General features: G+C 44.9%; 3 protein-coding genes and 2 long non-coding RNA genes across 8 annotated transcripts; 4 read left to right on the plus strand and 1 right to left on the minus strand.

Annotated features, from left to right (window-relative positions):
- Positions 1-1,048: 1,048 nt before the first annotated feature.
- Positions 1,049-75,975, plus strand: FAM149A (family with sequence similarity 149 member A). Of its 2 annotated transcripts, none has more exons than XM_006128458.4 (14): positions 1,049-1,616; positions 41,223-41,330; positions 44,551-44,683; positions 45,507-45,649; positions 52,602-52,727; positions 53,150-53,326; positions 54,859-55,049; positions 57,740-57,894; positions 59,869-59,972; positions 60,267-60,491; positions 64,998-65,118; positions 68,817-68,945; positions 69,409-69,487; positions 75,686-75,975. In XM_006128458.4, the coding sequence occupies exons 1-14, from the start codon at positions 1,159-1,161 to the stop codon at positions 75,757-75,759; spliced, it is 2,223 nt and encodes a 740-aa protein (XP_006128520.2). In that variant the 5' UTR covers positions 1,049-1,158; the 3' UTR covers positions 75,760-75,975. The 2 variants fall into 2 exon arrangements, with proteins under 2 accessions (XP_006128520.2, XP_006128519.3); XM_006128457.4 differs by lacking the exon at positions 1,049-1,616 and adding an exon at positions 37,670-38,101.
- LOC142829640 (uncharacterized) lies at positions 1,631-15,102 on the plus strand. The gene is made up of 3 exons (XR_012904278.1): positions 1,631-7,450; positions 8,092-10,459; positions 11,494-15,102. It is a non-coding gene; the product is annotated as an uncharacterized LOC142829640 (long non-coding RNA).
- Positions 30,623-37,694, minus strand: LOC142829639 (uncharacterized). 2 transcript variants are annotated; one of them, XR_012904276.1, is made up of 4 exons: positions 37,595-37,694; positions 36,756-36,932; positions 31,863-31,908; positions 30,623-30,756 (listed from the first exon to the last, which is right to left on the minus strand). It is a non-coding gene; the product is annotated as an uncharacterized LOC142829639 (long non-coding RNA). The 2 variants fall into 2 exon arrangements; XR_012904277.1 differs by lacking the exons at positions 30,623-30,756; positions 31,863-31,908 and adding an exon at positions 34,916-35,189.
- A 10,087-nt stretch (positions 75,976-86,062) lies between the features above and the next one.
- CYP4V2 (cytochrome P450 family 4 subfamily V member 2) lies at positions 86,063-111,976 on the plus strand. Of its 2 annotated transcripts, XM_006128455.4 has the most exons (11): positions 86,089-86,543; positions 87,953-88,065; positions 92,355-92,440; positions 97,551-97,741; positions 102,431-102,500; positions 103,374-103,500; positions 104,756-104,947; positions 107,864-107,966; positions 108,403-108,537; positions 108,713-108,892; positions 110,818-111,976. In XM_006128455.4, exons 1-11 carry the CDS (start codon positions 86,330-86,332, stop codon positions 110,976-110,978), a joined length of 1,572 nt encoding a protein of 523 aa, XP_006128517.2. In that variant the 5' UTR covers positions 86,089-86,329; the 3' UTR covers positions 110,979-111,976. The 2 variants fall into 2 exon arrangements, with proteins under 2 accessions (XP_006128518.2, XP_006128517.2); XM_006128456.4 differs by lacking the exon at positions 108,713-108,892 and having other exon boundaries at positions 86,063-86,543.
- Positions 97,933-101,362, plus strand: LOC142829641 (uncharacterized). The gene is made up of 2 exons (XM_075930339.1): positions 97,933-99,246; positions 99,615-101,362. The coding sequence occupies exons 1-2, from the start codon at positions 98,673-98,675 to the stop codon at positions 100,154-100,156; spliced, it is 1,116 nt and encodes a 371-aa protein (XP_075786454.1). The 5' UTR covers positions 97,933-98,672; the 3' UTR covers positions 100,157-101,362.
- Positions 111,977-125,608: the final 13,632 nt, after the last annotated feature.

Genomic DNA, 125,608 nt, shown 5'->3' on the forward strand with positions numbered 1-125,608 from the left:
TCTACCCTATAAAGCACATTGCAATGATCCTAATGGTAACTGTGGCATGGATAAATGTGGTCGTGATGGCTGCACCTTTTAGGAAAAGTTGCAATGTCTCAACCAAGCACAATTGTAAAACTGCATTTGTTGTTGTTGTTGTTATCCAAAGATGAAAATGGCTAGGAAGCCATTTAGACTTCTAGACCCCACTCTTGCAACTTTTGGCTTGCAAATGGATTTGTGTGCCTGTGCAAAGCATCATTGAGCAGTTATCAACCCAACTGCTGGGAACTGCAATATCAGGACCCTTGTAATCGGAGGTGGTATTGTACTTTAATCAAAGGGGACAGAAATCACTTCTGCTGTTTCTGCAAGTCCCTTCCACCTAACTCAACATCATGGGACTTAGCCGGATTGAATCTCCGGCAGCCAGCTTCCATCCTTTATTCACAGGGATGGTTTTTCAATTGTCCAGAACAGTTAACACCTTTTACCACAATCTCTTGTTTTACAGACTTAAGAGCTGACTGGCTGGGATTTGAGCTTTAAGGACCATATTCTTCAGTACATTACTTAACACACCAAAAGCCTTTTCAGACACATGCTTTGTTTGCTATGGGGAGAAAATCCAATTTTCTTTTGCATTTTCCTTTCCCCCGCTCACACAGAGCTCTTGAGCTTCAGAGTTGTAGCCGAGTTAGTCTGTAACAGAAAAAACAACAAATAATCTAGTAGCACCTTAAAGACTAACAATACACCTAGAAGGTATCATGAGCTTTGGTGGGCGCAACCCACTCTCTTACTTTGGCTGGCCAGAAACTGTTCCAAGGAGGATCGGCTCCAGAAGGCTGTTTGGTTTTGTGCAGCCTACATGGCGTGTTATTCGGGCAGGACTGTTTCTTCAGAGCTGTGGGCTCTGCCGGGTGGGGCTGTGCCTACTCCATGCTGTCAGTGCTAAGCTCCGGCTCCGGAGCGGCAGTCAAGCGCCCAATTAGCGCCGAGCCTGGGTTTCTGTTTAGCTTAGCAACCTCCGCCCCCTCCCTTCCCTGGTGTTTCTCCCTCGGGCACCTGCGGCAGCCGGCCAGCCCGGCTCAGTGACCGCGGGCCCTCTGCGCCGCTAGGGGCTGGGGAAGGAGGCTCAGCCCCGCGGCCCGGGCGCTGCTCTCGCTGCGCGCCATGAAGGTGGCGGTCTTGGACCTGGGCACCCTCTTCGCCAGGCTCTTCAAGCCCCCCGCGGCTCCAGCCCCGGGCCCCGCCGCCGCCTGCTCCCCCGTGCCCGGCCCGGCTCCAGGCTGCCCCGCCGCGTCCAGGGCGCTGCCTCCCCCGCCCGCCCCGTCCTTCCCCCGGGCTCCCTGGCCCGGCTCCCTGCCTAGCCCCCGGCCGCTCCCCCCACTAGCCGGGGGCGCCGCGGCGTTGCCGGGCCGGGCGGCGGCTGGTGGCGGGGCTGGGGCGGCGCAGCCCCCGGGTACCGGCGGCAGCTCCCCGCACCAGGCAGCGGCTCCCGCGGACAGAGAGCCCGGCGCCTGGGCAGCCCCCGGCGCCAAGCAGCTGCTCTTCGTGACCCTGCCAGACATCGGCGAAGAGGGGGTAGCGGAGAGCGACCCCGAGAGCGGAGCCTGCGCCCCCGGCCCAGTGTGAGTAGGGAAGAGCCGGGGGGCGGCGGGTGACCCCCAGGATCCAAATGGCGCAAGATTTCCCCCTGCCCATGGTGGGCGGAGGGAGAGTTTGGCTCTTGTCCGAGGGGTAGGGTAAAGCCATTCTGATAGAAGAGGTTCAGCAGAGACACCAACGGAGGCAAAGGACAGAGTAAAAGGGCCTGGCAATTCAAATGAGTTAACAACTGTTCTTACACCCGTGCTCATTGTAAAAGGCGTCAGCATGACTGCTGTGTGTTGACATGCGCATCTGAACTGTATTTATAAATATAATGTAAAGAGATAATTTAAAACAGACTGAAACTTTAAATCTGAATGTCCAGCTTTGAGTCTTAGAATATTTAAACAATTACACCTATCCAGCCACTTACATATGCATTTTTGTATGACTCCAGTGAGGGATGTTCTGCTTACCGAAAGTTGCGCCAAGTTAAAAAACAGATTCGGTTTCTCAACTGATGTAAAGTGGCATAGTTCCATTAAAGTCAAGTGTAGCTAAGCCAATTTACCAGCTAAGTTCCTTGTCTACAGCTTTTTTTTTTTTTTAAAAAAAAAAAGCAAGCTAACTTTATAGAGGTATAGATATTATATATGCCCATATTGTGCTTCCCTTATGACTAAAATTAACACAGTTATGATCAGAGAAAAACAAATATTTGGTAAAGTTACCAGTGAGAACATACTTTAATTAGAGTGCTTAAAAATAACTTTGTGTTGTCAGAATATGTGTCTGGACTTCTTTTAGTCAGTTTTTAATATCAAATTGATATGTGAAATCAATTATTGTGATGTGGAAAGCATGTTTGGGTGAATCTGTAACATTGGCGAGCTCACTGATTTCAATTTCCATTACTTTCTCAGCATAATCATTGCAAGCAGCCATATGTGAAAGAATATATATCAATTTGATACTAAAGTAATATTGATAACTTTTCACAATGAAATATAATATAGGAGCATGTGGCAAAGGAGAACATGCAGTGCTTTGAAAGTGAAGTAACTTGAACTTTGTGAGACAAATTATGCACTTCCAGAATTCCTAAATCATACCAGTAGAAAAGGAAGATGACTGCTCTATTTTCCATCTTTTAGGGGTTATTGACAGTTCCTACCTGCTAGGCTGTTGCCCACTGCTGAGCTGTGGACCTCTGGCTGCCAGGCTGTGACGGCTTTGAGGGACTAGGGTTGGGATACACCGCTCTTGCCATGGCTGTTAGAAGAGGTGTGTTCTGCCCCGCCTCTCAGCCAACCAACACCAGGCAGGGATGGGGTCTCCTTCCCTGGGACAGCTCTTGTACATTTCAAAAGCAAAGTGCTGCCAGGAGTGCAGGGCCAGAGGGGGACTGTTTGAGCCCTACGCCCCCCACCCCCACTGCTCATGCTCCCCGCAGTTTCCACCTTTAAAATGTAGCAAGAGCCGGCAGGGCTTCCATGTCTGGAAGGAGACCCCATCCCTGCCTGGTGCTGGTTGGCTGCGAGGCAGGACAGAACACTCCTCTCCCAACAGCCATGGCCAGAGCGGCGTGCCCCAGCCCCGGCCCCCTGGAGCTGCCATGGCCTGGCAGGCAAAGGTCCGCAGCTCACCCCAGGTACCCCGCAGCCCTGCTCTTAGTTTCCCACTGAGTCCCTGCCCCTTCTCCCCATGGAGACAGAGCTGCGGGGAATCAGCTTTTCATCCAGCTCTCCCTCTCCCCCGGATCCTGCTCCCTATCCTTGCTGCCTCTCTTTTATAGAGGCAGCTGGGGAGTGGGAGCTTATCGGATAGTCGACTAGTCACTTACATCCCTAATCTATACACCACTCTCTGACTTGTATCACCTTGGCATCTTTGTTCATCTTAAAATCTTTTTCTTTTATGTCATCCTTCAAATCTGTCAATTTTACGTGTGTTCACTTTTTTGATTGTATCCCTTTGGTATATATGGTCATGCCAATTTTCTTCCACAATTTGATCTGAGGAAGTGGGTCTGGCCCATGAAAGCTCATCACCTAATACACCATCTTGTTAGGCCATAAAGTGCTGCTTAGTCCTGTCCTTTGTTTCTACAAATCTTTGGTCTTGCTCTCTTTTGAGTTCTCTGCACTGTGGTGTGTATTGCTATGTATGGTATCCTTTCTAGCTGCATTCTCAACCTGTTTCCAAACATCTCAGTTGTCTTTTCTTCTGTAACAGCATTATTTCTTGCTCTACCCGTTTTCTTACCTCATCATCTTTTTTTTCCCTGCACTCTTGAAACTCCTCTGTTACCCTCAGCCAGTTCAGTTCTGCAAAGTCTTTCCTTGTTAGATGTCCTCATACTCTAGCATTCTGAGGCATACTGCAATATTGGCACGATGGTTGTCTGGCATATGTTGATTTTAATGAAATGTTTTTAGCCTTACAAATCTTGCAGAGCTTTCCACATACAGTAATGACAAGTCCGATTTTTCTTTTTATGTCACCTTCATAATTCTCATTCTTTGATACTAGTTCTGTACAGTACACCTTCCCACCCCACACTTGTTTCTTTGTCTCTTAAGTTTGATATTTAATTGCCTCTTTCTGTTGTCTTCCAAGTGATTTAAATTTACAATGGTGATGTTCATTATGAGTTTTCTGCTTTCATGCTCATGCTCTATAAATTCTCCTTGGTCGGTACCACAAGGTCAATATTATCTGCAAATCTAAGATCATGCACTGTCATATTAACGTGACTCTTCCCATTTCGTCTCTTAATGCTTCAGCTATTACTGTTTCCAGTACCAAGTGGAACAGATATCATGATCTCATTCATCCTTTAGTCATTCCTTCAATCATCCTGAACCAGTTCATCAGCTTTGTCTACTCACAGCATTCACCAACTTGCTGTAGCTATTTCTATCAGTTTGATTAATTTGTAAGGTGTGCCATACAGTCTCATAACTTGCCATGAGAATGGTGTGGGGAGAATGATTATAAATTTGCAAAGGTCACCAAACACGGGGAGGCTGCTAGCACTTTGGGGGAGAAGGTTAGACTTCAAAACTATATTGACAAGTTGGAAAACTGGTCTAAAGTCATCAGTATAAAAGGGAATAAAGACAAGTTCAAAGTTCTTGCTTAGAAAGAAAAAAAACCTGAAATACACAGCTACAAAATCTGCAGACTATAGGCTGTTAGAAAATGGGAATAACTGGTGAGGTGGCAGAGCACTGTTGAAAAGGACCCTGGGATTATGGTGGATGACAAACCGAATGAGTGAACAATGTTGTGCATTTGCAAAAAAGACACACATCATTCTGGGATGTAGTAACTGGATTGTCACATGTAAGACACAGGAGGTAGTTGACCCATCATACTTAGTACTGCTGAGGCCTGAACTGGTATATTGTGTCCAATTTTGGGTGCTATACTCTGAGAAAGTTGTGGCTAACGTGTAGAATTCAGTGGATAACAATACAATGATAAAAGATTCAGAAAACATGACCTTTGAGGAAAGGTTAAAAAAACACTGCATGTTTAATTTTGAAAAAAGATGACTGAGCAGAGTGTGATAAGCCTTGAAATATGTGAAGTACTGTGATGAAGTGGATGGTGCTTCAGTTTTTCTATATGTCTACTAGAACAAGAAATAATGGGCATAATCTGCAGACTATAGGGTGTTTAAATATTAGCAAAACATTTTTATCTGTAATGATAGTTAAGTTCTGGAAAAGGCATTGCGGAATCCCTGTCATTGGAAGGTTTTAAGAACCAGTTGGACAAAGGTAAGAGTTGATTTGATACTGCCTTAATGCAGGAGGATGGACTCTTGAGGTCTCCTTCAGACCCTATGTTTCTATGATTCTATGATCTTTTGAGAACAGTTCTGGATTAGAGAACTAAAGGCTTCCCTAGTCAAGAAGAGAGAAAAACTAGGGTATGGGCTAATTATTGGCAGTAATCATAAAAGAAATGGCAAAGTTTGGTATTGTAGAGTAGTGTTTCTTATCCAGTGGTATGAGTACCCTTAGGGGTACTTGAAAGAAGTCTGGGGGGGGGAGTACGTCAACCCAACTGAAATTTGGAGAAAACTGAATTTTTGTGTTAAGTTTTCTAGCGCTTTATTATATTTGTGCTTTTTATACACAAAAAAGTCATCGCTCACCTGGCTACAATTAAGTTGTTTACACAAATGTGTTGTAATGATAGAAAAAAATTGTGTGTGTCTGACAGATGTAGTTACGGGGGTACTTTTTTTGTTGTTGAAAAAAGGGGGTACTTTATTTAAAAAAAAAAGGTTGAGAAACACTGTTGTAGAGGAATAAACATAAGCATTTGGTAAGGGCCTACATATAACGGTAGGAGAGGATGTTGAAGATGACTTTGAGAACTCATGTTGACTCATGTTTATGACCCTTGGTAATAATATATAGTGGTGCTTGAGATTAGTCCGAAGGAGGCTCTGTTCAACTTAGAGCCCCAGGAAGCACTGGGGAATAATTACTTTAAATTACTCTGGGGAGTAGCTATTTCTAAATAGTAGCAGCGGAGCATCCACACTAAAGCTATTCCAAAATAACTGTTTTGAAATAAGCATTGTTCCCCGAGGAAAGCAGGAGTACAGGAGGCCCCCGCTTTATGATGGCCCAATTTACTACCTCTCGCACTTACGACCTTTTCTGTAAGTGCGGAAGGGGCTGAAATCCCCCGACTTACGTCCTCGGCCCCGCATCTATGACAGCGCATGATGCCTGTCAAAATGCGGGCTCGAGTTACGATGTCCTGACTTGCGAAGCTATCCCAATAACCGATTGCATGGCAAGTTGAGGGCAGCCTGTACATATGTTGAAATAAGCAGCTTATTTAGGAATAAGGGGGGTTATTTTGAAATAACTTCCTAGTGTAGACAAAGGCTGAGATGGGAGGTCAAGAAAGGAGAAGTAGATTTGGGAGCCATTAGCATGAAGATAGTGGTCGAAGTCAAGGGAATGAATGAGATTACATAGTTGGACAGAGTCTAGTATGAAAAAAGAAGAGACAGTACATGGATTGTGTAGGAATCAGGCTGAGTGTACACTAGAGGAACTCTGTCGCAAAAAGGCATGTGTGGATGCGGCAGTGGGGGGAGGGTTTTTGAAAAAACAGACCTCCAGGGAAAAGCCCTGGTGGACACTCCATCTGCAGGAGAAACCTGTATTGTTCCTAGCTGTAGCCATGTCTTAAAGGCACAGGCACCCTGGGCAGCCATTGTGGCAGAAAGCCAGCCAGAGCAAGCCACTGACCACACGGCTCTCCCTGCATTTTTGCCAAGGAAGCATGGCACAAGCACAATACCCCCCAACGTCCTTCGAAAGAACCATCCCAAGACTCATCGAGGGGCACAAAGAGGCGAGCTCCAACCTGGTCAGGGCCTGAGGTCCTGACACTACTTGAACTTTGGGGAGAGGAGGAATCAGTGCAGGCTCTGCATTCCTGTCACCGGAATGTAGACCTCTACGGCCAAGGGGCTGGCAAAGAAAGGCCGCCACCCCCGAATCTTGGGCCAAGTGCGGAACTGAAGCAGGGCTATGCCAGGGCCCATGAATGCAGCTCCACCTTGGGGAAGCGCCTCAGCATTGCGTGTACTTTCAGGAGCTGGACAGAATCCTGGGGGGTGGGGAACCCCTCTCTGAACGGGTTCTCGTCGAGTTTGGGTTGCAGACACCCATCCAGCACTGCCAGGATGTGGCTGAGGACAACCCAGAGGAGCAGCATCTGCAGGATGATGAGAAGGAGGACCCCAACAGGAGTGTTGTCGGCCTCACCCTGGAGCCAGTCCCCCAGACCCAGGAGGCCTTGCAGGCATCTTCTGACCCTGGTGAGGGAACATCAGGTGAGTGTGGTGAGGTTACCCCACACACAGAATGGGGGAAGTGGGAGCACAGGGAATGCGGCCCAATCTTCACGTCTCATGCTCTGCCTGGACAGCTTGCACATCTCTGTTCACATACAAGCACGTTCAGTCCCAGCTCGGGGAGGGCTCCACACATGTCTGACCCCAGGGAGGGCTGTCCTTGTCCTGCCAGGAACTGCGGGAAGCAGGCTGGTCACAGGGGCTCACGCATGACACCACACAGGCCACTGCAAGTGTTACACACGGCACTCGGCCATGTATGCATGTGCGACACATCAGTCGCTCCCACAGACAGTGCTGCCACGGGCAGGTGGTGAGTGGGTGGGGGCCCTGGGAGACCCAAGCTGCTCCAGGCCCCTGTCCTACACCTGGGGACCCACTGTGGCTGGACACTTCCCTGGGCTGCATGGCCATGGTGAGGGTGTTGCGGTGGAAGTCGGGGTGGATGTTGGCCTAGCCACCTTGGGGCCCCTGTGAGGCCGGGGCTGTTGGCCAGGCCACACATGGGCTTGCAGTGAGAACATTGGTGTCCCTTGTTCCATGGACAGTTACTCACTGATCACAAGCAGGGACAGTGTGTGCACGCATGACTTACTACTTCTCCCTCTTATCCTCCACAGCCGGACCCGCTGGAGCAGACCAGTGTGCGACACCTGTCCCACGTCCCACCACTCACCTGGGCCCATTGAAGCTGCAGGCACTGGTGGATCTATACCAACCTCATGTGCAGGCACGTTGAGGTCTTCAAAAGGATGGAGGAGACCATGGCGGAGAGAACATGGGCAGAGACTTGGTGGCACGACTGCTTGCTGGATGAGCTCATCCAGCAGCGGTCAGCAATCTATGCCACTATCCAGGAGGCTATGGGTGACCCAGGTCCTGCCCCCGTTGCCGCTCTTCCCACTCAACCTGCTCTGGCCTCCCCTGCCCCCCTCCCTTCTCCTCACCCACTGCCCCCCTCACTCCTGCCCTTCCCCTCACACCCTGCCATCACAGACCCAGCTGCAGCCCCCCCCTTCTCCCCAGCCCCCTACTCTCCCAGGCCCCACTTGACCCCGAGCACGTCTAGGGCCACAGTCCTGAGGCGGCAGTCTTTTGTGTGCCAGGCGACACCCTCAGCCCTAAGCCGCCCTCCCCCCCATTCAGGTTTACAGCCCCCCTCCTTCCCAATTAAAGAGACGTTGTTATATTTACAAGAAAGTTTATTTTTGAAAATATTTTTATTTTGTTAGTAAATGTTATTCATTGCCCACTGTTTGATGGTTTTTTAATACACAGAATGTTTTTCTCAGAAAACCGTGTGTGTGAGTGAGAGAGTGAATGAATTGTCCGGAGACTGGTGCAGGGATGGGTTGTGGGAGGAAATGTCTTGTCAGGGGGCCAGGCCACAGGCCCCATTGGGGAAGCCCTGGGGAGAGTCATTGGGCTCCTGCTGAGAATCTCTCATGCTTGGCCTCCCGGATGCAGACCCCCACCTGATGTGCTTGGCGGATGGGAGATGTCTGGGGCTGCTCAAACTGCCTCCCGTCGACATCAGCCTGTGTCCACCACCCTGGGAGGAAGGCCTCCCCTTTGCACTCCATCAGGTTGTGGAACACGCAGCCACCACCTCAGGGATATTGTGTTCCCCCAAGTCGAGGTGAGTGAGGCGCATTCCACCTGCTAGTGTTCCCGTGTGCATGTTAAATTGTTCCCTGCTCCCGTCCAGATGGCCACTGTAGGGCTTTATGAGCCAAGGAATAAGGGGATATGCCGCATCAGTCACGATGAACATTGGCATCTCCATGTCCCCAACAGCAAAGTTTCGCTGAGGGAAGAATGTTCCAGCCTGTGCTACAGGTAGGAATTTCTGAAGATGTAGGCATCATGTGCCTGGTCCGACCACTCAACACAAATGTCCATAAACTTTCCTCAGTGGTCGACCAGGGCCTGCACCACCATGGAGAAGTAGCCCTTCCTGTTAATGTACTGGGCTGCACGATGGGGCTGTGCACAGATCAGGATGTGAGTCCCATCGAGCGCTCCTCCACAGTTCGGGAATCCCAGCTCAGCAAAGCCGGCCACGATGGTGTCCAGGTTTCCGAGGGGGACAATCCTGTTCAGCAGCCCGAGTTGATGGCCCTCACCACCTGTGGAAATAGACACATAGAAACACACGGAATAGGAAGTTAGATGGTGTGCCTGAGTCCTTGGGAAGTGCTCCCTCATCCCTCCCCCACAAGACACCAGGAGCCCCCCCTCAGGCGGCCCCTCCCAGAAGTAGGGCAGATGAGGCTAGGAGCCCTCTCCCATTCCCGCTCCCTCTGCCCTTTTCTGACAGTCCCTCTTTTACAGTCTCCTATCCCGCATGGACTGTCCCTCGAGCAGTGGTCCCCAACACGGTGCCCGCAGGCGCCATGGTGCCCGCGGGGGCATTCATGTGCGTCCGCCAAGTGCTCAGGGCTGGCTTGGCCCTGGGCACGTGGCGCATGCATGGAGCCGGCCCCGGGCGCATGGCGCACGGTGAGCGCAGGCCCCGGGAGCGCCGCGAATTGGCCGCCTGTGCTCTGGGCACGTGGTGCTTGGGGGCAGCTCCGGCCCCGGGCGCGTGGCACTTGGGGGGGAACTCCAGCCCTGGGCGTGTGGCACTTGGGGGGGAGCTCCGGCCCCGGGCGCGTGACACTTGGGGAGGGGACACCGGCGCCCCGGGCACGCGGCTCGTGGAGGTGGCCCCGCCCCTGGGCGCATTGATATGGGAGGGCCCCGCCCCCGGGCATGCAGCTATGGGGGGACCCGCCCCCTGGCGCCCGGCGGGCGAACGGCCACGCCCCCTGGCGCCCGGCAACCTTCAAAGGTTGGGGACCACTGCTCAAGAGGGACTTACCTTCATCAACATGGTGCCAACAGTAGGTCTCCCCACACCAAACTGGTGTCCCACCATACGGCAGCTGTCGTGGGTGGCTAGTTTCCAGAGGGCAATAGCTGCCCTCTTCTCCAGGGGGATGGCAGGTGGTGTACCAATAAAAGCAAGCAGGATCTTATGAGGGGGATAAGGCAAAAAGTCACATTTATTGTAAAGATAATAATACAAAAATAAAGAAAAGATAGAAGCAAACAACGTTGTTTAACTACTTAACCCTTATACATATAAACATTCATTCATCCATTCATTCAGGTTCTGTGTATTTGTTATAGTTACCAGCCTGGAAGTTGCTTGTGACAGAATACTGGTCAGGTACTCTGTACACAAGTGATGAGAGTGGGGAGCGAAGTCCTGATCAGATGCGCATCTGAAGCTCCTGGTAGGCTGGCAGCAGAACCTTGGACTCAGATTCCATATTTTTTTAGTCCAGTTCTTATAGGAATTTTTTCCTATGCCAGTCTTTGGAAATTGCTGCGTCATGCTGATGTCTCCAGGGTGGCTGCCAGGTGCTCGTCAGTGATCTCATCAGGTGGACCTCCAGTACTTGGTTTTCTCCACTTGACACCTTTTGGTTGCACTGGCACCTGATGCCTTCTTCAGCCCTTTGTTGCTGTATTCTCAGGCTGGCACCTCTCAGAACCATTCATTCATCGTTCAAGCACTCTCTCTCTCTTACATACATTCCCTAATTAATGTTTCCCATACAGTATTTTGTATAATAATAAAAGTTGTAGTTACAAAAGTTTCTGGGTGGTATTGCTTAAAACATTCTCTGAACGGGCGTCAATTATGTAACAATGCCCTTAGTCAATTACAGGGCTTGGCTCCCATAGCAGAGTTAGTGGCTTGACAATGCATTGTTACAATGTATCTCTGCAATGTCAATTTCAAGCAGCCCCTTGATTATATTCTTAACCGTTCTAAGTTACATGACCTAATACATTATATTCTAAAGGGGCAATAATAATAATAAATCTAAACATTTAACAATCTTAACTAATAATAATAATAAGAATTAATAATAAATCTAAACACTTTAAGTTGTGGAGAACAAATTATGGGGAGTCACTTCCATTTGGAGGAATCATTTTCAATACATTAATATGTTATCCCTACACAGGCCTCAGGTGGGTGTCCTGTTGTTGTAGGGCAGGGGCGAGCCAGGTACACAACTGCTGGAATGTGGCTTTACACATTAGGAAGTTTCGGATCCAATGCTGGTCATCCCACTGCTCCATGACAAGCCAGTCCCACCAGTCTGAACTTGTGTCCAGCCTCCAAAATCGCCTGTCTAGGAATAAGTTGGCAAGGGCACTCGTGCTGCAGCCCGAGCGAGGAGCTCACGGCTGGGTTCTGATTCAATATCCAGCCCGAGCGTCATGATGGTCTCATGTAGATGCAGCAGAACTTGAAGCATGACAGTGTGGGGCCATCGCCTGCCCAGGGGCAGTCCCGGCTCCATGGCAAAAATAATATTCTAAAGCACAAAAACCAAACTGCCGCAGTGTCCCAGAAAGCAGGGTACCCAAAGCAAGCACTGCAGAAGCTTTGCTGTCTCTCTAGGAGGTAGGCAAGCCAGCTGCAGCAGCAGAGGAACGGCTGTCCGGGGGGGAGGGAGTGTCCCTTTAAGCATGCGTCTCTGCAAAGAGTATGCTGCAGGACCTGGAAGTAAAGGCTGCCCCCGTGTCATGCTAGAAGTAGTTCCAGGTGCCCTTTTTTTGACAGAGCGTCTAGGCAGTCTGGACGCTCTTTTTTGAAAAAGTGGATTGCTTTTTCAATCCGTTTAGTGCAATCCAGACGCTCTTTTCAAAAGAGATTTTTTTCAAAAGTATTTTTCAAAAAAGCCTCTCTCGAAAGAGGCTTGTAGGCTAGACATACCCTTTAGTCTGCCTCCAGTGAGGCACCCTGCTTTAGAGCTGGTCCATGCAGGGTCAGGGGTGATATGGCCTGCAACTGTATTTCTCTTGATTTACCTATTTCTGTGTTCAGTAGTCCCTGAGGTGCCATAGTCTTTCTCTTATTTACCACTCCTTCCTGTGGCAAGTGGTCTCCTTTTTTAAGCTCCCCTTCCAGGCTGAACTAACCTTACAGGTGTGCCTAGTAATGCTGAAGGAGCACAGAAGATCTTGTTAGTCTTTCCTATGCTAGAGGAATGTGTGCCTCTTTGCACTAATCTATGTAACTGTATGATCCTATCTTTGAGTCTCATCCTCCCTGTCCACTTTCCTTTCTTTTTTTTTGGCGGGGGGAGGGCTACATTGTGTCTTGTTTCAAAATAAATTGCAAACTCTTTGGGGCATTGATTGTGCTCCTTATAGGCTTATAAAGGACCCGAGAACAAGGTGTTACTGCAATCCAAATAACAATAAGGGCTAAAAATTAGTGTAGTGGTCTTTCTCATCCTCACCTCCATTTGTGCAAATCACAAAAGCTGAGATAAGTGCATGAGAGCATGACTTGTACTCTGCTCAAAGATGTACAGGACTGGAAAAGCTGGGGTTATTGTAGGTCACAATTGAGGTTCATTTTCTCTGAGGAAAGGTGTGCAATGCTGGAATACATTATGCTTAAATCAGGTCAGTCCTGTGTGTCTTAATTTCATGAATACTAAACTTTTACTTTTGTTGTGGTGGTGTTTTTTTGAAGAGGAGAAGGGTGGGGGGACTTAAGGAAAATAAAACAGAGTATAATACAATCTGAATTTGTTTTCCTAGTGAAAAGTGGAGGATTTAATTTACCAGACAAATTAAAAGATGGATCTGATTATTGTTAATTGTTAAAGAGGAACGGTTGTCTTACAAGAGCTGATCAATAAACACTTTGAAATCTACTTTCTATAATTTAAAATTGGTTGCATATTCTTGTTAAGATCCAAGATAGATACGTACTACAAAATGCTTCCTTCCATTTATTGAATCATGTTCTTCAAACCCTTCTATCTGACAACATTTTTCATGTTCATATTTTATTTTAATAGCAAATCAGGTATTTTTTTCACACCCAAAAGGCATGTAACAAACATGTATTGTTTGTCTTAAAGAAAAAAAAATACCAAGAAGATACAGAAGAAGGAATCAGATACGGCACTTGGAGAAGGAAAGCTTATACCTCTACATTAGCATTTTTTTTAATTAGATGATTCCACTTAAGCTTTTAGAAGCACCCAAGTTAAATATTGATAACTATAGTCCTCCTTACCTTGAGTTCAGATTTAAGTTGGTCTACATTACAAAGTATATTTTTTCACTTAGTATGTAAGCAGATGAGGTAGTTTTCTGCTCATCTAAATATAAAATTATTTTCTATGAGATTTTTTAATGTTAAAATGTGATTTGGTCTTTTTAAAAAACTTTTATTGAAAAGTTTATCGTTCAAATAAATAACTATTCGTGTTCTATTACATCATAGTTTTACTCAACTATTTTAGCGTGATTGCATCCCGAATAAATTGAAATACCAGTTGAATTGAGTTTTTCCTATTGTATTTATTGAGGCTGAATTTTGAATATATCAGTCATTCAGAATCTTTCAATTCCATAATAATTAATGAACAATCTGAAGCACTTGAAGAGCTATAAGCTGTAGCTGTGATCAAAAAGGATTCCAGACATCCATGCCCACTACCTGATTGGCTAAGTATATATTGAATTCCTCTCCAACAGGGCACAAGAATGCTAATATGCATTTTTTTTTGTCTCCCTCCCCACCCAACCCTCACAATCCCAAATCAAAACAAGGCACCCTGCCCTGAAAAAGTCCTGAAAAATACCCTACTGTGCACCATTCAATATGAAATCACATGGAGATGAGATATTATAGACTCTTCTGCCAACAATACACTAGTGAAATCCAGTTGTATATGTCCTCTTCAAAAGTTGCAAATAGTGCCACCTCTTAAGGATGAAAATATGCCTAGAGGAGATCAGCATATGGATGAAAACAGCTGGGTCAAACTTAAACTGGCAAGATCAGAATTATATTGGCTGGACAAGGGAAATACTTTGAAGAACTTAGTCACAGTCCCCTCCCCCTTTTTATATCAAAAACATCTGCTCCTGTTTGTTAACAGAAGTCCATTTTGGCTGTGCACTTAACATTTGTGTCAGAGTTTAGAAGATCAGGTTCCATGTTGCCTTTCACCTCCAGTTTACTGTGTCTTGGCCTTAGCATTCAAAATTAGTGAATTTATTTAACAAGTATATTGATAACACGTGAGCCATAAGAGAATCCAGCTCAATTTCTCATAGCTGGATGAATTCTGTAACAGTGGTTAAAAAAACCCAATTTTTTGTCACTGAAGTACAGCAAACAGATAAAGTATGACTCATAATAAAAGGATCTGTTGTAGGGGAGACATTGTTGCATGGTGACTTGGCTGCATAACTAAAATGTAAATAGAAAAATACTGTTGCTATATGCAGCTGATTGCAGCATCCAGGGCCTGGCCTGATAGAAGTACCAAAGAGTTCTCTTTGCCTTGCCATGGAAATTGACTCTGAAACTGAAGAATTACAACTTAGACAAACCAGAGTGAATCTGGAAGAAAGCCCATTGCTTGACTGTCTGTGAAACATACCGGCAGTCCCCGGGTTACGTACAAGATAGGGACTGTAGGTTTGTTCTTAAGTTGAATTTGTACGTAAGTCAGAAGTGGCGTCCAGATTCAACCGCTGCTGAAAATGACCAGCGGCTGACTACAGGAAGCCCGAGGCAGCTGAATCTGGATGCCTGGGACAGAGCAGCTGGGGCGCTGCCGGATAGGTCCCCGCAGCGCCGCACCTCGGCGCTGCGGGGACCAACCCGGCAGCACCCCAACTGCCCTGCCCCAGGCGTCCCCAAGTCAGCCGCTGCTGAAACTGACCAGCGGCTGACTACAGGAAGCCCGGGGCAGAACAACTCTGCCCCGGGCTTCCTGTAGTCAGCTGCTGGTCAGTTTCAGCAGCGGCTGACTTGGGGACGCCTGGGGCAGAGCAGCTGGCGTGTTGCTGGGTTGGTCCAGTAGCGCCGCTCCTCGGCGCTACTGGACGAACTCAGCAGCACCCCAGCTGCTCTGCCCCAGGCGTCCTGATTCAGCCACTGCTGAAACTGACCAGCAGCGGCTGAATCAGGACGCCTGGGGCAGAGCAGCAGGGGTGCTGCCGGGTTGGTCCAGTAGCGCCGAGGAGCAGTGCTGCGGGACCAACCCGGCAGCGCCCAGCTGCTCTACCACAGGCGTCGGCGAGAAAAGCCTGGTCTGCTGGGGGCGGGGGGCGCACTTATGTTGCCCACTCATTAGCTTAGGTTGCCCATCACTGCTTTAATTGTTTGGCTGAAAATGTCTATGCCTTGTGCTACCTTGAGCTATATTTGTCTGGAACATTTCAGCAAAAATGATTCAGCTATCTCTGAGAACCATATTTAAATATTATTTCTGCCATGCTAGAAATAATGTTTACAATATTTGTATTGAGAATCTCTAGTGCTTCTATAGTTTGGAGAGAGGGCTTGAAATTTGACTGGGGATTTGGGTTTGTGTCAGAGTTGAGCCTTTTGGAAAGAGCAACCAAAGAGGTTGCCAGTGGCTGGGGCAGGGGAGGGGAGAGCAGAGCTGCTGGAGATGCCAGAACCCATGCGGCCAGCAAAGCCTGTGGGGCCACCAGGACCACTGGAGCCCAGCATGGCCTGCGGGGCAGTTAATTCCAGCAGGGCAGTGAAGCCTGGAGCCTGGTGTGGGGGTTGCCAGAGCAGCGAAGTCTGACAGGGTTCCTGGAGCTTGGCCCCTGAGGACAGGAGCCCAGCGGGGAGGCTGCCCCTTCCCCCCACCTTCTCTGGTCTGTCAAATTCTCTTGTCAGGGACCACTCTGGTCCCAGGGGTGCCAGGCCAGGCAGGTCGATTCTGTATAAGAAATACATTTCATATGATTTGAAAATAATCCTAGAGTAACAGTTTTATTGTGGAACAGAAGAGCTATTTGAAAAATCAGGCACAGAGGCAAAAGTATAGAATATACAATTCCTTACCAATAAATTCTGTGCAAGTTTGCTTTGTTTAGCTGTTCTGTACAGGTTCATGTTGGCAAAATCTATATAATTTAAAATAGCTGGAATAAACTGGAGTGCTCAGGCATTTTAGTTTAGCAAACTGATAAAACTATGAACTTCAGCTAAATTGAATTACTAGAAACAAAATGAATGTAGTAAGCATCCATTATCTAAAATTGTCTACAAATAAAAAGTTTCCTTAATGCTGCTAGAGTCAGATGTGTTAAGTGATCTGGTAAAATGCTTCTGACAGCATGAAACTGAATTAAAAGGAATGCATACTTAAGAATATCTTTGAACATACTGCTGGTATTGTACAAATACTGTATTCTAATATTCCAACAAACTTAAAAGATAAATAGAGCCAAATTGTACACTTGTTCTTTGCATTCAGTTCTCATTAATATTAGGAATTGTAAAGAAACAGATTTATTTCACAAACAAACCAATTTCTTAAACATATTTTTGAAAAGTTCTTTCTGGAAAACAATAGAACTATCAGAATGCTAAAGGAAGGATATTACTGCTATAGGGATATCATGGCTTCCCGCACTTTCTGGACTGCTCACTCATTTAAAGGAATTTGCTCCTCTTTGCATTTCAGTGTTTGCACATGGCAAATATGAAATGTCTCTGTCTACATTATAGAGTTAGGTCAATGTATAAGGTAGCTTATATTGACCTAACACTGTAAGCATCTACACTAAAATGTGGCTCCCACTGATGTAACTTATCCACTACATTGACTTAATAACTCTACCTCTGTGAGAGGCATAGTATGTTAGTTGATGTAGTTAGTGCACACAATGTATTGCTTACTATCATGCTGGCAGCTAAATCAGTGCTCCTGTGCAGTGCTCCTAATGAGGGCATACACTGCTAGCACTATGAGTGTAGTGTGGACATGTACATAAGAACATAAGAATGGCCGTACTTGGTCAGACCAAAGGTCCATCTAGCCCAGTATCCTGTCTATTGACAGTTCCACAATAAAACCAGGTGCCCCAGAGAGGGTGGACCGAAGACAATGATCAAGCGATTTGTCTCCTACCATCCCTCTCCAGCCTCTGACAGACAGAGGCCAAGGACACCATTTTATCCCCCGGCTAATAGCCTTTTATGGACCTAACCTCCAGGAAATTATCTAGCTTCTCTTTAAACTCTATTATAGTCCTAGCCTTCACAGCCTCCTCTGGCAAGGAGTTCCACAGGTTGACTACACGCTGTGTGAAGAAGAACTTTCTTTTATTAGTTTTAAACCTGCTCCCCATTAATTTCATTTGGTGTCCTCTAGTTCTTCTATTTAGGGAACTAATAAATAACTTTTCTTTATCGGCCCTCTCCACACCACTCATGATTTTATAGACCTCTATCATATCCCTCCTCAGTCTCCTCTTTTCTAAACTGAAAAGTCCCAGTCTCTTTAACCTCTCCTCATATGGGACCCGTTCCAAACCCCTAATCATTTTAGTTGCCCTTTTCTGAACCCTTTCCAAGGCCAAAATATCTTTTTTGAGGTGAGGAGCCCACATCTGTACACAGTATTCATGTAAAACTGATTCAGTTGCTGTGGTGGTTGTACTTTGATGTAACTTGGGTCAACTTATTTTGATAGTGTAGAATTGCTTGTGTATGGTTAACTCAAACCCTTACCTTTTCATATAAGGTTTTCTGTAACTGTGCTACACTTCATTGTAAATCATACCCATTGAGTGATGCACATTTGTTCAGAAATGTTAGGTAGAGGTTGATTGAAAACAGGACACTTGGGTGGGAGGGGCTCAAAAGTCCCTGTTTTTTGTGGGAAAAGTTTGAATTTCAAAACTGAATATTTTTGACCAGTCCTACTGTTAGATTACTTTATAATGAACTGTGAAACACTTCTTAATGTCTTTTGTGGGTTTATTAACTGTATTATAAAAATATTAATCCCTATCGTTCTGTTGACATTCTTTTATAGTTACTGGAATGTTTTGCTAAACATGAATCTTTGCATAGCAGGAGCTGTCCACCTGGGGTTTATCTGGAATGTTAGAAAACAGTCAAGTGGTTGATCTATTTGTAGATGGTTTTATGAAAGATTCCTTGATTGTGATTTCCTCTCAGATGTGTAAGAAGGATGTTCCCGTTTATAAAGCCTATAATGTATTTTCAGTTGATGATCAATATGTAGTGTTTGTGGCCATTAGTTTGCTCTTCGTAAACATAAAGCAATCATATTGAGTAACCAACTAAGGTTTTGATAAACTGTGATGAGATGTTCCCATAGTAACATGCATGTAAACAAAATGGAAAACAAACTATAGTATCTCTTCCACCACCACCACAACAAAAAACCACTTATGGAATTTTTTTTAAAGGCAGCTTTCATTTAAGTGTGAGCCACATAGTAGGTGCACACATCTGTATGCATGTTATTTTGTAACTATCACTAAAATAACTCGGGTGATAATGTAAAAGTAGTTTATGTGCACACAGGGTGGCCTACAGACTTTGCTAGGCCCTAGGCAAGGTATGGGGAGAAGCAGTTCCAGGTCCCCAGAAGGGGCGGAACTTTGGGTGCAAAGGGTAGGACTGGGGACTAGCCTCCCCTGGCCAGCCCTTCAGCACTACCTACGCCTCCAGAGATGATTTAAAAGGCCTGGATCTCCATCCGCTGCTGTAGTGGCAGCAGTTGGGAGCTCTGGGCCCTTCTAAATTGCCAGCCCCAGGACAGCTGCCCACTGTTCTCCCATCTCCCACCAGTGGGTGGACTTGTTTGCATACTTATGCACAAAGTTGCATGTGTACAAAGGAAAGTTAGGTTGGAAATGGTGTTGAAAATCAGGCTCTATTTAAAAACATGGAACTATGTTGGGATCAGTGCTAAATTATTGCATGACCTAATAGATCATGCTATATTAATAGCTGAATTACTACACATCATATACATTATTCTGATAACATTTTTCTTATAAAAGCTTATATTCTGTAAGCTTTAAGAATGTCATTTAAATACAGTACTTTGATCAGCACAATGAAATATCTTGCAATTAACCAGATTAAATATGTCAGAGAATATTGTTATGTTGTTTCCATCTTGACTGAAACCTTCATTGTGAGACAAAATACTAGATACAGCCTTCACTAGTATGGTAAATAAAATAAAGAAGCTTATATAAAAGTGTTTTGAAATGTTAATTGTTTAAAAGTATCTGGTTACATATCTCAAGGCTGAACAAGTTCTAGTTTATTTTATCAGCAGAACTACAATAACTTGAACTAGTCATTCTCTGGAACGTGTTCAACTACCTATGTGATGCAGTCAGAAAGAAAACATTAAATAATGCATACATACTGAGGTGTAGTAAAAGCCCATTATGTGTAGGGTTTGAGAGAATACCTATTTGCAGTTCAGCAGACAATTAAACAGTGAAACTTCATAATATGAGTCAGAGTTCAGAGATACATTTCATTGCCGGTTGGCTTCTGGGTATAGATAAAGCCTCGGTTCATTACACAATGTGTGTAAAATCATAAGCAACTGTAGAAGGCGAAAAGATATTCATTACTGTCTCTCAAACCAAACCCTGGAAATCTACAAAGCAGTTAAACAGCCTTAAAGTGAAGCCCTGTGAGGCCAAGTGAGCTGGCATTGCCAGCCATGTATGTCTGGTTGCTGTGTAGCTTCACTATTTCTGTAGCAATTTTTACAGTAATTAAATGCTGACAGTACGTGGGAATGGGGTCAGATGTGGTTTTGTTTTTGGCTTCTAGGTACAGAGTTGTAAACGGTGCCTCCAGTGAGAGAGAGGGTTTTATGTAATCACAAGTAATTATTTCTCAGTAACCATGCAAAGATTATGCAGATTAGACTCGCATTAGCCATTGTGCAGGGAATTTCATAACTGCAAAATCATTATACCTTTAAGTAATTAATTGTACATCTTCCCTTCACTTTGGCTGAGGCAATCCCATTTCCCCTTTATGAAATTAAGTGTCAAACAGACCTGATTTTAAAAAATGTATGTGTTTTTGATGTAATGCTTGTGAAGAAGAGGTGTTTCCATACACAAAAGAAGAGCAGAATATTGGAGTAAAGATTTGTTAAATAAATCCGAGAAAAGAACTTGTCCTATTATCAGAATTAAGAGGCTCTGGAAGAAGAGTAGCTCTTAACATCAATTTTAAAATATACTCAGGTCTGTATTATGTCCATGGCAACTGAAGAATTTAAAATTGGCAGATGACAAGAGTGCATTTTGATATTTGACTCAGAAAGGACCGGAATGTTAATGTTCTGGCATCACTCACTATGGAAAAGAGAAAATGGCTAAATAATTGTTTCTTCCCTCACAGATGCCTTAGCCATATTACTTTTGGGATAGAGAACTATTCTTAAATTTAGCTGCCTTAGAGCAGAGAAAGGACTTTTCTCAGCAGCTAACATGGCAATTTGTATAGAAAATAGTGTTCTCAACAACTTGTGTTTCAGTGGCCTTGTCCTTGGAATGCCAAATAATTTCTGGTGCCTCTGTGATAGTCTACATATGAATTACAGGCAGTCCCCGAGTTACGCGGATCCGACTTATGTCGGATCCGCAGTTACGAATGGGGATTTCTCGCCCTGGAGAACTAGAGCAGCGGGACGCCTGGTCCCGCCGCCCGCCTTCTCTGGGGCGAGAAAAGCTGCTCCTCGTCTCCCTGGTCTGCTGGTGGAGCCAGCAGACCAGGGAGACGGGAGCAAAGCGGCGGAGCACCCGGGGCCGGACCCGCGCCGCTTCCAGCTGATCTGGAAGCTGCGGGTCCGCCCGGGTCCTCCGTGGCTTTGCTCAGCGTCTCCCTGGTCTGCAGATCTGGAAGCGCCACGGTTCGGCCCGGGTCCTCCGCAGCTTTGCTCCACGTCTCCCTGGTCTGCTGGGGGGGGACGCAGCTAGTGCCCCCCCAGCAGACCAGGGAGACGTGGAGCAAAGCCGGGGGCCTGTGGTAGAGCAGGTGGGGCACTGCCGGTTGGTCCCGCAGCACCGCTCCTTGGCGCTACTGGAACAACCCGGCAGCACCCCAGCTGCTCTGCCCCAGGCGTCCTGATTCAGCTGCTGATCAGTTTCAGCAGTGGCTGAATCAGGATGCCTGGGGCAGAGCAGCTGGGGTGCTGCTGGGTTGGTCCAGTAGCTCCGGGGAGCGGCCGCGCTACTGGACCAAGCCAGCAGCACCCGAGCTGCTCTGCCCCAGGCGTCCCAAAGTCAGCCGCTGCTGAAACTGACCAGCGCTGACTACAGGAAGCCCGAGGCAGAGTTGCTCTGCCCTGGGCTTCCTGGAATCAGCTGCTGATCAGTTTCAGCAGCAGCTGACTTGGGGACGCCTGGTGTTCTTACCTTGAATCTGTATGTAAGTGGAACTGGTGTCCAGATTCAGCGGCTGTTGAAACTGATCAGTTTCAGCAGCGGCTGATGCCAGTTCCAACTTACATACAGATTCAACTTAAGAACAAACCTACAGTCCCTATCTTGTACGTAACCCGGGGACTACCTGTATCTCCCTGAGACCTGGTTGATATTTGTGGAATGTGGAGTGTACCATGAGATCTCTTTCATGGGCTTTTTTTTTTTTTTTTTTTTAAAGGAGATATATTAACAGATGCCTCCTGGGCTTTTCAGGATATGCCACTTTGTATCTTGGACCTTTGTAAAGAATAGTGATAAATTGATGGACTTGTGGCAGGATTTTCTCTGTAAACATCTTTCACTATTGCCCTTGCTCCACCACTCACTCATACAGGGGAGGGCAATCATTTTTGAAGGGGGGGGGGCACTTGACAAATTTCAGAAGTGGTCATGGGCCACCCTGGAAGGGGCAGGGCCTTGGGCAGAAGAGGGACTTTGCGTGCTTCCCTACTCATAGACCCTGATTGACCTGGGGGTGTGGGAGTATGTGAAGCCTTTTTCCCCCTTCACCCTGCCAGGGGTCACGGCAACTAGAGAGAACTTCCAGCTGTTTTGAACAGCTGGTGGTTCCCTCTGGTGCTGAGCGCCCCTGGCTTGCTCCCCCGGCTTTGCTTGCTCCCCCGCCCCTTGGTCTCGATTGGCTTGGGGACAGGGGAGCGGCTGTGGGCTAGATCGATTGGCCTTCGGAGGGCTGGATCCAGCCCGTGGATACTGGCTTGCCCACCCCTGCACTAACAGGTCCTAGCTCTAGGGTGGCAGGGGAGTGACTTGAAATCCAAGTACTTGTCAGGATGATAGCCATTGAGATTCATCGTGGTCCCCCCACTGACTGAAGTGAGAGCCTTCTGTACTGGAACAGTAGTTGAAGCACAAAATCTATGCTAGGGATGTTAACAAATGTGTATTTGTATGAACATGTAACCACTGGATTTTTTAGTGGTTACACATTTACATGCAGGGGTGCACATGGGAGCTAGTGCTCTCAGGAAGCCAGCTTAAAAGTTCTTGGCTCCCTCCTATTCCCATGCTGCTGTGGGAAGCAGCAGAAGGGGGAAGTGATTCTGTGAGATCCAGCATGAATGGGCACTGTATCAGAGGCAGAAAGCTCTGTGTGTGTGTGTGTGTGTGTGTGTGTGTGTGTGTGTGTGTGTGTGTGTGTGTGAGTGTGTGTGTGTGTGTGTGTAACCATTACAATTAACTGATGAGCCCATATTTATCAGTTGATTCTGTAAATGACTAGGGATATTAAATTTAGTTTAATCAACTGAGCAACTAATCTATGGATTTTCCATCGACTATATGATTGGTTGATAAGTGAGGAGCTGCAGCAGGGTTACTTCCTGGCCCCAGGAGCTAACCCTGCTGTGGCTCTGCCTTTTAAATATATTAAGAGCCAGCAGGCACCTCATCCTGCTAGCAGAAGAGGATTATTGATCTTTATGTGGGCTTGGATAGCAGATTATGTGTAGTTGAGTTACTTTAAAGTGTTTGTATATGAAAGCAAACAGCATATCTGCTAACAGTGACCTTATTCTTTTGTTTGTGCAATTTAATACAATATTTGTGACCAGTAAAGTTTAGCCATCCATAAACTAGATTAGGTTAGTGACTCCAGAGTTTGCATGTAAAACTGAGAGCTGAGCAAATGAAGTCATTAGCTCTTTGTTGTATTGTCTTTCTTCAGAGCCTGCCATACGGGATCAGATAATGATCCAGCTAAAACTAGTGCCCTGTCTTCAACACTGGCCAATACTAGGTTCATGGATTGCCAAGGTTCACTCTGGTAATCTGTCTTGACCTTCTGTACAACATAGGCATTCAACTTTTCCAAAATAAGTCCTGTTTGAAATAGAGGATTTCTTTTAGAAAAACATATAATCTTGATTTAAAAATTACCAGTGATGGAGCATCCATTGTGACCCCAATTCTGTGCCTTTGCTGGAGGGAGACCAGACGTTCTGGCTTAGTAGGACAGGGTGGTAGGGTGCCCTAGATGGATCTCAAATGGATCTCTGTGACTGAATCAGTCACTGATATACAGTAGACCAAATAGTTTTGATGGTGGCTATAAGAATCCAGTCTTTTGGGGTTAAGAAAAACAGAAATGAAAGATTTATTGACCAATTTGATATGTTAAGAGAAATCCATTGTATCCTAAAAGAATAGTAATTGTGTTTTCCTGATATTTTACTAATGTGTCCTCCTTACTGATGTGCTTTGAAAGCCTTGCGGCCTGGACCATTTCCAAGAGTTTTATTTAACCTTTTTTTCTTCTTCCCCTTTAGTTCCATGGACACTTGATCCTGTTACAGTAAATGCTTCCTATCAGATCCCAAAGAAAGAAAACACCTCTGCCAAGACACTAATTAGCTTCTTTATTATTGTAGTTAATTAACATGATTGCATTTTCTTGACATTAATTTATAATTTATGTAAAAATATAACAATGTCAGATTTTCCTCCAAAGATAAATGAACTCCTCGTCTGTTTGTCTTACCTCGGTAGCTTTCAGAATCTCAGTCTGAGAAATAATATGTCATCTGACAGATGACTGTTGCTTTGGGAAATACAAGGGTTTTCTATCAAACAAAAACAGATCTAAATACAAATGCATGGACTAATACTCAGCAAATGCGCAGATAATGAATATTAAAGTTTAGTATTTGTTTTCGGACAGTTTTCTTACTTAGTTTTTTGTTTTCCATTTTTTATTTTCAGGGTAATGTTAGATATCAAACTTTGTAAAGTATGTCAGGATGACATGCATGCTTTGGCAGTTAGTCAGGTGTGAGAGTTTTCAGACACCATTTGCACAGAAAATGAATGAGGGCATGGAGGATTAGGCCATAATTGCACTACTGACACAAAAGAATAAAAGATTATAAAATATTCCAAAATTATAAGTGAAAAGCAAATGATTTAGTTATTTCTATGCCCCAGAAAGAAAGAAACTTAAGTTTACATTATGGGCCACAAGATGTGCTTCTGCTTGAGGAAGTGATCTATAAGCACTTACTATTAGGTGTGCCATTATCCAAGTGATCTGTAAGCCATATAAGCACTTACTATAAGGTATGACCCTCATTATCATGAATAGTCTCATTAAATTCCTTGACACTACTTGTAGGGTATGTTTACACTGTGAGGTTTTTCCAGGATACCACAGGTATCCCGGAAAAACTCCGCTGTGTCCAGGGAACACGTTTGCTCTTCCCCAAAAAAAGCAGAAGTGCAAACGTGCTCTTTTGGACGGCCTGTCCTTCTCATTCCATGAGGAAGAAGGGATCTTCCGAAAAAGGGAGATTTTCTGAAATTTGACCCAGTGTAGATGGGCCAGATTTCAGAAAAGCCTCTTCCAGAAAAAAAATTGGAAAATGCTGCAGTGTAGACCTATCCTCAGTGAGCATTATACTTAGGCCAAGTCTACACTGGCAAGTTGCTGAGCAATAACTCGGCTCCCAGCTTTGTAACTCTGCAGTAGCTGCATTCTAGGTAAACCATGTCAAGGAGAAGCATAAAGCTTGCTGTGTTTTGAATACAGCACTGTGGGGGGCAGTGTGGACACTTGAATTGTTTGTTTTATTGTGACAGACCTCCAGAAATGGCCCATAATCCCTCTGCTCTTTGGGACTCGTCTGTCTTCCCTGCAAGCATGCACATAACTCCTTTCAGAGCTCCCTTTCCAACAGCCTGCATTCTGTGCTGATTTGCTCTGGGACACAAAGCAAACCATTCAGATGAAATGCTCCTGCTATTGAGCACAGAGTCAGTCATTTGTTTGTGTAAGTGAAAGAGAGAGATTGCTATGCAGGAGGCTGGAAAAGGAGGCTGGGAGGAGGGCTAAGATGTAGGGTTCCCTATAAGGTGCATGCCTGTGCGGGCATGCACTAAGATTTTCATTCCTGCCCACCCCCTCATAAGAGCCGTGCAGCTGCAGCTCCTGGGGGCAGGGCTGCATGGCAGGTGACTGCCCACCCCAGGAGCAGCTGGGCATCCAGCACCCAGCCTGACTGGCAGCTGGGGCTGGAACTGGAGCCTAGGCCTTTTTACTGCTGCTGGGGCTGGGACCGTGGTACTAAAAATAGCACTGCAACCCCAGCTTGAGTCCTGGCACCCGGGGCGTGCTTCCTCATGTGCTAGGACTGGAGCTGGGCCAGGGTGCAGCTGCTCCTGAGCTGGGGCCACAGTACTAAAAATAGCACTGTGGCCCTGGCTCCAGCCCTAGCACACAGAGCGTCTGCCAATCACGATGCTCTGCCTAGCAGATACAGGTGTCAAGATGGCAGAAGATAAGAGAAGGAGCAGGGGGATAACTAAAGGGAAAATGGGGATGAGGAGAGGAAAGGGCTTGTGCTGAGGCGAGGTGGGGGGGGGGGAAGGAGAGGAGAAGAAAGGGGAAGGCACCATGGGTGAAGGCACCAAGGGGCAGGGTGAAGGAGAGACAAATGCCAAGGGGCCAAGAGGAGACAATGAGGGGAAAGGGCAGGAGGAGTGGGAGTGGGAAGGAATGGGAAAGTGTCAGTGGGGGTGCAAGACGAGAGGGGACAGGGTGATGCAGGGAGAGGAGAAGGGAGGGGCAATGGGGGCAAGAGGACAGAAGAGGAGAGGGGAAGAGAGAGCTTCAAAGGAGGGGTGAGCATGAGGAAGGTGGGGGTTGGGGCAAATCATGTGTGAGGGTGCTGAGGGGCTTGAGGAGAACTGAGGCAGAGTGGTGAGGGGGTGGGCACCAGGGAGGAAGAGGGTGGCACCAGGAGAGTACAGGGAATAAGAGAAGGTGCAGGTTCCAGAGGGATTGTGGGGGGGTGAAGCAGAAGGGCAGACATGTGGAGGGGAGGGACGGGAACCAGAGGGCAGAGAGGGGTAGAGGGAGGTGTTAGGAGAGGGGATGGAGAGGGGAACTAGAGGAGGGATGGGCACAAGGGGAAAGGCAGGTGCAGGGGTCAGAGAGGATGGGGAGGTGGGGCAAATCCCAGGAGGGGAGTGAGAAGGGCAGGAGTCAGGACAGCAGAGGAGGGTGAGAGGTGGGGTGCAGCATCAGGCACTAGGGGAGCAGATGGGGCAAGGGGAGAATGGGAGACATGGCAGCAGAGGGGAAAAGGAGAGATTTATAACTTGGGTGACATTGTGGCACACATCCGAACAAGCACACGTCCTCAATATTGGTGCACAAGACAAAACTCACTCCACTCCTGGATGGAAAACCTTAGAGGGAACACCGCTGAGATGTCAGGGTTTCCCTCTCCCCCTGCCTCAGGAGGGGTTGTTTCCTGCCACTGTCTGAACTTACAAGACAGCATGGTGATATCCTCCAAAACACGCTGTCTGCATACACACACACACTCATAGTCACCCTCTCCTCCTTTCCCCTGACTTCTGTTGAAAAGCAGCCAGTCAATGTAACAGGATAACCATGGAACAATGGGATTGGGAAACCTGCATCATGTAACGCTGACTGTACCATGTGGAATTGAAAACCCTTTCCAAAGATGCACAGTGGGATAGCTACAATGCACTGCTTTCTGTGGCACTGCAAGAGCTGCTAATGTGGACGTGCTCCACGGTCACAAAGAGCACAGTGTGGACACACAACAGCAGTTTTCCTGTAATACTCTGTGAAAAGCGCTGTAGTTACTAGTTACTAGTTACATGTGTCCATATAGACATGGCCTTAGCAAAGTGATTCTGTCAAATAACATATGTATTTTTAATCTGGTAAAGAAAAAGAAACTAACTAAATAGATATGAATATTTATTCTCCCAAATTAGAGTGAAAGGATTTTTTTTCAATTCCCAATCACCTCAGGTAGGTGTATATATATATATTTATTTTCTGTTAAAGACATCTTGTATTTCATTGGTTAGCAAGAGGACAAAGGTTATAGTAGCTTTCATTCATAGATCTCAAAGCTCTCTATTTAAAAAGATCTATGTGCAAGTAATAGTAATATAATCATTTAGTATGTGGATAAAATGAAGCACAGAGGTCAGTAACTTTTCCAAGCTCACTTAGCAGAACAGTAAAAGACCTCACAATAACTCTCAATGATACTAATCCCCCTTCTATAAGCCAATACCACTGTCAAGAATTACAGTAGAGGCAAGGGATAGACAGACCAAAAATTGCATGAGATCCTGATTTTGAATCCACCTTCCCTGACACATGCTGAAGTTCAGTGGGAAGGGGCCTCAAACCCTCTATTTGAAAGCAGGTTCATTCTCTAGTGGAGAGTTAATATTTTAGGTATTTTATTTTCATAGTAAGGTAAGTATCATAATTATACTGAAGTTTCCTTTTAGCCATGTAGATGTTACTATGGAATTTCTCCAGTGAAATGTCAGTGGTACTATTTCACTTTTATGGAACAATAGTGACATCTAGTGACCATCTTAGTTTTTAACTGTGCTGTATTTTATACATAAACAGAGCTGTTTTCACCTACTGCAAATCTGGTGTAGTTCCATTAACTTGAATGGAGCTGTGCAGACTTAAATCTGCTGAGAAGCTGACCCAGTATGTGTGCCAGAAAGTTGTCTAGCAACCCTATGGACTTCTGACTTGTGAGGACTGCAGACTTTGCCTCACGTTCTGATCTCCAGTCTCTTGACTCCAGCTTCATTCTCACCCTGACTCTTGTCTAGCCAGCTACTACACCTAATGTTTAGTCTCTGACCCTGGCCTGACTCTGGCTTGTCAATCCCAGGTCTAGAAATTACTCTGATCTCTGCTTGCTGACTACTGTCTCATGGCCATTCTGGGTTTGTGGACACCAGCACAGCTGCATGGGGTAGACCCAACCACCTCCACCCCAGTCTCTTATGGTTTGTCCAGACCCACTTTCAGTCCCTCCATGGAAGCCCCTTAGCAAGGATATGGCATTGGCATATTTTACCACAACCTGTTGTACCCTGTGGGGGACTGGATTCACAGGGGTGGGATGTGCAACCCCAAACTGAGAAACATGCTGCAATACCAACGGTTGCAACTCAAGTAGAAACTGTTCACTCAAGTGAACAGCTTGCACAGTCCCAGGGGGAAAAGGTCTGTGCTTCAGGCTCAGGTTGGACTTACAATAAGGTCTTGCAATAGGGGCTTGCAACTGTTACCTGAACGTTTTGTTGGGATCCACCAGAAGTTCAGTGGGTTCCTGAATCACTGCTGTCATCTTTTCCTACTCTGCCCTAGAAGATCACTTTTTAACTCTCCGAACAGGCGAAGATCTACCGCCCCGCCCCTTCCTTGAAGCCCCACCCTCTGTATTCTCCTCCTGTCCATCACTTGCTATCCCCAACCCTTACTTACACACTCTGATAAACAGTTTATTTTTAAATTATGCGATGTATAAAATTAAAATCACATCTTTATAGTTATGAAATAAATGGTCTGTTTTTTATTCATGCTATTTAAATCTAAAATGAAGCATTTATAATTATACATTTTGTGGGGACAGAGTTCTGCGGCTGGGGGCAGGGGAGAGGGAACAGGGTGCTGGGAGGGCAGAGGACAGGGTTCTGCAGCAGGGGACAGAGTGCCAGTGGGGACAGGTTTCTGCAGCTGGGGACAGGGTGCCAGTGGGGGCAGGAATAGGGACAGAGTTCTGTAGCTGGGAACAGAGGAGTGGGAACAGAATTCTGTGGCTGGGGACAGGTGAGTGGGGACAGAGTTTGGGGAGTGGGGACAGGGGGGTGGGGACAGCGTTCGGGGAGTGAGGAGGGGAGTGGGAACAGAGTTCTGTAGCTGGGGACAGGAGAGTGGGGACAGAATTCTGTGGCTGGGGATAGGAGAGTGGGGACAGAGTTCGGGGAGCGGGGACAGCGTTCTGTGGCTGGGGAGTGGGGTGCCAGTGGAGGCAGAGAGTCCCCTGTATCTGCCTCCTCCCAGGATTCCCCCCCCGAGGGAAACCAGCACGTGCCTGCCCCAGGGCCGACCCCCCTGGTGCAGGGAAGCTCCGCGTGCGCACACCTGCTTGGGGTCGACCCCATGCAGGGAAGTCCCGCGCGCGCCTGCTCCAGGGCCGACTGCACCACGCGCGCGCCTCCCCCGGGGCTGACTCACCCCTCCTGTGCAGTGCAGGGAGCCAATGCTCCCTCCCGCAGTACACCCAGCAGACCAGCTAGTGCTACTTCCGGAATCGCCGGAAGTGGCGCTAAGCTGCGGGACTTCTGTCCATCCCCGGGAAGCCTACACTACCTCCATTTTCACTTGCAGGGCCCAGCGACTAATAGGGGGCCTGGAGCTGAGAGTAGTGGTTGGGTTTGCTCCCACATTCCTTGGTGGTGGTGGGAAGAGAGCAACCTGGTTACAGCCCACTCCACTCCCCAAGCTCCCAGAATTTCAATAGAGGGCATTAAGATGGACTTCCAGAAGCTACAGGTTGTTCACAGTTGGGCAGTGCCCAGTATCTCTGCGAGCTGGGAGTTTTGCAAATTTTAACCAAAGTCTCATTCCAGGCTTCTCAGGGAAAGTAGCCACGATGACAAACTTCCCATGGAAGGCCATCAGATTTTTTTGGATGCCTGAAGCCCACCATGCAAACCACTTTTACAACTGTTTCCGATATAGTCCATCTGAACCTGTCTCAGACATTCATAGCGGAGCCTGATGCACCCAATGTTGGCATTAAGGCCATATTCGTTCATATTCGTACAGCTAATGCTGCATCCTTGTTTATACTGCTCCCAATAATTCATCCATGCTAAATGGAATTATGAAATATAGATGAAGAACTTCCTGTGATTAAATCAATGTTGGAAGAGTGGTGCCATCAGCTGATACAAGTCTTTTCTGACTATGCCAACCTCGATTATCCACATAAAGCTTGAACCTTCAACCAAAGACAGCTCCAGTAGTCATTGTTCTTTTCTTGGTTCGATTTCATGATTACCTATCGCCAAGGTGCCAGGAATGGGAAAGTTGATGCCTTATCTCAAAAGGGTGAATACTATCAAGAGAACAAGGAGACTAATCAGGAATACCTTTTCTCTTAAATACTCATTATTTCCGTAGTGTTACAATGCACCAGTACATGATTGATCTAATCCAATATGCTTTGTGGGGTGGTCTCTAAACCCAGGAGGTGGTGGACCAGCCTGAACAAATAAAAGCTGGAACCAAAATGCAATGATCCACATGGGACACAACCACATAACTCAATGGGTGCATATCTCCCATGACATTCCATTGGTGGGCTATTTTATCTGCCTTAAGACTTTTTGCATGGCTTTCTAATTGTTCTGGTGACTCCATATACAAGTTAAAGTGTGGGATTAGGTTAATTCTTGTGACCAGGGCGTGAACACCTATACACCCTACGCTATAAACTACACCCTACACATCCTTACCTATAATCTGGGCCTCAATTACTCTGGATTTCCAGGAATTCCTGACTCTGATGGCCACACAGTGATCTTGACCAATGTGGACTAAGTGACCAAAATGATTCATTTCATTCGCTTTGGACCTCTGCTCTCTGCTAAAGTAATGGCTAAACTGCTGGCAGTGTCTGTTAATCCACCTTCATGGGCTTCCATACTGTATAACCTTGGATCAAGGTCTGCAGTTTGTTTCACGCTTCTGGCATGTAATGTTTCAGTTACTAGATGTTTGTTATTCTGACCCCCTCGTTACTGACTTCTGCCTTATAGCCATCCTTGAAGTATGGTTGGCCCAGTTGTGACTACTGCCTATGCTTTGATTCCTTATAGTCATACGTGATTATGGCCACGTCACTCCTTGTTTATTGGCAATGAAACTGACCTGCCTTCACTGTTTCAGCCCAATGAGCCATTGGCTTGGGGGAACTTTGAGTTTGATAGTGTCATTGCCCATAGCCTCATTATTGCTGAAGTGTGGTACCCTATGTCACCCTTCCCATGTTGTCCAAATCAAATAAGATTGTTGCTATTGTGATGCTGTACAGCTCAAATCATTCCTTTCCATCTCAAGCTCTTTTCTTGAATATAAAGTATTTCCTCTTTTCTGGTCTCCCTGATTATGCTTCCTCTTTAGTTTGTCCAAAATTAGATGTGAAAATGAGCTGTCACCTACCACTCTTAATATGTTCTGTCCCGCTTCACTGGCTTTCTTTTGCTTTCTGTAACAAATTCAATCTCGTTTTAGGCGATGCGCAATTTACACTATAGCTACATTAGGAGCACTTTAATGGCCTAGGAATATCAGCATACTATACTGAGAAAGCACAGTAAATATGGTTACAGCTATTTGGACTAGTATAATAAAACCACCTCCTACAAGTCAAGCCATCTGCACCAGCAAAAACACAGATTTACCAATATAACTGACAATAGTGATGTCTGCCAGAATAACTACATGAGTCAGTGATCACACCTCTTCACGTCCCAATCAGCATATCTTTACTGGCAGAAATCTGTAGCGTAGACAGAGTGTTAGTTTTTGCATCTCTCACCATTTCCATTTACTTGATGCTCTTCTCTATCCTCCTCACTCTTCCACTCAACTCTTCATTCATCTTAAACCACAGTTCTGATAACCTCCCTCATTTCTTCTCCCCATATTCATCTGCTCATTTTCTTTTATGTGGCCCCTAAATATGGAACTCTTTTCTTGACTCTTTCTGCCATGTTTCTATTCTGTCAAGTCCCTCACATATGGTGAGAGCTCTAAATCTTATTTCCCCCTCCAAAGTAGTGAGGCTGAGAGGACTCATGAAACTCTTGATGTTATGTGCATTAATTCCTACTGTATTAATCGTGATCGTACTGTTATCACCCTCATTATCTCTCCCTGTTACCTCTCTTTACCCTCACTGCCTAGGAAGGAGTTATAGTGGAATGTAATCTGGAGAAAAAAGAAAAGCAAACATAATTCTGGGCTGTATTAGCAGGAATGTTGTGAGGAACGCATGAGAAGTAGTTCTTCCATTCTACTCTGAGTTAATAGGGTCTCAGCTGGAATGTTATGTCCAGTTCTGGGCAGCACATTTCAGGAAAGAGATGGACAACTTGGAGAAAGCCCAAAGGAGAGCAAAAAAATGATTAAAGGTCTAGAATACATGACCTGTAAGGCAAGATGGGGAGGAGGGGGCGGCAGAACCATGGGTTTGTTTAGTTTAGAGAAGACTAAGAAGGGACATTTTAACAGTTTTTAGGTATGTCAAAGGTTGTTAAAAGGAAGGTGAAAAATTGTTCTTGTTAACTTCTAAGGATAGAATGAGACTTAAATTGAAGGAAGGGATGATTAGCTTAGACATCAGGAAAAACTTCCTGTCAAGATTGTTAACACTGGAATAAATTACCTAAAGAGGTTGTGGAATCTCTATCCTTGGATGTTTTTAAGAAGAGGTTAGACAAACACCTGTCAGGAATGGTGTAGTTCAGTGGTCCCCAACGCCGGTGCCTGCCGACATTTGTGTGTGCCTGCCGACAACCTGGTTTGGCCCCGCCCCTGGCACGCGGTGCACTGGAGGCGCTGGCCACAGGCGCGCGCCGGCCCTGGGCCTACGGCACAAGGCGCTCAAGTGGCCCCGGCCCCGGGGCACATGCCAGCGCCGGGTGCAAGGGCATCCCCGCCCCTGGTGTGCCCCAGGATGCACGGACCCACCTCCGGGCACCCGACGCGTGAGTGGCCCCGCCCCAAGGCGCCCAGGAGCTTCTAAAGGTTGGGGACCACTGGTGTAGTTTTTATATAGTTCTGCTTTCAGTGCAGGGACTGAATTATATGATCTAGTAAGGGTCCAGTTTTGCACTTCGATGATTTTATGTATCTGTACCTGTGCTGACCCATTTCTTAATTTAGGTAATAAGCTTTTTCAGGGGAGTGATTCTCTTGCCCTTTTATAGCACTTATGATGTAAATAACAAGCTCCTGAGCCTAACTTAAATTTAAATCCAGTAATGAAGGTTTTATATATATATTGGGACTGCACATTCCAGTGGCATTCCCATTTTGTATAATGTTTGAAGTGATGATAGTGATTTTGTGATTTATTTTTTATTAAAGGAAGCTTTGTTTGCTACCACTGTCTGTGTGTGGTGGGAGGTGACTTTCGTGTGCTCCTCCGTGGGGCAGAGAAGCACAGGAGGTCTCTTCCCCCTCACCCCCCACTGCCCTGCCAGGGGCACGCAGTGCCCAGAGGGAACCAGCAGTTCCCTCTGGTTCCATGTGCCGCTGGTGTGGGGAGGAGATTTTCCTGATTGGCCTGGGGGCAGGGAAGCACGTGAGATCTCCCTGCTTGGGCACGTGATGTCTAGGAGGAACTGTCAACTATTTTGAACAGCTGGCAGTTCCGTCTGATGCCACATACCCCTGGTAGAGGGAGGAGACTTTGCATGCTCCCCCTGCCCCGGGTCTCAATTGGCCTGGGGGCGGCAGGGATGCAGCAGGGACATGGGCTGGATGAAATGGCTTGGTGGGCTGTATCTGGCCCGCTGGCCTTATCTTGCTCACCCATATATTACATCCTATTTCTCTCCAATGTGCTTTGGACACCACTCTAAAGATTATTTGAAGCCCTATAGTGCCTGATATAGCCAAGAACCCTAATTGTGAAAATTTTGTGTTCCTTTGTCTCCTTTTCTTTGCTCTGACTATCCATTTTTCTTGGAGATCACCCAAACACTTCTATATATGTTCCAGATAGAAGTTCCAGGTTTGTATTTATTTCCTTACTCTAATTATCCCAATTCTGTATCACAGCCATACTCCTGAAAAAATCTAGTCTCTTTTTTACTGTTTGGAGGCCTTAAAGTGCTCAACAATTTTCCCTTTGAAATTTTACCACAGCTCTTGTCTCGGTACCGTGTTCTACATTTTCTTTTTAAATCTCGGTGCTTTTTGCACACCGTATAGAAGCCTGCCAGTGCACCTTCAGAGTTCCCTCATATAATCCAATGCCCCATCAATAGTTCTTCTGCTCGCCTCCTGTTTAATACTTCATTAATATGCTCCTGTCCTGTAGATGTTGCTCAGTGTTTTCCTGAATCTGTTCGTTTGCTAAGGCTCCTAAAATGCTTGCAAACCTCCTTTTAGAGACTTTGAAATATTCCCACTTTCCACTAAAGTGTTCCCATGTTTGTTCTCATAGATACTGTTGCATTGCGTTTGTAGTGCGTAGAGGGCTCAGTCACAGATTAGGACCCTATTGGCTCCATTGTACAAACACAAAAGGAGACAGTCCATGCCTTCAGGAGTTTACAATCTAAAATATCATAATATACACAGAGGTACATTGTGCCCTTATATAAACTTCTGGCGGTCTGTTGTACCCTTCCTATCGAGAGACTTCTCCCACCTGTAGATTCCTCCATGAATACTTCAGCATCCTCTGTGCAACTTCTCCGATATTATGCACCAGCATATGCTTCTGCTGTCTCATTTGAGGGTTTATAGTCTCCTCTACATCAAGGTGTTGAAACAAAAGAGTAAAAAAACAAACATGGAGGTTTCTAAACCTTATAGAAGAGTAAAGAGATCCTACACAGCATGCGCTCTTCCTTTTCTTTGAAGGTATGTCTACACTACAGAGGGTTTTTTTTGGAAAAATGGCCTTTTTTCTGAAAAAACTTCAATTACATCTGCACTGCAATTGCATTCTTCCGAAAGAAAATCAAAAGAACGGAGGGCTTTTCCCCCCCAATATTGGTAATCTTCATTCTGTGAGGAAGAAGCCTTTTTCTGAAAGGCATGTGTGGATGGGGAAGAGGGAATTCTTTCGAAAGAAGAGGAAAAGGGAAGAAGACAGGTGCCCTAGTGGTCACTCCATCCATAGTAATCACAGATGAAAAGTGAGACAGCGTCCATTCAGTATGGACGCTATCTTTCAGTGCACTTTTGCAGTGTGGATGCTGTCTTTTGAAAGAAGTTTTTCCAGAAGATCTCTTCCAGAAAAGTTTCTTCTGAAAGAAGCCTGCAGTCTAGATATAGACTGAGCCAGGAAAACACCGTCTGCACCAGCTTCACACAGTTGGGCTTCAGCTAACATTCAGGACACATTTTAGAGATGGGAAGTGAGGCACAGAGGAGCTAAGTGACATGCTCAGTCACACAGGAAGTCTTTGTCAGAACAGGGACTTGATTTCACCCCTTGACTTTGACCAAATATGAGAAATGTCAGCCTCGGTATTTTTTTTAAAGTTTGTCATAAGCATCTGTGAATAGGATCTTATAACTGAAGTTAGTGTGTGTAAGAGCTGCTGTCTTGTGTTTTTAGTGTAACACTCTGATAAACAAAGTAGCCACCTAGTGGCAGTATAAAACTGCATTATGTTTAGAATAAAGCAAGTATTTTTCATTTCCACTCAAAGATGTACAATGTGCAATCTATTAGTTGTATTTTTTAGCGATTTAGCAGTTTACAATTATGTTGCAATACTCCTTTGTGCTTATTGTCTGGATTGTATAATGTGTTTATAGTACTTCAGAAGAATGTGTAAAGAAAATACTTTTCAAAACTGTATTTGAGGTTAAGTGTATTACTAAATGTCAGATATATTTCTACACACTTTCCTTCTCGCTCCTCTTTCTTAAACAAAATAAAAACCCCTATACTCTAAATAATTATGACATTTTCAAAATTTAAATATTATTTAATACAGATTAGCAAATTGTTACATATTCCTGCATTTTAGTGTAACCGCTATTGGTGGATTTGCTGTAGGTTAGTATAGGAGCCTCTACATCTTGAGCTATAAGACCAGCTGGCTGTCAGCTTAGGCTGTATAGCTCCCTTGTTTTTAATCTCTGGCTGTAAATGGTCTAAGTGCCACTGCATGGGACAGTGAACCATACTAGGTTTGTGGGTTACATTAGCACAGTTTATTTTTAGCTCCTCTGAGACCTTTTCCTTTCCCAGTAGTGTTTGTTTATGGAGAGATGTCAGTATTTGAGATGTACAAGTTTTGTTGGAGCTGTATAGTGGAAGCTATGGCATGTGCTCTGGTGTAAATATGCATCATACTTTACCTCATCGCTTGTACTACTGAAGACTAGTTATACTTTAAACTGGGATAGTCGAGAGGAAAACTGGTCTGGATTAATTTAATCTGAGATGGTCCTCCTTTTTATCCACAGATTTTCAGGAAGAAGCTGCTAACCAACACTGTTGCTCTGGACTGACTCATTTCCCCAGATTCATTAACCCTGCAAAAGGAAGCCAAGGCCTGATGTACATTTTATAGGTTGTACCTCCCTTAACTGGGACGCCCTGGTCCGGCAACATCTGTGGTCAGGCACTGAGCATGGATGTTCCTGGACCACAGAGCCCAGGAACAGGGAGGTCTGGGGGCAGGACAGGAGTGCCGTAGGGGGCACCTGCAACTCAGAGCCCAGTTTGTGTGTGTGGGGAAGGAGGGCAATGGGTGGCACAGTGGGGAGCTCTGGCCCCACCCCCAGCAGCAGCCAGGGAGCTCTGGTTTTGGCTGTGTAGCTCTGGCCTCAGCCATGGACTTTTCATATTAGCGAACAGAGGATGGGAAAGGGCTGGCATAGGTGCTGAAAGTGGGGTGGCTTCTGCTGCCCTGCCTTGAAGTGGTTTCCATCACACACATACAAGGTTTCAAGTGTGGTTCTTCTGCTCTGTGGCGCTGTGCACATTGCTCCAGTCTCCCTGGGGGCGGGGTAGTCGGGCTATGTTGGGGTTAAGGGGTATTAGGGAGGGGTAGTAAGTCGCTTGTCCCTGAAAGGAAGGGAAGAGCTGGTAGGAGGAAGGGGGAGTGTGTGGGTGGAGGAGGTGGCCGTGGTTGGGGCTCGTCCCCGGGGGTGAGAAAGGAGGGCAGGCTGTGGCAGCAGGGTGGGTCACTCACTTGTGCGGGTGGCGAGGGCTGTTGCGATCCTGCTCCTGCCCTGGGTTCGGGCAGCGAGTGTGGGGCGCCCGGGCGGCACAGTGACTGCCCCGGGGGAGCCGCGCCCTGGACTCTAGGAGCCGCCGCGGCCCCGCTCCCTGCAGCCGCTGCGGAATCCCGCTCCCTGCCAGCTGCGGCCATCCATCCATCCGGCGGGTGGAGCAGCCGCGGCTCCGGAGGCGCCCGACCCCCAGCCCCCCTTTCTCCTCCCGCTCAGCCGCCCGGCCCGCTCTCCCCACGGGGGATGGCGGGTCACAATGAGAAATGACAGAGGGGCGCAGCTTGCAGCCGCGTCCACGCTGGAGCCGCCAGGCGGGCCAGGGACCCTGCGGAGCTGCTGGGAGCCCGGGCGCCGCCCTTCCCTGCGCCTTTCATGCTCGTGGCGAGCGGGCTGCGGCGCCCCTGCCACCCGCCCGTGATTTCCGACCCGCCGCGGTGTGCCGGGGAGCCCGAGCTGGTTGTCATAGGGTAAGGCTGGAAACGCTCCTCAGGCCTCTGGCGCGTCCCTCCCTGCAGCCTCCGCGCGCGTGCAGGCTGCGGGCAGCAAAACCGCCCTGTGCCGGGCCGGGTTACACGTGCGTGTGTGTGTTTAGGGGGGTTGTGGACACATGTATGCAAATATGGATAGTGTGGGTATCCATATAGAGCTCTCGGATGGCTAGGCTACGTGGATAGTGTACTAAACACATGGGGGGGGGGGTAATCAGGAAGAAGTAGTGGTGTACATTTGGCATGATTTTATAAATGACAAGAAGTCGTCTCAAAGGATCACCGATAAAATCTTTGAACTGAACCATCATGTGTTATACTATGCTGTATTTTCTGAGGAAGAAACTGTTTTACAGTGCCCGTTTTGTTTTGTTGTTATTACTGGGTAAATGCAGGCTCTCTTAGTGCCAGGAAAACAACTAGCACAGACCTCTGGGAGAGAGCCAGAGAAATCTATTACATTAAAATTCTGTGTGGCTAGAATCTGTTTACACGTTATCATTTCATGATTTCCATTTCAGTGTCTCAGCACCTCAGAATCTCTCCTTTTGAAAAGTATGAGATTCCTTTGTTAGCATTCAGGAGGCACCAAGATGAATACCTCGCCATTGTAGACTGACTCTTGTCCAGCTGGGGCCTTGGGCCTTTTCAGTCATAGGTAGACCTGTGAGGTGTGACTTTCACATCTGGAAAGAAAAAAGGAAACATTTCTGTGGCCAGTGGATTAAATAATAGTGTCTGCTTAAAAACTGTTCAGAGGGTTGGAAGTTTTGGGTTCTCATGAGAGATGAATTAGAAAGTGGAGTGCAACTGAGGCAAAGGTGCGTGACAGAGGAGTGCATGTACATCTTGTGTACATGTATGTAATTATAATTTGTTGTCTGAGTAGTGACTTAATGCTGCATTTGACCGTTGTTCTTTAGTAGTAAACAAATATGCCCAACTGAAATCAGTGAGTGGAAGGCCCACATTTGGAACAAGGATAGAATACAGCTCAAAGTGACTGTTCTAATTTAAGTCTTTAACTGATCCTGTCATTGTTCTTAGAACTCTTTTCATAACTATTTATGAGCTTCATGCATTGCACCAAATCCCAGCCAGCATTAAGATAAATTGGAGAATAGTATGGCTGATCATGCAATCTCTATATGGATAACACATACATTAAGAACTAGTCATCTCAGAAAAGGTTTCCAGATTGAGCCTATATAATGTGTTTACAAATGTGCATATTATTCCTAAAGAGATTTGCTGAGGAGGAAAAAAAACCCAGAAGATTATTTCTCTAAAGAAAACTATATTGTAGTATTACATGAAGCTTATTACATGAAGTGTTAGAGTTAGGAGCTTGGGGAATAATGTAAGTTGGACAGCACATGAAAACTTCACAGCAAATCCTAATAAATATCAGAGTTTAGTAATTTGTACACATTTATTTGGCTCATTTATTTTTATCTAAGAAATTTGCCTAAGAAGCAGCTGTCTCAAAATAGAACACAGTGCTTCCATCAAGCTACCATTCAAATAGTTCTTTGAAACTTCTATTCTGGGTCTATGCAAAATATTTTACATATGCACATATTCTGATATTTATCTATCATCTCAGATTTCCTAATGAAAGTGTCAAGTTGACTGACTAAGACTCTTTGAAAAGGTCCACTTAGTAGCATATTTGTATATTTCTTGCAGACTTTACAGACAGTGAAACTAGCTCCATGTTAATGATTGAACAGTGTTTATTTAACTTAGTACTGTCTGAATAATTATTGTTTTGTGCTTTTGAAGTACCTCTGGTGCAGTGAGGAAATAGTGCTTAAGTGTTTTTTGTGTGGTTTCTGAACTGCAAAATACAAGGTTAAAGAACTGCTTGAAGAATAAAATGTAGATTTCTGTAAAGATTAACAGCAATCAAAATAAGCCTTTAATTACATTAAAAGTACATTCACATCTTTTCCTCAGAAAAGCTCTTGTAACTTGACTTACTATATCTTAAAATTGTTTGAGCAAACATTTTTGTTAATGAACACTTCTAAGAATTTGGAGGTAGAAATTTAAATTGTTGCTCTGAGTTCATAAGCCAGGTACTTTTCAGCAAGTGCTCCTATCTAGTGGGGAGAAATGCCTTATGCTCCTCCAGTCATAACAGTTGTTGGTCCAAATCGTGCAAATAAGTTGTTTGAGTCTGTAAAGAACAATAGGTTGCAGGAAGATGGAAATTAATAGTCTTTTTTTCCTATACATGTACTAACTGCAAAGCTCAGTTAATTTCTTCTTTTCATTGTTATCCTTGCACTCAGTCTTTGCAGTCCTTTAAATGAGTATCCTTTAAATCTTCTATTGACTCTGATGATTGTATGCAAAAGGTTTGTAGGATTTCTGAGGCAGGAACCTTCTTATTTGTCAGTTTGGGAGCACATTCATTCTATCTTATAGCACTGTACTTACAGGTTGGACCTCTCTCGTCCAGCACACTTGGGACTTTATTCTGAATGGAGAAATTTGCCAGACCAGGGGAGGTCCCTTGCCATTAGCTCCCCAGCCCACTGCTGGCTCCATTTCTGACCCCAGCTGGCCCCACTGCCTCCAGCCGGCTGTGCTGCCAGCTCTGGCCGGACTCACTGTACACCAGACCCCCTACCACCAGGCTCCCAGCTGTGCTGCTGGACCTCCCATGCAATGGGTCTCTTGGGCATACCACCAGACCGCACTCCTGCCATGGGGCTCCTGGCCGTGCCTCCAGATCCTTCCCTGTCTTGGGGCTTTCTAGTCTAGGAACATCAGTGGACCTGCTGGACCAGAGTCCCAATTTAGGAAGGTACAATTTGGACTACTCTCACAATAAGTGCATATCCTTGAGTGTTGTATAGAAATCCAGAACTCTCTTCTTTTAGTTGAGGCTGGAATTTACAGTATCAATTGCTAATCAATTGTGAAAATCATTTGCTCCAAATCTTTTAAATCTGATCTGCTCTTGTCATTTGGCAACACTGTATTCTGTTGTGTCAGTAGGTTAGTTTCTACCCATTTTTTTGAGTGTAAGACATGAGTAAGATTATGTATAGGCTAAAGAAGTAATATTGGTTTTTTGTGATGTTTTCAGGAGGGGTCTGTCCAAAGGATCTACAGATGATTGTTTCCCAAGGAAGAGAGGAGATCTTCCAGCAAGTTTTATGAAAAACGTACAGGATGCCATTGACAATTTTACTTGGTATGCAATTACATTAACTTCTGAAATAGCGCTTACTAATAATAGAACAGTGGGCTAAGTATGTTGTTATGAGGTAATCCATTATAGCTAAATATTACAATGTGTCTACAGCAAATTGGGATAATTGACAGATTGCCTAATTATTCCAGAAAAAATGGCTACATTTAATAGTATGCTTTTACACAAGTGTAATACAGTTTCTTTTCACTAAAGTATATTCCCTAACATAATTAAGAATTTCATCAATCATTTTTGGTAAGCTTTTCCTATAGGAATAATAGCTCAAGAAACATAATTTGTTATTACAGGTGATTATTTTCAGATTTCCTCTTGGATTTCATTGGTCATTTCTAGATCATTTTTATGGATGACAGATGTTAAGTGAGGACTTAAATTTTCCAAATAAATATTATGTATGTCATGCAAGAGAAGCAGCAGTTTAGCTAGCTTAGATAGCAAGTAAATTAACCTTTTTATGTATTAGTCTGCTTAACTTAAAGTTTGTCTTCTCTGAATTTCAGCCTGATAACATTTGTCCTTTGTCTGCATTTTCTTTATTTAATACGTTGTACAACCACGATTCTTTGCTTCTCAAAATTTCTCCTTTCCCACTCGAGCCACATTTGCTGAGTTACAAAAAAGAAAAATGTGGGATTTTTATTAAACTATCATTATTGTATCTAAAAACATTTAATCTAGAAAAAGAAACACACTGTACTGCATAGAATACAGATAATCCTAATTTACATAAATTCTCATTTATCAGAGCTCCTGTAAATATCATTATGCTACTGGACTCTGGTGTTCTACAGTCTCAGAGCAAAATGAAGAAGCACAAGCCACCATGGCAAGACCAGGGTCAAACTTCAGAGTTCAGTGAAGAGAAATCTATCTGCTTTTGTGGATCATCTAACTTTAAAAAGGCCTCACTTCAGCTATCTACCATTGCCTAGAAGTTGTCTGGTCTACAGAGATGACTGTATCTTCGCTGCACTTCAGTATTGGAGTACAGCCATTTAAAAGTCTTTCGAAAAACTAAAAACCTATAACTGAAAGTTTGGAATGGGTCCACTCTCTGTATTAAGGATGTTAAGGAATGGGTATTTTGCTAACCGTGTAGTTGATACAACTACACGATTAGACGATAAGGGGAGGCTCTCTCCGGGACTGCTGCATCTCGGCATTTTAAATGTACAGTGAAAGCTTTGTTATCTGGCACTCTGTTAACCAGAAAACTTTGTTAACTGGCATTGCCCCTAGCCAAAATACTATCACATCTTCAGGCGCACAGGCCTGGCTTGGTTTACCATGATTGGCTTAACATTATTTAAGAAGCACTAACCATCTTTAACTCAAAATAGAAATGTGAGACCAATTGCCTCACACGACAAAACTACCAATATTAAAAACTTGAGTTTTACTATTATTGTCCATTGGTTTTTCCTAGGTCGATGGGACCCTCAGATAACTGAAACACCCTAATCCCCAAGCATGCCGGATAACACAGGTTTTACTGAAGTAAGAGCCCAAAGGCTCTTTTATCTAATTTATTGAAGAATAGCCCAGTGTCTGACTCTGTAACGAAGGCTCTTACTGCATTTAGAATTCAGAGGTGCAGCATCCCAGACCCGCATGAGCCAGGACTGCTCATTTCCGGCTTGCGCAGGGACCAGTAGCCCCTGTTCGTTGTGGTGTGGCTGGCCTTGGGCAGGGGCTGCTGCTGGAGCAGCCAAACTTGGGGCCAGCTCCAGCTGCTGCAAACAGGGGATGTTTCTCAGCAGCAAACCCTATCTGTGGGGGGAGGAGAAAGGGTAGAGGAGAGACCCAGCTTCCCACTGGGACCCCCGCAGACAGAGGTTGCTGCCAGAACAGTCTTTCCCTTCCCTGCTGGCTCTGATAGAGCATAAAATATAATATGTAACAATAACTATAACAAGGGAAAACTAATTGAAATAATGCAAATTGAGCCCATCAGTTTCTAATAGCTTTCAAAGGGTTTGCTTCTTTATGACTTGTACAGTTTTGTCTTCACTGACTTTAAATATGCAGGAAGACAAATTATGAGTCAACAGTGTGATGCTGTTGCAAAAAAAGCAAATATGATTCTAGGTTGTATCAACAGGTGTGTTGTAAGCAAAACTTGTGAAGTCATTCTGCCGCTCTACTCTGCACTAGTTAGGCCTCAGCTGGAGTACTGTGTCCAGTTCTGGGCGCCACATTTCAAGAAAGATGTGGAGAAACTGGAAAGGGTACAGAGAAGAGCGACAAGAATGATTAAAGGTTTAGAGAACATGACCTATGAAGCCAGGCTTTATGAACTGGGCTTGTTTAGTTTGGAAAAAAGAAGATTAAGGGGGGACATGATAGCGGTTTTCAAATATCTAAAAGGGTGTCACAAGGAGGAAGGGAGAAAATTTGTTCCTCTTGGTTTCTGACGACAGGACAAGGAGTAATGGGCTTAAAGTGCAGCAGGGGAGATTTAGATTGGACATTAGGAAAAAATTCCTAATTGTCAGGGGGGTCAAATATTGGAATAAATTGCCAAGGGAGGTGGTGGAATCTCCCTCTCTGGAGATATTTAAGATCAGGTTAGATAGACATCTGTCAGGGATGGTGTAAACAGAGCTTGGTCCTGCCTTGAGGGCGGGGGGCTGGACTCGATGACCTCTTGAGGTCCCTTCCAGTCCTATTATTCTATGATTCTATGATTCTTTCACTAAGTTCCACATAGTGAGTATGTAAGCATGTGTATGGACGCACGTATAAAGTAAATGACTATACCCATGTTCTGGGTGTCCTGGTAATAATTAAAATGATAATAACTCAGCAGTGTAATGCAATAGAGAATATTCCCATCCTACTCTGCCTAGGAGCCCACATCCATATTATTACTCTTATGTAACAGATGGATTTCATAGCATATTCGGAAAGTCACATATCATACAAAGGCATATATCATTAGCAGGGCTTGCTGAACCATGGAAAGCCCTGCTCACCAGCCGCGCTGTTTGGCGATCTGCACATGCGCAGATTGTTCTGCACATGTGCAAATCACCAGAACCCAGCTCTTCCGGGTTGCAATCTACTTGTCACAGGCGAGTAAATTGCATTATTTGTCGAACCCTGATCATTAGCATAGACATGCTATGAATACGTGTAATGTTATTTTTAGTAGGTTTGTGTGAATTGCATTTTTTTCTTCTTTTGTTTGTTTTTACAGTGAAACTGTTTCGTCACGGTCTTCTAGCAGTCCTATAACAACAACAGACTTGAATAATTCTTGGTCTGGAATACAAAGCTATACTACTGGCTTTTCTACGGAAAGAAGCTCAATTTACTCTTGGAGGGATGAGGTATAGCAGACATTTTTACTAATAATATTTTATCTAATTTATTGAAGAATAGCCCAATGTCTGTGACTCTGTAACACTGAAATGCTGGCTGTTCCCTCTGGGCAGCGCTGTTGTCTCCCTGGCTGTTCCCTCTGGGCGGTGCTGTTGTCTCCCTGGCTGTTCCCTCTGGGCGGTGCTGTTGCCCGAGTCACGTCCTCCCGCCGTGGAGCTCGGCTGACTTCTGCGCGGCTCAGTTGGTCGCTGCAGAGGAGCAAGTGGTGCAAGCAACCGTTTGGGCTTCATGCTCCCCATGCAGCACGGGGAGCGCGGAGCCCAAATGGCTGTTTGGGCTTCGCGGTTCCCCGAGTGAGAGGCAGGAGGGGGAGGAGAAGAGAAAGAGAGAGACTGAGAGAGGGACAGGAGGCGGAGGAGAGCTGAGAGAGAGAGAGGGTGAGGCAGGAGGAGGAGGAGAGAGAGAGAGAGAGACGGAGCGAGAGACCGGAGGCTCAGGAGAGAAGACCGACGTGGAGAAGAGACCTGAAAATCCCGTCTTATGATGGGCAAATTGGCCAGTTTATTGAAGAAAGATTAAACTATTTTACAGAATACTAAGTATTTGAATAGATGACAGCACATGACACAATTGAAAAGTTACTTTTTCTAGTGCAGGACAGCAGCTATAGCAATAAAGAAAACCAAATTAGTAATTAGGTCATTGTTTAACTCAATTATATTTAGAGTGACTGACAATATTTAAAAAATGTAAAATGTTGTACATTAGATATACTTTTAATTTTAATAAGGTTTTAGATATATTCACTAAAAACAGTCTTATAATTTGTAGGAATTTGATAAAGCTAATACGCAAAGAGTGCATCGGTTATTTTGGGATGTGGATGAAATGTTGTTTGAAGGAAAAGTTAGTTCTCAAATCCAGAGTCTGCAGGTAGAATGTAAAGAGTGGACCAAACGATCTCTCCATCTGAGGTAAGGGAATTTCTTGCTAGAATTAATTCTAACCTATCAGAATTCTGTTTGATTAATTTATGTTTTAGGTATGCCAGTTTGAGCTGTTCTTATTGGATTATATTTATAGTACTATTTCAGAATTGTGTTCAAATTCAACTGTAGCTCAGTGGTAAAACTGTGTGTTAATTCTTCGTCATGCATGGACTCTCAATGCTCTACCGGCTCATGATATTCATTCAGGGCGGGCCTGAGGTATTCTGGCGTCCCGGGCACGGGTGCGTGGCGCCACCCCCGGGTACACGGCGCATGCACGGGCCCGCGCGTGGGAAGCGGGCTTGCCCCCCTAGGGTGCGCAGGCCCACCCCCGGGGCGCACAGCGCATGCGCGGCCCAGCTACGGCCACTGACGCGCAGCCCTGGGCCCACCCCTGCGGTGCACGGTGCAAACGTGGCCCAGTCCGGCCTGGCTGTTGCTGCTGGCTCACGCGCCGGGCCGCATAGGGCCCCATGGCTGTGGGGGGAAAGGTGTTGCTGGCTGTCATCACGGGGATGCAGGCAGGCCGGCGCTGCGGGAGCCGGGCGCGTGGAGCTTGATGGCAGCTGTAAGGGATGCTGCGTGCCCCTTACAGCTGCCATCAGGCGCCCCCCATTAGTTGGCGCTCTGGGCAGCTGCCCGGCTTGCGCATGCCTCCGTCCGGCCCTGTATTCATCCTAAGTAATGTAATCATCACAAAAGATTTTATTTTAGTGCAATATCATAAGAATGTGTGCAAATTAATATGGTAAAGAAACATACTTGTCTGAGTACTAACTTTTAATATGTATAGAACACACCTAATAGAACACTGAAAACTATATTTATGAAAACTAACCTTACTGGAAAGACATAGCAAAAACCAGTCTGCCCTGAAATCTGTACAAAGACTATTTTGTCCCATTGAATGCTGTCCTTTTTAGGAGAAGAGAGAAAAGAGTATGTATCCCCTGCAGGGCCATGATAAAGACACTCTCCTGGGTTATATAAACCAATATGAACTGAAGTAAAATGTTAGTAAAGCAACAAGTAATTATATAAATGGAGAGAGATGTACTTAGAAATTGTCCTTGCTGCTTTCATGATAGTGCTAGGTGCCTGGGAAACACAGGGACTGCTCTTTCCATTCACACAGAGCATAGAAATCTACTTAGTGAGGTCAAGGAGGAAACATGGCCTGGAGTAGGGAGGGGGACTGTCACATAACACCATTATAATGTGCTGCTTTGTGGGAGCACATGTGCACACTCTTACTGTTATATGGTAGAGCCACAGCATTCTAACAGGAGTGTGTGTGCATAGCTGTACAGTCTAGCCCTTAATCTTTAAAAGAATTTTAGTTTTAAGTTACCACAAAGGGCACGGCCAGTTGATTGCAAGGTGTTCCCAGCTCCTCTTTGTTCCTCCCCACTCTCAGTGAGGAACCTGTGCTGTCGCTACAGTCTCCCACAAAAATTCAGCTAGCTCAGGCTTCCTGTGGGATCTGGCACAGAGCCGGATCTGGCACGGACTCCCCCCTGCCCATGCTGCAGGAAAGAAGGCAGCATAGAAAAGGAAGGGAAGACAAAAAATGCTCCTCCTCTGCCCACAACAGCACAAGTACTTTCTTGTCTTCCCTTCCTTCCCTGTGCTCCGGTAAAGATGGCGGTGCAGGAACCAGAGTGGCTGGATATGTTAAAGGAGTGCACGTGCGCTTCTTCCAGCACTTCCTGCAGATCCTGCTCCAAGATCCTTGTCCTGGGAGACCCCTAGGTACCAGCCGAGCTGCTCCTGCTCTTCTCCCCTGCCCAGACACTCCACTAGCACCCTTCCCAGGGTCGACACTCACCAGGACCCTGCTGCTGCTCCCTGATTAGACACCTACCAGCACCCTGCTCCTGCCCACCTCCCTCCTGACCAGACACCTACCTCCAGCTTGCTCCTGTACCCTGCTTCCCCCCAGATTCCACCCCCATCCCTATCCCACTCACTGGCAGCTCTCTCCTGCATACTGGATCCCTCATTTTTGGCCCCACCTAAGAGCATAGAGGGGCCAAAAATCCACTAACCCTGGAACCCCAGAAGAGTTAATCTGGCCTGCAGCCTTGAACTTCAGTCCTACCTACCGTCCCCTACCACATGGGTCTGGAGTGCCAAGGGAGAGCGGTGTCTCAGTTGGGGCCACATCAGTGAGGCTTAGGGGGATTTGGAGGGGTTGTGTTTTTGCATCTCACTTGCGTGGTCCCCGTCTGATTTTACTGTGGGTTAGTGGTCCCTGACCCAAAACAGGTTTCCCGCCATTCTCATAAATAAAGACAATGCTGAAACATGTTGTGTTGGACATAATATTTTATTTAAAAATGAAGCCTGGCCAACAAGCCCCCAGTTGGGGCCATGCCCTCATCTGGCTGCAGCATCATAACATTCCTGCACTCCCCCCCACTGATCCCAACCCTGAGCCCATCATACACCTGAACCCCCTGTCCTGAGCCCCTCACGTCCCCAAACTCCTGCACCTCCCATATCCCCAGTCTTGTTCCACAATACTCCTACACCATCCACACACTGCAAACCTGTGCCCTGAGCCCATCATACATCCAGCCCCCCCTGCATTGAGCCTCTCAGATACCCCAACCCAAATTCCTGCACCTCCACATCCACAAGCCTGCAGCTTGCTCCAGCACCCCAAACCTCCACCTGATCCCAACACTCTCCAGCTTGGAGCCCCCTCCCTGAGCAAGCATTTCCTTCTCCACCTCCTCCTGCATCCAAATCCCCTCCCAGAACTTGCACCTCTCACCCCTTCCTGCACCCAAATTCCTCATTCCCAACTCAGAGCCCACACCTCCTGTCTTAACCCAGTGAGAGTGAGTAAGGGCTGGGGACAGAAAATGATGGAGAGGAGGGCAGTGGAGAGCGCAGGGCCTCAAGGAAGGGTCTTGTGGAAGGGATGGGGTACATCTTGGCTTGCCCTGACATTTAAAAAGGTTGGAGACCACTGCTGTAAGCCATGGTCTACAGGAGGGAGTTATTTCAAAATAACTCCCTTTATTTTGAAATAACAAGCGGAGTGTCCACACTACCAAGCCTGCTTTCCATGAGGAATAATGCTTACTTTGAAATAGTGGTAGTGTGGATGCTCCACTGCTGCTACAGGCAGTCCCCGGGTTACGTACAAGATAGGGACTGTAGGTTTGTTCTTAAGTTGAATTTGTATGTAAGTCGGAACTGGCGTCCAGATTCAGCCGCTGCTGAAACTGACCAGCGGCTGACTACAGGAAGCCCGAGGCAGAGTTGCTCTGCCCCAGGCTTCCTAGAATCAGCCGCTGATCAGTTTCAACAGCGGCTGAATCTGGAGGCCTGGGACAGAGCAGCTGGGGCGCTGCCGGGTAGGTCCCCGCAGCGCCTCACCTCGGCGCTGCAAGGACCAACCCAGCAGCACCCCAGCTGCTCTACCCCAGGCGTCCCCAAGTCAGCTGCTGCTGAAACTGATCAGCGGCTGATTCCAGGAAGCCCGGGGCAGAGCAACTCTGCCTCGGGCTTCCTGTAGTCAGCCGCTGGTCAGTTTCAGCAGCGGATGACTTGGGGACACCTGGGGCAGAGCAGCTGGGGTGCTGCTGGGTTGGTCCAGTAGCGCTGCACCTCGGTGCTGTGGGACCAACCCGGCAGCGCCCCAGCTACTCTACCCCAGGCGTCGGCGAGAAAAGCCTGGTCTGCTGGGGGGGGGGGGGGAGGAGGGGAAGGTGCACTATCTGCGCCCCCCCCCCCCAGCAGACCAGGGAGACGCGGGTGGCAGGACCGCCGAGATGTGCCGCAGTCCTGATGCCCGCGTCCTCCGCGGCTTTGCTCAGTGTCTCCCTGGTCTGCTGGGGGCCCCCCCTAGCAGACTAGGGAGACGCAGAGCGGCTTTTCTTGCCGCGGAGAACGCGAGCGGAGGGACCGCGGCGCGTCTGGGCGGTCCCGCTGCCTGCGTCCTCCACGGCGAGAAAAGCCCCGTTCGTATGTAGGGATCCGATGTAAGTCGAATCCACGTAACCCTGCCTGTATTTCAAAATAACTACTCCCCAGAGTCAGTCACAGTAATCATTCCCCAGTGCTTCTTGGGACTCTAAGTCAAAGTAGCATGTCCACATTAAGGGAGCCTGCTGCGGATTAATTTTGAAGTTTCCCTGTAGTGTGAACACACTGTTTTGAAATAGTTGTTTCAGGGTTATTATTTCAAAGTTTTTATTCAAAACTAATAGTGTTACAGGACCACATGTGTTTTTACCAAATGTCATTGAAAAAAAATTTAGAATGTGGTGCTGAGGGTGACAGTGTTCCCTTTAATAGCCAATAAAACCTATAACTCTTCATGCAAATTAGGAGACATACTTAAACTTGAAGCACTATTTCCATATTGCTGTAGAAAATCTTTCCTTTTTAAAAATTCTATAAAAATTCACAAGCAATTTGGAAATCTGCTGTTGTGAAGAAGTGTAGCTAATTCAGTATATTCATTTTCTGCTGATAATATTTTCAAAGTTTTTTCACAGATTTCATATGAATGTTGGGTACTTATGATTAGTTTTGATAATAGTGTAAAAAACAAATGGAAGTTATTACTGAGCTCCAGGAAATAAGTAGGCTGATTCAAATCTACCTATACATGATTCAAGAGAGAAATATATTAACTTAACTTCAGACAATTTAAAGATTATAGATCAGATAGTAGAGAGACAAGATGTGTGAAGTTTACATCTCTTATTGGACCAACTTCTATTGGTGAGAGGGATAAGTTGGTCCAATAAAAGATATTACCTCATTCACTTTTTTTCTCTAATATCCCGGGTCTGACAGTTACCACCCTGGATAGACCTGATTTGGAGCTTGTCATTAACTAGTTTGTTAAGTTGTGGAAAAAAGAAGTATCAGTAGATAAGAAAGCTTGATATGGTGGTCCTTATGTTCTTCTCAAGTCTGGGTTGTTTCTGTATGCTCCCTTTCTTCCCCAGGACTCTGCTGAAGCCTCTCGTGCAAACACCTAATTGTTAAGGATTGCAGGTGCCTGTCAGGACTGGGGATGGAGATTGGAAGCAGTTGTTCCGAGTGACTGGCTCCCATGAGAACTTGGTAGATTTCTGCTTGGAAATTTGTACAAGTTAATGAGTGAACCAACATTAACTTTGCCTCAGCAACCTTCTACCCTGTCAAATGGGGAATAGTGCACAGCTGTAGCACTATAGCAACATGATTTCTGAAGGATCCATCCTACTAGCGGAGGAGGCATTAGTGAGGGAGCCACACAAAGTTATCATTATGTAGTCTTGAGAATCCATTGCATTGGCCCTTCTCTTTGGATATTCTGTGAATCTTTGGGCTTCGTAGTTCAGACCCATTCCCTGTCCCTTGAGTGTAACATTCTTGCAGACCCTCTCTTGAAGATTTCTCAGAACTATTTCCTCCCACCCCTGTACATAGACATAGATTTTTAAAAAATAAATTAAGTTTGGAAGGTTTTTTTTCTAAAAGATCTGCTCTTGGAATTATTTTGTGGTAGTTCTGTGGCCTATGTTATATAGGAGGTCAGACTAGATGATCACAGTGGTCTCTTCTGCCCTTGGAATTTGAATTTCTGGCAAGGAATGGAAAAAATTGTTGTGATTTAGAAAAACCCCTGTCAGCTCTAGAAGAAATATTTACAAGTACAGAAAGTTCTGCAAACATTCCAGCGCTTAAGTGCAGGTGCCAAGAGGGTGTATTTTAGGGAACTTTGTACTAACTGGTCTTGAAAAATGCATGGCGTACCGTGTACAAAAATAGTTAACTCTGAGATTTAAAACAAAAAACAATACCTTTAGTTCTCAGTCAGGGTTACATTGTGAATACCTTTACTCACATTTTCGAGCAGTTAAAGGAATTGCCCCATTCACTCAAGTGGGATTGCTGCTGTGAGTAAATGTTTGCCAGTATAAGAGGTTCACAATCGGTCCTTCCATTTTCTGTAAATTATGTAAATTATACTGGTTTCCATTTGAACAGGTAGCATATGTAGTTGCTTATATAGGGTTTGAAAATTGCCATTGACGGCAATAGGCACAAGATCAAACCTATTAAAAGAAAAGGCCTTTTTGCTACTGAGTCTGTTTATAAGGTGGGGAATATTTAATTATTAATGAGCTATGAACATTACGTAGAACTTCCTTATTTACAGTGCCGTTCAGTGAAAAAATAGGAGATTCTCAAGGAAAAGTTTCCTAGTATTGAAAGAACCTGATAATCTCAGATTCAATTATACAAATTCCTGCTGTTACCTGTAAACTCCCCCAAGAACCCTTGCAAATGTTCACTGGAAAACAATATAATAATTAATGAGCATTAATCAGGTAAATAATGACACAAAATTGTCTGTTTCACAAAGTGGCTATGTTTACATTAAAAGTAAAATAACTTGTTTCTCAATTGCAACTCACACACCGAATCCTTATCTGGTCCAAATTTCAGGAACCTGTACATTAGCAGCCTCCCTAATAAACATTTTGGATCAGAATCTTTGTCCTCAGGGATGTCACTTTGTTTTACCAGAATTGTGCAGTGTGATGTTAAAGTTACTCTGTAGGAATAGTGTTTTCTATCTATTTTAAAAATGTATCTTCATAAGTTGTCTGATGGACTGTTGATAGATGTGAATGTGTTCTATTGTCCTTTCAGTAAATGTCTGCTTATTTTTAAAGCTAGATCCTCAACTAATTTAAATCAGCATAGCTCTACTGACTTCAGTGCAGCTACTTCACTTCGTGTTATCCGAAGATTGGGCCTGTTGTTTCCATTAATTGCTCAGAATAAACGCATAGGAGCTATTATCAAATTATTTCTACCTAGTTGGTGGTGTTACAGATATCTGTATTTTTTCACTTTGCTGCATTTCCAGTTAACCAGATTTGATTCTATGTAACAATTTGCATTTTGTATTTTGCAGGATTTTAGGAAAACAGCTCCTTTTTCCTAATGATGAAAGCTTTCAGCATTTTCGGAGCAGAATTACTAGCTCTGTGTATACCAGATCTTTACCAGGCCTCTGTGAAAGCACTAGTAACACGAAAGAGTATGTTCAACAGTTTTGTATGTGCTTTGTTTTAAGCATTTACAGTGACATTACATTTATGTATATTCTTAATATTTACAGCAACTAAAATGTAACAACATTAATATAATAAATCTTTAATTACAAATAAACAAATATTACTGCTTATAGATGAGCAAATAAGTGAAAGTTTGTGTATCAAACAATTCTCTTGATTGTGCAGCAATTGTGTACTAGGCTTTTAAGACCTTACCAGGATATCATTTCACATGCTGTCTTTTTGTAGTGGAAATAAATTGTACTTATTCAAAAGCACTTCTCTTTGATCTGTCATATCTTTTCATAATTTTATAGATCTATTATTTTAACAGCCTTAAAACAATTCAGCAGCTGCCTATTTACACTTTTTTCATGTATATTTAATTGTAATTCTTTTGTTTCAGGCTGTGCATTTCGGGATCTAAACTGGTTCCAATCGTATCACCAGTACACAGATCATTAGACTATAGTTCCCCAAGGATTTCTGTTTCTGACTCATCTGAGTATTCATTCCTGGAAGAGGAAATCTTTGAGGTGGATGGAAAAATTGAAGAATATTTTGCTTTTGACAACAAGGAACTGTAAATAAATTATATATTGCTTCTCTCTAAACGTTCTTCCAATTGATTTAAAAAATTGCTTAGTCCTCACTCTCAGCTGTGGTTCAGGAATACACAATGTAGCTCCAAAAGGGGGATGCAAAAGAGATTTTAAGCTCCCTTTCTGCCCTCCCATGCTATTTTATGTGTTCCCCGGCATACGTTAAGGCAGCCTGAATAGGATCATGAGAGTACAGGGGAACCACATTCCTGCTACTGACTACAGGATGGGGAAGTGATGGTATAGAAATCATTAAGCTCACTCCACAAGAGAGGATCTCCTATTACTGAATGACTGATCCTTCTGCGGCTAGCTACACCATCTTAGAAGTAACTTTCCAACATTCCATGTAGAATGCAGCCCAGGATGGGGCCTTTCTGAATCAAGATTATCGAGATTGTTTTTAGTATAATTTTTTCCCCATTTTTAAATTGTAATATGACACCGTTAATGTAAGAACAAGCATAGAATAAAATTTGGTTCCGGAAAGCTCTTTTCGTGCTACATGTATCATGAGGCAGTGAGTTAAAGTTCTATATTGCACCTGTTCCCCAGTCCAGACAGGAAAAGAGGGAAATAAAGTGGGGTGAAAATTAGGGATGTTAGATATCAGGTAATTGAATAGTTGTGTAACCACACAAAATATTGTTGGTTATATCATTATTTGATAGTCTGTGGGGGCACTCCCAGAGAGCCCCCTGCTATCCCATGCTGTTGCCTCTGTGTCACTATGGGGTGGCAGGTGGAGCCAATCTGCAAGGGGAGCCAATTTAAAAACCAGCAGCTCCCCTCTTAGACCAGCTGCCTGCCACCCTGCGCTGCTGCCTTTGATACAGAGACAGCAGTGTGGGATGGCAGCAGCCCCTGTCCATGGGGAGCCCAGGGTCACTGCGGACAGGGGCTGCTGCCACGCCACACTGCTTCCTGTGTATCAGTCTCCCATTCCCCCATCCCCAGCACTGCTGTCTCTTATAGGAGGCACCAAGGCAGGGATAGGAAGGTCTGCGGAGATGGCTTGAAAGCCGACTCCCTGCGTGTATTGTTTCCAGCCTACCCCCTTCACCTTGTGCGCTGCTCCCTCTCTATTAGAGATTGGGGGCAGGCATCATGGGGAGCCATCTTTTAAGCTAATTCCTCATGGGCACAAGCTCCAGTTCTCCCACCACCCACTGTCTCTGATACAGAGGCAGCAAAGGGGAGGGAAATGTGTGTAGTTGACAAGATAAACCAATAAGCCCCAGTATGCTTTTTCATGCTGCTACCACGATAATAGAAGTGCCATTTAACCAGCAAGAGGCAACAAAACAAAGTAAACCAATTCATAATTTCAATTTCAAGTGGTTGTTTTCTTCCCACAGGACTTGGGTCATGAATAAAAAGAAATTTTGCAGTTTTAATTATAAATTTATTTCATGCTTTTCTATATCCATAAGGAAATATGTTAGATTCAGTGTTTGTGTTAACAAAAACAGGTAGAACTTGATAATAAAACTCAGTTTGCTTCAATCATTAGTGATGATGAGAGTTTGGAACAAAAGAAAGGCCAGCTTGCTCGAAGGAGGAATAAAGGTGGCATTCCTCCTGTTTCTCCCAATGCCTGTATCAAAGACACAGTGGCTGCTGAAATATTTGATTGTGTCTGGAGGAATATAGTTGAAATATTGGAGGAGCTGATTAGAAAAAATTGGGAAACTGCTATCACAGGTACTTGGAGTTTTTATAGATGGCACTTATAGAATTGTACTTGAAACAGTAATTTTGTATTAATTAAATATGGCTTAAGAAACTTATTATTATCAGTAAATATCCGTGGCTGTGTCTTCATTGGCACACTTTTCCGGAAAAGGGATGCTAATGAGACCAGTCGGAATTGCAAATGCCCCGGGGATTTAAATTTTCCCCGCGGCATTTGCATGAACATAGCTGCCGCTTTTTTCCGGCTCGGGGCTTTGCCGGAAAAAAGCGCCAGTCTAGACAGGGATCTTGCGGAAAATAAACCCTTTTCCGCAAGATTCCTTATTCCTACTTAAAATCAGGAATAAGGGATCTTCATGCAAATGCCGCGGGAAAAATTTAAATCCCTGGGGCATTTGCAATTCCGACTGGTCTCATTAGCATCCCTTTTCCGGAAAAGGGTGCCAATGTAGACACAGCCCGTGTGTTTTGCGTGGAACTTTATAAAATGCAAATGGAAAGATTCATATTGAATTAAGTTGGCTTTGAATCAGATCCACTAAGGGTATGTCTAGACTACATGGCTCTGTCGCCAGAGCCATGTAGATTAGTTTATTAGACATACCCAAATGAAGCTGCGATTTAAAGAATCACTGCTTCATTTAAATGAAAATGGCTGCTGTGCTGTGCCGATCAGCTGTTTGGCAGCACAGCGCTGTAATCTGGACGCTCCGTGGTCGACATCAGAGGCATTTGTTGACCTCTCTGGTAAACCTCATCCCACAAGGCATACTGGGGAAGTCGACAAATGCCTTTGATGTCGACCACGGAGCATCCAGAGTACAGCGTTGTGTCGCCAAACAGCTGATCAGCACAGTGTGGAAGCCATTTTAATTTAAATGAAGCAGTGATTCTTTAAATCGCTGCTTCATTTGGGTATTTCTCATAAACTAATCTACATGGCTTTGTCGCCAGAGCCATGTAGTCTAGACATACCTTAAGAGAGGAGCTGAAACAAAAAACAGGACTGTGTAGCACTTTAAAGACTAACAAGATGGTTTAATAGCTTTCATGGGCCAGACCCACTTCCTCAGATCAAATAGTGGAAGAAAATTGTCACAACCATATATACCAAAGGATACAATTAAAAAAAATGAACACATATGAAAAAGACAAATCAAATTTCAGAACAGAAGGGGGATGGAGGGGGGAAGGGGGGCAGGTAAATGTCTGTGAGCTAATGATATTAGAGGTGATAATTGGGGAAGCTATCTTTGTAATGGGTAAGATAATTAGCGTCTTTATTCAAATTTGAGTGTAAAGTGTCGAATTTAAGCATGAATGACAATTCAGAGGATTCTCTTTCAAGTGAAGTCTTAAAAGGTCTTTGAAGCAGGATGCAGGTAATCAAGTCGTTGAGACAATGTCCTTTCTGGTTGAAATGGCAAGAAAGTGTTTTTTCTTTGTGATCCTGTCTGATATCTGTTTTGTGGGCATTGATCCTTTGGCGAAGTGTCTGAGACGTTTGTCCAATGTACATAGCGGACGGACACTTTCGGCACATGATTGCATAAATTATATTTCTGGATGTGCAGGAATACGTGTTCTTGATCTTATAACTCACTTGGTTGGGTCCAACTTGTTAGTCTTTAAAGTGCTACACAGTCCTGGTTTTTGTTTCAGCTGCACCAGACTAACACAGCTACATTTCTACTACTAAGAGAGGAGCGCACTCACAAGAAGTGCCCTCAGTGCAAGTGGCAGAAATAGATCACTGGTTCAATATGTAACATGATGCCCTTTGGAAAGCCTTCAGCAGTAGGGATTTAATTTGAGTATCTAAAAGCATTAGCCTCTAATATTTAAATTAAAAGACCCAAGTCTGTTAGCAAACCACTGTATTGCTCAAATTCTGTATAGTTCAGCCACTAGAGGGAGAGAGAGCCATGCTGTTTGGTATGTTCAGATTAGCACAGGATGAAAGAGCATAGTTCACTATGATTACATTTAACTCTTCCTAGTGTTTTAACCGTCTATGCATAGAGAAGCAGAAGGCAAAGAACTAATTTGTGGTGAAATTTTGTCCTCTAGTGTGTACATGGGGTTTCCTTCATAAGCTAAAGAAGGAGGTTTATGTTTGCTACCAAGTTTGCTACCTTTTCCTGTAAGAAAATAGGCTACTAAGCTAAATATGTGGGCTAGAACTGTTAAGAAATTTAATGGTATGATAGAAATAACATAATGGATTATACCATCTGGAAAAGTAGCAATATAGATTTTGCTAGGATGGAATGGGCTAAGAGGACATTTGGTTGCTTCTGTTCATACATTTTTCTGTTTCTAACACACCTTACATGGGCATATTTCAATAACAATCCAGCTGTTTTACCAGTGTTTTCCAAAAAAAGGCAAATTGCCTCTCTTCCACATACATGGCCTAACTGATTTAACATTGTCAGAAAAAGTATAGTCATTTTGAAAATATTTTTTTTAGAAATAAATGCTTTTAATCTGACATCTAGATTATGTTTAAACATCATGAAGACTTAAATTAAAACTAATCTAAGGCAGAATGTCATAATATTATTATAAATGTTGAACACTGTTTATCTAGCAGATAATGTCAAATCTGAGTCACTGAGATTTACCTACCATTATCAATTTGTATAACAGCATAAAATTTTGTTTCTTATTTACTTGAATATTCTACACTGGTGCAGAGAATGATAAGCAGGTGGAGAAATTGAAAGCTATTACAAGTAAATTGCCACATCTACTGATCTCCCGTATTACAGCAGATACAGCAAGTGTCCCCCCCTCAAGAGGCTCTGAGTCACGAAGCACATCTTTTGGTTCACATTTTGTTCCAGCTCAGGTAAAATATTGTTCCACAAAACAGAATTTTGTTTTCACTTGGCCTAGGCCTATTCTAGCTTAGATCAGAAAAGTTTCCATTTTATTGATTATATGTGTCTAAGGTATTTAGTTTGACTTGTCACCTTTTGAGTATATTTTAACGCTCCCCTCCCCCACATCATTGTTATAATTTTTTTATTTGGACTCGTTAGTGCCTGAAGACCCCAGTTAGCCTCATTGTGGTAGATGCTATAAAACCAGATAGCAGTACTCTCTATTCTTTCATAGAAATCATACCTTTTATATTGAGGGGCAACTCTTTCATTTCAGTAGAACTACAAAAGAACTTCCCTGCAAGCTGCGTGTGATGTTCTAGTGTAACGTCACTTGTTCAAAAACCTGTAACGTCAGATTGTCTTAGTTGTGCCTCTCCTTTCTCTGCCCTTCCCTCCCCTCCATTCCCCAGGGCATTATGGATTGGTGGACAAAGGAGACTTGTTCAGTATTTCTGCCTGAATGTTGGACCTTGGGAATCCTGGGTTCTTTTTGAGTTTCTGGAGATGAACATGCTCTTGCAAGTACATATGCTTCTTCTTCTTTCCTCTAGTCCAGTGTTTCTGAAAGTGGTGTGCGAAACCACTTTGAAAAACCTGTAAACTGGCCATGCTGGTTTGTTTATTTACTGGCGCCTCTGCCAGGGAGCCTCATGGCTCCTATGGCTCTGTTTCGCCATTTGCAGCAAAGGAAGCCGCGGGAAGTGGCATAGGCCAGCCTGCTGTTCCCACGGTTTCCCTTGACTGCAAATGGTGAAACGAGCCAATAGAAGCTCTGAGGCTCCGTGGCTGCAGCACTGTTAAATAAATACACTGGTGCGGCCAGTTAAAAGATTTCTCAAAGTGGTTTTGTGGACCACTTTGAGAGACACTGCTGTAGTCTGTACCTTTCTGACTCTGTCTCCTATGCTTCTGTTTCTCCTAGCTTATCCCTATTGCCATCCAGCATGTTCCTGCCCCTGCATTTTGTCAGCTTTCTTCTTTTCCTTCCTGATTCCGAGGCATCTGCAGAGGTAGCTTTGAGAACACAGAAAAGACAGTCTGTCTAAGTTGTGGTGCTTGTTCCTTTAGTGGCCCAGCAGCCAGGAAGAGTAACTGCAAAACAAAATAAAACCAACCCCATCCACCAGAAAAAAAATCCTTTTCAGCCCTTGCAATCTTAAGTAGGAGTATGCCCTGTGAAAATGGAATATTTTGAGAATTTAGCTGCCATTTTTTACCAAACCTTTTCTGTGCAATTGCAAATAGAATAATCAGTTGTTTATAATGTGCCCGAATTTGGATGGATTTTCATAGGAGCATTCCAGACCCTCTCAGCAACTCCTCTGCTAAATACTTGAGTCACTACCCAAAGAATGATGGTGGTAGAGTTTCTCTGTAAAGTGGTTGTAAGAATTTTTAACATTAACAAAACATATTTTCCCTAACCTCATTCTCAGAAACGGCTGAACCATTTATATACATGGTATACACCTCATAAAAACTATGAAGTAAACATATAAAGTAGACACCTCATAAAAACTAAGCTGAGAAAAAAAACTTCAGACAAAGTGGTAGGGCCCTGTTTTCAGTTATTTACAATAGAATGGAAAAACAACTTTAATTATAGTAATTGCTGCCAAATCTGCCTATAATATATATAATGGAGGTACATGTTACTTATCTTTGCAGTGATCATATTAAATAATTGTTTCTTGTAATATGTATTGTTAGTCTTAGTTCTCAAGCTTTGTTTTATAGAGTCATTAACTATTATTTGTTTGCATTTTATCTTGTATATGGGAGAAATGTTTCATTATGATCTGAAGTGGCATTTCTCTTTGCATACTGTTTTTTAAGCATCTTTTGACCTAACTATTTAGGGGTTCAGTTTTTTGGAGCCGCCGTCCAGAAAAGGTAATGAGAATGAAAAGTTAAATGCTTTGTTTCTCTGTCTTTAGGTTCACCGTTTCTCTAGCAATTTCTATAGTGATTTAAATGGCGTGATGACAATTCAAGCTAAACCACTCCAACAGAGGCATACAAGCTTGGCAGACAAGATACAGTAAGTATTAGTATACTTTTTTATGCTGTACCTTATTATTTTGGCCTTATAGAATCATAGAATAATAGGACTGGAAGGGACCTCGAGAGGTCATCGAGTCCAGCCCCCCGCCCTCAAGGCAGGATCAAGCTCCATCTACACCATCCCTGACAGATGTCTATCTAAATATGCTTTTCAAAGATCTAATTGAATATGCTGACTTCTTTCTGCCAATAATAGATATGTCTTAGTTTTAATTGGTATATGTAACAATTACATTCTTCAAAGCAGTGTTTGTTTTAATTTTCTCTCTAGGAATGAAGAAGATGACAAACAACATAGCATAGGCTCCAGTGTACTCAATTCAGTGCGGAACCGGCGGGGGCGAATTACCGATAACAATATTCTCTCGTCATCTCGGGTACAGCAGACATCTAGGAAAATGCCAACCCATCGTAGACTACCATCTCTCACTTCAGAACCACTATGCACAAAGACTCTTAATGTGTACAGTGATGAAGTCCTGAGGGGAACTAAACTGTGAGTTTTTAGTTCCTCTTTCTTTTTCCTTGAAATCAAGACCTTGCTGAACTTGAACTAGAGCAATGTTTTGCAACCTTTTTTATAAAGTACTCCGTTAAAAAAATTATAAGTACTCCCAGTACCTACAATTTTCCGACACACAAAATTTTTTCTACCATTGCAACACATTTGTTTAAACAACTTAATCGTAACTGGTTAGTTAGAAGAAATTTCTTATAGGCAATAAACTTGCCATCGTACTTATGATTGTGAAAAAAGGATAAATAAAAAAAATTAGATGAACATAAAAAAAGTTCAATTTTTTTATTAATACATATACATACACACATGTGTATATTTTTATACAAACATCAATGAACAGTGATCAATAACATTACAAGAAACATTATAATGAATTTAATGTGAAACTTGAACTTGTTTGAATGAAATTAAATTTTCAAAATTAGGTTTCAAACTGCTGAGGGCCACAATTATATCATTTTCTGGAGACACATGATTTCTTAATTTAGTTTTTAATTCAGTCATAGCCAAAAAACTTGCCTCACATAAATAGGTTGATGCGAATGGGAGGAGTTCTGTGAGAGCCATGTTACACGGTTGTTTATATTCACCTTTCATTTTCTGCCAGAGCACGGCAAGGTCACCAAGTCCCATGCCTTGCATCTTTAGTACACTATCCGAAGAAAGCTCAAAAAGTTGATCCTTCATTTCTTCTGAAATCCCTGCTTTCTCAATAGCATTGCCATCAATGGATTCAAAACCCAAAGCTTCTGCCACTGTTCAGCTTCATCAAAGCTCGGAAAATATCATTCAAAATTTAATTCCAAATTCGTCAGATGTTCCTTTTTTGATGTTTTGACATGTTCATCAAAAATAATTTCATTTTCCACACAAAATTCTGAAAGATATTGAAATGACACAAAATTTCCAGATAAAGCATTATTTTTCCAGAATGCTATTTTTTACTTGAATGCTTTTACTTTATCATGCAAGATTAAAATATTTGTATTAAAACCTTGTAACTGTAGGTTCATTATTGATTTTATCAAATATGTCAAAAATCCATAATTTGCCTTGCAAATATTGTACTAACTCGGATTTGATTTCTGCGAGGAAAAACTGCAACTTCAGCCTTTAGCTCAAGTACATGGTTTCACAATCTTCCATGTGATAGCCATCAAATATTGTAATGAAGTAATACAGTAATATGTTCAGATCCCATATCACGGCATAGCGATAGAAAAAAATGCGAATTTAGAGCCCATGACTTAATGAGGTTAATTGTCTTCACTGCAATCTCAGGGTACGTCTACACTACAGCGCTAGTTCGAACTAACTTAGTTCGAATTAGTTAATTCGAACTAAGCTAATTCGAACTAACTTGTCTAGAACTAAAAACTAGTTCGAATTAGCGTTTTGCTAATTCGAACTAGCAAGTCCACATTGAGTGGACTCTGAACAGGGCTTAAGGATGGCCGGAAGCAGTGCCGGCAGGGCATAAGAGGAGGACTTAGAGCATGGAGATGCTGTCTCAGGCTAGCCGAGGGCTGCGCTTAAAGGGTCCCGACCCCCACCCTGGACACACAGTTCTAAGGGGTGCCCCGCTTGCAAAGAAGTTCTGGCTTGGAGTGCCCGGAGTACCCACACTGGGCACATCACACCACTCGGACATCAGCCCGGCTGCACTTGCCGCAGGCTGCCATCTGGGGAGAGGGGGCAATTGGGGGGCTGCAGGAGAGCTTCCACCCCCAGAAGCCCGCAGAGCCAGCCTAGTCCTCCCCATCGGGGGCTCGTACCCCATTCCTCCCTCACCTCCTTCCACTTACCCTTCCCTAGTCCCCCTTCTTATTGATGTACAAAATAAAGATAACGTTTCTTCCAACATTGACTCTGTCTTTATTGAACAAAACTGGGGGAGACTGGGAAAAGGAGGTGGGAGAGGGGAAGAGAAAGGCTGGGAGAAGGGAGGACAACTAACATGATCAGGGGTTGGGAACAGGTCCCAGATGAAGAAAGGCTACAGAGACTGGGACTGTTCAGCTTAGAAAAGAGGAGACGGAGGGGGGACAGGATAGAGGTCTCTAAAAGCAGGGGTTGGGTGGAGAGGGTGCATTCAGAAAAGTTCTTCCTGAGTTCCCATAAAGAAGACTAGAGGACACCAAAGGAAAGGAATGGGTAGCAGGCTTGAAACTAGTAAGAGAAAGTTGTTCTTCTTCAGAAAGCAAATAGTTAACCTGCGGAACTCCTTGCTGCAGGAGGCTGTGAAGGCTGGAACTAGAACAGAGTTTAAAGGGAAGTGAGATCAAGTCATGGAGGTTGGGTCCATGGAGTGGTCTTAGCCAGGGGGTAGGAGTGGTGTCCCTGCCCAAAGTTTGTGGAAGGCTGGAGAGGGATGGCACGAGACAAATGGCTTGGTCACTGTCTTCAGTCCATCCCCTCCAGGGTCCCTAGGGTTGGCCGCTGTCGGCAGACAGGCTACTGGGCTAGATGGACCTTTGGTCTGACCCAGGACGGCCATTGTAAGCTCAGGGCTCAGGGTCGGGGGGCTCAGTGGACCCCCTTGATTTTCATGCACACCTGCTCCTGGGTGGCCAGGCTGGCAGCTCTCCTGCCCTAGCCGGCCACTTTCCTGTGCCTAGTGCGGAGATCGTGGACGAGGTCCACGATGTCTGCACTAGCCCAGGAAGGTGCCCGCCTCTTGCGGTCCAGGGCAAGCTCCCGGGAGCCGCCAGCCTCGTCCTGGCAAGAGGGGGTGGGCTGGGGGGCATCGGGTGGGTGGCTCTGTGCCGTGCCAGGTGCAGGGTCTACTAGCTGGGTGCTGGCAGGCTTGCACCTGGCACGGGCACCATAGCCAGCCCGTGCCCCTTTAAGGGATCCGGGGCCGGGAGGGGGGCATAGAGTTTCCCTGGTGTTGGCCAGAGTGGCCACCAGGGAAACCTGGGGAGGGCTAGCCTCCCACTAGTTCGAACTAAAGGGCTATACAGCCCTTAGTTCGAACTAGCTAGTTCGAACTAGGCGTTAGTCCTCGTAAAATGAGGTTTACCTAGTTCGAACTAAGCGCTCCGTTAGTTCGAATTAAGTTCGAACTAACGGAGCGCTAGTGTAGCGCCTAGGAAAGTTAGTTCGAACTAACGTCCGTTAGTTCGAACTAACTTTGTAGTGTAGACATACCCACAGAGTTTAAATCTTTGTTCAGATGTTTTAAAGCAAATGCTTCTCTGTGAATGATGAGAGTCCACTTTATTGAAAAGTTTATAGTTTTTAATGAAGTAACAAGACCTTTTTGTCAACCTACCACTGCTGCTGCTTCATCTGTACACACAGATATGCACCACTCCCATGACAATCCATGTTTCAAAATCTGTTCATTTAACAAGTTAAACATTTCTTCCCCCATTGTTTTAGTGTTGAATTCTTTACAGCAGTATATTTGCTCACTTATTCCTTTTTCATCTTCGTCGTCAATGTATCTGACAAACACCATTAATTATATGCAATTGGAAATATCTGTTGATTCGTCAAGTTGTAACTTGTTTCTTCTGAATAATTTTTTCAGTTATTTGTTTTATTATGTCTTCTGCCATCTCGTCAGTTCTTCATCTTATTGTATTGTTTGAATGTGGGATATTTTTAATTTTGACAACTTCTATTTCAGTAAACATATTTTTTTCATAGGAGCACTAGATATATTAATAGCTTCACATTTTCTTGTAAAATATTCATTTGATTTATCTTTTAATGTAGGATGCTTTGTATCAAGGTGTCGTTTCAACAGACAGTTTCATACAGTGGTTAGATAAAGTCTCACAGCAAATCACACAAGGTGGTTACACTTCTGTTTGTAGTAAACCTGAATTTAAGATATTCAGAATTGTAACGTGTGTTTTTTTTAATCTCAGAAGAATTTCCACTTCCACCACTGGTTTTTTCACTACAGGTTTTCCCACCTCAAATGTTTCTGACACGGTTTCCTGTATACTACCTTCTTCCAAATCTGCAATTTTATTCTTTGTTTTCACAAGAAATTGGTCCATTTTAAACCCTTCAGTTGTAATTATAAAAACTAAACTAAAATTGTACTAATAGCAATTTTATCTCTTGCTTCAGATAGCAACAAGCATATACAATTTTTGGGTGTAAAAAGTACAAAAATAATAAAGTGTTGTAAAACTTAAAACAAAAATTCAGTTTTCTCCAAATTTCAGTTGTGTTGACGTACCCCCCAGACTTTTCTCAAGTACCCCTAAGGGTACTCATACCACTGGTTGAGAAACACTGAACTAGAGCATTCAATAGTGCAATGTTGTAAAAGATTTGGGAACCAGCTCTGAGATTTCTGAAAGATTCCACGCTTCATACTGAATAATGAAGCATATATAAAGCATTTTTCTGAGAGCTGCCATGGCATTAGGTGTGCTGTTACTTATATTAGTTTAAATGTATTAAGAAATGTCTCCTGTGTTTTAAATGGAATCTGAAATCAGTTTAATCTGAATCCTACAGGTGTATTGGCTTAGATCGCTCGTCTTCTCCAGTTGTACATACAACCCGGACCAAGTTACCACCAATAAACACAGAGACTGTTGAACAGTATCTTTCAGTACCTGGATCACGGCACGGCTTTGTAAGATGTATACTTGTTAACATTGTTAAGGAACATCAGTAACTTGAACACAAAACAAATACAAATCAAAACAAAATGAAATGAATCCAATGCATCAGGAAGGGCACACAAATAAGCAGTGGCAAATTTTTAAAGTGCTTGTACACAAATCCTAGGAGTCTGACTAATAAGATGGGTGAACTAGAGTACCTCGTATTAAATGAGGACATTGACATAATAGGCATCACCGAAACCTGGTGGAATGAGGAAATACTGTGGGACACAATCATACCGGGATATAAAATATATAGAAAGCATAGAGCAGGCCGGGTGGGTGGTGGAGTGGCACTGTATGTGAAAGATAGTGTAGAATCAAATGAAATAAAAATATTAAGTGAATCAACATGTTCCATAGAATCGCTATGGATAGTAATTCCATGCTCCAATAATAAGAAATTAGCAATAGGGATATATTACCGACCACCTGACCAGGACAGCGATACTGACATTGAAATGCTGAGGGAGATTAGAGAGGCTACCAAAATAGAGAACTCTATAGTAATGGGGGATTTTAATTACCCCCATATTGACTGGATACATGTCACCTCAGGAAGAGAACCAGAGATAAAATTTCTCAATGGCTTAAATGACTGCTTCTTGGTGCAGGAACCCACAAGCGGACAGGCAATTCTCGACTTAGTCCTGAGTGGAGTGCAGGATCAGGTCCTGGAAATAACCGTTACAGGACCGCTTGGGAATAGTGACCATAATATAATAATATTCAACATTCCTGTGGTGGGAAGAACACCTCAGCAGTCCAGCACCCTGGCATTTAATTTCAAAAAGGGGAATTACACAAAAATGAGGAGGTTAGTTAAACAGAAATTAAAAGGCAAAGTGACTAGAGCCAAATCCCTGAAAGCTGCATGGAAATTTTTCAAAGACACCATAATAGAGGCCCAACTTAAATGTATACCCCAAATTAAAAAACATAGCAAGAGACCTAAAAAAGTGTCACCGTGGCTTAACCACCATGTAAAAGAAGCAGTGAGGGACAAAAAGGTATCTTTTAAGAAGTGGAAGTCCAATCCTAGTGAGATAAATAGAAAGGAACATAAACACTGTCAAATCAAGTGTAAAAATGCAATAAGAAAAGCAAAAAAAGATTTTGAGGAACAGCTAGCCAAAAACTCAAAAAGAAATAACAGAATGTTTTTTAAGTACATTAGAAGCAGGAAGCCTGCTAAAAAACCTGTGGGTCCCCTAGATGATCAAGCTATAAAAGGAGCAATCAAGGACGATAAAGCCATTGCGGATAAACTAAATGATTTCTTTGCTTCGGTCTTCACGGCTGAGGATGATGGGGAGATTCCTGAATCTGCACCGTCCTTTGTGGGTGATGAATGTGAGGAACTGTCCCGGATTGAAGTGTCATTAGAGGAGGTTTTGGAACAAATAGAAAAACTTAATGTTAACAATCTCCGGGACCGGATGGCATTCATCCAAGGGTTCTAAAAGAACTCAAATGGGAAATTGCTGAGCTATTATCTGTGGTTTGTAACCTATCCTTTAAATCGGCTTCCGTACCTAATGACTGGAAGGTAGCCAATGTGACACCAATATTTAAAAAGGACTCTAGAGTCGATCCTGGCAATTACAGACCAGTAAGTCTAACTTCAGTACCGGGCAAATTAGTAGAAACAATAGTGAAGAATAAAATTGTGAAGCATGTAGAAGAACATAATTTGTTGGACAAAAGTCAACATGGTTTCTGTAAAGGGAAATCCTGTTTTACTAATCTATTAGAGTTCTTTGAAGGAGTTAACAAACATGCGGATAAGGGGGATCCAGTAGATATAGTATACTTAGACTTTCAGAAAGCCTTTGACAAGGTCCCTCACCAAAGGCTCTTGTGTAAATTACATGGCCATGGGATAAGAGAGAAGGTCCTTTCTTGGATTGAGAACTGGCTAAAAGACAGGAAACAAAGGGTAGGAACAAATGGTAAATTTTCAGATTGGAGAGGGGTAACTAGTGGTGTCCCCCAAGGGTCAGTCCTGGGACCAATCCTTTTCAACTTATTCATAAATGATCTGGAGAAAGGGGTAAACAGTGAGGTGGTTAAGTTTGCAGATGATACCACACTGTTTAGGATAGTCAAGACAGAAGCAGACTGTGAGGGACTCCAAGATCTCGCCAAACTGAGTGATTGGGCAACAAAATGGAAAATGAAATTTAATGTGGATAAGTGTAAAGTAATGCACATTGGGAAAAATAACCCCAACTATAGGTACAGTATGATAGGGGCAAATTTGGCTACGACAAATCAGGAAAGAGATCTTGGAGTTATCGTGGACAGTTCTCTGAAAACTTCCATGCAGTGTGCAGCGGCGGTCAAAAAGGCAAATAGGATGCTAGGAATTATTAGGAAAGGGATTGAAAATAAGACCCAGAATATTTTACTGCCCCTGTATAAAACTATGGTACGCCCACATCTTGAATACTGTGTACAGATGTGGTCTCCTCACCTCAAAAAAGATATTTTGGCCTTAGAAAGGGTTCAGAAAAGGGCAACTAAAATGATTAGGGGTTTGGAACGGGTCCCATATGAGAAGAGGTTAAAGCGACTGGGACTTTTCAGTTTAGAAAAGAGGAGACTGAGGGGGGATATGATAGAGGTCTATAAAATCATGATTGGTGTGGAGAGGGCCGATAAAGGAAAAGTTATTTATTAGTTCCCTAAATAGAAGAACTAGAGGACACCAAATGAAATTAATGGATAGCAGGTTTAAAACTAATAAAAGAAAGTTCTTCTTCACACAGCATGTAGTCAACCTGTGGAACTCCTTGCCAGAGGAGGCTGTGAAGGCTAGGACTATAATAGAGTTTAAAGAGAATCTAGATAATTTCATGGAGTTTAGGTCCATAAAAGGCTATTAGCCAGGGGATAAAATGGTGTCATTGGCCTCTGTTTGTCAGAGGCTGGAGAGAGATGGCAGGAGACAAATTGCTTGATCATTGTCTTCAGTCCACCCTCTCTGGGGCACCTGGTGCTGGCCACTGTCGGCAGACAGGATAGTGGGCTAGAAGGACCTTTGGTCTGACCCAGTACGGCCGTTCTTATGTATGTTCTTATGTAGATTTGCAGAAACCAGTAGACTGAGTGGGTGCTGCCTAACTTAGCCAGTAGAAATGTTGAGAGGAGTAAGGCCTAAGCACTGCCCCTCAAAGAATATTAATGTCTAACTCTGTGCTGGAGGGGAGGTACTTTCCTCTGCTCAAATTATCTATAAACTCTTTTCTGGAGTTAGACGTCTTAGCCAGTCAGTCTTTCTCATGAAAACAGTGGTGGTGGAAGTCCTGTCCCCCTGATCCCTTTTACTAAAAACCCATTGGTTAGAAGACTTGGAATGTGGCAGACCCTCTGAGCCATCTTGGCACAGTAGGGCCAGCCTAATCTTCTCAAATTGTGTAGAATATGAGACATAGACACATGCCACTAACACACAGCTATCATTCTTAGCATTATTTGGAACCTCTTGCAATTACACTTATCCCTTTCGTACTCTCTCTGTAAAACATGTTGTCTTAGTTTTTATACACTTGAAATCCAATTGAAATGCCCAACCTAGTAACTGTAAAAACTTAGTGAAGAGTTAGCTCTTTGCTTTTTTCCCCTTTTAACTTAAGCAATGCTCCATTTTCTTTCTCTCTTTCAGCATAGAGGGCGCCATCCTCACAGTAGAGTGTCAAGTGCAGTACCTGACAGTACGGAGCGACGACCACTTAGAGAACAAACAGTCATTATTGATCAGTTTTCAAGACCCAACACAACTCACACATTCAGGGTGGGTTTTTGTGTGATTAGATATGTTGGGCCAGACTGTGGAAAGCAGGGGCAGAGAGAGATACAGAAAACCTGCCTCGCCAGCACTACCACCACCTTTGTATAAAAGCAAAACAGCCTCTCATAGTAGCAGACCTTGTGATGTCAGGAACACAGGGACTATTTATTCCTATTCCCTTGAGAGAGTGCATGTCTAAAAAAGGGTGGGACCACATTCCTGCAGCCCATCTGCCCGGGTCTGACAGAGTTATTGTGCTGGGAAGAGAGATCCTAATGAATGAAGCAGATTGCACCATCTCCATGTATAGAAAGATGCCTGTGGAGGTGTAATTTGTCTTGTACTCCTTCGGGAGCTGTGCAGCTCCACCACTGCTCTTTGTGTTAGATTGTAGTGTGAAAGCCACAATCAAGTCCTGTTTTTGAGCAACTCATAATGAACAAATACATTTTCCCCTTTTTTACAGTCAGACACCCCTCATAAAAGGTCATTGACGACCATGGATTTTGCTAACAATACATGGACAGGTCAAGGCTTTTTAACAGGTAAGCAAAATCAAAAGATTGGTTTTTGAAAAGCTGTACTTTTCAGAACACCTGGTAAGGAAGAATTGGTGCGGGGGCTGATAAGAGGGGGCTCCACAGAGCCTCTGACTTGAGCAGGGGAAGAGGGAATGGTAGGGATAATGGGAACCCTGGTATTGGTGGAGAGGGAAATGGAGAATACACAGAGCTGCTGGAAGGGAGTAGCTTGGAGGAGTTCCTGAAATAGAGCAGAACGGGAGGATGGCATGCAGGGAACTTTTCAGGGAATGGAGGAATGCAAGGAGCCTCTGGTGTGTACAGTAAGCTCACGCAACAAAAAGTATGAAGTGTGCAACCCCCTCATTGTAGTTTCCATGTAAGTGGCATAAAATTTTCCAAATACTTACTCATCCATGTGTATTGCACATGACATTACACACTATAAGATGTTTAAATATAATCCATATAATTATGTATTTTCATTAGCAGAGTTTGCAAAAGCTTTACATGCAACTTAATGACATTTCTCTGTATGTAATGTGGAAACCTTTGAACACTGCATTTAATCAATTTCAAAGTTTTAGGGACCTTTCTAAGCACTAATTGCCAGAACCTATTGTTATTTTTGGGGAAGAGAAGGGAGAAAATCAGAATACTGAAAGGAAGTGAGGGTGATGCCATCTTTCTAGCACAGACACAGCTTCAAGTACCTCTGTAGTTGATTCTAGCATCACAATTCTCGTGCTCACTCTGCCAGCTGAGATTAACATGCAAATGACCTATCACACAGACAGATAATAATGGTGTGGGGAATATGGATGTTCACCCAGAACTCCTGCCACTTGGGGGAGAATATCAGACCCTGGTATAGGGGAAGAGAGGGAATGAGTAGCAAGGTGGGGAGATGAAAAGTTGGCAAGCAGAATCCCTGCCAAGGAAGATGTGGGAGGACCCTGGTGTGGGAGGATATTTGAGAGTCCTTACCTACAGGAAGGAGAGAGACAGTTCTTCTTCGAGAGGTTGCTCATGTCCATTCGAAGTAGGTGTGCGCACCGTGTGCACCGCGTCTTTCGGAGTGTTTTCCCTAGCGGTACCTGTAGCGCCAACAGGGCGCCCCCTGGAGTGGCGCCGCCATGGCGGGGCATAAGTACCCCTGCTGGCGCTGCCCCACCTCAGTTCCTTCTTACCACAGTGACGGTCGTTGGAGCGTCTCTATCTCTCTTAGTCTCCTAGTTAGTTAATGGTTCCCTGTTCTCACATTGGTTTGTAAATAGCTCTTGTAGTTAGATAGTTAGGTTCTTTGTTTTGTTCCTTCCCCCTTGGGGGTAAGGAATGCCAGGGCCGCAAGGCTTCAAGACGTGTGCTGACTGTGGGAAGTTTATGCCCAGGGGCGACCCACACGACAGTTGTCTTAAGTGCTTGGGTGAGGCTCATCTGGCTATTGCCTATAAGATCTGCAAGTCCTTTAAGCCCCGTACCAGAAAAGAAAGTGTTTCCCACTTGAAGGTTCTCCTCATGGAGACAGCGCTTCAACCGGTGCCGCCGGAGCAGCCTGCGGTGCGCAGTGCACTGGCTTCCATGCGGGAGGCTCCTCACCAGCACCGTGCGTTGGCGTCGAGGTCTCGGCACCGGTCTCACTCTCCTCCATCCAAGAGGGTGAAGAAGTCCCGGGGAAGGTCCCCTTCGAAGAAGACAACTTTGGCTGGGCACCGCGGCGTGGGCTCACCAGTGCGCGTATCTCCTCCACCGCACCGTCAGCGTCGAGGAGGCCTTGATAGTCCTGGTCGCCTGCCTCCAGACCGCCCGTCCACGCCGGACACATTTGAAGCGGCGCAGGACCTTATTAGCCTCACGACCTCCCCTCCATCCTCGGTTGACTCGGAAGGGTCGAGGTCACCATCGTCGGAGGTTCAGCTGGCTACGGCTTCGCCCCAGCATGGCCCAGGTCGGCATGCTAAGGTGGCTTATGCGTCGGGACCACCCCATGTGGGGTCAGTACCGATTGCTACTTCGGCACCCTTTTTGATGCCGAGCCGTCAGTCTCAGGTAGCTTCCAGCCATGCACGAACTTCGCTGCAGACAAGCTCCTTGCCAGCTCCCCGCCTGTAGAATAGTAAATGGAGGCTATTCTATCCCATTCCTAGGCCCACCGCCCTCAAAACCCCCTTATCCGTACTTAGTAAGGGACACCCCTCATGAACACATCCTGTGCGAGGAGGTGTCTGCGCTCCTCGAAAAAGGAGCAATAGAGGAGGTTCCTCCACATCTGCGAGGAAAGGTTTTTACTCCTGTTATTTTGTTGTCCCCAAACCAAAGGGAGGAGTCCGCCCCATCTTGGACCTCCGAAATTTAAACAAGGCGGTCATAAAACACAGGTTCAGAATGGTGACATTGGCATCGGTCATCCCAGTGCTACAATTAGGGGACTGGTACGTGACTCTTGACCTCAAGGATGCGTACTTCCACGTGGCGATCAGGCCCAGCCACAGGAGGTTCCTCAGGTTTATGGTGGGCCAATACCATTTTCAGTTTACGGTGCTCCCTTTTGGTTTATGTACGGCACCGAGGGTGTTCACGAAATGTATGGCGATGGTTGCCACATATCTCCACAAACAGGGGGTGCACATGTTCCTGTACCTCGACGATTGGCTGATCCGAGGTCGCTCATACGACCAGGTAGAAGCTCACGTGGCACTCACTAGAGCCCTTTTCCTAAGGTTGGGACTCATGATAAATGTCAAAAAGTCATCCCTGACTCCCTCCCATCAGATAGAATTCGTGGGAGCCCTCCTCGATGCGAGGGTGGCAAGGGCGTTCCTGCCCAAGAGCAGGTTCCTCTCCATAGTGGAGCTGATCTCGGAGTTAACTCGGTCCCCTATCATGACCCCTCGGTTCTGCTCCAGGCTCCTGGGCCATATGGCAGCGTGTACGTACATGGTCCGCCATGCCAGAATGAGGATGAGACCCCTGCAGGCGTGGTTGGAGAGGGCCTTCAGCCAATCCAGGGGTCTTTGGGACTCAATAATTATGGCGCCCCCTGAAATTCTGGACTCCCTCCTATTGTGGACCCAGGAAACTGTGGTACGCAGTGGGGTTCCTTTCAAAGCTCCTCCCCCCTCCCTGACGCTGGTCACCGATGTGTCCGACCTGAGCTGGGCGGCACAGGACTCAAGGCCTCTGGTCCCCCTCCGAGCAAGCCCTACACATAAACGTCCGGGAATTGCGGGCGGTGAGGAGAGCCTGCGAAGCCTTCCTGCCACGGCTCTCCCACCGTTTGATCCTGGTTCATATGGACAACACAGCAGCGGTCTTTTATCTCAACAAGCAGGGTGGGGTGTGATCGCCTCGCCTCTGCAAAGAGGCCCTGCAACTTTGGCACTTGTGCGTCACGCATGATATCACACCTCAAGCGGAATACCTCCCGGGGTGCAAAAACCTGCTAGCAGACACACTGAGCAGATCCTTTGGAGCCCACGAATGGACACTCAAGGATTCTGCTCTCCGCCAGGTTTTCCGCAGGTGGGGTTATCCCCGCCTAGACCTGTTCGCCTCAGCATGCAATGCCAAGTGCAGGAACTACTGTTCCCTGCTGGGGCTGGGGAAATATTCCCTGGGGGATGCCCTGACGATCGTGTGGCCAGAGGGCATTCTCTATGCTTTTCCCCCGTTTCCCCTAATTTCCAGGGTGTTGACCAGGGCAAGGACTTTTCGGTCCTTGATCATTCTCATAGCCCCCGGGTGGCCCAGACAGTTCTGGTTCCCCATCCTAGTGGACATGCTTATCCAAGACCCAATAGCACTCCCTCCAGTCCGGGACCTGCTAACTCAACCCTGGGGCAAGGGGATCATGGTTCACCCGGATCTCCGGTCTCTCCACCTAACGGCATGGTTTATCCGTGGTTGAGCCAACCTGAAAGGGAATGTTCCCAAGAGGTTCAGATGGTCCTCCTCAGTAGCAGGAAACCCTCTACTAGACGGTCGTACACTGCCAAGTGGCGGCGCTTCTCGTCTTGGGCGTCCTGGAGAGGAGTACACCCATCCTCGGCTCCTATTCCAACTATTCTTGACTATCTTTTCCAGCTTCGGTCTAGTGGCCTATCCTTTTCCTCTATCAAAGTCCATGTGGCATCTCTCTCCGCCTTCAATGTTGGTACAGCAGGAGTCTCCCTTTTTTCTAACCTGGTGGTTAAAAGGTTTCTTACTGGCTTGGAAAAGTTGTATCCCTCGGTGAGGACCCCGCTTCCCGCCTGGGACCTCAATGTGGTCCTCCACAGGCTTATGCTACCCCCCTTTGAACCGCTGGCCACGTGTTCCCTGCAGTACCTTTCATTGAAGGTTGCTTTCATCGTGGCCATTACATCGGCTCGAAGGGTGTTGGAACTAAGGGCGCTAACTGTAGACCCGCCCTACCTTGTTTTTTCACATAGCAACGTAAGGCTAAGGCCTCATCAAACCTTCCTCCCGAAGGTGGTATCACCATTCCACCTGTCCCAGGAGATTTATCTCCTGTTTTTTTTCCCAAAACCTCACGCCTCCTCTAAGGAGCGGGTGCTTCACTCCCTGGATGCCAAGCGGGCGCTGGCGTTCTACATTGATAGAACCAAGCCGTTCCGTAAATCACAACAATTGTTTGTTGCGTTTGGGGACAGGGTGAAAGGCTCGCCTATTTCGACACAAAGGGTGGTGCAATGCAACATAGAGTGTTATCAGCTGGCTGGTAAAACCCCACCCAGGGTGAAGGCACATTCTACCAGGGCGCAGGCGTCCTCGGTGGCCTTTGGTGCCCAGGTACCAATCACAGAAATTTGCAGGGTGGCCACATGGTCTTCCCTTCACACGTTTACAGCGCACTATGCGCTACCACAGCAGGCCAGGGAGGATGCAGGGGTGGGCTCTGCAGTCCTCGAATCTGTGATGTAAATATGTAAATATATCCTGTTGTCATTGTTCTTAATGTGCCTTATCAGTGTTGGATGTTTCAAATAAATCCGTTTATTGTTCACCTTCCTTCATGACTCTGGTGGTATGACTGCTTCGACCCTTCCTCCGTGGGGTTAGCTTGGTAGTCACCTACTTCGAATGGACATGAGAAACCACTTGAAGAAGAAAAGAACGGTTACTTACCTGTAACTGTTGTTCTTCGAGATGTGTTGCTCATGTCCATTCGACTCCCACCCTACCTCCCCTTCGTCGGAGAGTCCGGCAAGAAGGAACTGAGGTGGGGCAGTGCCAGCAGGGGTACTGATGCCCCGCCATGGCGGCGCCACTCCAGGGGGCGCCCTGCCGGCGCTACGGGTACCGCTAGGGAAAATGCTCCGAAAGACACAGTGCACGCGGTGCGCACACCTACTTCGAATGGACATGAGCAACACATCTCGAAGAACAACAGTTACAGGTAAGTAACCGTTCTTATCCTTTGGCATATGGAAAAAGGCGAGGAGTGAATGGGATAAACTAAGAATGGGGAGATACAGAACCACTAGCATTACAGAGTAGAAAATATGGCAGGAGGCAGAAATGTCAGGGCACACAGAACTCCTGGCAGAGCAGAGATTGGGGGAGTTGCATGAAGTCCTTGAAAAAGGAGGAGATGATAAGGTATCACATAAGAAGTTGGGGGTAAGGGAAAATGGGAGAGTGCAAGGAGCCCCTTACATATACTATCAGCTTGGTCTGTGTAAGCTACTGAGTATACTAGCCCCATATTCATTGTTAGCATATGGAACATAAAAAGCAATTTTAATGTGAAAAAGATAATAGATTTTTTTGTTTATAATGTTCTTTAGATGAAATCTTACATTAAATCATTGCTGGATTTCAGCTTGGGTTTTTCATTTGCGACATCAGCATAATAAGCAGGTACTGGACATAAAATTCAGTATTAAAATGAATCTCCATATCAGCTCTCAAACTTCTGGGATAAAGCAGTATTTTTACATTAGGTTCTATTTAGCCTATGAAAGTTTGCCATTCCATACATTGTGTGTCCATTCTAATTTCTGAGAATTGTATTTTTTTATGTATTTTGAATAATTATTTAGTTAAAACATTGTTCAGAGAAACTAACACAAAACAAATGAACTGTTTAGATTTAAAAGATGTGTGAAAATACAATCAAGCTAATAAATATTCTTCTAAAGGAGGCCTAGGAACTCAAATATAGGGTTGGTGTGACTTTTTGGTTATAGTACACTTACAAATAGTGTTTTGTATTTTCAGGCACGCAGCATTACTCCAAATCCTTTCAAAGAAATCCATCCACTTCCAGGAAGAGATTTCAAGTAGCTTCCTAATACAGCTTGGAAAGAGAAAATCTATTGCATTAAGTGGAGGACTACACTGCTTGGCCTAATAGCTAGCCTTACAAGGATTGAAGAAAAAGTATTGCAGCATATTGTATGCTGCCTAGTCTTCCACTTAGCATATGTATATGGCATTGTTCAAAAGCAGCATCAGCAGGGATTGGATCACAATGAAAAAGAAAATAAAACCAGTGCTTTAAATCTGGACCGTAAGAATTCAGTGTCTGTTCAAGGTAAAGAGGAGGTCACTCACTAACTCTATATATTTGGGAAGCTGTTGGCAGAAGCAAGTAACAATCTACTTAAGTGCCTGTAACTGTATTCCCCTTCCCCTCTCCAGCGTTACAGGTATTTTGGATCAATCCTTCCTTGATTATGTACAAAGTTAATGTCTTTTGAAATAAGAATTTGTACTATCCCTTGTTTATCCCTGTTATGCCATTTCTCTTTTCTAGTCTCCGACAGTTCCTGTTGCTCTTTGTAAAAACTGCCTGTCCCTTGCCTTTCTTCCTTGTTTAATTTATCTTCATCTGAACAGTCATTGGAGAGCTGGATTTCATTCATTATGAGTAATTCAGCTGTTCAGTATGTTAAGTGTTTTTGTAGCTAAAATGGAATCATTCTCAGGAAACAACAGTAGACTTGTCGGACTGAATTATTCCATAAATACGCCAGAACAGAACCTGCTCTCTGATCTGTGAGTAAGACACTTTGCGCTAACTAGACCAGTTATTATTGACATTTTAAAATGTCAAATACTAATGTGAAACTTAATAAAAATTCCTGTATTTAATCTTTTACTTATTTAATTTACTTAATGAATAGAGGCAGCATTTCATATTCCTTCCATCTGTTTAGACCAGAACAAAAACCAGAGTAACCTAAAAAAAGTTTATTAGCATTATCTCTAGTGCAATAATGCCTAGAGGGCACAGCCAAGATCAGGTTCCAATGTATTAGCACTGTACACACATAGTATAGGTGACCACCAGTGCCCCAGAGAGCCTACACTATAAATACACAAGAGTGACATAAGAGTCGGATGGGAAACAGGGGCACAGAGAAATGTAGTGACTTGCCCAAATCATCCTGCAGGTCACTAGCAGAGTTGAAAATCGAATCCAGGTCACCTGAATCCACATCTGTCCCTGTTCATGGAAAAGCACTACTACTTATCAGCCTTTCCTGCATAGGAAATTATCATGCAGCACTGTGAGATGCACCTTAATCTAATTCCCAGCACCTTAATCTAATTGTTCCCAGCACCTTAATCTAATTCCTTGTAGAAGAGACAAGTTGGTGCTGATGGGGAATGCTCTGAAATGTGGCTAGCCTCAATGATTTGGCAATAAGTGGTTCTGAGGTATTTAACTTGCTCTTGGTATTGATCACATGACGGTGGTTCTTCAAAGTACTTTTCTACCCATGCTCATTTCTTGTGCGGTGGTGGTGGCAAATGTCTTGCTGTCCTTACATTGCCACTTTACCAGAATCTGTCTGTTTCTCTGGTCAACTAGCAGCACACTTGATACAGGGCTTCTTCATAGTGATGGACATAGCTAACATACAGTACGTTAACCATGTTTACAGTTGAACAGTCTGCATGGAGAAGAAGGGTTAAACAGAGTTGTGTTTGAACTAGGAGAGTGCTTCCTCTTCCTGGAAACTGAGTGGGAAGTTTGGGGTAGGATTGGGACACATGGGGATTGGGATTGTGCAGGCCAGGCTCTCTGGATATGAGCCTGGTGACCTGGGCATCAGCTGTGTCCACACTATACGATATGTGGGCTTATACCCATGTCTCAATAGGCTTGGACCCATATGCCTGAGAGTGGCTGTAGGCTGAATAAGTTTCTGGCACAATCAGAAGGCTTTGTGTGTGGGCAATAAGGGGATATGGGCTTTAACCAGAGTCTGAACCTGGCATCACTATGGTGTCTAGACATGTCCTAAAGTGTCTGTGCTGAGAAATAACAGGGAATGGGCCAGGCAACTGGCAAAAAGCCAGTATGGATGGAATTAGGTAGCTGATGGAGAAGACCACTGGAGAGGAAGCTGAGTTGGTATATATTTTTGTTGATAGAAAAAGCAAAATTTGTTCAACAAAATGGCCATCTTACTGACGCAACATGAACATAAATTTACTGGTTGGCGGCGGCAGCATTAGTGGTAGCACAGGCTGTCATGGGTGAGTCCCGAGGAAGATAGACAAAATTTCTCCTGAAACATGATTCAGGGAAACAATACTAGGCTAATGAGTTAATGCTATTTTACTAAACCATCTGAAAATTGGGCAGAAAGTAAAATGGGTAGGAGTCTATCAAAATTATGACTAATTTTTTTTTTAATTCTGAAGCAGTCCTTTGTTTTATTCACAATCAGGGCAAATCTGTCTCTTTTATAATGTTCCTTTTCTTGCATCCAGGTGGATTTGATTATTTGTGGTTGTCTCTGATGTTTTCCATTGATAGTCTTGGGGTGAAGCAAAATTAAAAAATTGAGCCTAATACCGTATCACTGGCAATCTAGGGCAGTGTGGCAATGCCCTTTATTCTTGAATGAGTCATCACAGAGACATACTGTTCCCTGATGATTAACTTTTATTCCAAGTGTATAAGGCATCATTTATTTATACAGAAAGTATTGCTTAAATCAGGGGTCTCAAAATCAATTGACCTTAGGGGACAGTGCCAGTCCTCAAATCCTCCTAGTGGGCACCCTCCTCTAGCAGGGGTCTACGGATGTGTGTGTCTGTACATTCCTCCCACCCTGTGCATCTCCAGCTCCTCCTGATGTCCTATGTAGCCCTGCCCATGCATCCCCTGACCCTGCCTGCCACCCCTATGTAATTTAAAACCTGCTGGGTGCCTCCCTTGGCTGCGCAGCCAGGCTAGAATGGCTTCTGGTTGCTAGCTCCATGCCACTGCTGGCATGTCCCTGTGGCCTGGGAGAGGTGTGTGCAGAGCTGTCCTGTAAGCTGGGAAACGATTAATTCATTTTGTGAAACTGACTAGATAGCATAGTAATAGAGATGTAGCCATGTTAGTCTAGTCTAGTTGAAACAAAAAACAGGACTATGTAGCACTTTAAAGATTAACAAGATGGTCTTTAAAGTGCTACATAGTCCTGTTTTTTGTTTTGACTAGATAGCAATGATGCCAACTGTCGGTATACTCAAATTATTATTATGGTCTAACTAAAACTCTAAATACAAATCTTGATTAATTACCATCATTTTCTTCAATTCAGTTATTTGTTTGCCAATATTTTTCCTTTTTATATATCATTATCAATTATTCTGTGTACTGCAAACTGCTTCAAAATGTCACTTTACTGCAGCTGGTTATTAAAATATCCAATTTCATCTCGCTGGTCTATCAGTAGCAATCATTCATCCCATCTACGTTTTTGGCTCTTAAAATATTTTTCATGCAGAATCATCATTAGAGAACCAAATCTGTGATGTGACATAATTCCATTCTTCCTGTTATCTTGACATGTAACTAATAAATCCATAGTATATGAGAGAAAAATGTTACCTTGACACCTTCATTAGAAAAGGTGCTATTTTTCTTCTAAATGCTTCTTGCAATATTAGCATCTTATGTTGTTTCTACAGTGCTGATGTCTTTCTGCTGCAAATACTTTTTTGCAAACTAAGAACACTTCTATTTAGAAAACAGATCATAAACAAGTGATCATGACACCCTTTAAGAGGAGTGGTACACAGTTGTAGCCATCACTTTGTTATGTTGAACAATTTTACTTTTCCACTTAGATGCAGGTTTTCTAATTAATCATTTCATGGAGGATCTGAAATTTGTAGGGAGTACAGTAGCAGATGGTTGTGCATTTTTTTAGTTTCTGTATAATGCTTAGTAATCCTTTCTATCTCTAATTATTACAATGAATTATTGCTCATATATACATACTTGCTTTCATATTATTGTCTCACTCTTACACAGTATATCACCTGACTTGCTGTGCCAAACATTGCTAATAAATAACACCACCTCACTCATGAAAAATGCTAATGTTTCATGTCCACATTTTATGATTAGGTATGTAAAACCTTGTTTAATTGGTTAATCATAGTGCTAATACTGTGTATAAGTGATTTAAAGGGTCAGACTACAGCAGCCCCTGCCTGTGGTAGGGGCTGCTCTGGACCAGCTGCTTCTAGCCTCCCTATGGGGACTGCGGCCATAGCTCCCAGTCCCTTTTCTCCCCGCAGGGGCTGCTGGCTCCCAACCAGTTAACCATTACCCATTAAGGTAACCGCTCAACAGATAACCTGTTAACATCCCTATTTATGGATAATTAGCCAGGCTCAAATCACACAAGATTACTCAATGCCCATTAATAAGCATATTTAGTACGGGCACTTGCTGTTTCCATTTTTCCTTGTAGCTACTAAGATATTAGCCTCACTGTTAGATTTCTTGAAAATATTTTTACAGTATTACCATGAAAATTAGTAAGTATCTAAAAAAAAAAAGCCCACCTCCAATTCCTTTGGCATGTTTTTCAGCTCCTTGTACAAGATGTAAATTATGAACAATGCTGTTGTTTTCATCAATGCTAAGTGTAAATACATATACACATTTTATTGACAATTGATGTTGGCAATTTCATAATGATTTCTAAAAGCATTAACATTCTCATTTATAATGTCTCACTAAGACACAAAAAGGAAAGCATCCTGTGAATTCCTTGATCAAATCACTACAGATTTCCAAATGTTCTTACCAGTTTAATTAACATAATGACATAGTTTTCACAGTAGCATTTTTTAAAAATACCAGTTTTCAAAATGTCAGTTTCCAGTAAAATTCCACTTTTACATGCACTAAACTCACAATACAAGAAATTATCAGTGCTAATTTCACAGCTGTGTTAGAAGTCTGATATGTAATAATAATATGTGTAGTATCCACAATCCCACAGTACAATAGAAAACATCTTACTATAAGAACCCAATGATCTCATGTGTTTAAAGGAAGCAATGATCTATGTGAAAGTAGAAAGAATTATATTGTAAGAGAAAGATGAATTATACTGTAATAATAGAATAAGTTCAAGGAATACTGTTTGTCCCTGAACAGGAAAGAGAAGATTATGTTAATGTTGTTTGTAGATATGCAGGATGGATCAGAGTAGAGACAGGTGTGTCTGGTATAACAGGAAAAAGAACATTAGGGCTGCGTCTAGACTGGCAAGTTTTTCTGCAAAAGCAAGTGCTTTTGCGGAAAAACTTGCCAGCTGTCTACACTGGCTGCTTTGAATTTGCGCAAGAACACTGACGATCTAATGTAAGATTGTCAGTGTTCTTCCGCAAATACAATGACTCTCCCATTCGGGAAAAAGCCCTCTTGCGCAAATGCTTTTGCACAAGAGGGTCAGTGTAGACAGCTGAGAACCGTTTTGTGCAAAAAAGCCCCGATGGAGAAAATGGTGATTGGGGCTTTCTTGCGCAAAACCATGCCAATCTAGATGCTCTTTTCCACAAATGCTTTTAACGGAAAAACTTTTCCGTTAAAAGCATTTGCGGAAAATCCTGCCAGTCTAGACGTAGCCTAGGTGTTAGAAAGTAATTGAGATAACCAGCAAGATATGGACAGGAGATTGCAGAGCCTTGATACGGAAATGAAGATACGCGACTAGTCTCATGGGAATCAAATGAAGTTTTACCCCCTTTTGTAATCTTGTTAATTTTGCTTACTTTTGTCTGTATAAATCAAGGAGTTTGAACCTTGTATGGTGCTCACATTTTCTGGGTATATTAGCAGAGCGGCTTTGCTAATAAACAGAGTGGTCTGACAAATTTGTGAGTCCTTTGTCTGTCTCTGACATCTACAATATTTGTGAGAGTTTGTTCAAGAACTTCTCCAAGCAGTAAGAGCTAGGGATGTAAGCGACTAGTTGACACACTAGTCAACAAGTCCCTCTTCACCCCCTTGCTGCCTCTATCAGAAAGAGGCAGCAAGTGGTGGGGAAAAGGAAGAGGGTGGTGGTGGGAGCTTGCTTAATAGCGGTTTCCCCCAGCTCCAGCTCTGTGGGAGGGGGCACGGGCACAGCAGCGGCGTTCCACCTTTGAAATATACAAGAATCCCCGCCATGCGGCGTTTCAATCTTCAAAATGCACATCTGCGTTCTTGTACTTTTCAAAGGCAGAACATAGCATGGCACTTCCACCTTCGAAATGTAGTAACAGCTGGGCGGGCTCTTGTTACATTTCAAAGCGGAAGCATCCTTATTGACTAATTGAATAGTCAATGGAAATTCCATTGACTATTCAATTAGCTGATTAATTTAATTGTAACATTCCTAGTAAGAGCTAGCACCACCAAATTTGGTATCAGCTTCTTCTTATCATAACTTAAAGCAAGGTAAGGATTTGGTTGTGCCAGGAAAATGGGATATGCCTGGAAAGGGATTGCTTCTCATAAAAATATACAGAAAACACAGAATCACCAGCCAGGTGAAAGGGGTTGGTCTGGGTACCCCGCCTCCATCCAGAACTGCCCTATCCCTAGGCCACCCACTCTTGGGTGGGTGGGGGGTGGGGGAGCTGAAGCTCCTTTCCCCAGATTTGTATGGGGACATTGGTGGCTGTTCCCCTTCACTGAGGAGCAAGGAGAAAGTGCACAGTTTGCTGCATTCCTCACTCTGGCGGGGGAGTGCAGGGAGCAGATGAAACTTGACCTGCTCCAGCTGGGGGACATGCACCCCTTCCTTAGCTGTGCCCGCTGGAGCTGCAGTGACCAGGGAGAGGCACTTCTCACCTGGCCCCATGCTGCTGTAGTGGGGTCGTCCTCTCTCCGGAGGCAGCCTGCATACTTTTCCCAGCTCCATCCGAGAGCAATGATTCATAAGAACATAAGAATAGCCATACTGGGTCAGACCAATGGACCATCTAGCCCAGTATCCTGTCTGCTGACAGTGGCCAATACCAGATACCTCGGAGGGATCACAACAGGTAATCCTCACATGATCCCTGCCCTGTCACCCATTTCCAGACAAAACGATCAGATGAACCATGTACATTTTAGTTTCCAAACAACAAAAATTTGAGTTAAGGACCTGAGCAATGCTGGGTAAATCTTCTAATAGTTCATACTAGCTGGACTTACCTGGCGTTGCTCGGGAAACCTGAGGAACAAAATTTAGGAAACTTAGGAAAGGAGGGGACCCTGAGCTAGGGGACCCCCAGAGCCACAGATCCTGGAGGCTAATGGCTCCTGGCCCACACCTGACCCTTTGAGAGCAGCAGGACCATCCTCCCCGCCACGAACGAGCAGCCAGCCCCCTGGAGAATAGTACACAGTCATGCGGCCAGTAGAAAGGGATCTTCTTTTTGCAAGGTTAGTCCCTCCTTCCGATAGTCCGGCTCTGCCCCAGGCGTCCCAATTCAGCCGCTGCTGGTCAATTTCAGCAGCGGCTGAATCGGGGATGCTTGGGGCAGAACAGTTGGGGTGCTGCCAGGTTGGTCCAGTAGCGCTGCCCTTCGACGCTGTGAGACCAACCCGGCAGCACCCCAGCTGCTCTTGGGGATGTCTGGGACAGAGCAGCTGCGGTGCTGCTGGGTTGGTTCCGCAGCGCCGAGGGGCGAGCGCTACGGGACCAACACTGCAGCACCCCAGCTGCTCTGCCCCAGGCATCCCCGATTCAGCCACTCCTGAAACTGACCAGCGGCTGACCAGAGTCAGCTGCTGGTCAGTTTCAGAAGTGGCTGACTTGGGGACGCCTGGGGCAGAGCAGCTGGGGTGCTGCCGGGTTGGTCCTGCAGCCCCGAAGGGCAGCATTACAGGACCAACCCGGCAGCACCCCAGCTGCTCTGCCCCCAGCTTCCCCGATTCAGCTGCTGGTCAGTTTCAGTTTCAGTTGCAGAGCAGCTCCAATTGTACAACAGCCAGAACACTTCCGGGTTCCTGATGGTGCCGGACCATCAGGAGTGCCGGAGCATTGGATGCCGGACCAATGGAGTTTTACTGTACTAGCTATATTAGGACTCCATCTTTCAAACTTCCCCATTTGTGGTCCTCTGGTCACTCAGCCGCTGACTTCCCTACCCCCTTGGTATCCATACAGTGAGAAAGTGCTCACAAGATTAATTGGAGATGTTTAAGTCTTTGTTCCCTTTTTCAGCCTCAGACACACAATCCCTACTGACAGTAACTGAAATAACATTATGTTCATTCAGCAGGAGGATCTCCTTCTCTCCTTCTCAAACTCCTCTATTTTTGGTCCAAATCTCTTATACTATGCTCTAACTACTTACATTAAAACAGTGGTCTCAAACCTTTTTAATCACAAGATCACTTTTTCAAATTAAGTGCATTGTAAGATCTACCTCAAACTAAATACCCCTGCCCGGCTTCCTTCCTACCCTTTCTGAGGTCACCCATTCTCCGAGGCTTCATCCTACTCACTCCATCTTCCTTCTCCCATTCTCACTCACTTTCACCAGGCTGGGGTAGGGAGTTGGTTGTAGGCTCTGGTCATGCACCAAGGAGTTTGGAGTGTGGGAGAGGCTTCAGGATTAGCAAAGAGCAGAGGATTGGGGTCCAGGAGGGATTTCAGGGTACAAGCCCTGGGAATGGAGATGAGAGTGGAGAGTGGAGATGAGAGTGAAGGACAGTGTGTGTTTGTGAAAATTACAGACACACACACTGTGTGAGAGTGACAGAGATGCAGGGAGTGCAGGGGGACTCTTGTCTGGGAGAAGAGGTTGGGTGTAGGAGGTTCAGGCGTGGGAAAGGGGTTCAGGAAACAGGCTCTGGCTGGGCATCATTTAACTGAGATGACTTCTGGGTGTTGGAACAGTGGAGTTAAGGCAGGCTTACTCCTGCCCAGGCCCTGCACCACTCCTGAAAGCAGCTGGCATGTACAGCAATGGCTCCATGGTGTCATGTGCTGCTCCTCATCTACAGGCACTGAGCCCACGGCTTCTACTGGCCATGGTTCTTATTGAACAATGGGAGCTGTAGGAGAGGTGTCTGCAGGCAAAGACAGCATGTGGAGACCCCCTGCTCAGTCTTTCTCGCAGGGACAGGCCAGCCACTTCCAAGAGCAGCAGTTACCATGGGGATAAACTCCAGCCATGACAGGTTAGGCATTTTAGAACTCACTACTCAAATAATTAAATTTAAGAAAGAAATGAAAATTATGAACTGGCCAGACCAGTCAAAAACAAAAAATAACAAGCAGTAAAAGTAGTAACAAACCCCCATGTATGTGTTCGGTCAGGAGATGAGAGTGAAGGACAGTGTGTGTTTGTGAAAATTACAGACACACACACTGTGTGAGAGTGACAGAGATTTGCATTGCCAAGCTCCCTCCACCCCTTTTTCTCTATGTGGAGATAGAGTACAGGAGTGGGAAGAGGAGGGACACCCTGACATCAGCGCCCCCCCCCCCCCACTTTTCACAGCAAGCAAGGGGCTTGCAGGGGGCAGCTCCAAGGCAGAAGGCAGGAGCAGCATGATAGTGGGAGGGTTGCCAAATGTCCGGTATTTTCTAATTAAGATTTTATTATTATCATGAGTATCAGTATGTAGTTGCGTACTGCCTGGATGGTAGACATGCCCACGTTGTGTGAGCGTGTATACTAGCCAGGCAGAATGCAACTACACAGTAGAGAGGAGGGAGGATGGGGGCGGGGCAAGATGGAATCCCCCGGGGCTGGACTTGCCAGTATGTCCGGCCGGGACCGTGCGTGGAACGGGCAGCATCCTGGGATCTGCGTGCGCCCAGGCCTGCCCCGCTCTCCCTGACCCCCTGCTGGCCAGCTCCACTCCCCACTGGCTGGTTCCCCTCCAGCCAGTTCCTGCGCCCCCCCCCCCCCCCAGCTCTGCTTCCTGCCAGCCATTCCTCCCCCCCATCTCCCCTGGCCAGCCCCGTTCCCATCCCACCCAGCCTCCCTCCCCATCTGAGATCAAGTGTGTCTGGTATTTTTTTTAAAATCATCTGGTAACCCTAGTGCCCAGGAAAGCTCATGATACCATTTACATATTGTTGGTCTATAAAGTGCTACCAGACCATTTGTTGTTTTTTAAGTTCATCCTGTACAGACTAACTCACTACCCCCTGAAGTTTCTCCTAATGTTTTGTTAGTCTTTAAAGTGCTAGCAGACTTTTTGTTGTTTTTTAAGTTCATCAGAAAACAAAAGGCGATCCTAACTGGTGGATAACATGCAAACGCAGAGTTGGAAACCGGGCAGGACTGTATGACCGGGACGCCATTGCTCGAACGTCAGGCCATACAGATGCCTTGATTGCACTTCAAAGGCGGACCGATTTGCCACACGACTGCTGCTTGTTTTGGAGATTCAGACTAACAGAGCGAGCCCAAGGGCAGTGACACCTCACAGCTGCAGTTTCCTTCCGCTTCAGCTGCTGCTCTGCCCCGCTCGCTCCCCAGGAAGCTTCCCTCCCACTTTGTTCCCCGGCGGCCTCTCCCGCGCCTGGCCCCTGGACTCCGTGTCCCTCGGCTGGGGCAGGGCAGAGACATCCCCTAGTGTAGCCTCGTTTGACGTCGGGACCGCGGCTCGAGGCAGCCATGGGGGCCCTGCTGCAGCTGGCCCAGGAGGGGGAGCGGCTGCTCTACTGGGGGGCCGGAGCCCTCACTCTGCTCTTCACGCTGGTGGCAGCCTTCACGTGCCGCCTGCTGCTGGCTTACCTCGGCAAATGGAAGGCGCTGAAGCCGATCCCGGGGCTCAGCCCCTGCTACCCTCTGCTGGGAAACGCGCTGCTCTTCGAGCGCAACGGGGAAGGTAACTGGGCCCGGACACCGCTGGGCCGTTCTTATTGTAAAGGCTTCCCCAGCTGCAAACAAAAACAAAGGCGATTAATACTCAGCATCCTGTTGCATGTCTACTCGAGACAAAACAGAAAGGCAGCATCCCCGGAACTCTGCCACCACAAGCCAAGCCTCCCTCAGAAACCTCTGGCATGTGGAGTATTCCCCCCGCCCGCTATTGCCGAAGAGTTTATAATTTGATGATAGTTTGTTTCAAGAAAACAAGCTCTTACTTCTGAAGTCCTGTTTCTTCTAAATGATTGAGCGCTGCTCTGTCCCCATTGCCAAGCCTTCCTATTGTGTTAGTTTCTCTTTTGTTGCCGGAATAATAATAAAGTACCGCAGCAGACAGCTGTGTTACCTTCAGCTCTCCCTGAACGTAACCTTAAACTTGGATTAATTGTTTTGTTTTTTACCATCTCTTTCACTTTGCTATCTAAATCCCTTAACTGAACAGTTATCACTTTATAGGGAGAGCTGAGCAAGATGCCTATTACTCTATCCATTTTCTGCCTCACTATTTGAGATAGTTCAAGTTACAGGGCTCTCTTTCCTCGTTGATTTCAAGTATTTGTAACTTTCAAGAGTTCACATGGAAGTTTGCCTTTTTCAGAAGCCACATTTCCATCCTTGTAGGCTTTGAACGCCACTTCTTGCTTTCAGTGCATCCATTGGTTAGCTCACATTTAAAAACAATTGCCTAGGTACATATTTTCCCCTTTATTGTAAGACAAAGAAGTCTTACTAAAGCACTGGGCAATTATATAATTAGATGAGTCTCTTACATACATAAGAATTGCTGTTTCAGAACATATTTTCAGTGTGAGCAGTGTTTACTCAGAACTGGAACAGTTCCACATCTGGTGTTACCAGTGCATTCATTTTCTCCTCTGATTTTCAAGACAAGAGTTCTTAGTTCTTTTTTCTGCTTTGAGTTTTTGTATGCACCTACATTGGGATAAGGAGTTGAAGTTATTTGTGCCTTTGTGAACAGTAAGGGTATGTCTACACTAGCCCCCCTAGTTCAAACTAGGGAGGCTAATGTAGGCATTCAAAGTTGCAAATCAAGCCCGGGATTTAAATATCCCGCACTTGATTTGCATCTTCCCGGCAGGTTGCCATTTTTTGAAATTTACAAGTTTGGACTAACTGCCCACATCTCCCTTTAATTTTTCCTTTCCAGTTAGATTGCAGGATTCCTGTGTCTATACAGTGCTTATCACATTAAGGCCACAAATCTTGACTGGGATAATCAAAATAATAATTAGATGCATACTTGCTTTGTCACAGTAGCAAAACTAACTTCCAGTGAACTCATGAATTGATCAATTAATTATAAAAGTTCTGGTTTTGGCCCATTCAAACTGATTTTTCTCTGTACAGATTTCTTTAAACAAATAATAAACAACTTAGAAGAATTCAGGAAACTACCACTGCTAAAACTTTGGATAGGACCATTGCCTTTTGTGGTTTTATATCATCCGGAAACTGTGGAGGTGAGTGTTCCCATCTCATGTTTAATTGATTTGCTTGTACAAGTCATACAAATTATGACAGTTATTCCTTTATTTGAGATTTGGTATTGCTTTATCTCCAGCATTTACAGTAAACACTGAAAGTGGCTGGTCATGAAGCACAAATGCCAGTCACTAAACTTCTTGGCTACATCTACACTGGCATGATTTTCCAGAAATGCTTTTAACGGAAAAGTTTTCCGTTAAAAGCATTTTCGGAAATCTCATCTAGATTGGCAGGACGCTTTTCTGCAAAAGCACTTCTTGCGGAAAAGCGTCCGTGGCCAATCTAGACGCGCTTTTCCGCAAAAAAGCGTCGATCACCATTTTCGCAATCGGGGCTTTTTTGCGGAAAACGAATCTCTGCTGTCTACACTGGCCCTTTTGTGCAAAAGTTTTTCAGAAAAAGACTTTTGCCCGAACAGGAGCAGCATAGTATTTCCGCAAAAACACTGACAATCGTACATGAGATCGTCAGTTTTTTTGCAGAAATTCAAGCAGCCAGTGTAGACAGCTGGCAAGTTTTTCCGGAAAAGCAGCTGCTTTTCCGGAAAAAGTGGCCAGTCTAGACACAGCCCTAGATTGGGTCTAGAGCAGGGGTTGGCAATGTATGGCACGCGTGCCATAAGTGGCATGCAAGATGATTTTTTGGGGCACGTGCAGCATGGCATCGGGGCCGTACGGCCCGGCAAGCGGAGCGGGCGGCATGACCCTGCACTGCTCGCGGCGTCCCTGCCGAGTGCAGCTCCTGGGAGTCAAAGGGTTAACATCTATGTCCCCCTGCTACAGGCTCTGCCTCCTGCTCTGAGAATGGGGCAGGGTTCGGGGTGCTCCACAGATTGGGGTGGCATGGCTGATCGCATGCTGCTGCTGCCTCTGTAGGGGGCCAGGGCCTGGGCTAAGTTGCAGCTGCTCCCCATGGGTGGGGAGACCCTTCCCCAGCATCCCACTGTGTCCGGCTGGGGACTGGAGACAGATTTGGGCAGCCCTGGGCTCTGCCTGTCCCAGCCCTGGAGCTGCAGCCTGCAGGTGAGGGTCAAGCTCTGGGCAAAGGGCTGGGCTGGGCTGGGCAGGGAAGGGACACTGCCCCCCTGACCACTCCTCGCCCCAGCGCTACTCTCAGGGACTGCGAGTCCTAGTGCTGCTGCCCTGCTGGTGTGTGCTCTGGGGACACAGGGATGTGGGGGCAGGACTCTGGTGAAGGAGGATGCAGGGGCAGGATGGGAGAGGGCGGGGCTTGCACTGAGGGGCATGGGGAAAGTTAAATTTTGGCATTCCACTTCTGAAAGGTTGCCAACCCCTGGTCTAGAGCTTAGGTATGCTGGTCACCCTCTCCAGCTTCTCCTCCTTCATTCCCTATCTGCCTTTGTGCAGGTTCTTTGTATCTCTAGGGCTTCAGGGGAGCACAGAGACTGTATGCCAGATGCTCCTCCCAGGGGTATGTTGCACTAGAAAAATAACAAATTTATCCCTGTCTGTTCAATTGAGACACAGTACCCTGGTGTTTTCACTGCAGAGGTGTGAGTACAATCCTCTTCACTCCTTCACTATGGCATTTTGCAAATAGCGTCGTCTAACCCTGAATGGTTTGTAGTTCTTTGGAGATAAATGCAAAATTTCTTTCTCTGTGTCTTGACACTTATTAGAAATACTTCTGTTATTCTCAATTAAGTGATAGAAAATGTTTATCCAGGTTTTGGACTGTGGAAAACCTTGAACTTTGTATTATCAGCATAACAGGTTCCAAATGCCGATACTATGTTAATGATCCACTAGTTTAAAATGTCATTAGTGTTGTGCTGTCATCTTTGATGTGTGTTTATTTTTTAAAAAGTGTTTTAATTAGAGCCATAGGCACTATTTTGTGTAATTTAGAGTAGCCATAAGGGAGTGCTGGTCAGTTGTCTCTTCTGCCACTGATTATTAGGACATTTTGTTTATGTATTTCAGTGTAGTTGAATGAGCTGCTTGGCTTTTGTGGACTCTTCTCCTATATTGGTTTGGAGAACTGGTGCAACTTGATAGTCTGAGTTTGTATTGACTTGTGCTTTATTTTCTCCCTGTTGAAATCAGCCCTTTATGCAGGATTCAAAATGTACACAAATTTGATTTAGCTGCTGGAAGCATAGCACCTTTAATGTGCATCCCAGGTTAAGTAGACAGATATGTGTAGGTTCCACTTACGCTAATTTGCTAAAAATAGCAGCGTGGACTCTGCTAACCACTCAAACTCAGACCCAGGTGCCCATGGCTGCAAGCTCATGTGGCCGCCTGAACCTGAGCATGCCTGGGGTTGTCAGTTTTGGTTGGATCATGTATTCCTGTGGGTTTTGTTACATGTCAGTCTTTAGTTAAAGTTTATTCTTTAGTTCCTGGAGACTCTAGGGCAATCATGGTGGAGGGTTGGCAGTCCTAACTGAAATGAGCAGAGCTAGTGTTCATGACTGTTCTACTTGGACATGGTACTCTAATGTTTTCTGCAAGGTATAATGGTTTGACAGGAAATTCTATGAGCTGAAATCCATGGAATTTTAAACCTCTCACATGGATTGTGACCCACATAGAGGAGAATGGAGCTCTGAAGCCTTCTCCATTCAACTCCCCAGTAAAAAGCCTAGGTAAACAGATAGCATCTGTCTTTTTGAGCAGCTAGTAAAGGCTGAGAGCAGAAATGGACCCAAAATACGTGAATAGGGCCTGACTAAGCGAAGGGCACCAGCAAAATTCTTATAAAAGTCTACCAGCCCAACTAAATATCCATTAGACTGACAAAATGACTCCCTTATGGTTAATAAGTGTCTGGGTTTATGCCCCTGCTCTTTCCCTAGAGAGCAACACATTTTTTGCCTCTGAAAAGAATCCTCCCTGCCAACTTGTGGTTTTTTTCTCTCTCAGATGATCTCCCCTGTCTTGGGAAGACATTGCTGTCTTGGCATATCCTTCCAACCAAGTATTAAGTTTTTCTTCATAACTCGAAGGGCTAGAAACTTAACTTCAAAAATGAAAGCTTAGATTCTGCACAAGATGGTGACAGGTGAAAGACTCCTATTGGGGAAAAGTTTAGATGTATCACTTAAATAATTATATTCTGTATCTCACATTTAATATTACTGTTGGGAAGATGTACTTTTAGCAATCATATAAGAGAGACAGAACCTCAGTGGCAGATTAGGGGGGCAATCAAAATATCCAGTTTACTTTTGGCCTGGGAGATTGACATCCTTTTATCATGCTCATTCATACTATTGACTGTTACAGTCCATTGGAATATTTTTCTGGCTTTACAGTGTAGTATCAATGTGATATATTTTTATTGTGATAAACATTTCCCTGTTAATCTATGGTTTGCAAAGTTAAGTGAGCCATGTAAAGCAATCTCTGAGGCTACGTCTACACGGGCACGTTCTCACACAAAAACTCTTTTGTGGAAGAGTTCTTCTCTTCCAGAAGAGAGCGTCTACACTAGCATGTGCTTTTGCGCAAGAGCATCCATGCCAGCGTAGACGCTCTCTTGTGCAAGAAAGCTCTGATGGCCATTTTAACCATAGGGCTTTCTTGTGCAAGAAATTCATGTTGCCTGTCTACACTGGCCTCTTCTGGAAGAGCTCTTGCACAAGAGGGCTTATTCCTGAGCGGGAGCATCAGAGTTCTGGTGCAAGAAGTCCTGATTTTACACGTTAGAATGTCAGTTTATTTGCACAAGAACATGTGGCCAGTGTAGACAGGCAGCAAGTTTTTGCGCAAGAGTGGCTGCTTTTGCGCGATATCGCACCAGTGTAGACACAGCCTCAGTGTAAATGAATGTTCAAGCTTATGGGAGAGCAATCATAGCTTTAAACATATATTGTAAATGTCCTCATCCTAGTAGGGATGTGAAAGTGTAACTGTAAATGGTTAACTATGAGTCTGGGCTCATTGGTTACTGTTCACGGTTACACGCAGGCTCCTGGTACACACGAGGAGCTGTCTTCACTCTGCACTGCTGCCTCTGCATATAACTGAAACGGAGACAGCAGCGTGGGGAGGCAGGTGGGAGCGAGTATGAGCAGGGAACCAGCTGAAAAGCTGGCTCCCAGCTTACACTGGCTCCTGGGGAGCCGACTGCCACCTGCGTGCAACTGTGTAAACCCTGAAATTTTCAGTGGTTACATGGTTACCTAATTACATTCATTTTAACATCCCTACAGTCTTCAAAAAAGATTGAATATACAGTGTTACCAACTTCCTTTTTAAAAGACATATTTCCTCTCTGTCTTTTGTCCTACTGATAGGTTCTTCTGAACAGTTCAAAGCACATAGAAAAATCTTTTCCATACAAATTTCTACAACCATGGCTTGGCACAGGACTTCTAACAAGGTATAGTAATATACAGGGCTCGCCAAGCGGCGGTGAGCCCCGCTCGCTAGCTGCATGGTTTGGTGCCGTTCTGCGTTCTGCGCATGCACAGATCATTCTGCGCTGGCTCTTCCGGGTCGTAATCTACTCGGCACAGGCGAGTAGATTACATTAATTGTCGAGCCCTGGTAATATATAAATAGTCATGTACATTCAATAATATGCAAAGTTTAATTCTAAGTTATAATGTATATTTACTGAAAAAACTTAAAAACAATGAATACTTAGAGGCTAACAAAAAACATAGATGGTATCATGAGCTTTCGTGGGCACAACCCACTTCTTCAGATGAATGGAGTAAGGGGTCCAAGATACAAATAAATAGCAGATAAAGTGGGGAGATGGGAAGGGAAAGAGCAGGAAAAAATAGAAAAAAAATATTGTCAATTAGTGTCTGTGTTAAATGAGGCTTATAGAGTGCGCTATAAGTACTCCGTGCTTAGCTTTTTATATCATTAGGGTGTGGAATGTAGCACCTTGATTACAGGTGTCAAACTTGTAAATGAAACCAAGTTCTGCATCTTCTCTCTCCAGCTGGTTTTTTAAATTGCTTTGTAATATATAGTCACTTTTAGATCCATTAATGAATGCCTGGCAAGCTAAAATGTTTCCCAACAGGTTTCTGTGTGTTACCATTTCAAATCTGATTTGTGTCCATTAATTCTTTGTCATAGTGATTGTCCAGTTTGGCCGATATACATGGCAGAGGGTAAAAAGCTGTGTTATCCAGAAAGCTCTATAAATGTGCATTTCGAATCTTCTAAAAACCAGGCTTTCGATGTTCAGTTGGTGTCAGACCTGCAGGCCCCGTACTTGGCTCCATGTTGCTCCCCAGAAGCAGCAACATGACTCTGCTGCTCCTAGGTGAAGGAATGGACACCAGGTTACATGCACTATTCCCACCCCAACCCATATGCTTGCTCCAGAGCTCCCATTGGCCAGGAACCACGGCCAATGGGAGCTGCATGGGGGCATTGCCTAGGAGCAGAGATAGCACACAGAGCTGCCTAGCCATGTCACCATCTTGGAGTAGCAGGGATATGTTGCCGCTTGCAGAAAGGTGCCCAAGATGAGTGCTGCCTGGATCCAGCACCCCAAAGCTCCTCCTGCACCCAAATTCCCTCTCCAAGCCTGAAACATGTACCCCTTCCCAAACTCCAACCCATTGGCTCCAGGCTGGAGCCCACTCCACTAGACATCTCAGCAGAGGAGGAGATAGAGTAGGCCTGGCTCACCTCAGAATGAGCGATATGACTTGGGAGGCTGGAATCAAGCATCGTGAAGGAGCTTCATGGGAGGAGGGAGATTATTGAGCTCACTGCAATGGAAACAATTACTTTCAGGGAAGAGGGACTACAGAAATGTATTCTTCACCAACATCTGTCCCATCACCTTAACAGCTCTGTGGGAGATTAATCCTCTTCTCCGAGTAACATTTGATAGATGATACTGATGCAGTATTATCATGCTCTAACTATCCCTAATTCCCTCTTTTTTACAGAGGGGAAATATGAGAACAGCTTCTGTTTGAGTAAGACTGAAGACAGGCTTAGCTGGGGCTGGGATGCTAAATATTTAACAAGGGTCTTTTTCTTTACCCTTGTGACCCACTTCCATCCCAAGTGCCTCCTCAATGTCAGCCTTTAACATTTAACTTATGGTAACATTGTGCACAGTATTTGTCTTGCAGCAGCTACAGTTCATAGAATCATAGAATAATAGGACTGGAAGGGACCTCGAGAGGTCATCGAGTCCAGCCCCCCGCCCTCAAGGCAGGACCAAGCTCCGTCTACACCATCCCTGACAGATGTCTATCTAACCTGTTCTTAAATATCTCCAGAGAGGGAGATTCCACCACCTCCCTTGGCAATTTATTCCAATATTTGACCACCCTGACAGTTAGGAATTTTTTCCTAATGTCCAATCTAAACCTCCCCTGCTGCACTTTAAGCCCATTACTCCTTGTCCTGTCCTCAGAAACCAAGAGGAACAAATTTTCTCCCTTCCTCCTTGTGACACCCTTTTAGATATTTGAAAACCGCTATCATGTCCCCCCTTAATCTTCTTTTTTCCAAACTAAACAAGCCCAGTTTATGAAGCCTGGCTTCATAGGTCATGTTCTCTAAACCTTTAATCATTCTTGTCGCTCTTCTCTGTACCCTTTCCAATTTCTCCATATCTTTCTTGAAATGTGGCGCCCAGAACTGGCCACAGTACTCCAGCTGAGGCCTAACTATTGCAGAGTAGAGCGGCAGAATGACTTCACGAGTTTTGCTTACAACACACCTGTTGATACAACCTAGAATCATATTTGCTTTTTTTGCAACAGCATCACACTGTTGACTCATATTCAACTTGTGGTCCACTATGACCCCTAGATCCCTTTCCGCCATGCTCCTTCCTAGACAGTCGCTTCCCATCTTGTATGTATGGAACTGATTGTTCCTTCCTAAGTGGAGCACTTTGCATTTCTCTTTATTAAACCTCATCCTGTTTACCTCTGACCATTTCTCTAACTTGCTAAGGTCATTTTGAATTATGTCCCTATCCTCCAAAGAAGTCGTAACCCCACCCAGTTTGGTATCATCTGCAAACTTAATAAGCGTACTCTCTATCCCAATATCTACATCATTGATGAAGATATTGAACAGTACGGGTCCCAAAACAGACCCTTGAGGAACTCCACTTGTTATCCCTTTCCAGCAGGATTTAGAACCGTTAACAACAACTCTCTGACTACAGTTATCCAGCCAATTATGCACCCACCTTATCGTGGCCCTATCTAAGTTATATTTGCCTAGTTTATCAATAAGAATATCATGCGAGACCGTATCAAATGCCTTACTAAAGTCTAGGTATATGACATCCACCGCTTCTCCCTTATCCACAAGGCTCGTTATCCTATGAAAGAAAGCTATCAGATTAGTTTGGCATGACTTGTTCTTCACAAACCCATGCTGGCTATTCCCTATCACTTTATTACCTTCCAAGTGTTTGCATATGATTTCCTTAATTACCTGCTCCATTATCTTCCCTGGGACAGACGTTAAACTGACCGGTCTGTAGTTTCCTGGGTTGTTCTTATTCCCCTTTTTATAGATGGGCACAATATTTGCCCTTTTCCAGTCTTCTGGAATCTCCTCTGTCTGCCATGATTTTTCAAAGATCATAGCTAAAGGCTCAGATACCTCCTCTATCAGCTCCTTGAGTATCCTGGGCTGCATTTCATCAGGACCTGGTGACTTGCTGACATCTAACTTTCCTAAGTGATTTTTAACTTGTTCTTTGTGTATCCTATCTTCTAAACTTACCCTCTCTCTGCTTGTATTCACTACGTTAGGCACACCTCCAGACTTCTCGGTGAAGACCGAAACAAAGAAGTCATTGAGCATCTCCGCCATTTCCAAGTTTCGTGTTACTGCTTCTCCCTCCTCACTAAGCAGTGGGCCTACCCTGTCCTTGGTCTTCCTCTTGCTTTTAATGTATTTATAAAAGGTCTTCTTGTTTCCCTTTATGCCTGTAGCTAGTTTGATCTCATTTTGTGCCTTTGCCTTTCTAATCTTGCCCCTGCATTCCCGTGTTGCTTGCCTATATTCATCCTTTATTTGTCCTAGTTTCCATTTTTTATATGACTCCTTTTTTATTTTGAGATCATGCAAGATCTCCTTGTTAAGCCAAGCTGGTCTTTTGCCATATTTTCTATCTTTCCTACACAGCGGAATTGTTTGCTTTTGGGCCCTTAGCAACGTCCCTTTGAAATACTTCCAACTCTCCTCAGTTGTTTTTCCCTTCAGTCTTGCTTCCCATGGGACCTTACCTACAAGTTCTCTGAGCTTATCAAAATCTGCCTTCCTGAAATCCATTACCTCAATTGTGCTGGTCTCCCTTCTACCTTTCCTTAAGATCATGAACTCTGTTATTTCATGATCACTGTCCCCTAAACTGTCTTCCACTTTCAAGTTCTCAACTAGTTCCTCCCTATTTGTTAAAACCAAATCCAGAACAGCTTCTCCTCTGGTAGCTTTTTCAACCTTCTGAAACAGAAAGTTGTCTCCAATGCAGTCCAGAAACTTATTGGATAGCCTGTGCCCCACTGTGTTAGTTTCCCAACATATGTCTGGATAGTTGAAGTCCCCCATCACCACCAAATCTTGGGCTTTGGATAGTTTTGTTAATTGTTTAAAAAAGGCCTCATCCACCTCTTCCACCTGGCTAGGTGGCCTGTAGTAGACTCCTACCATGATATCACCCTCGTTTTTTACCCCTTTTAGCTTAACCCAGAGACTCTCTACACAGCTATCTCCTACGTTCATCTCCACTTCAGTCCAAGTGTGTACATTTTTAATATACAAGGCAACCCCTCCTCCCTTTTTTCCCTGTCTGTCCTTCCTGAGCTGTTAACAGCACTGTATGGTTAGAGTTTAGTAGCAAAATGTACTTCCACTTTGCCCCTTGCAGCGGTGCTGGCTGTAACTATTGACATTAATTTATGTATGGAATATGTTACAAGTCATGAGAGCCACTCTTTACTGTCATCACTGAAGATGGACTGACCGAGACTACATTGTCCACTGGCAACATTTGAAAGTATTAGCTATGACAATCTATATCAGGCCTGTACGCAAGGGGGCTACAAAGGATGCGAACACAACCCCCCACCACCTTCATGCTCCGCCATGGGGCTGATTTCAGCCAACCTAGGGAAGGCAGAGGCAGTGCTTTGCCCCAGCCTCCCTCCCCTGTATTCTGTCTGGCTGGGGGAAAGCAGGGAGACATGCTGCTCGAGCATCCCTCCCCTATGCTCTGGCTGGTTGTGGGGAAAGTAGGGAGGTGTGTTCCTTCCTCACCCTGGAGTGAGGCTGGGGTGGGGCTGGGCCATGGGGGTTGGATGCAACCACCAGACCCTCCCACAGTATCCCCACCCCCCAAAATTCCTATGTATGGGCCTCCATGTACCAGTTGTATCTACTCTAATGCCAAGAATTGTACTCACTAAGCACTTCCACAAGCATTTTATTATTTCCTTTGTGATGAGCTATTTAAACTTAATTTCAAACTTTTTATTTTGTAGCACTGGAGATAAGTGGCGTTCCAGAAGGAAAATGATAACTCCCACATTCCACTTCTCAATCTTAGCTGATTTTCTTGAAGTTATGAATGAACAAACCAATATTTTGGTTGATAAACTTGAAAAGCATGTTGACAAAGAGCCATTTGATTGCTTTCTAGACATCACTCTCTGTGCCCTTGATATAATCTGTGGTAAGTCCTAGTGTTTATTCAATAGTTGCTATAAAACTTCTGTAAAAGATAAGGAAACTACAGCTGTACACAGTGTTTCAGCTTCATTGTTTTGAGTTACATGACAAAAAGCCCTTCTCCCCACGAGCACTGGATCCTGTGGAGCTACCTGCCTCCTCCCTCTCTTACAGAGAGGCAGCAGCACAGCAGGGGCAGGTGAAGCCAATACACATCAGAAATGGCTTTCAAGCCAGCTCCTGCAGAGCTGCCTGTCCCCTGTGCTGCTGCCTCTTCATCACAGGCAGATGCACAGGGAGAGGGGAAACAGGTAGCTCCTCAGGAGCCGGTGCTTATGGGGAACCAGCTTTTAAAAGGAGAGCCAGTGCTCGTGGAGAGCCTCTTTAAAAGCTGGCTCCCTATGAGCACCGGCTCCCACCTCCCCAACACATGTAAACTTGTAACTGCTAAAAAATCCAGTGATTACACATTTACACAAATACACGTTAGTTAACGTCCCTAATGCCAGGATATGAGAAAAATGTAAATGGCTGTAATGCTTGCATGTAACACATATAGGCCGTGTCCACACTCAGGGGTTCTTTCGAAAAAAGTAGCCTTTTTTCGAAAGAACTTCCCCTGCATCCAGACTCAAGCCGCGTTCTTTCGAAATTAAATCGAAAGAACGCGGCTTTTCTTTCGACGGCGGTAAACCTCGTTTCACGAGGAAGAACGCCTTTCTTGAGGGAGATCCGTCGAAAGAACGTGAGTCTGGACGGGGGGAGCCCTTTCTTTCGAAATTATTGGCCTCCAGGAACAAGCCCTGGTGGACAATCTGGGCAATGGGTTGCACATCTGTGGTTCCTGGCTGCAGCCATTCCTTAAAGGGACAGGCGCACCCTCACAGCCACTTGTTGCAGACAAGGAGCCAGAGCACACGGCGACCTTGCTCAGCATGTCACAGCCCCAAGAGCGTCCTGGCCCTTCCACCGAGCCTTCTGGGGACCCAGCCAAGGGCTCCAAGCGCCAGGCACCATCCTGGTCCGGCGCAGAGATCAAGAGCCTGCTGGAGCTGTGGGGAGAGGAGGAGGCCTTACAGGCCCTAAAAAGCCGGCGGCGAAATGCCGAAATTTATGGCCGCATGGCTGAAGCCCTGGCCCAGAAGGGCCACTACCCCCGCACCCAGGACCAGGTGCGCTCCAAAGTGAAGGAGCTGCGGCAGGGCTACGCCAAAGCCAGGGAGGAGAGCTCCCGTTCTGGGGCAGCCCCCCACTACTGCCCCTACTACCCAGAGCTGGACCAGATCCTGGGTGGCAGTGCAGAAGCACGCACACCACGGCGGTTCGTCCAGTCTGGATTGGCAGACCCCGTGGTGGACGCTCCCGAGCAGGACCCAGAGCAGTCTGGAGACGGGGACATGGTGCCAGAGGAGGAGGACAGCGAGGAGACGGCGACCCTCACCCTGGAGCCAGTCACCCAGACCTCTGAGGCCTCCCAGGCGTCATCTGGCACGGGAGAGGAAGCAGCAGGTGAGTACAGTGAGATTGTGTCACACCCGGGGGGGAGGGGGAGGTAGGTGAATGGGTGCACAGTGGGTGATGCACAAGGGAAACCTGTCATGCTCAGGCTGATGCCCAGGTCTCACACACACACACACACACACAGTGTGACCTTCAGAATGTCTGCTTCCCCTGTCTCAAGGGAGAGGGCATGCCCTTTTGGACAGCTGTTGCACACATGACTGATTGTGATAGAAATGTAGCCGTGTTACTCTGATCTGAGGAAGTGGGTCTGGCCCTGGAAAGCTCATCCCCTTAATAAACCATCCTGTTAGTATTGTAAGTGCTACAGAGTCCAGTTTATAGGACTGATTGTGTCTTCTTCTTTTCCTCCACAGCCGGACCAGCCGTGGAAGAGGGCCGCAGCACCCCAGCCCCACCTCCATCTCCATCTCGGAGACATGGGAGCCGCAGACACAGGCGTGTCTACGCCGACATCCTCCGGCAGCACGTCGAGGCTGTGCAGGAGCAGAACGCCATCCTGCTACAGAGGGCGGAGGCAGAGGAGCGGTGGCGTGATCGGCTCATGAATGAGCTGGTCCTGCAGCGCACGGTGCTGTACGCCACCCTGAGGGAGGTCAGCGGCTTGCCTGCTGCTGTGCCTGGTCCTGCTCCTCCAGCACCCCATGACCTCACCCCACCAAACCCCCCTTCCACAACAGCAGCCCTTTCCCCCCTTGGACCTCCCTCTCCCCCAGCCCCCCCAGCTCCCCAGCCCCTCTCTCCCCCTGGCCCTCCTCTCCCCCAGGCTTCCACGTCCCAAGAGCCCCCCAGCAGCCAGCCAACCGACAGGTGCATCACCCGATCCCATAGCCGGGGAGCACCCCAAACACGAGGCCCAGCCAGGAAAGGGAAATCTGCCAAGCCCCGTTCAACCTGATCCCCTTCCCCCCTCCAGGTTTCCAGTCCCCTTCCCCCCTCCAGGTTTCAATCACCCCCATCACCCCACTTATTAAGCACAAACAAAGTGTTAAAGGAACTGTTTGTTTATTGTATATAGTTTGGCAACAACAAAAATGAAAATTTTTTTTGTTATTTTGCCACATTGTTTGATAATATGTACAAAATTATAAATAAGTAAAGAGAACATTTTATTTTGAAACACACCCTGGTGTAAGTGATGTGTCCAAACTGGGTCAGGAGATGGGTTGTGGAGGGAAGCTTCTATTGGGGGCCAGGGCCCAGTCCCCAGGCAGAAGCCCCTCAGTGCACTTAGTGGCCTCCACTGGAGAATTGCTCCCGGAGGGCCTCCCGGATGCCAACTGCAGACCGGTGAGCCTGGCGGATGGCAGCTGTCCGGGGCTGGGCAAAGAGCCTCTCCTGGGCATCAGCAGCTCTCCCCCACCCTGGTAGGAAGGCCTCCCCTTTCCTCTCCACGAGGTTATGGAGGACGCAACACGCGGCCACCACCTCGGGGATGTTGGTCTCCCCCATGTCGAGGCGTGTGAGCAAGCACCGGAATCTGCCCTTTAAACGGCCAAACGCACATTCGACCTGGTTGCGAGCCCGGTTAAGGCAAGCATTAAACTGCTCCTTGCTCGCATCCAGCTGGCCGGTGTAGGGCTTCATCAGCCACTATGCACACCGGCATGTGCACATCCCCAACCGCAAACTGGTGATGGGGGAAAAATGTTCCTGCCTGAAGCCTCTGGTACAGGTACGAGTTTCTGAAGATGCAGGCATCGTGTGCCCGCCCTGACCACCCAACACAAATGTCCGAAAACTGTCCACAGTGGTCGACCAGGGCCTGGAGGACCATAGAAAAGTAGCCCTTTCGATTGATGAATTGGGCTGCTCGATGGGGCGGTGCACGGATGGCAATGTGTGTCCCATCGAGCGCTCCTCCGCAATTGGGGAAGCCGAGGGCAGCAAAGCCGGCCATGACGCTGTCCAGATCCGGTAGACAGATGAGCCTGTTGAGCAGCTCCGAATTGATGGCCCTCACCACCTGCAGAACGAGACAGACAACAAAGTGTTAGAAGGGGTGCCTTATGTCTTAGGAGGAGAACCCACCGCCCACCTTCCCTCTCAAACAGCCCGGGAATCCCCTCCTCAGAACCCCCCCCCCCACAATTCAGGGTGAGTGGAGGAGCTCCTTCCCACTCCCACTCCACTTGGCCCTTCCTGACAGTCTCCCTTCCCCCCACCCCAAACTGTGACTGTCCCCAGACAATGACTTACCTCCATCAAGACGGCCCCGACAGTAGATCTCCCCACGCCAAATTGGTGTCCCACGGAGCGGTAGCTGTCGGGGGTTGCCAGCTTCCAGAGGGCAATGGCGACCCTCTTTTCCAGGGGGATGGCGGGCCGCAGGTGGGTGTCTTGCCGTTGCAGAGCAGGGGTGAGCCAGGTACAGAGCTCCTGGAAAGTGGTCTTTCTCATGCGGAAGTTCCGTAGCCAGTCTTGGTCATCCCAGATCTCCATCACGAGCCGGTCCCACCAGTCAGAGCTGGTGTCAAACCTCCAAACACGCCTGTCCACGAAAAAGTTCGGAGGCAAGGGCAGTGTGGCTGCCGGACGGGGGAACCCCTCGTCCCTCTGGTCTGGGTCCAGCTCGGGAAGGAGCCTCATGATTGTCTCACGAAGATGCAGCAACAGCTGCAGTATGGTGGTGTGGGGCCATCGCCTGCCCACGGGCAGCTCTGGCTCCATGCCACAAATAAGGGTCTGCAAGCAGAAAAACCTCAAAAGAAAAAAGCTGCTGGGGTGTCCCAGGAAGCTGAGCACTCCAAACAAGCACTGCAATGCCTTGCAAAATTCCTCAAGGGACAGCAAAGGCAGCTGCAGGAGCAGAGCAACGGGTGTTCAGGAGTGTCCCTCTCACCACGCGTCCCTGCAAAGGGCAGGCAGGCAGCACCCGGAAGGAAATGCTGCCCCCATGTCCTGGCAGAAGCAGTTCCGGGTGGCTTTCAATTTCGAAAGAGCGTCCGGCAGTCTGGACGCTCTTTTTCGAAATAGCGGATCGATCTTTCGATCCGCGCATTGTAGTCTAGACGCGCTCTTTTGAAAGAGCCTCTTTCGAAAGATGCTTTCGAAAGAGGCTCTTTCGAAAGAAGCCTGCAGTCTAGACACAGCCATAGTGTATTGTCAATGTACTTATGGCTCTTTTACCCAGTTAGTCTGTTCATAATAAATCTCTTACCTTTTTTTCTAGAAACTGCGATGGGCAAGAATGTTGGTGCGCAGAACAATAGGGATTCTGAATATGTCCGTGCTATTTATAAGTAAGTCTAGATTTTTCAAGTGATGTATGAACAGGGTGCAGTTGCAAATAGTGCTTCCACAGCTTACATTGTCTGGACTAGTCACCATGGTTCCTGGAGTTGGGACACTGAATCTATATGGGGCCCAACTCACTTATGATATGCATCTTGTATAAACATTTATATAGTGCAAAGTGAGTGTGAAATGGCGTCAGATTAGAATGGCAAAGTTTTGCACTCATTATGCATTAGTGTAAAAGACTACAGGAGATGCAGCACAACAGTGACATGAGAATAATTTACATCACACCATATTAACGTAAAGGGTCATTAAAGTGTGTCTAGCTATCATTTATTTTCATACCATGGGCCCTTTTTACTGACAGTAAAGGGGCCTCACTGACAATAAAAGTCAAACCACATGGATCTATATCAATTATATTTGTTACAAGCTTGTATTGGTTATATGATCATTTGTTTTGGAACTGACCCTATTGTAAATGTAAATGCAGATTAATGTTATGGATTTCAGTAGAGTTACTCCAGCTTGACATTAGTGTGACCGAGAGAAAAATTTAGCTGTAGGTTACTTTTTCAGAGTGACAAACTTCTTTAATTATTACTGCTTTTAAACGGGAAGTAGATTTTACCAAACAGAAGATTTCTATAACAAAAAATGTGAAAAGTATTATCGGTGGTACTGAGCTTTATAATTAATTGAAAGTGGATTGATAGCATTCCAAAAGACTAGACAAAATGATTTGTGTCTTCAACATCAGGTAGTACTTGAATCATCCTGTCCAAGATCAGGAAATATAGACCCTATTTGATGCTTGTGGACATGTTGTGAAAGTTTTTAGAAATAAATATGACAATGCTGATTTTTTACCCTAGAATGAGTGATCTCATTCATCATCGACAGAAGTCTCCTTGGCTTTGGTCTGACTTGATGTATCCTATGTTCCAAGAAGGAAGAGAACATGCTAGAAGCCTCAAGATCCTTCATAGTTTTACTGACAATGTAACCCATTGTTCCTCTTTCTATTTTTTTCCCATCAGTGGAGAGAAATGCTGTAAAAAATTTAGAGATGTCTGATTGTGAATGGGGTTCACCTATTAGGAACACCCCCTTTTCTGAGATACATATATAATAGGGGAACTGAATGATTATATTCAGTCCCTAAAGAAATGCCCTGAAGTGGAGACATACCGTGCCTTAGAACTTATTGCTTGACTTTTGGTTTTAGCCAATGGATAACCCTAACATGGTACAGTAAAACTCCATTAGTCCGGCATCCAATGCTCCAGGACTCCTGATGGTCCGGCAACATCAGGAACCCGGAAGTGCTGGGGCAGCTGGACAGGCTTCCACCATTCAGATGCTGCTGAAACTGACCAGCAGCTGAATCGGGGAAGCCGGGAGCAGAGCAGCTGGGGTGCTGCTGGGTTGGTTTGGTAGCACTGCCCCTCGGGGCTGTGGGACCAACCCGGCAGCACCCCAGCTGCTCTTGGGGACACCTGGGGCAAAGCAGCTGGAGTGCTGCCGGGTTGGTCCTGCAGCGCCAAAGGACGGCTGCCCGAGGGGCAGCGCTACGGGACCAACCGGGCAATACCCCAGATGCTCTGCCCCAGGCGTCCCCAAGAGCAGCTGGAGTGCTGCTGGGTTGGTGCCGTAGCACCGCCCCTCAGCGCTGCGGGACCAACCCGGCAGCACCCCAGCTGCTCTATTGCAGGCATCCCCGATTCAGCTGCTGCTGAAACTGACCAGCAGCGGCTGAATCAGGGACTCCTGGGACAGAGCCTGACTATCGTAAGGGGGGGCTATGAGGGGTCTGGGGTGCATCCCCTCCCACCCCACTCCAGACCCCTCATAGCCCCCCCTTCTGATAGTCCGGCATATCTGATAATCCGGAACCCTCTGGGTCCTAAAGGTGCCGGATTATTGGAAGTTTACTGTATGTGGTATTCTAACATTGCTTACTTTAGACATGGTATTGAGCCAGCATGGCCTTAAAAACACAGATTCTACATGAATCACAGCCATGGCTTGTGCATACACAGTGTTCCATAGAAAAACAAATACTAAAGGAAATACTAAGGGGGTCAGTAGAGATGCCACTTCCTATCACCAACCAGTGAATAGTATGGAGTCAGAGATAAAGTCATTTTTAAAATATCTGTGATAAAAGGTATTTTAAGAACATGGGTCCAGTGGCCACACTTAGATTGTGGAATCAAAACTGGAAAAATAATATAATGATTTATTTATATCTAAGGTTATTACAGAAAAAGCCTATGAAATAAATAACACCGCACAACATAAAAATGACTATGATGACAACTGTGGACAAAGTGGGCCCAAAAGGAGACGGGCTTTTCTTGATATGCTTCTCACTACAACTGATGATGAAGGGAACAAACTGAGCTACATGGATATTCGAGAGGAAGTAGATACTTTCATGTTTGAGGTACTTCCAACTAAACTGAGTGGTCCCACTCTCTTCCTATACTGAATCTCTCTATGCTTCTGATAGCTTTTGCCAATTGTCTTTGGACCCTTTCCATGACACTCACGTTGGTTGTGACATGGGATGACTGGAAATGATCACATTGGGCTTGATTCCCTGCTGTATTGCTCTGGCTTCTTGCTGGTGTACTTGTGTAGTTCTCATGGCAGTGGAATTAATTGTACCATGGTTGCTATGACTCTGTGCATAATTCCATCTGATTAAAATTATACTTGCTTTACTGAATTCTGTTAGTGAACATTCTCTTGTTTTTCTTTAGCATATAGTATGTGAATGGATTGGTTTCTTACTTGTAATACAGGCAGTCCCCGACTTATGCGGATCCGACTTATGTTGGATCCGCAGTTACGAACGGGGCTTTTCTCGCCCCGGAGGACATGGACTGCGGGACCTCGCGGTCCCACCGCCCGTGTACTCCGTGGCGAGAAAAGCTGCTCCGTGTCTCCCTGGTCTGCAGACCAGGAAGATGCGGAGCAAAGCCGTGGAGGGGCTCCGGCAGCGGAGCAGCCCAGGCGTGCCTGGGCTGTCCCCCTGCCGGCTTCCCCCGAGGCTTTGCAAAGCCGCGGAGGGGCTCCGGCAGCGGAGCAGCCCAGGTGCGCCTGGGCTGCTCCGCTGCCCGAGCCCCTCCGTGGCTTTGCAAAGCCTCGGCAGGGGGGTAGCCCAGGCACACCTGGGCTGCCCCACTGCCCGAGCTCCTCCGCGGCTTTGCAAAGCCTCAGGGGAAGCCGGCAGTGGGGCAGCCCAGACGTGCCGCGGCTGTCCCTCTGCTGGCATCCTCAGAGGCTTTGCTCCCCGTCTCCCTGGTCTGCTGGTCTCCAGCAGACCAGGGAGACGGGGAGTAAAGCCGCAGAGGACCCGGGGGGCGGGACCGCGGTGCGTCTTGGTCCGCCGCCCGTGTCTTCCTGGTCTGCTGGGGGGGGGGGGGCGCAGCTAGTACGCCCCCCCCCCCAGCAGACTAGGCTTTTCTCCGGATGCCTGTGGCAGAGCAGCTGGGGCGCTGCCGGTTGGTCCCGCAGCGCCGCTCTGGACGCTACTGGAGCAACCCAGCGGCTGAATCAGGACGCCTGGGGCAGAGCAGCTGGGGTGCTGCTGGGTTGCTCCAGTAGCGCCAAGGAGCGGCGCTACTGGACCAACCCAGCAGCACCCCAGCTGCTCTGCCCCAGGCGTCCCCAAGTCAGCCGCTGCTGAAACTGACCAACGGCTGACTACAGGAAGCCCGAGGCAGAGTTACTCTGCCCCGGGCTTCCTGGAATCAGCTGCTGATCAGTTTCAGCAGCAGCTGACTTGGGGACGCTTGGGGTTCTTAAGTTGATTCTGTATGTAAGTCGGAACTGGAGGTCAGTTTCAGCAGCGGCTGAATCTGGACGCCAGTTTCGACTTACATACAGATTCAACTTAAGAACAAACCAACAGTCCCTATCTTGTACGTAACCCGGGGACTGCCTGTATATCAATTTAGCAAAATTAAACTGTTTTGCCCTCTTCTGGTACATGATGGTAATACAGTATATTTTAACATGGGATAGTAATGATTGATAATGAGTAACTAACCAGAGGGGTTTACTTCCATTTCATTGTAAAGTGGCAAAGAAAGGCAAATTTCCTTCCAACAGTTGACAGAGGAAAAAATGACTTCAAGATTGATATAGAGTTGTGATGATTGTGGCTGTCTAGAGAGATTTAGTGGGTCAACAAGTTTATGCTGCAAGGAAGCAATAGCAAACCTCTTCCTCAGAGGATGAATGCAGAGAAAGACCCTTCACTCAGGCAGAATAGCTAAGTAATAGAAGATGAAGGCAAAGGGAATTCTGTTTGTTAAATGTTCTGATTTGTTTCAATTTGTTTTTTACCATAGGCTATGTGTACGCTAAGTGGTTTTTCTGGAATACGTCCAGGGAACGCATCTGCTCATCCACTTTTTTTAGTAGAAGAGCAGATACGCTCTTTCAGAAGCTCTGTCTTCCTCCTCCCATGAGGAGGAAAGGCTCTTCCAAAAGAGGAGGCTTTTCCAAAATTTGGCCCAGTGTAGATCGACCAAATTTTGGAAAAACCTCTTCTGAAGCAATTTGCATACCTTTTTCCAATAGATCATAGTTGAGTAGACATAGCCTTAGTCTCCATGGGTATGTCTACACTACCCTCCTAATTCGAACTAGAAGGGTAATGTAGGCATACCGCACTTGCAAATGAAGCCCGGGATTTGAATTTCCTGGGCTTCATTTGCATAAAGCCGGCTGGCGCCATTTTTAAATGCCGGCAGTTCGAACCCCATGCCGCGCGGCTACACGCGGCATGGAGTAGCTAGTTCGGATTAGGTTTCCTAATCCGAACTAGCTGTACTCCTCATTCCACGAGGAGTACAGCTAGTTCGGATTAGGAAGCCTAATCCGAACTAGCTACTCCGTGCCGCGTGTAGCCGCGCGGCACGGGGTTCGAACTGCCGGCTTTATGCAAATGAAGCCCGGGAAATTCAAATCCCGGGCTTCATTTGCAAGTGCGGTATGCCTACATTACCCTCCTAGTTCGAATTAGGAGGGTAGTGTAGACATACCCCATCTTATTACAAAACTGGTTATTTCCTGTTCAGTCTTGGGTACCAAATTTTTGCATAAATTCATATATTCTTACTTTTTCTTCTATATCTGCACAGTTAAGCTGTACCAGTGTTCCCTCTTAACTGCACGGCAGCACAGCTTCACAGGTGATTAATCAGCCCTGCGCAGCCAGAGGCTCAGGGCTCCTTAGAAGGAATGCTGAGCTGTAGCATTATGATAGCCATAATTCTTTGTATATATTTATTTTCATATGCATGAGGATAATGCAGATCTGAACATCTGAGTAAATCTGTACCTCCAGGGACACGATACAACCGCTGCGGCTATGAACTGGGCCATCTACTTACTTGGTTGTCATCCTGAAGCCCAGAAAAAAGTTCACAAAGAATTGGATGAAGTGTTTGGTATGTCTCTACTCTTTCCTTGGATGTGGGCTTAAGTTTGTATTGTACAATATATGGTATATTTGTATACTTACTTTTGTGTAGAGATTTTAAAAGGCAAATAAACCACTGTAGTGTACGTGCTGTAACACTTTTGTGGCGAAAGAGATATCAGTAGGAGTTGGTTTGATGCTAAGAGGTTTGTGACAGCTTGTTGTACTGTACTTAGATTTTATAGTTTTTCAGGCAGGTATCATCTCTTTATTACATGTTTGAATAGTGCCTTGTACAGTGGGATCCCAGTCCAGGCTCTTCAATGCCACCTCAAACCCATAAGTACAGTGGTGGAGTTATAGTTTTGTCAACATTTAAGATAGCTGTGAACCTATTAATATAGCTTATGTATTTCATCTGATCAGAAGAGTTGTTTCTCACACCCCATTGTAATTCTGATCAGGTGACTCTGACGGGCCTGTCACAATGGAGGACTTGAAAAAACTTCATTATCTTGAGTGTGTTGTTAAAGAAGCCCTTCGTCTCTTCCCTTCAGTTCCATTCTTTGCCCGCACCACAAGTGTAGATTGCCATATGAGTAAGTAGCTCTCAGCCTTTTGTGTGTATATATAGTTTTGTGTGCATTTATCATTAAAGGTTTGATAAATATCTTCTCCATCAAGGTGTTGCATAAGTAAATAATTGGTTTTGAGCTTTGTATCCTTTTAGAGAAGGCCCCTCGTTTCACTGGCATATTGATACTGGTTTTGCAGGAGGATTTAAGATACCAAAAGCAACAGAGGTAATCGTCGTTCCTTATGTGCTACACAGAGAACCAGAGATTTTCCCAGACCCAGAAGAATTCAGGCCTGAGCGATTCTTCCCTGAGAATTCTAGGGGAAGGCACCCGTATGCATATGTGCCTTTCTCTGCTGGTCCCAGAAACTGTATTGGTATGTAGTAAGTGTAATAGGTCCCATCTTTGGTTATTTTCTTACCACTTAGGTGATGTGCCTTGGCTGTAGTATTCACTACAGAAACTATGAATTTGAATAGAGATTTCAGATCTCTGTGGCTGAAAACTGTAGTAAAGCAATTTTTACATTATTACAATCACACCTTTTTTTTTTCTTCCCATGGGGATCTTTAGAGTCCACATTACCTCCAATTTATTATTTTTCTCCTTATTGAGACGTAGTTCAGTTCTGCTCAAGAGGGCTGGGCACATCCTCCAAAGTCCAGAATCCCTCAAAGATATAATGAGAACTCATGAGGGAATAACATGAACTCTTCCTTTGGATATGTTTGCTGGCTATACAGTGATCCCAATCAATGATCCCAACCCGCAGGCTCTGGGAAAATGTAAAAACCCTCTTTATTAAAACGTATAAGTTGTTCAGAAATGGGCTGCTGGTTTGCCTGTGTTTGTGTCTCTAAAGCACCTGACACAGCTATGAGCATTCATTGGTCTGATCTCATTTCATTTTAGGATTTTATTTCATTTGGAATGGGTCAGTCTTCATGACAGAAGTACTGCTATGGGCAGTGCTCTCAGCAGGGGCTGGTGAGATTCTTCTGTGAGGAGTGCAAAGTTTTATAGTACACATTCTTGGGAATCCAAATATTAAGTGAATCTAAGATATAAAAAAAAACCCTCGAAGACTATTTCTTTATTCTTGATCTTGGTGTGTTGAAAAATGATTTAATGTATTATTAATTAGACTAATTAATTACTGGTTCTAAAGCTCCCAAAGAAGTCTGGGTACTTTGTAGACATAAAGATTCCTGCCTAGAGATTTGGCAGTCTGAATAGGAGAGTGTACAGAAAAGGGATTGAGGGAAGGGCAAGAGATAGCACAACTTAAATCCACCCCTTTTTCGAGTTAAAGCTTTGGCTAAGGGCTTGTTTATACTAGAAATGCTATGGCAACACAGCTGTAGAGGTTCAATGAAGATACTGTGTATGCTGATGGAAAGGACTCTCTCCTCAGCATAGGTAATCCATGTCCCTGAGAGGCTGAAGTTTGGTTGATGGAAGGGAATTCTTCTGTCAACTAGCACTGTCTATGTGGGGGGTAGGTTGGTAGAGCTATGTCTCTTCAGACAAGGGTGTGTGGATTTTTCATACCCTGAGACATAGCTACACTGGTATACATTTCTAGTGTATACCAGGGCTAATTGCGTGGTCTGTGACCCATGTCAATTTGCTTAGTTCGATTTTTTTTCCCCTCCTCTTTTGTCTTAAACATTTAGGGTGTGTCTATGCTACATCCCTCTTTCGACAGAGGGATGTAAATTAGACACTTCGAAATTGCAAATGAAGCCGGGATTTGAATTTCCCGTGCTTCATTTGCATAATTGCATCATGGCACTCTTTCAAAAAAGCATTATTTCAAAAATGAAACGGCAGTCTAGATGCAATTCTTTTAAAAAAGAAGCCTTTTTCAAAAGAACCGTGTCTAGACAAGAGTTTCACTTTCAAAATACCCTTTTTCGAAAGAGCGCCATGATGCAATTATGCAAATGAAGTGTGGGATATTTAAATCCCCGCTTCATTTGCACTTTGGATCTGCCTAATTTACATCTCTTTCAAAAGAAGGATGAACTTTAGACATGCCCTTAATTGTCTGCCTAATTCCTCCTCCTCCTATCACACCAACACACTCTATTTTTAGGATTTAAAAAAAAAATCTGTCACTTTTCGTGTTGTGTATGTACATCCATTCAACCTTGAATTGGGCCCACATTGGTTTTATAATCTGTGACATCAGATGCACAGTTATTCCCATGCTGCATTTTATTGGAAATCTATGAAGTATAATTATGAGCGCTGTTTAATATTAAACTACTACTGTTTTTGTTTCAATTTAACCTGAAGGCCAGCGCTTTGCACAGATGGAAGAGAAAGCTGTTCTAGCCATCATCCTACGGCACTTTTGGGTGGAAACGAGTCAAAAGCGAGAAGAGCTTGGACTTGTGGGAGAACTAATTCTTCGCCCAAGTAAGGGCATCTGGATCCAACTGAAAAAGAGAAGATAGCGTGTGTCATATGAAAAAAGCTCATACGAATTTTAGCTCCTAAAACGTGCTCAGCGGTATCATATAGCACACTCTGATCACAATTTTTTATAGAATTGTAATATATCAAAATATTTCAGAATCTCTAAGCCTTTTGTACTAGAAATATTTAACTTGGGATGTAATTTTTCCCTCCCATTCAGGTGGTGTAATGTCTCAAAGTAACATTGACATTTGAACTTGTATTGTTACTAGCCATTGTCTTGGCATTTTACGTCACTTTCTCTGAGATGACCATTCATGTTGCTCCATGAAATGGTCAGCTGGCTGACTTCTCACTCTTGAGAAAAAGTTACTAAGGTGTAGGACATGCTCAGCTTCCACTCTCCATAGGTAGGAGTATGGAGGTGTCCTTCTAACCATAGTCTCTTAATTGCCAACCCAAGGTGCTGTTATAGTATCATTAGAATATTTTTGGTGTATGAGTTTCTAGCTTATGTGAGGGAAATTAGACAGCTGCTATTCTCAAGTGGAATTGTGGTAAGCTAAATATAGAAGACTTTCTGTGAATTGGGAGATCCTTGCAAACAATGAAGCAGATCCTCAGATGGTGTAAATCATCTTATCTCTGGGGACTTCTATGGAGCTGTGCAGGTTTACTTAAGATGAGGATATAAACCATGATTATGTTTGCTTGTTTTTTGGCAAATTCATTCAGCAATTTGTCATGTGCTAAACAAACTCATGTCTCTATTGTGGCACTGAACTTCTCCTGGCTTCAGTGGGGCTGCACTAGACCAAGAGGGGAGAATTTGTCAAATAACTTCCAGTGTGCCTATTGAAGGGAAAGAAATATTTTCCAAAATGTGTGCGCTCTTTGAATGTTATTGTGGCCTTGATTGTTGGAATAATTCATCATGTAATATAATAAGTTCAGCTAGCAATTGATTCTCACTGAGATTCATGTACATCTCTGCACTTTAAAAGATTGTAACCCTTTATAAAGAATATCAAACATATCCAATTATTAGAAGTTTTCCTTGTTCAGTTTCTGTTTCTGGTACTTTGTTCATGTAGCAGTCCTCGCCACATGAGCCACTTTCCTTAGGATACAGCAAATACTAAGGTAGTGTGAAGCGTAAGCTGGTACTGGAGAAGAAAGTGGAAGTGCTGTATCTGCCTGGCTTGTGCACAATATGAGAAATGTGGTCACCAGCACAAATAATCTACCTATTTAGCATGCAGGGCCAAAATCTGTTGCGATACCAAGGTCCTGTGGAAAAACAAGTATGTTAAGCATGTGATTAAAGCCTGGATCAGACTTACAGCTGCATGAATAATGGACTTGTCTGTTTGCTGGCAATTCAAAAAACAAGAAAAACATTTTATTTTGGGTTGAATCATAAATTAAATTATTCAGTAACCTGAAGAGTCAAACAATTTTAAGTTGGGCCAAAACATTGAGAGCTGAAATTTTATTTTCTAATTTTGGGCACATTTACAAAAATAACATCTGGATTCGCAAGATAGTATGGGAAAGAGCTTCTTTTCCCTGTTCTCATTCCTACCAATTGGCTCTCTACTAGTACCACTCTACCAGTTTGAATCCATAAAAAACAAAATTGCTGCCCATCCCCCATGCTCTAAGGGTTTGAGCACTCACCTGGGAGAGGAAAGATATCTGATGACTCTGCCCCCCCCATTTCTCACCTCTTAGATGAGTGCACCAGGCTACAGGGTAAGGTATTTCAGTCTCTCTCGATTCTGTTCCACTTGTATAACTTCTAAATATTCATTGGAGCTGGGATAGTAGCCTGGCTTTTCCAGGTGAGTTCTCTAACCACTAGGCTATGAAGTCATTCTCACCATCTTTCAGGCCCAATGTCTTGGCTGGCTTAGATGGCTCCCTGCTCAGCTTTCTGGCTTATACAAATCACCTTCTTAGTCACATAACTCTCCCAATTCATGAGGTGTCAGGGCACCTAACCCTCAAGCATTATGACACTGAACGTAGGTCCACATCCTCAATTCTAGCTGATTTCAGTAGGAGTCAGCTAAATGCCTTTTGAGCAGCTGGTTCTTAGGCCCTACATGCCACCAACAGGTGTGAATCTCCTGCAATGGCAGGGTTGCTTCCTCCATCTGAGCCAGGCACTGCCACTACGGCCCTTTCGTCGGGACTGAACCTAGAGGTGCTTATTAGCTTTCTCCTGACTGGGTTGCAGGTAGGGTGCCCCAGCACAAAACTGAATAGGGTAAGCTCCTTTAGCCTCACATGTTAAGGCTCATTTTCCAGTACCCGAATCACTTTTATTGCCCTCTTCTGAGCTGTCTCCAGTATTTTCATGTCCTTCCTGAAGTGTGGACTCCAGAACATGACACCGTCATTTTGCCAGTGCTGTGTATACAGGTAAGATGACTTCCCTTCCTCAATTTCATAACACCCTTTTTATATAACCAAGGATCATATTAGCCCTTTTTGCCTCAACATTGCACTGGAAACTCATCTGGAAGCAATTTTCTATGATGACCAATAAATACATCACTGCTTTCAAGGTCAGAGGCCCCCATCTATATATCTAGCTGCATTCCTTGTTCCCAGATATATTATCTTGCACTTGGCTTTATTAAAACATATTTTGTTAGATTATGATGATTTAAATAGGCAATTCAGATTACTTTGTAAGAGTAACCTGTCCTCCTTGTTCTTTATGACCCTACCATTGTGTGTGTCATCTGCAAATTATACCATCCAATATTTAATATAATTGTCTATTTCACGGATAAAATACTGAACAGTATTGGACCCAACCCTGAAGGATCCTGCTCATTGACTTATCTCCTTTAACAGCTATAATTTGAGATGTTAGTGAGCCAGTTTTAATCCTTTGAATGTGTGCCTTATTAATTCCATATAATCTGAACTCTTGGTGGTAGTAAGTCAAGTAAATGCATGAGGGTATGTCTACACTACAGCACTAATTCGAACTAATTTAATTTGAATTAGTTAATCTAGACCTAAAAACTAATTCGAATTAGCATTTTGCTAATTCGAAATACCATGCTGCCCTTAAATGCGATCCAATGTCCAATCAATGTGGATGCGCTATTTTGAAATAGCAAAATGCTATTTCGAATTAGTTTTTGGGTCTAGATGCGTTATTTCAAACTATCTTATTTCGAATTAACTAATTTGAAATAAGTTAATCCAAAATAGCGCTGTGGTGTAGACATACCCTTTGATTTTTATCTGTTTAGGTTTAAGTACCCATTCTCCAGATACTCAGTGATGCTCTGTCTCAAATCCCCCTTCCTTTTTTTCTTTTTCATCCTCCTCTCCTTCCCCTCTCCTATTTATTTCAAGTTTTCATATCCCCTACTCATAACTCCGGTCATCTGAAGAAGTGGGCTGTGCCCACAAAAGCTCATGATACCATCTGCATGTTTTGTTAGTTTATAAAGTGCTACCAGACCATTTGGTGTTTTTTTCTGTAACAGACTAACTCAGCTACACCCTGAAACTCATTTTATAAGGGTTATCTGGAATACTTACTTAATTGTGAGTTATACACATCATAAGTGTGTAGTTGCTAGGGACAAGCTTACATGTATGGCTGGATGAGTGTGTTTGATTAATGACAAATATTAGCACAAAAGACCACATATACATAAATAATTTGTTCTGGTCCATTTTATGTATGGGTATGTCTATACTACACTGTTATTTTGAAATGAAATAACACGTCTACACATAAAATGCATTTTGAAATAGCATTTTGTTAATTTGAAATAGTGCGACCACACTGAGTGGACTCTGAATAGCATTTAAGGCTGGCCGGAATCAGTTCCAACAGGGCATCAGGTCAGGACTTACTGTGTGGGGCTGCTGCCTGAGGCTATCTGAGGTCTGTGCATAAAGGGACCCCCCCCCCGGACAGCCAGTTCTCAGGTTTCCCTGCTTGCTTGTCTACTTCGATGAGGGACAGCAAATCATTTTGTCTCTGCGTGTTTTGGTTGCCCTCACTCGGGACACCACAGCACTCTGCAACATAGAGCCAGAGCTGACCCTGGGCACTCTGGGGCTTCTCTTGGATGCGTTGCTGTGAGCCTGGCTTCACTTTCTGCAGGCTGCCATCTGGGAGGTCTATCGGGGGGCTGTCAGTATCCAGGAGGCCCTGTGGGAGAGCTTCCACCCTGAGGATCACTAAGAGCCTTTCTGGTCTGCCCCACTGGGGGCTTGTGCCTCATTTCCCTCACGTTCTTCCACTTACCCCTCCCTAACCCCCCTTCCTGATGTCAAATAAAATACATGTATTTCCATGAACACAAACTCTCTTTATTTAACAAAACTGGGGAAGGGGGGATGCAACTCTGGTGAGACTGGGGAAAGGAGATGGGAGATGGGAGAAGAGAGGATGGAAGAGGGGAGGGGGAAACCTGGGAGGAGGGAGCTGGAAGGGAGAAGCAAGGGGAAGCAGGGGGAGGGGAAGCTCAGGACTCAGGGTTGGGGGTCTCACCGGACCAAGTTGATTTTCATGCAAACCTGCTCTTGGGTTTGCATGTGGCCTTTGGTGGCCAGGCTGGCAGCTATCCTGCCATAGATGTCTGCGTTCCTCCATCTAGTGTGGGGAGCATGGACGTTGGGGGCCTCCCCCCAAACCTGAATAAGGTCTATGATCTCCACCCTGGACCAGGAAGGCGCTTGCCTTCTCCGGGCCCTGGCAGGCTCCTAGGAGCTGGCAGACTGCTTCTGGGGAGTGGTGTAGGGCTGACTGCCAGTGGCTTGATGGCTCATGTTTTGGAGCCACTGGTTCAGAGGCAGTGACTTCTGGCTCTGGGCTGGCAGGCTTGGAGCCGGCACAGGCACTGTGGCCAGAGTCAACCTGTTTAAGGGCTCTGGGGAAGGGAGGAGGGAGAGAATTGTTCTTGGTTGAGGCTGGAGTGGCGACCAGGGCACCCTGGGAAGGCTGGAGACCCCCTATTTCTAAATAAGTGTCTACACAGCACTTATTTTGAAATAGCTATTTCGAGTTTGGAGTTATTCCTCGTAGAATGAGGTTTACCAAATTCGAAATAAGCGCTCAGCTATTTTGAATTTATTTCGAAATAGCGGTTTGGCTGTGTAGACGCTAGGAAAGTTGTTTCGAAATAAGGGTTGTTATTTTAAAATAATTTTGCTGGGTAGACATACCCAACATTCTCATGTTGCCCTCATCACTATAGTAACTCAGAGCCTCCCAATATTACACTGAACATCATGAATATGATTTGTTATGTATGCACAATAATAGAAGTGGATGATTGCATCTGGGGATTTGAAAATGATAAATAATTATTGGAGAGTGACAGCATAGGCTGTCTGAATCCCCATATATTAGTACTACAGCCTAGCATATAGACAGCACTTTACAACACTTCCTTCACTCCTTTGATGTAGGTTAGTAACTATCCCCAAAGACTGAGAGGTTAAATGACTCATACAATACCACACTGTGAGTTGGTGGCGAAACACATGGTAAATGGATTGGTATTCTGGAGTTCTTGATCCCAACTCTCCCTCGTTTTTCTGATCTATAATTGGTTATACTATTTGGTACTAGTATGAAAAAAATCATGAATGTAGCCTCACTGTTTTGCTATGGAATAATTTATGAAACCGGTTTGATTCTCTTTGAATGTATTCATTATTTATAGACATTTGGTGAATAGTTTTGAAGACTAAAATTAGAATAGGAATTTTGCCCAACCCTCACTTTGCTTTTTTTAACTGTTTCTCAGAGAGTTCAATTACTTAAATTATATACTATTTGTGTTAGGGGGATGGGTAGGGTGACTGAGGAGTTTTTTTAAAACAGAAGACTAAAACTTCTAGAATTAAATTTTACAAGAATAAAAATCTGTAAATTTTGGGATGCACAAACATTTTATCAAATACTAACTTTTGTCAAAATATTCCCATATAATAAATGACATAATCCTACAAAATAACAATGTTCACTTGGTATTTGTATTCATGGAACTATTCCCTTTCCCCCCCCTTTTTTTAACTAGCTCTACCCTAAATCAGGGATGGGCCATAAGCAGCCCATGGGTCAGACGTGCTTTGCCAGGATCAGCCCTGCTGGGCTGCCAGATGCTTTATTTACCCTAGCATCCACACATATAGCCAGCCACTCGCAGCTCTTGCTGGCGTGGTTCACCATTCGCAGACAATGGGAATTGTGGGAAATGGTGGGTCTGATTCCCAGATGTGGGGTTGGGAAGGAATTTTTCCCAGGTCAGATTGGCAGAGGCTTTTGGAATATTTCTCTTTACAGCATATAGATGTGGGTCACTTGACAGCATTATCTGGGTATATCTCACACAATAATTTCCCTGTCTCTATGGGAGTTCCAAGTACCTTGATCCTTGCTGTTCTCTGCCTGGGATGCATTGTAGTCTAGTTTCCTGTGAGCTCCAATATTCCAGTGTAATTTCCCTACTGGATTTAGTGTATAGTGCTGGGTGGGATTGGTGGCCTATGATAAGTAGGAGATCAGATCAGATGATCTGGTAATCCCATCTGCCTGGAGCTCTATATTGTACAAAATTTTCCAAAGCAATGTATGATTTTGATTGATTCAGTTTTGGGGGCATGATTTTCAAAGTGGGTTTAGCAATATACAAAAGTCAAGCCTCATTTAAACTGTCTTTGGCTGAGCACCAAAAAGTAGAAGCTATTGTGACTTTGCTTCAATGAGATAAATGGAATGAAACCTGCTCCCCTTGGTATGAGTCCCAGCCTGTTTCTCTTTGCTTTACATAAAAAAACCCAAGGCAAGTTTCTTTTGAAAGGTGCTTTTCTTATGAGTCTGATCTTTCTGGCCCCTGTTAGGACTTTCTCTTCCCTCCGCTTTCATTGCCCCATTGTTTTGTGTTTAGACCCATGCAGGGTTTTTTTAAATTGTTTGTTAATGTTCTGGTCTCCTTATCGTTGTGTGTATGTTTTTACATTTGGCTTACACTAACAATTTCCTTCTATGGAGAACTATAAGAAGTATGTTTAGATGAGAATTCCAATAAACATTTTTATCTTCTGAGGCCAGCTGTACAGTGAAACTAAGTCACTCATTTATTTAATCATTAGCTTTACCTAAGCACCCTAGTCTCCTCCTTGAGTATTGGTTTGTCTCTTGGTAATACATGTGGTACATCAGAATGTATTGTTGTAGGGAGCCCCACCAAAATGAATCTGGTAAAGTTAAGTACCAATTCCCTGCAGATTTTCAGGCCAGTATCACTGTGCATGTTGTTTATTTATAGAAGTGGAATGCAGAAAAGAGCTTGGACCAGATTTTCAGATGTACTGAACTCCTGGAGCTAGTGGCTGCTGCCAAAAAGTGGATTTTAAGGAAATTGTGAATGGCAATTGTGATTGTGAAGAAAATTATAAAATTGTGAAGGAAATTTTAAGGAATTGTGAATGACCTTGATATGTACAAAGTTTAAAATTTTGGTTAACATCATAATAGATTCCAGCAAGGTTGAAAAACTATAGCCAGGTTTCAGCCCTTCAGATCTCACAGTAGGGTCCAAAGTTCTGGATATTGTTCAGGCATATTTTATAATACAGTGTTTTACAATATACTTTTCAGTAGATTTAATTGTTAATACCCAATGAGAGGAAGCTCACTTTCATGTGAGGAAGCACTATCTCTCTGCAAAGGGCTCATCCCATTTTTGACACCACCTACCACTGTGCCATTGATCAAGCTACTTACATAAAGCTTTTCAGACTTGGTGGCCCAGAGCACCTAATTCTATAAAGGCTTCATTCTGTGTAGATTGAAGTCTGTGGCAAACCTTTTCACTGATTTTAATAGTGCAGATCAGACTTCAACTGCTGAGCATCAGCAGCTTACACAGATTTCTATTTAAATCCAGTTGCAGGATTTGATCAGTGTAGAGAATCCACACAAATGAGGACATCTATAGCAATTTACAATGCCTTTTTGGTCACTTATCTTTAATTGAGCTAACTTGGAGAGATTTCTTTATCCAAGGGTAAGAAGTGTGCAATAGTAATGAGATCAAACTTGATAGACTTTTGAGTATAAATGAGTCAGATAATCTATAAAGATCTGCATACATTTTTAGAGGTACTTACTAATTATTAGTCTCAGAAATTGTGGCTGTCTTCCCTACTCAAAAGAAATTGATACCATACCTCACAGAGGGTGGAAAAGAAAAATACATGTTTGGAATTCATGAGTAATGCTGGACAGGCATACACCCATACACCCAAAGATCATGACAAAAGAAAATATTACGTAACTGCATAGATCACCTTCATATGTAATTGGGTTACCAATTACGTGAGTGGGAAAATATATTCTGCTGCTTGGATGCAGACAGCTTTGACAGCCTGGTGCACCATCTTTCCTACAAAGTGCTGCCATGTGTAGGAATCTGTGAAGTTAGCATGTCACAATATGAATGACAGGTTGACTTGAAATATGTTCCAAGTACTCATTATTATGATTTATCAGATTGCATGGCTATGGTATGCAGGCAACTTGACTGTAGTGTGTTAATGCCTCAAGTAACCAGGGTGAAGTAATTTGCCCTGCTAATCCTTTGTTGTGTGTTGGTGCCTTTTTATGGATTATTGAAAAACCTTGTTCCCACACTACATTATGTACATTAAGTACCCGAGTTGTGGAATGATCAAACTATTCTTACTACGTAGAGATATCAGAACTGTATCTTAATGGCATTACCTTAAAATTAATTGAATAAAAATAGTAGATATGGAAGCCTTGTACATAGAGGAGACAATTGCTGTAATACTAGTGAGTGATATTGTGTTTAATCTACACTCTGCACTCAACTGTCAGGTGCGAAATATTTATAGGGTTGGGGATTTTTTGATTAACGTGTGCTATTCTTTCATTTAGGGACCAAACAAACAAAACCCCCAAACCAACAATTAAGGTTGGATCAAACTGAAACTTTTCAGGTTCCCACTTCAAAATTCAAAATGATCTGATCAAACTAAAGAAATGGTCTGAGGTAAATAGAATGAAGTTCAATAAGGACAAATGCAAAGTTCTCCATTGGGGAAGAACAATCAGTTTCTCACATATAAAACTGGAAATGACTGTCTAGGAAGGAGTACTGCAGAAAGGCATCTCGGGGTCATTGTGGACCACAAGCTAAACAGTCTGACACTGTTGCAAAAAACCCAAACATCATTCTGGGATTCATTAACAGGAGTGTCATAAGCAAGACATGAGGGCTACGTCGAGATTGCATCCCTTTTTAGTAAAAGGGATGCAAATTAGACGTATCACAATTGCTAATGAAGCGGGGATTTAAATCTCCCCCACTTCACTAGCATAAAAATGGCTGCCGCCTTTTTTTGGCACGGAGCTTTGCTGGAAAAAAGCGCCAGTCTAGACGCGGATCTTTCGGAAAATAAAGCCTTTTCCAAAAGATCCCTTATCCCTCTTAAAATAAGTGTGTAGACTGCCGCTTTTTTCCGGCAAAGCTCCATGCCGAAAAAAAGCGGCAGCCATTTTTATGTTAATGAAGGTGGGGAGATTTAAATCCCTGCTTCATTAGCAATTGCGATACATCTAATTTGCATCCCTTTTACTAAAAAGGGATGCAATCTAGACGTAGCCGAGAAGTAATTCTTCTGCTGTACTCTGCGCTGATTAGGCTCCAGTTGGAGTATTGTGTCCAGTTCTGGACACCACATTTCAAGAAAGATGTGGAGAAATTGGAGAAGGTCCAGAGAAAAGCAACAAAAATGATTCAAGTTCTAGAAACTGACCTATGAGAGAAGACTGAAAGAACTAGGCTTGTTTAGTTTAGAAAAGAGAAGACTAAGAGAGGTCATGACAGCAGTTTTCAAGTATATAAAAGAGTGTTACAAGGAGGATGGAGAAAAATTGTTCTCCGTGGCCTCTGAGGATAGGATGAGAAGCAGTGGGCTTAAATTGCAGCAAGGGAGGTTTAGGTTGGCCTTTAGGAAAAACTTCCTAACTGCCACAGTGGTTAAACACTGGAATAAATTGCCTAGGGAGGTTGTGGAATCTCCATCACTGGAGACATATAAGAGCAAGTTAGACAGACACTTGTCAGGGATGATCTAGACAGTGCTTGGTCCTACCATGAGGGTAGGGGACTGAACTTGATGACCTCTTGAGTTCCCTTCCAGTTCAAGGATTCTATGATTCAATAAGGGAAAAAATTATTTCCAGGCAGTTTTCCAAAATGAAACCTGCTCCTCTTGGCCAGCAGCTGCTGAGAAAAATTGATAGGTTGCCACAAGATACAATTGACATTGTTACTCAGACATGGTAATTTTGGGGTGTGGTTATGACTGCATATTACATAACTGCATGTTCCTTACAACTGTGTTATTTCTAATCACATTTCTAAACAAACATGCTAATGGTATACAGATGCACTTCTCTTAACTGTAGACCCTGCTAGTATGACCAAGTCCCTTATCTCAAGGAACCATATCTTTATTTCATTGACTGGACATTTAAGATGCATTAATACTGATAAGAATAATTTTGAACATTGAATGGAAGCTGGGAATAATATTATTGTATACTTGAGGGCAGTAGAAATGTATATGTGATAGAAAACTACATGAAATGCTCAGGGAAATGGTGTCTTCCTGAACTGTCCCTTGAAAAAAAAAATGTTCCTTAAATTTCATGTGATTTTCCTTTATTTCAATCCAACAACGGTGATCACCCTAGACCTTGCTAATCCACTGTCTGCACTAGAGAAATACTCTAAGTGAATATTATTAACTCTATATCAACAGTACATGCATTACTGTTATCGCCTCATATCCTGAGAAGACTAACATTTCCGTTATAGTCAAGCTTACTGAAGGTACTCAGATAGAGGTAGAGTCCAGCATCCGTTCATCTCTGTACTTTCAGTTGCACAATGGGTGCAGATTAGGACCTTGCAATAGCAACATATGGTGTCATGATAATCAGGTACCATCATTGTCATGCCATCTTAACAGGGCTGGTGACACTGGAGTTCTGTTACTACTGCATTTTTAAAGTGTGTTTGTTCACTGTTTTCAGCAACTGTAGCATAATATGCTCATTTTATAGTCTTTATCTTGGCCACTTATGAAGTAGCATACTGATTTAATAGATTACACTGCCAGAGGGGACCTGTAGCATAGTAGCCTCTTTCTGCCTCTCAAGCACTCCTTTGTGTGTGGAGTCGCCTCTATGACCATCCTACCTATATTTCTCCTATAGGCCCCCATAAGAATTGTCTCCATTGACCTTCTATACTCAGTCCTTTAATTCACTCTTCACCAGCTCTCTTCAGGCTAGCAAGAGTTTGTTAGAAAAACAATTCAGAAGTCCAGAACAACTCAGAGTTCTTCTGCTCATCTTTCCTTCCTATTTCCCACTTTCAGACTTAGGTAGGTAGGGTCCATGCAGGAACCACATTTGCTCCTCATAGCTGCCCCTTCTATCTGTCCCAGCCCCATGCAGTTTCCAGACATTCTTCATCTTACAAGACTGCCTACCCTTGGCAGATGTAACTATCCTCTCAAATTTAACTAGTTGTAAAATTCATTCCATTCTTGAAATTGACTAGCTAGGATAACTACTGAATTAAATACTTTGTTATAGCCATTTGTTGTAGAAAAGGGGGGGAGGTATTAAGAAAAGATCACAGTTTGGGAGCATTTTCATGGCTTCCATGAAATGTAGACAGGCCCCTAACTACAAGGGAAGAGGCACGCTCCTCTTCCTCCTTTTTTGTGTGGTTGAGTGAGTGCACAGATCACACTTACTGGATCAGGGACAGCTAAGGAAATATTCGTGGGAATTCCTAGTTTGTGAATCTCACTGGGGCTTAAGTATGAATTAGGCACTGAATAGCTTGATGTTGTCAGAACTTAGGTTTGTCCATGTCCACTGGTAGAAACATAGGGGCCTTTACCAGCAGAAATTTAGGCACCTACGGACCTTAGGCACTTACAGGGACAAGCAGCAACTAGGCACTGGTTTCATGAATACCAATAGAGCCCAGATATTAGACCTGGATACCTAAAGGCATGCCTATACTGCAGTTGAAAACTTGAGACTGGTATGTGCCATCTGGCTCAGGCTAAGTGGCTGCTTAATTGCCATATAGATGTTTAGGTTTGGACTGGAGCCTGGGCTTTGTGAGGTGGGAGAGTTCCAGAGCAGGGACACTGGAAGAGGGGAAGCCAAGGGGTGATGGTACTCCCACTTTTTGCCACAGGCCTGGTCCGCTGCCTCTCCTCTTTAGTCTCCAAGGCCACAAGGCTGGAAGCTGGAGCTAGGTCAGGGAAAGACTCATGCGGGCCAGCTGCAGGGAGCCATGGACCCTCCACTTGCTCTGGCTGGCAGGCCAGGAACCAGGCTGGAGGCTGCTCTTGGTTCCCCCCTCCCTCCCGGTCAGGTGGAGGAACCTGGGCTCCCTCACCTGGCTTCTGGCTTGAGTGGTGCCTCACAGGGAAGAGGAGGAGCCAGCGCAAGAGTGGAACCCTGGAGGTGTGGGACATTGTGCTTCCCCCCACTTTTAAGAAGAACCCATCACCCCTGCCCTAGCCTGAGTCCCCTTAGTCAGATGGCATGGGCCAATCGTGGGTTTGTCATTGTAGCGTAAATCTAACACCATGGCTCAGAGAAGAATGTTTATAAATACCAGGCAATGACAACAAAAATTAATGGGCCAAATTCATAGGTATAACTCCATAAATGTCAGTGGAGTTACACAGCAGATGATTTTGGCATAATGTGGATCAAGTGGACGTACAGGGCAATTACGTGTGCTGACTGGAAGATGAAAGGTTAGAACAGTTGACTTGGCTGAACTGACAGCAAGCTGCATAGCTTTTTCCATCTTCTTGTAAGTAAGCCATTGTTGATGCAAACCTAAAAGAATATGGCTGCATTATTTTGTTCAAAAAGAGTTTCTTCCTCTCTGAGATGTTGGACTTTACACTGGTGTCTCAGAGGGTACATCTATACTTGCTCCCTAGTTTGAACTAGGGATGCAAATGTAGGCGACCAAAATTGCTAATGAAGTGGGGATTTAAATATCGTGCACTTCATTAGCATGATCTCGCCGGCACGTTACTCTGCTCAACAGCTGTTTTGAAAGTGAAAGTGCACGCCAGGACGTGTTAGTTTGAACCAAACCCCTCATTTTTTTAAGAAGTAACGTTAGTTCGAACCAAGGGGTTTGATTCAAACTAACGCGCCCCAGCGCGCACTTTCACTTTCAAAACAGTGGTTGAGTGGAGTAACGCGCCAGCGAAATCAGGCTAACAAAGCACGGGATATTTAAATCCCTGCTTCATAAGCAATTTCGGTTGCCTATGTTTGCATCCCTAGATTGAACTAGGGAGCAAGTATAGACGTACTCTCACACAAGTCTATGACTTGGCAGACCCTATGGGGAATCAGGAGCAGCCAACACTCACCAGCCATCCCAGGTAGCACTGGGGCAGACAGATCTGAAACTGCCTCAGGCAGCAAAGGCAGCAGCAAGAGTGAGACCCATGGCAGCAGTTTATATCTGCATTTCCCTGTCCTATCCAACAGCTCCCAACTGACTGGCCCTTCCTTTCTCAGTTGACCTGCCTTTGGTCACCATGGCAATTCCAGGGTCTTCATTAGTTCCTGTGACTTCACTCCCACATGTCCCAGGCAGTCAGTCTGCCTCTTACATAGGCTTGTGCTACTAAGTATGTTTGCACAGAGCCAAGCTCACTGAGCCCTCTCCTGTGAAGTGTATAGGCATTGCTCTAATACAAGTACACATGAATGTGTGCTGGTGTACTTTGATATGCTCAGGCAGCCCAGTTTGGCTCATGTACCTATGCTCTTCTATGCTTGCTGTGCCTCCTTTGGCTGTGTGGATCCATGAGTCATGACCAGATATGAGCAGTGGCCCTGAGAAAACAAACTGGAGTCACTGACTGATTTGGTACAGGCATGGGGCCAAAGTCTTTGCTGGTGTAAAGTGTCAGTGTATCAAATATCACCACCAAAGAATTTGTCCAATACTCTCTTTCCCTGTGCGCCATCGCTACACTCCTCTTCATTCAGCCATTTCTGTAACAAGCTCTTGTGGACTGAGCTTATTGGTAATAGTAGCACTTGTATATGCACAGTTTTTTACTCTGCCTAGGCCGTGTAGGAGTACAGTGGGGTCTGTAGGTGACACATTTGTTTGGTAACAGCCTGTGTTGTCGGCTATGCTGGTGGCTCTGTGTGACAGATGGCAATTGATATCTCAATGGATAGATCCAATGCATGTTGCTCCTTCTAGAATATGTACCTCAGCTTTTCAGACTTTGTTGTTCTTCACTGTGGTGCATCCTGCTCCCATATGAAATATTGCCTGTGTCCTGAACATATTCTGAGTGTTGCCCAACTGGGCTGGTAGGTGGACCCTGAACCCAGACTGCAGTATCTGAGTGAAAGATGGTCGGATCCCTTTAACTAGGAGCAGGGCTAGTTAGGGACACTGACAACTCCGCCAGAACCTGACTTGACTCTCCAGTTCAAATTCCACCCTGTTAGTCTGCCCTTCAACAGGTCCCAGGTTACACAGTGAGAACAAGGGCAGGTGTA

Source organism: Pelodiscus sinensis, chromosome 5 (assembly GCF_049634645.1).
Source record: "Pelodiscus sinensis isolate JC-2024 chromosome 5, ASM4963464v1, whole genome shotgun sequence".
NCBI lineage: Eukaryota > Metazoa > Chordata > Testudines > Trionychidae > Pelodiscus > Pelodiscus sinensis.

Coding starts and splice junctions, on each gene's coding strand:
- FAM149A (XM_006128458.4), top strand. CDS start 1,159: ATGAAGGTGGCGGTCTTGGACCTGGGCACCCTCTTCGCCAGGCTCTTC. Junction 60,492..64,997: donor GTCCTGAGGGGAACTAAACT/GTGAGTTTTTAG, acceptor TGAATCCTACAG/GTGTATTGGCTTAGATCGCT. Junction 68,946..69,408: donor ACACAACTCACACATTCAGG/GTGGGTTTTTGT, acceptor CCTTTTTTACAG/TCAGACACCCCTCATAAAAG.
- CYP4V2 (XM_006128455.4), top strand. CDS start 86,330: ATGGGGGCCCTGCTGCAGCTGGCCCAGGAGGGGGAGCGGCTGCTCTAC. Junction 97,742..102,430: donor TGCCCTTGATATAATCTGTG/GTAAGTCCTAGT, acceptor CTTTTTTTCTAG/AAACTGCGATGGGCAAGAAT. Junction 104,948..107,863: donor TAGATACTTTCATGTTTGAG/GTACTTCCAACT, acceptor CTGTACCTCCAG/GGACACGATACAACCGCTGC.
- LOC142829641 (XM_075930339.1), top strand. CDS start 98,673: ATGTCACAGCCCCAAGAGCGTCCTGGCCCTTCCACCGAGCCTTCTGGG. Junction 99,247..99,614: donor CACGGGAGAGGAAGCAGCAG/GTGAGTACAGTG, acceptor TTTCCTCCACAG/CCGGACCAGCCGTGGAAGAG.